General features: G+C 39.2%; 1 protein-coding gene across 1 annotated transcript; it reads left to right on the forward strand.

The window, feature by feature from the left end:
- The first annotated feature begins 27019 nt into the window (after positions 1–27019).
- Positions 27020–76731, forward strand: GFI1B (growth factor independent 1B transcriptional repressor). The gene is made up of 7 exons (XM_053695414.1): positions 27020–27052; positions 49718–49832; positions 51961–52122; positions 55443–55708; positions 58282–58419; positions 60839–61004; positions 75936–76731. Exons 2-7 carry the CDS (start codon positions 49721–49723, stop codon positions 76112–76114), a joined length of 1023 nt encoding a protein of 340 aa, XP_053551389.1. The 5' UTR covers positions 27020–27052; positions 49718–49720; the 3' UTR covers positions 76115–76731.
- Positions 76732–108010: the final 31279 nt, after the last annotated feature.

The following is a 108010-nucleotide window of genomic DNA, read 5'->3' on the forward strand; positions in this document are numbered from 1 at the left end:
TCTCCATTTGTTGGACTTTCTATGTGTTTCCATGTCTTGTGCTACTAGCCTTATAAAGGTCTTAGTGCTAGCACTACTGTTTGTTGGCTCAAATGTACTAGGCTTTTTGCACTTATAGATAGGATTAGTTAGTTCTGGTCTTATTGGGGCGTTTTGAAAATATTCTTTAATTTTCATTGTGCGGTTCAATTTATGCAAGTCTAACTTAAGGTCCATTTCATTAGTATTGTGACTAGGTATAAATGATAGACCTTTATTTAACATGGAGCTCTCTGCTGTTGTAAGAACATGCTTACTAAGGTTGATCACTATATCCTCCGTCTGTTGCGGCGTGTGGGTCTGTACCTGCCCCCTTGCCCTCCTGATGTGTGGTCTAGAGTGCCTCCCCCTCCTCTGCGTGACCTCGTGGTAACCCCTAAAAAATGATCTGGGGTGGATTGTGCCCTGTGTGTATATGGGGGATGGTATGGAGGTTGTGTCTGGTATGTATTTGGTGATGTGGGTGTGTGTCTTGTAATGCTAGTGTCTGTTTCTGACGAATCAGCACCGCTGGTGTCAACTGTTGTAAATTGTACTCTCCTAGGTCGGTAGGGTCTCCTAGCTCTACCTTCTAGTGAGTTAGTTAACCACTTGTAAACTCTACCATTAGTGTAGTCTGCTTTCACTGACTCCAATTTTCTGTTTTTAAATACTGATAGTATATATATACAGTATATACAGCTGGTGGAATAACCTTGATATTAAATCACAGCTTTCATGCGTCTTGTCATGCTCTCCACCAGTCTCTCACATTGCTGTTGGGGGACTTTATGCCACTCCTGGCACAAAAATTCAAGCAGCTCGGCTTTGTTTGATAGCTTGTGACCATCCATCTTCCTCTTGATTACATTACAGAGGTTTTCTAATGGGGTTCAGGTCAGGAGATTTGGCTACCCATGACAGGGTCCTGCTCTGGTGGTTCTCCATACACACCTAGATTTATTGTCAGAGCAGAAGGAAGCAAAGCAAACAAAATTTCAGGATAACCTTGTAAGTGGCTTGATTCATGCGTCCTTCACAAAGATAAATCTGCCCGATTCCAAGTCATCTTCTCTGACGAGTCCAATTTTTTAACTCTTGCTAAGTTAAAACATTAGAATTGTGTTGTTTAAAAACTAATATGAACTTGTTTTCTTTGCATTATTTGAGATCTGAAAACACTGCATATTTCTTGTTATTTTGACCAGTTGTCATTTTCTGCAAATAAATGCTCTAAATGACAGTCACCTAGATTACAAGTTTTGCACTATGCCGGGTGCGTAAGGAACGCTCTGCCATTAGGAGTTACTGAAAAGCCTCCTTGTGCTGTGCAAATAATAAATAAACCTATTAACCCCTAAATCGCCAGCTCCCCACATCGTAACTAATAAACTAAACCTTTTAACCCCTAAACCACCGGACCCCCACATCGCAAAACACTAAGTTAAACTATTAACCCCTTAACCTAACACCCCCTAACTTTAAATTAAAAGAACAATATAACTATCTTAAAATAAATAAAAACTTACTGTGAAAAAAACAAACTAAGATTAAACTATAAATTAACCTAACATAACTATTCTAATAAAATAAAAAAAACTACCAATTAAAAATTGCTAAATTTCAATTTTAAAAAAACCTAACACTAGGAAAAAAATCTAACATTACAAAAAAAAAAAATTACGAAAAAACAAAAACAAAACTCTAAACTTACAAAAAATAAAACACCCCCTAACCTACAATAAACTACCAATAGCCTTTTAAAAGGGCCTTTTGTAGGGCATTGCCCTAAGTTAAACAGCTCTTTTACCTAGAAAAAAAATACAAAGTCCCCTCAACAGTAAAACCCCCCACCCAACCAACCTCCCAAAATAAAAAACCTAAGTCTAAATAAAACCTAAGCTACCCATTGCCCCTAAAGGGGCATTTGTATGGTAATTTCCCTTAAAAAGGGGCATTCAGCTCTTTTTCATCTATTCCGGGGGGCGTCTTCTATCTTCATCCCCGGCGGCGTGGAGCGAAGCTATCCAGGACCAGCGATGACATCCTGTGCGGAGCATCCTCTTCAAATTCAAATCAGCCAATAGGATGAGAGCTACTGAAATCCTATTGGCTGATTTGAACAGCTAATAGGATGAGAGCTACTAAAATCCTATTGACTGTTCAAATCAGCTAATAGGATTTCAGTAGCTCTCATCCTATTGGCTGATTTCAACAGTCAATAGGATTTCAGTAGCTATCATCTATTGGCTGATTTGAATTTGAAGAATCAAATCAGCCCATAGAAATGCAAGGTACGCCATTTTTAAACAGGTACCTTGCATTTAACTTCAGTGTACGGCGGTGATCTATAAAGAGGACGCTCCGCGCAGGATGTTATCGCCAGTCCTGGATAGCTTCGCTCCACGCCGGGGATGAAGATAGAAGATGCCCCCCCGCAATGGATGAAGGTGTCGCCACCTGGATGGGGATCGATGTCCGGACTTCAGGAACCGTGAGTAGATTTTATGGGGTTAGTGTTAGTTTTTTGGGGGTTTTTTTTTTTTTAGATTTGGGTTTTTTGGGCACTGTAATAGAGCTGAATGCCCTTTTAAGGGCAGTAAAAGAGCTGAATGCCCTTTTTAGGGCAGTAAAAGAGCTGAATGCCCATTTAAGGGCAATGCCCATACAAATGCCCCTTTAGGGGCAATGGGTAGTTTATGTTTTATTTAGACTTAGGTTTTTTATTTGGGGGGTTGGTTGGGTGGGGGGCATTTTACTGTTGTGGGCACTTTGTATTTTTATTGTAGGTTAGGGTTTTTTTTTTATCAATCTAATAGATTAGGTGTAATTGTTTTTATTTCTTTTATTTTTGATAATTTCGTTTTTTATTTTTTTGTAAGCTTACAGTTTTTTTATTTTTTCGTAATTTTAGTGTTTTTTATTTTTTGTAATGTTTGATTTTTTTTATTTCTTTCGTAGTGTTAGGTTTTTTTAAAATTTGTAATTTATTTTTTCGTAGTATTAGGTTTTTTTTAAAATTGGTATTTAGGAATTTTAAATGGTATTTTTTTTTAATTTTATTAGAATAGTTATGTTAGGTTAATTTATAGTTTAATCGTAATTTTTTTTTTTTCAATTTCACAGGTAAGTTTTTATTTATTTTAAGATAGTTATATAGTAACTTTTAATTTAAAGTTAGGGGGGGTGTTAGGTTTATTGGTTAATAGTTTAATTTAGTGTTTTGCAATGTGGGGGGGCAGCGGTTTAGGAGGTTAATAGGTTTTGTTTTTAGTTACAATGTGGGGACTGGCGGTTTAGGGGTTAATAAGTTTAGTGTCTGCGATGTCGGGGAGCGGCAGATTAGGGGTTACTAAATTTATTTAGTGTTGGCGATATGGGTGGGCAGCGGATTAGGGGGTTAATAGGTTTATTTAACCCCTGTACGTCCTCGGGTTTCAAGCAGTGGAAGCAATCGTGATTGCGATATTAAGGCATCACTGCAATACCTTTTTTTACTCACCGATGCTTTGTGGCCCTCTCTGCATCAGCCAGCGATGGTGCCGATCGTTGGTGGGTGGGAGCCAAAGCAGGGAGGCGGGTGGGCGGCCCATCGCTGGATCACTTACTGATCCTGTGCGCGCAAGTGGTTAGGAGCACGCGGGGGGCGGACGGGAGTACGCGCGCGCTAGTACTTTAAAATAAAATTAAATTTAAGTTGATGGGATGGAGGGAGATGGAAGGGGGGGTTAATAAATGTTAAGAAAGGGATCTAGAAGCGGGAGGGGGAGGCTATTGAGGGGGGGGGCAGCTACACTACAGAAAATTGTCATGCTTGCCAAAAAGAAACAAAAAAGCCCACTTTTTTTCTTAGCAAACTGGGTACTGGCAGACAGCTGCAAGTACCCAAGATGGAGGCAAATAGGTAGAGGGGGGAGGGTAAGAGAGCTGTTTGGGGGGATCAGGGAGGTTGGGGGCTAAGGGGGTATCCAACACTGCAGAATAAACTTATTTAAAATATATATATATATATATATATATATATATATATATATATATATATATATATATATAGCTTTTTATTTAAGTACTGGCAGACATTCTGCCAGTACTTAAGATGGCGGTGACAATTGTGAGGTGGGGGAAAGAAGAGAGCTGTTTGAGGGGGGTCAAGGAGGGATTAGGGGGTGGGATATGTCAGGTGGGAGGCTGATATCTATACTGAAGCTAAATTTAACCCTACAAGCTACCTAGCTAACCTCTTAACTGCTGGGCATAATACAAGTGTGGTGCACAGCGGCATTTAGCGGCCTTCTAATTACCAAAAAGCAATGCTAACCCATGTATGTCTGCTATTTCTGAACAAAGGGGACCCCAGAGAAGCATTTACAACCATTTGTGCCATCATTGCACAATCTGTATGTAAATAATTTCAGTGAGAAACCTAAAATTAGTGAAAAAGTTAACTATTTTTTTTATTTGATTTGGTGGGGAAATGGTGGCATGAAAAATACCAAAATGGGCCTAGATCAATACTTTGGCTTGTCTACTACACTACACTAAAGCTAAAATTAACCCTACAAACTCCCGACAAGCTCCCTAATTAACCCCTTCACTGCTGGGCATAATACACGTGCAGTGCGCAGCGGCATTTAGCGGTCTTCTAATTACCCAAAAGTAACTCCAAAGCCATATATGTCTGCTATTTCTGAACACAGGGGATCCAAGAGAAGCATTTACAACCATTTGTGCCATAATTATAATTTCAGTGAGTAACCTAAAGAAGTTTGTGAAAAAGTTAACTATTATTTTTATTTGATCGCATTTGGTGGTCAAATGGTGGCATGAAATATACCAAAATGGGCCTAGATCAATACTTTGGGTTGTCTACTAAAAAAAAAAATATTAAAACATGTGAAGGGCTATTCAGGGATTCCTGACAGATATCAGTGTCCCAATGTAACTAGCGCTAATTTTGAAAAAAAATTGGAAATAGCAAAGTGCTACTTGTATTTATTGCCCTATAACTTGCAAAAAAAAAGCAAAGAACATGTAAACATTGGGTATTTCTAAACTCAGGACAAAATTTAGAAACTATTTAGCATGGGTGTTTTTGGTGGTTGTAGATGTGTAACAGATTTTGGGGGGTCAAAGTTAGAAAAAGTGTGTTTTTTTCAATTTTTTCATCATATTTTATAAAAAGAAATTATAGTAAATTATAAGATATGATGAAAATAATGATATCGTTAGAAAGTCCATTTAATGGTGAGAAAACGGTATATAATATGTGTGGGTACAGTAAATGAGTAAGAGGAAAATTACAGTTAAACACAAATACAGCAGAAATTTAAAAATAGCCCTGGTCCCAAACGGTAAGAAACTTAAAAAGTTATTTGGTCACTAAGGAGTTAATAGTCGTGATGTGGGTGGGCAGCAGATTAGGGGTTCATAGGTGTAATATAGTATTTGTGATGCGGGGGCATGGCGGCTTAGGGGTTAATAGGTTGTTTATGGGTGTTAGTGTACTTTGTAACATTTTAGTTATGAGTTTTGTGAAACATTTTTGTTTTGCAAAACCCATAACTACTGGTCTCAGATGGCGGAATGGATCGTGTTGGTATAGGCTGTAACAGAAGCATTTTAGCCAGACCGCACAACCTGTAATACGGCGCTATGGAAAATCCTGCACTCAAACGTAATATTTTTGAGTGCGGAATGGACGTTGCGTTAAGGCTAAAATGCTTGCGTTACAGCCTATACTGCCGCGACTCGTAATATGCGTTACCGGCCATTCCAGCGCAATGGCCAATTTTTCAGCGGTAATAGCCGTACCACGCACCGTAACGCAAAACTCGTAATCTAGGCCAATATTTTTACTTGGAATTTGGAAGAAATGTTTTCAGTATAGAATAAAGCAAACATGTTAATTTTACTTAAACATAGTAAAACCAGAGAAACTGATTATTTTGCAGTTTTCTCCTTATTTATTTTCACACACACATATATATATATATATATATATATATATAGAGAGAGAGAGAGAGAGAGAGAGAGAGAGAGAGAGTACACAATTATATCTACATGTACAAAATAGGTATGCACTTTCCTCCAGTTTGCAGGGCCAGTTGATATCATACAGAAAGCTCTCAAACTCACTGGATTTCACATAAATTCACTGGTTTATTAAATGCTTATATATATATATTCCTGCTTTTGAATTTCGTTGTTTGTGAAGTTCCTGGTTTGCAAACTCTGGGGAAAAAATGGGAAAGATTGCACTGAGCTTTAAGATTAGACTGGTTAGCAATCTTAGCTATTGTAAATAAAAAACAAAAACAACTGTGGGTAAAATAATTCACTCCTTGTAACTGTGTTTAGGGATCAGTGAAATGCCCTTCTCCCACAGAGTCAAATAACAATACCTGTTCTTTTGCCAAAGCTAGAACCAAGAGTCCTTATGCCTTATGCAAAGCAGCCTGCAAACTGTGCTATTCACCGTTTCTTTCATGCAAAGCAGTTCTGAGTAACGCTGTGTAGTGCTGAGTTCAGGTGAGCGGAGAGTGCAGAGGGAGTGTGTGAGAAAATACAGCGTTCCGCTCTGTAGCCTGAACATCTTCTTTGTGAAATGTAATACCTCACTATCCTCTCAGAGTAGTTAAAGGGACACTAAACCCAATTTTTCTATCTTTCATGATTCAGATAGAGCAGCAATTTTAAACATATTCTAATCTACTCCTATCAATTTTTTCTTTGTTCTTTTGCTATCTTTCACCTAGATTACAAGTTTTGCGTTTGTGTTTTAACGCTGAAAAAATGATAATTTCAGCGTTAAAACAGCACCGCAGCTTACAAGTCTTGTCGGTATAGCTGTACCGCAAGCCTTTTAGCCTGTAACGCAATGTCAGTCCCGCACACGTAACAATGACGTTTTTTTCATGAGACTTCCATAGCGCAGCCATTACAAGTTTTGCGGTGAGGCTAAAAAGCTTGCGTTACACCCTATAACGACAAGATCCGTACCGCCATCTGAGAGCAGTAGTTATGAGTTTTACACAACAAAACTGTTACATAAAACTCATAACTAAACTGTTACAAAGTGCACTAAACAGCCCTAAACTACCTATTAACCCCTAAACTGAGGCCCTCTTGAATCGCAAACACTATATTAAACTTATTAAACCCTAATCTGCAGCTCCCGACATCGCCGCCACTAATAAAATGTATTAACCCCTATTCCGCCGCTCCCCGACATGGCTGCCACCATAATAAAGTTATTAACCCCTATTCCCCCGCACCCCAACATAGCCCACACTATAATACAGATATTAGCCCCTATCCCGCCAGCGCCGCTCCCCGACATAGACGCCACTATAATAAACCTATTAACCCCTAAACCTCTGGCCTCCCACATTGCTACCACTAAATAAACCTATTAACCCCTAAATTGCCAGCCCCTCACATCGCAACAACCTAAATTAAACTATTAACCCCTAAACCTAACCCTAAATCTAACATCCCCTAACTTTAACATAATTAAAATAGAGCTACATTAAAGTTACAATTATTAACTAAATAATACCTATTTGAAACTAAATACATACCTGTGAAATAAAACCTAAGCTACAATATAACTAATAGTTATATTGTAGCTAGCTTAGGTTTTATTTTTATTTCACAGGTAAATTTGTATTTATTTTAACTAGGTAGACTAGTTAGTAAATAGTTATTAACTATTTACTAACTACCTAGTTAAAATAAATACAAACTTACCTGTGAAATAAAACCTAAGCTGCCTTACACTAAAACCTAACATTACAAAAATAAAAAAACCTACCATTACAAAAAAATAACAAACACTAAAATTACAAAAAATAAAAATACCTAACATTACAAAAAAATAGCAAACGAAATTATCCAAAAAAATAAAAAGTATTACTATTCTAATACCCTTTTAAAAAAATTAAAAAAAACACCCACTCTAATCTATAATAAACTACCAAGGGCCCTTAAAAGGGCCTTTTGTAAGGCATTGCCCTAAAGAAATCAGCTCTTTTTCTAAATAAAATACAAAGACCCACTTACATTACAAACCCTCACCCCCCCAACCCAAAAAATAAAAAAAACTATCTAAAAAAACCTAATCTACCCATTGCTCCATCTTCATCCATCACGGGACAAGCATCTTCTTCATTCCTGCGGAGGCGGAGCGGCGATGCGCGGAGGCTGAGGTCCAGGCAAAGGTCCAAGGCAGAGGTCCAGGCGGAGGTCCATCGATCCAACGTGGAGGTCCTCTTTATGCGATCGTCCACCGCAAACACTGAGGATTGAAATGCAAGGTACCCCTTTTTTACTGGGGGTACCATTGCATTCCTATTGGCTGAAAAATTTGAATCAGCCAATAGGAATTAGGGCTGCTAAAATCCTATTGGCTGTTCAAATCAGCCAATAGGATTTAAGCAGCTCTCATTCTATTGGCTGATTCGAATCCCTGCGATGGATGAAGATGGAGCCACCTGGATGAAGATGCCACCTGGATGAAGATGGAGCCGCTGGGATGAAGATCGTTCAAGTGGGACTTCAACAACTGTGAGTACCTAAAGAGGGGTTAGTGTTAGGTTTTTTTAAACTTTTTTGGGTGGGTTTTTTTTAGATTAGGGTGGGCACTCTTAAAAGAGCAGAATGCCCTTTTAAGGGCAGCAAAAGAGCTGAATGCCCCTTTCAGGGCAATGCCCATACAAATGACCTTTTCAGGGCAATTGGTGGATTAGGTTTTTTAGATAGTTTTTTTTTTGTGGGTTTTAGGGGGGGTTTGGGTTTGTAATGTTAGTGGGTCTTTGTATTTTTTTTCAGGAAAAATAGCTGTTTAACTTAGGGCAATGCCCTACAAAAGGCCCTTTTAAGTTCTATTGGTAGTTTACTCTAGATTAGGTTTCTTTTATTTTGGGAGTTTTTTTAAAAAAAAAAATAGGTATTAGAATAGGAATATTTTTTATTATTTTGGATAATTCGTTTGTTATTTTGTGTAATGTTTTTTTTTTTCGTTTTGGGGTGGGTTTTTATTTTTAGATTAGGGGTTGGGCATTACATTAAAGAGCTGAATGCCCTTTTAAGGGCAGGAAAAAGAGCTGAATGCGCGCGCACCCTTTGACAAAGCTGATAAGCGGTGAAACATGTTAGGGCTTTGGTGAGGGGTCTAGGGAACCCCTGTGTTTTAGGCTTAGCGACTTGGAGGCATGATTAGCGTGATCTCTTTACTTATGATATCCTGCTTAAATGGTCTTCTCACACCGCTGTTGATTTATGTCTGAACACGCAATACTGTTCTAGGCTCTTTTTTTATGGTATACGACGCTTGCAATTTAGCTATGTTTCATTTAACTATTTAAGGGTTCTATGGCTTTAGTGTTTTATCAGTTTAGTACTTAACTTGATTACTATATCTGGTATATCCATACCGTACGTATATCATATTTTCTAGCTCACTCCAGGTAATCCCTATGTGCATTTGTTAGTGGGAATTCTAACTGTCCGTTAGCTTGCACACATTAGGGTGAGTGGAGAGTTATTATTACTCTTAAATTATGCTACAATAACCAGAACGTATAATTATTTATTTTTTTAGCCATTTAATCAATACTTAACTTGCCTAATACACGTCACTCAAATATCACAGTGACTTGTGTAAATGATGGTATTTTATGAGCTGTAATTATACTATTCAGTAGTAGGGTATACCTGATATGATGAATAGGGTTCACATATATTAGCACTATTACCACTGGCTGAAGTTTCCCTTGGTATTCCACCAGACATTTCCTGTGCTTTTTTTGCAAGCCACACTTCCTTATGCATTCTGTTACTAAAAAGAGCTGTACTGTTAATGCTGCCTGTTATTGTATGCACCAAACACTCACTTTATACCACACTTTATTTAGTGCTATAACCATAATTAGGCTAACATTTAGTGTTCACTACATCATGTTATTCCTATACATTATGGAGAATCAGACCATTTGATATTACTGTATTGTCAGTTTAAGCAGCCAGTATCACCCTCAATCCTGCTACCAGTCGTACTTTTAATTAGATCCCTGTTTTTTATTATTACCTCAATTAAAGTTATATTTTAATTTTAGAGTCACAAGTACCTTATTCCAGTTGACTTATTTTTATTTATTTATATATGTACATTTGTGGGTATAACAGAGGTGTACTTTTAGCTGGTAAATTTGTGGGTATAAGAGTTGTGTACTCTTAGCTGGTAAATTTGTGGGTATAATAGTTGTGTACTTTTAGCTGGTACATTTGTGGGTATAATAGTTGGTACATTTGTGGGTATAATAGTTGTTTACTCTTAGCTGGTACATTTGTGGGTATAATAGTTGTGTACTCTTAGCTGGTACATTTGTGGATATAATAGTTGTGTACTCTTAGCTGGTACATTTGTAGGTATAATAGATTTGTACTGTTTAGCTGGTACATTTGTGGGTATAATAGTTGTGTACTCTTAGCTGGTACATTTGTAGCTATAATAGATGTGTACTGTTTAGCTGGTACATTTGTAGGTATAATAGATGTGTACTGTTTAGCTGGTACATTTGTAGGTATAATAGATTTGTACTCTTAGCTGGTACATTTATAGGTATAATCGATGTGTACTGTTTAGCTGGTACATTTGTGTGTATAATAGATGTGTACTCTTAGCTGGTACATTTGTAGGTATAATAGATGTGTACTTTTAGCTGATACATTTGTAGGTATAATAGATGTGTACTGTTAGCTGGTACATTTGTAGGTATAATAGTTGTGTACTGTTAGCTGGTACATTTGTAGGTATAATAGATGTGTACTGTTTAGCTGGTACATTTGTAGCTATAATAGATTTGTACTGTTTAGCTGGTACATTTGTAGGTATAATAGATTTGTACTGTTTAGCTGGTACATTTGTAGGTATAATAGATTTGTACTCTTAGCTGGTAAATTTATAGGTATAATAGATGTGTACTGTTTAGCTGGTACATTTGTGTGTATAATAGATGTGTACTCTTAGCTGCTACATTTGTGTGTATAATAGATGTGTACTCTTAGCTGGTACATTTGTAGGTATAATAGATGTGTACTTTTAGCTGATACATTTGTAGGTATAATAGATGTGTACTGTTAGCTGGTACATTTGTAGGTATAATAGTTGTGTACTGTTAGCTGGTACATTTGTAGGTATAATAGATGTGTACTGTTTAGCTGGTACATTTGTAGGTATAATAGATTCGTACTGTTTAGCTGGTACATTTGTAGGTATAATAGATTTGTACTGTTTAGCTGGTACATTTGTAGGTATAATAGATGTGTACTGTTAGCTGGTACATTTGTGGGTATAATAGATGTGTAATGTTAGCTGGTACATTTGTGGGTATAATAGATGTGTACTGTTAGCTGGTACATTTGTGGGTATAATAGATGTGTACTGTTAGCTGGTACATTTGTGGGTATAATAGATGTGTACTGTTAGCTGGTACATTTTTGGGTATAATAGTTGGTACATTTGTGGGTATAATAGTTGTGTACTCTTAGCTGGTACATTTGTAGGTATAATAGATTTGTACTGTTTAGCTGGTACATTTGTGGGTATAATAGTTGTGTACTCTTAGCTGGTAAATTTGTGGGTATAATAGTTGTGTACTTTTAGCTGGTACATTTGTGGGTATAATAGTTGGTACATTTGTGGGTATAATAGTTGTTTACTCTTAGCTGGTACATTTGTGGGTATAATAGTTGTGTACTCTTAGCTGGTACATTTGTGGATATAATAGTTGTGTACTCTTAGCTGGTACATTTGTAGGTATAATAGATTTGTACTGTTTAGCTAGTACATTTGTGGGTATAATAGTTGTGTACTCTTAGCTGGTACATTTGTAGCTATAATAGATGTGTACTGTTTAGCTGGTACATTTGTAGGTATAATAGATGTGTACTGTTTAGCTGGTACATTTGTAGGTATAATAGATTTGTACTCTTAGCTGGTACATTTATAGGTATAATAGATGTGTACTGTTTAGCTGGTACATTTGTGTGTATAATAGATGTGTACTCTTAGCTGGTACATTTGTAGGTATAATAGATGTGTACTTTTAGCTGATACATTTGTAGGTATAATAGATGTGTACTGTTAGCTGGTACATTTGTAGGTATAATAGTTGTGTACTGTTAGCTGGTACATTTGTAGGTATAATAGATGTGTACTGTTTAGATGGTACATTTGTAGGTATAATAGATTCGTACTGTTTAGCTGGTACATTTGTAGGTATAATAGATTTGTACTGTTTAGCTGGTACATTTGTAGGTATAATAGATGTGTACTGTTAGCTGGTACATTTGTGGGTATAATAGTTGTTTACTCTTAGCTGGTACATTTGTGGGTATAATAGTTGTGTACTCTTAGCTGGTACATTTGTGGATATAATAGTTGTGTACTCTTAGCTGGTACATTTGTAGGTATAATAGATTTGTACTGTTTAGCTGGTACATTTGTGGGTATAATAGTTGTGTACTCTTAGCTGGTACATTTGTAGCTATAATAGATGTGTACTGTTTAGCTGGTACATTTGTAGGTATAATAGATGTGTACTGTTTAGCTGGTACATTTGTAGGTATAATAGATTTGTACTCTTAGCTGGTACATTTATAGGTATAATAGATGTGTACTGTTTAGCTGGTACATTTGTGTGTATAATAGATGTGTACTCTTAGCTGGTACATTTGTAGGTATAATAGATGTGTACTTTTAGCTGATACATTTGTAGGTATAATAGATGTGTACTGTTAGCTGGTACATTTGTAGGTATAATAGTTGTGTACTGTTAGCTGGTACATTTGTAGGTATAATAGATGTGTACTGTTTAGCTGGTACATTTGTAGGTATAATAGATTCGTACTGTTTAGCTGGTACATTTGTAGGTATAATAGATTTGTACTGTTTAGCTGGTACATTTGTAGGTATAATAGATGTGTACTGTTAGCTGGTACATTTGTGGGTATAATAGATGTGTACTGTTAGCTGGTACATTTGTGGGTATAATAGATGTGTACTGTTAGCTGGTACATTTGTGGGTATAATAGATGTGTACTGTTAGCTGGTACATTTGTGGGTATAATAGATGTGTACTGTTAGCTGGTATATTTTTGGGTATAATAGTTGGTACATTTGTGGGTATAATAGTTGTGTACACTTAGCTGGTACATTTGTGGGTATAATAGTTGTGTACTCTTAGCTGGTACATTTGTAGGTATAATAGATTTGTACTGTTTAGCTGGTACATTTGTGGGTATAATAGTTGTGTACTCTTAGCTGGTACATTTGTAGCTATAATAGATGTGTACTGTTTAGCTGGTACATTTGTAGGTATAATAGATGTGTACTCTTTAGCTGGTACATTTGTAGGTATAATAGATTTGTACTCTTAGCTGGTACATTTATAGGTATAATAGATGTGTACTGTTTAGCTGGTACATTTGTGTGTATAATAGATGTGTGCTCTTAGCTGGTACATTTGTAGGTATAATAGATGTGTACTTTTAGCTGATACATTTGTAGGTATAATAGATGTGTACTGTTAGCTGGTACATTTGTAGGTATAATAGTTGTGTACTGTTAGCTGGTACATTTGTAGGTATAATAGATTTGTACTGTTTAGCTGGTACATTTGTAGGTATAATAGATTTGTACTGTTTAGCTGGTACATTTGTAGGTATAATAGATTTGTACTGTTTAGCTGGTACATTTGTAGGTATAATAGATGTGTACTGTTAGCTGGTACATTTGTGGGTATAATAGATGTGTACTGTTAGCTGGTACATTTGTGGGTATAATAGATGTGTACTGTTAGCTGGTACATTTGTGGGTATAATAGATGTGTACTCTTAGCTGGTACATTTGTGGGTATAATAGATGTGTACTGTTAGCTGGTACATTTTTGGGTATAATAAATGTGTACTGTTAGCTTGTACATTTGTGGGTATGATAGATGTGTACTGTTAGCTGGTACATTTGTGGGTATAATAGATTTGTACTGTTTAGCTGGTACATTTGTAGGTATAATAGATGTGTACTGTTAGCTGGTACATTTGTGGGTATAATAGATGTGTAGTGTTAGCTGGTACATTTGTGGGTATAATAGATGTGTACTGTTAGCTGGTAGATTTTTGGGTATAATAGATGTGTACTGTTAGCTGGTACATTTGTGGGTATAATAGATGTGTACTGTTTAGCTGGTACATTGTGGGTATAATTGATGTGTACTGTTAGCTGGTACATTGTGGGTATAATAGATGTGTACCGTTTAGCTGGTACATTGTGGGAATAATAGATGTGTACTGTTTAGCTGGTACATTGTGGGTATAATAGATGTGTACTCTTAGCTAGTACATTTGTGTGTATAATAGATGTGTACTGTTTAGCTGGTACATTGTGGGTATAATAGATGTGTACTGTTTAGCTGGTACATTTGTGTGTATAATAGATGTGTACTGTTTAGCTGGTACATTGTGGGAATAATAGATGTGTACTCTTAGCTGGTACATTTGTGGGTATAATAGATGTGTACTGTTTAGCTGGTACATTGTGTGTATAATAGATGTGTGCTCTTAGCTGGTACATTTGTAGGTATAATAGATGTGTACTTTTAGCTGATACATTTGTAGGTATATTAGATGTGTACTGTTAGCTGGTACATTTGTAGGTATAATAGTTGTGTACTGTTAGCTGGTACATTTGTAGGTATAATAGATTTGTACTGTTTAGCTGGTACATTTGTAGGTATAATAGATGTGTACTGTTAGCTGGTACATTTGTGGGTATAATAGATGTGTACTGTTAGCTGGTACATTTGTGGGTATAATAGATGTGTACTGTTAGCTGGTACATTTGTGGGTATAATAGATGTGTACTGTTAGCTGGTACATTTGTGGGTATAATAGATGTGTACTCTTAGCTGGTACATTTGTGGGTATAATAGATGTGTACTCTTAGCTTGTACATTTTTGGGTATAATAGATGTGTACTGTTAGCTGGTACATTTGTGGGTATAATAGATGTGTACTGTTTAGCTGGTACATTGTGGGTATAATTGATGTGTACTGTTAGCTGGTACATTGTGGGTATAATAGATGTGTACTGTTTAGCTGGTACATTGTGGGAATAATAGATGTGTACTGTTTAGCTGGTACATTGTGGGTATAATAGATGTGTACTGTTAGCTGGTACATTTGTGGGTATAATAGATGTGTAGTGTTAGCTGGTACATTTGTGGGTATAATAGATGTGTACTGTTAGCTGGTACATTTTTGGGTATAATAGATGTGTACTGTTAGCTGGTACATTTGTGGGTATAATAGATGTGTACTGTTTAGCTGGTACATTGTGGGTATAATTGATGTGTACTGTTAGCTGGTACATTGTGGGTATAATAGATGTGTACCGTTTAGCTGGTACATTGTGGGAATAATAGATGTGTACTGTTTAGCTGGTACATTGTGGGTATAATAGATGTGTACTCTTAGCTAGTACATTTGTGTGTATAATAGATGTGTACTGTTTAGCTGGTACATTGTGGGTATAATAGATGTGTACTGTTTAGCTGGTACATTTGTGTGTATAATAGATGTGTACTGTTTAGCTGGTACATTGTGGGAATAATAGATGTGTACTCTTAGCTGGTACATTTGTGGGTATAATAGATGTGTACTGTTTAGCTGGTACATTGTGTGTATAATAGATGTGTGCTCTTAGCTGGTACATTTGTAGGTATAATAGATGTGTACTTTTAGCTGATACATTTGTAGGTATATTAGATGTGTACTGTTAGCTGGTAAATTTGTAGGTATAATAGTTGTGTACTGTTAGCTGGTACATTTGTAGGTATAATAGATTTGTACTGTTTAGCTGGTACATTTGTAGGTATAATAGATTTGTACTGTTTAGCTGGTACATTTGTAGGTATAATAGATGTGTACTGTTAGCTGGTACATTTGTGGGTATAATAGATGTGTACTGTTAGCTGGTACATTTGTGGGTATAATAGATGTGTACTGTTAGCTGGTACATTTGTGGGTATAATAGATGTGTACTGTTAGCTGGTACATTTGTGGGTATAATAGATGTGTACTCTTAGCTGGTACATTTGTGGGTATAATAGATGTGTACTGTTAGCTGGTACATTTTTGGGTATAATAAATGTGTACTGTTAGCTGGTACATTTGTGGGTATAATAGATGTGTACTCTTAGCTTGTACATTTGTGGGTATAATAGATGTGTACTGTTAGCTGGTACATTTGTGGGTATAATAGATTTGTACTGTTTAGCTGGTACATTTGTGGGTATAATAGATGTGTACTGTTTAGCTGGTACATTGTGGGTATAATTGATGTGTACTGTTAGCTGGTACATTGTGGGTATAATAGATGTGTACTGTTTAGCTGGTACATTGTGGGAATAATAGATGTGTACTGTTTAGCTGGTACATTGTGGGTATAATAGATGTGTACTCTTAGCTGGTACATTTGTGGGTATAATAGATGTGTACTGTTTAGCTGGTACATTGCAGGTATAATAGATGTGTACTTTTTATCTGGTACATTTGTGTGTATAATAGATGTGTACTGTTTAGCTGGTACATTGTGGGAATAATAGATGTGTACTCTTAGCTGGTACATTTGTGGGTATAATAGATGTGTACTGTTTAGCTGGTACATTGTGGGTATAATAGATGTGTACTCTTAGCTGGTACATTTGTGGGTATAATAGATGTGTACTGTTTAGCTGGCACATTGTGGGTATAATGGATGTGTACTCTTAGCTGGTACATTTGTGGGTATAATAGATGTGTACTGTTTAGCTGGTACATTGTGGGTATAATGGATGTGTACTGTTTAGCTGGTACATTTGTGTGTATAATAGATGTGTACTGTTAGCTGGTATATTTGTAGGTATAATAGATGTGTACTCTTAGCTGGTACATTTGTGGGTATAATAGATGTGTACTGTTAGCTGGTACATTGTGGGAATAATAGATGTGTACTCCTAGCTGGTATATTTGTGAACATAATCGAGAGGTACGCTTAACTGGTACATTTGTGGGCATAATAGAGGTGTACCCCTAGCTGGTACATTTGTGGGCACAATAGTGGTGTACCCTTAACTGGTACATTTCTTTAGGGTTTTAAATTGGAATAGCGGCAAAATGGACAATTTCACATTAATATGACAGTGATATATTTGGATAAGTGTGAAGGAATTCTGAAACACAATTGTCTGGCTTGAAATTCACATATCATCTCTATATACTGCTTCTTAACCCCTTAGCTGCCACAGGGTTAAAACTCTTGCTTAATAGCCAGGGACTGGATGTATTCATTGGTTTACCACCATCTCAGTAAGTCAGTACTTTGTTTTCTGTGTTTGATTGCATATGATTTTGTTGGCTTTTCTGTTTTATCATGATTTGGTTGATAAATAATACAGATAGCTTTTATCAGGGTGTGGGTATGGGAGGATTCTCTGTATTGTGTTACTGCACCCACGTTATCTAAAGATGACCCAGTCAGCACCCATATCTATGGTCAGATTGTAAACTTCTTGCTGCAGGGATTTCCTATGTATGTATATTATATATGTCAGCTTTTAAGTGCTTCAGTGGAAAGCACACATTATATATGGGGTAGATTTATCATAGTGCGAACGGACATAATATGATGTAGCGTATCATACGCTGTCGGCATTTATTATTGCACCAGCACTTCTTGTGAACTGCTGGTGCAATGCCGCCCCCTGCAGATTTGCGGCCAATCAGACGCTAGCAGAGGGTGTCAATCAACCCGAACGTATTCGATCAGGTTGATTTCTGTCCGCGGCCTCAGAGCAGGCGGACAAGTTATGGAGCAGCGGCAGCCTGAAGGCTCGCGCGGAAACAGGGGCATCAAGCTCCGTACGGAGCTTGATAAATCAGCCCCTATATCTTGTATTGCAAATGATCTGCATACACAATAAGGGCCAGATTAACAATAATATATTAATAATAAGTGTGTGCTAATTTTTTATTGCTCATGAGTGCTAACTGAACTCAAAATAAAAACCTAGCGCTGTCGACTTAGCGCTGGTATTACAAGTTGAAAGTAAAAAAGTTAATGCACAAGCGAAAGACTTAGGCACAGACTTAGGATATTGCGACAGCACTAACCCCCTCTCCCCATAAACTTGGATGTGCTAAAGAAAGCCTTTTCCTTTTATTACTTGCGCAGTAACCTGAAACTGTGCTAGATCAACTATGCTAAAACCGAAGGTGCGTTAGGAATACTAGGAATTCCTATGTTCTTCACTTAGAAGAAAATATTATTTTTTATTTTTTAATATATATTTATATATATATATATGTATATATTTTCGTAAAAATATGTATCTACATGAATATATTCACAGATATATATATATATGTATGTATATATATATATATATATGTGTGTGTGTGTGTGTATGTGTTTGTGTGTATATAGATAGATAGATAGATAGATAGATAGATAGTTAAATAGATATATAGAGATATATAGATCAATATACTATATATAGATAGCTAGATATATATAGACATATATTGCATATATAGATGTATATGGAAATTTTACAAAGAAAAAAAGTGAAGATCAAAGTAATGTGAAAAATTTATATTATAAAAAAAAATTAAAACTTAAAAAATGTTTTAAATGTTATTGAATATTTTAAGCTGTTTGACTGGGAAGTGGTCAATGGTGTATATACTATATTTGTCATTGTCTATATGAATAGGGATGGTGGACTGAATGTTAAATGTTACACAATCGCCACATCTGTAGTATCCTTTCTTGATTTTAGTTAGCCAATTAGTGAGATAATTTCTAAGCCCTTGAAGGCCGCCTCTTATCTCAGTGCATGTTGACATTTTTTCACAGTTAGACAGCGCTAGCTCATGTGTGTCATATAGATAACATTGTGATCACTCTTGTGGAGTTATTTATGAGTCAGCACTAATTGGCTAAAATGCAAGTCTGTCAAAAGAACTAAGATAAAGGTGGAGTCTGCAGAGGCTTAGATACAGGGTAATCACAGAGGTAAAAAGTGTATTAATATAACTGAGATAAGGGCCAGTCTGCAGAGGCTTAGATACAAGGTAATCACAGAGGTAAAAAGTGTATTAATATAACTGAGATAAGGGTCAGTCTGCAGATGCTTAGATACAAGGTAATCACAGAGGTAATAAGTATATTAATATAACTGAGATAAGGGGCAGTCTGCAGAGGCTTAGATACAAGGTAATCACAGAGGTAAAAAGTGTATTAATATAACTGAGATAAGGGTCAGTCTGCAGAGGCTTAGATACAAGGTAATCACAGAGGTAATAAGTATATTAATATAACTGAGATAAGGGGCAGTCTGCAGAGGCTTAGATACAAGATAATCACAGAGGTAAAAAGTATATTAATATAACTGAGATAAGGAGCAGTCTGCAGAGGCTTAGATACAAGATAATCACAGAGGTAAAAAGTATATTAATATAACTGTGTTAGTTATGCAAAACTAACAAGAATACCAATTTTCAAGTAGACTGTCCCTTTAAGTATGAACACACATACTTATGATTACAGGATATACTCCAGCTTTTCTGAAGGAAGTAGGAAAACCACAATTACAGTACGAGCTGGCACTACAAATAATACAAGTACACTGCAAATGTATTTTTTAATTACTCAGTTACACATTTTTGTGGGAGATAAATCTCCTTTTAACTGTATATTGCACCAAAAGCAGTGTTGCCAGCTCATATATAAACAGGTATGCAAATGGGTTTTTTTTTAAACACATTTGTTGTTTGCTTAAATATTTACATTAAAGGGTCATAATAATAAAACAAAAATGACATGCTCTAATTCTTTAGAGCCTGTCATTTTAACTCTAGCTACGCCCCAACTCAAAGTGGTTAAACTCATAGTTTAAGTACCACTCTGGTGCTTCAAACCATTGCTGGTCTAGAACGAAAAACTGCCTCTGACTTAAAGGGACAGTCTACACCAGAATATGTATTGTTTAAAAAGAAAGATAATCCCTTTATTACCCATTCCCTAGTTGTGCATAACCAACACAGTTATATTAATACACTTTTTACCTCTGTGATTATCTTGTATCTAAACCTCTGCAAACTGCCCCTTATTTCAGGTCTTTTGACAGACTTGCATTTTAGCCAATCAGTGCTGGCTCCTAGGAACTCCACGTGCGCAAGCACAGTGTTATCTATATGACACACATGAACTAACACCCTCTAGTGGTGAAAAACTGTCAAAATGCCCCAAGATGAGAGGTGGTGGCCTTCAAGGGCTTAGAAATTAGCATATGAACCTCCTAGGTTTAGCTTTCAACTAAGGATACCAAGAGAACAAATCAAAACCGGTGATAGATGTAAATTTGAAAATTGTTTAAAATTACATGCCCTATCTGAATAATGAAAGTTTGTTTTGGACTAGACTGTCCTTTTAATCAACAGCACACAACTAGCACTGATGATTGGGTGTCTGGTAGTTTTCACACTAGATAAGCAGTGCTTTGCCGCTCCCAAGAGGTACTTTACCTATGTGTTTACCTCTTTGTGTTGCTGTTTTAAATATATAGCTTGAGTCTGCATTTATCATTTAGCAAAATGTTACAGAATTCAAAATTCTAAAATCTATCTTAATAAAACTACAAATTCATTAATCTCACAGGGAATGAAGTGAAAAATAAAAAGGTATTTTTTAAAGATGAATAAAATTGATATGCACATGAATGAAATACAATTGTGAATAGAAACAGTATAACAATATATATGCTTTAGCAATTTTTAAAACTACAGCTCTTTATCTAGATCACACAATTTTATTTTTGATGTTAGAGTCTAATGCACAGATTTTAACAAATATGGTTCTAGTATGTGTGATGGCTGTTACTGTGCACATAGCATATGTACATATACCCCATGCACCTTCATTCAAACACTGCACCTGCTCAAAGTGACGGCTGTGGCTTTCATCAGTGATATATCTCTGGCATTATAGAAACACTTTGTAAACAGGCACAGTGCATTGGTATACATGCATATGCTCCGTGCACCGTAATAGCTATCAACTTTTGCTAGAAGTATTTTTGCTAACATGTGCATTACCTATTTAAAGGGGTATATTTCAGTTTTGAATAGACACATTTTTTGCAATATACTTTCATTAGCAAAAATTCCTTAGCAAAAAAAATTTTTTTGCTGTTTTTCAGCAGCATACACACATATGCTTTAAGCGCCCAGTGCACCAGCATTCAAACACCAGACATTCTCAGACTGCTGCCAGTGGTGTGTATTGCATCATAGTTTTTTTTCAAATGAGTAGTAGATTTTCTTTTCCTGACAGATTTCAGTTACTTCAAATTTCCTTCCCCCTGTATCATGTGACAGTCATCAGCCAATCACAAAATGTATATTTGTATACACTGTGAACACATGTGGACCCAACTGTCATTAAATTGTCCTCTTTAATATAATAGAGCTAGAGCTGTAGCGAATCATGTCTGTCCATCTGTCCAACATTGATAAATGCCAATAGCATTCGCTGTCAGCATTTACCATTGCACAAGCGTTTCTAGTGAAATGCTTGTGCAGTGCCGCCCCCTGCACATTTGCGACCAATCGGCCGCTAGCAGGGGGTGTCAATCAACCCGATCGTATCTGATCCAGCTGATTGCTATCCGCCGCCTCAGAGGTGGCGGACGAGTTAAGGAGCAGCGGTCTTAAGACTGCTGCTTCTTAATTCCTGATTCCGACGAGCCGGAATATATTTATATATATGATTATATATAGGTATAGATATACAGTATATATGATTATATATAGGTATAGATATACAGTATATATGATTATATTTAGGTATAGATATATACAGATATATATAGGAATATATATTTCTAAATACATAGAACATATTCTGCTATGTGCAGAACATTGGAATGTGAAATATTTACAGTAAATACTTAGTTAAAACCTTTATTAACCCCTTAAGGACCACAGCACTTTTCCATTTTCTGACCGTTTGGAACCAGGGCTCTTTTTACATTTTTGCTGTGTTTGTGTTTAGCTGTAATTTTCCTCTTACTCATTTACTGTACCCACACATATTATATACCATTTTTTCTCGCCATTAAATGGACTTTATAAAGATACCATTATTTTCATCATATCTTATAATTTACTATAAAAAAAATTATAAAATATGATGAGAAAAATGGAAAAAAAAACACTTTTTTTAACTTTGACCCTCAAAATCTGTTACACATCTACAACCACCAAAAACACCAATGCTAAATAGTTTCAAAATTTTGTCCTGAGTTTAGAAATACCCAATGTTCACATGTTTTTTTACTTTTTTTGCAAGTTATAGGGCCATAAATACAAGTAGCACTTTGCTATTTCCAAACCATTTATTTTTTTCTCAAACTTAGCGCTAGTTACATTGGAACACTGATATCTGTCAGGAATCCCTGAATATTCCTTGACATGTGTATATATATATATATATATATATATATATATATATATATATATTTTGTTAGAAGACATCCCAAAGTATTGATCTAGGCCCATTTTGGTATATTTCATGCCACCATTTTACCGCTAAATGCGATCACAAACTTTAGGTTTCTCACTGAAATTATTTACAAACAGCTTGTGCAATTATGGCACAAATGGTTTTAAATGCTTCGCTGGGATCCCCTTTGTTCAGAAATAGCAGACATATATGGCTTTGGCATTGCTTTTTGGTAATTAGAAGGCCGCTAAATGCCGCTGCGCACCACACGTGTATTATGCCCAGCAGTGAAGGGGTTACTTAGGTAGCTTGTAGGGAGCTTGCAGGGTTAATTGTAGCTTTAGTGTAGAGATCAGCCTCTCACCTGAAACATCAGACCCCCTGATCCCTCCCAAACAGCTCTCTTCCCTCCCCCACCCCACAATTGTCCCCGCCATCTTAAGTACTGGCAGACGGTCTGCCAGTACTAAAATAAAAAGGGTTTTTTTTGTGTGTTTTTAAAAAAACAAACATATTCAGCTGTGTAGGATCCCCCCCTTAGCCCCCAACCTCCCTGATCCCCTCCCAAACAGCTCTCTAACCCTTCCCCTCTACCTTATTGTGCGCCATCTTGGGTACTGGCAGCTGTCTGCCAGCACCCAGTTTGCTATAAAATATGGTAATTTTTTTTAGTGTAGCCGCCCCCCCTCAATAGCCAACCCCCTCCCATATCCCTTAGCTAAAAATTCCCCCCTCCTCTCTCCCACCTTATCTAATAAAGTGTCTCGCGCCTGCCCCGTGCACGCGTGCGCCTCAGTGCTTGCGCCTGCTTGGAAACACCAACGACGTACAGGGTACGTCCTTGGTCGTTAAGGACCTTTTTTTGTAGGACGTACCCTGTACGTCGTTGGTCGTTAAGGGGTTAAATATGAATATTGCATAAATATGTTTTTACATGTTTTCAGCTACTTTACTGCAGAGAGCTTCAATGCACTTATATATTGTGTCTATATATGTTTACATATCTATTTATGTGTTTATGTGTGTATATGTCTGTTAATACATATATACACATATAAACAAATACACACATATATACACACTGTATATACACACATATAAACAAATACACACATATATACACACTGTATATACACACATATAAACAAATACACACATATATACACACTGTATATACACACATATAAACAAATACACACATATATACACACTGTATATACACACATATAAACAAATACACACATATATACACACTGTATATACACACATATAAACAAATACACACATATATACACACTGTATATACACACATATAAACAAATACACACATATATACACACTGTATATACACACATATAAACACATACACACATATATACACACTGTATATACACACATATAAACAAATACACACATATATACATACTGTATATACACACATATAAACAAATACACACATATATACACACATATAAACAAATACACACATATATACACACTGTATATACACACATATAAACAAATACACACATATATACACACATATAAACAAATACACACATATATACACACTGTATATACACACATATAAACAAATACACACATATATACACACTGTATATACACACATATAAACAAATACACACATATATACACACTGTATATACACACATATAAACAAATACACACATATATACACACTGTATATACACACATATAAACAAATACACACATATATACACACTGTATATACACACATATAAACACATACACACATATATACACACTGTATATACACACATATAAACACATACACACATATATACACACTGTATATACACACATATAAACAAATACACACATATATACACACTGTATATACACACATATAAACAAATACACACATATATACACACTGTATATACACACATATAAACAAATACACACATATATACACACTGTATATACACACATATAAACAAATACACACATATATACACACTGTATATACACACATATAAACAAATACACACATATATACACACATATAAACAAATACACACATATATACACACTGTATATATACACACATATAAACAAATACACACATATATACACACTGTATATACACACATATAAAACATATACACACATATATACACACTGTATATACACACATATAAATACATATACACACATATATACACACTGTATATACACACATATAAATACATATACACATATATACACACTGTATATACACACATATAAAAAATACACACATATATACAAACTGTATATATACACATATAAACAAATACACACATATATACACACTGTATATACACACATATAAACAAATACACACATATATACACACTGTATATACACATATATAAACAAATACACACATATATACACACTGTATATACACACATATAAACAAATACACACATATATACACACTGTATATACACACATATAAACAAATACACACATATATACACACTGTATATACACACATATAAACAAATACACACATATATACACACTGTATATACACACATATAAACAAATACACACATATATACACACTGTATATACACACATATAAACAAATACACACATATATACGCACTGTATATACACACATATAAACAAATACACACATATATACACACTGTATATACACACATATAAACAAATACACACATATATACACACATATAAACAAATACACTCATATATACACACTGTATATACACACATATAAACAAATACACACATATATACACACTGTATATACACACATATAAACAAATACACACATATATACACACTGTATATACACACATATAAACACATACACACATATATACACACTGTATATACACACATATAAACAAATACACACATATATACACACTGTATATACACACATATAAACAAATACACACATATATACACACTGTATATACACATATATAAACAAATACACACATATATACACACTGTATATACACACATATAAAAAATACACACATATATACAAACTGTATATATACACATATAAACAAATACACACATATATACACACTGTATATACACACATATAAACAAATACACACATATATACACACTGTATATACACATATATAAACAAATACACACATATATACACACTGTATATACACACATATAAACAAATACACACATATATACACACTGTATATACACACATATAAACAAATACACACATATATACACACTGTATATACACACATATAAACAAATACACACATATATACACACTGTATATACACACATATAAACAAATACACACATATATACACACTGTATATACACACATATAAACAAATACACACATATATACGCACTGTATATACACACATATAAACAAATACACACATATATACACACTGTATATACACACATATAAACAAATACACACATATATACACACATATAAACAAATACACTCATATATACACACTGTATATACACACATATAAACAAATACACACATATATACACACTGTATATACACACATATAAACAAATACACACATATATACACACTGTATATACACACATACTTAGATGTTAAAGCCCCTTGCTGCCTTTTTTTCGAACACCTGAGATCTCATATCTTTGAGCCCTTATAACTTTTTTTGTGCAATATTCTTTTGAATAATTTGCATTAGATAGTGTGTTATTATGAGTGTAACTGTACTTTCTAATGTATTTTTGTGGCACTTTTTATTTCCGCGAAACAGTTAGCCAGAGCTCTGAAGACGCACTAAACCGACGAATGTAACTTCAATTGCGTTCAAGCGTTGGAGTTTCCTTTTTTAACACAAAAAAACAATATTGCTCCACTTGTATTCTGGCCGTTGATGTTTAATGTCCCTTTAAAACTTACAGCTTATTGTGTGTTTAACAAATTAAATTAACAAATTTAACAGATTTTCTTCATTCACAGTTTAAAAAAATACAGTGCAGTATTAATCAACACATTTCTATAGTTATATTTAGCAAATATAAAATAACATGGAAATATTGTGGAATTGTGGCGTACTTTGTAACATGCAGTTAGACACATTTGGGTGCCTGTGATAAGGTTCTGTAGTGAAGTCACAGTAGTATATGAACTTATCATGCTCACACACTACAAGCAGTTGTATTCTTCAAGTCTGGCCGAGTTTTGATAAGCAAATATTGTCAGAGTCTGTTGCTTCCCCTTATTGGCTGTTACTTATTCAGATTTGACAAAAGTAATCAGATTGAAAAATCAGGGCGTGGGGAGAAGCCAAAGTGAACAAATATAGATGAAACTTGTATATGTTTATTATAGTTCATCTGCAAGCAGAGGGCAGAGCTTGTGTGGTACCCTACAGCCGAAACACTGAGGTATTGTAATGGGCTCAATAACCACAGCACTTATCTGGCAGCCAAGGGGTTAATTAGTTATAGGTATTATTGTAAAACGAAAACTCATAATGCATTTCAGAACTTAACCTATATTTAAATATGTATATATATGTATAGATTATATATTAATTAATATATATTATGTCTGTCAGCAAATGCAAAAAAAAATATAAATGTATTATATATATATATATATATTAAATTAATAATTATTAAATGAATATATATATTATGTCTGTCAGCAAATGCAAAAAAAATATAAATGTATTATATATATATATATATCTATATATATATATATATTAAATTAATAATTATTAAATGAATATATATATTATGTCTGTCAGCAAATGCAAAAAAAATATAAATGTATTATATATATATATATATCTATATATATATATATATTAAATTAATAATTATTAAATTAATATATATTATGTCTGTCAGCAAATGCAAAAAATATATAAATGTATTATATATATATATATATAAATATATATATCTATATATATATATTAAATTAATAATTATTAAATGAATATATATTATGTCTGTCAGCAAATGCAAAAAAAATAATAATAATGATAATAACAAATAGTAGCCTTGATTGTTGACAAATTGAGCTTTTTTTAACAGCTATAAAACTGATACAACATGTCTTAATTTTATGAAAGTATTTAGTATTTTTTACTAAACAAAAATATCATAATTGTGTATTTATTTGTGTTTATTTAAAGGGACACTGAACCCAAATCCTTTCGTGGTTCAGATAGAGCATGCAGTTTTAATCAACTTTCTAATTTGCTCCTATTATCAATTTTTCTTCGTTCTCTTGCTGTCTTTATTTGAAAAAGAAGGCATCTAAGCTTCTTTTTTTTGGTTCAGTACTTTGGACAGCAATTTTTTATTGGTGGATGAATTTATCCACCAATCAGCAAGAACAACCCAGGTTGTTCACCAAAAATGGGCCGGCATCTAAACTTACATTCTTGCATTTCAAAACAAGATACCAAGAGAATGAAGAAAATTTGATAATAGGAGTAAATTAGAGAGTTGCTTAAAATGTCATGCTCTATCTGAATCATGAAAGAAAAAACTTGGGTACAGTGTCCCTTTAAATGTAACCTGTGTTTGACACATGAGTATATACCCCTCCCCCCGCTATGAAGCTTAATTTGGGGCAAAATCCACAGTGACTATCTACAGCTTTGCCAGGGAGAGGGTCACACAGTGACAGCAATCTTCCCTTTACACGGGTTTGTTCCATATTTTGCCAAAACTAAAATGTGTTGTGAGTGGACAATGATTGCTTCAGTCTGTTATATTGCTGTCAAAACGAAGCACTTTTTATAGTATCTAAGCTGTATTGGATTACAATACATCTAATTGTAACATAGTAGAGCCACTAACTATCCTGTATTTGCAATATAACGTGGTGGTCTAATGAAGAACTATTTGGGGTAAAAAATTAGTTTTATAGGACAAAATTGTCCCCTTTCTTTTAAACACAATTTAGATTTATTTCTTTATGTGGCAAACATGCTGGGATGAAATATTTGTAAGAAAACCTCATAGTATCTTATTTAATTTCTTTTTTAGTTTTTTTTTTAATTAATATTTAAATGATTGCAAAAAAACAATTGAGAATCAGTATTAATAAAACAATGTTTTGTTTGCAGTACCAAGGAGTGGATTTAAATATAATTTAATGGAATGTTATATTCTTCAAAAAATATAAAAAATGTTTCTAGGGGTATCCGTTATTAATGCATCTCTCTTTTTTCTGTTATAAAGAATTCAGTTAATGATAGTAAATATATTTTTTGTCTTTTTAATTTAATGATTTGAATTAAATGCACAACTTTGCTGTGAATTAATTAAGGAAACAATTACAATAAAAGAAATTACAAATTAATATATATGAATTGCACTATATGTTTTTATGTATTGAGACATAGTTAATTTGTGGTGCTATATGTAAATATATTTATATACAGTATATATATATATATATATATATATATATATATACAGTGTATATATATATATGTATAGTTTATAAATATTTATATATTTCAATTACAGTAAAACAAATTACAAAATAAGATATATGAATTACTTTTTTAATCTATGTTTTTATGTAATGAGACATAGTTAATGTGTGTACCGTATATATATATATCACAATCCTGACTTATGAGTGTATATGTATACATTTAAACCAGGATTGTTACATTTCATGTCACTTATACTCTTGCATATGTCTTAAGACGTTTACTGAAATAGTTTGCGTTCAATTACATAAGCAACATGAAACCCCAAATTTGTCTTTTGTTATTCAGACAGACCAGACATTTTTAAGAAAGTTTCCATTTTACTTTTAGTATCAAATTTACTCCATTCTCATGGTATTTTATGCTACAAAAGGTCACGCTTGTACTATAAAACAAAAAATTACAAATAATAATGCAAATAATACCAAAACGTGCAAAAAATTGAATAAATATGTATTCAGTAGGGATAAATAAACCAATTTGAGCCAGTCTTTATCAGTGTCTTTTAATCAAATTGCTCAGGTGGTGTCCTCAAAGAAATAAAGATTACAGCATAGCGTACTTCTGTTATCTTATAGGGACACTCAAGTCAAAATGAGATAGAGCAGCAATTTTAAACAACTTTTCAATTTACTTCTATTAACAAAATACGCAGTCTTTTTATATTTACACTTTATTAATCATCAGCTCCTACTGAGCATGTGCAAGAAATCACACAATATATGTATATGCATTTGTGATTGGCTGATGGCTGTCACATGGTACGTATATGCATTTGTGATTGGCTGGTGGCTGTCACATGGTACGTATATGCATTTGTGATTGGCTGGTGGCTGTCACATGGTACGTATATGCATTTGTGATTGGCTGATGACTGTCACATGATACAGGAGGAGTGGAAATAGACATAACTTTGAAATTTGCCAGATAAAAAATCTGCTACTCAATTGAAGTTCAGACTAAGTGCTATTGTATTGTCTTGCAAACATGCACCTAGGTAGGTATTGTGCACGAGTCTGGTGCTCTATATGGCAGCAGTTTAGCAAGAATGCTTTTGAGCAGTGGCCAGCAGCAGTATTTGCACAATGTATAACATTGTTATACGCATTCTTGAAAAACTGTTGCCCTAAAGTTCTTCAGACACATACAGTCTCCTGAGCATACCTACCTGCTTTTCAACAAGGGATACCAAGAGAAAAAAGTAAATTTGATAATAGAAGTAAATTGGATGGTCTCTTAAAATTGTGTGCTCTGTCTGAATCGTTCATATTTTTGTGTCTTTTAAAGTTTTAATTAAAGGGATATGAAACCCATTTTTTTTTTCTTTCGTGATTCAGATAGAGCAGCAATTTTAAGCAACTTTCTAATTTACTCCTAATATCAATTTTTCTTCATTCTCTTGGTATCATTTGTTGAAGGAGCAGCAATGCACTACTGGTTGCTGACTGAACACATGGGTGAGCCAATGACAATCGGTATATATATATGCAGCAACCAATCAGCAGCTAGAACATAGGTTATTTGCTGCTCCTGAGCTTTCATAGATAAACCTTTCAGCAAAGGATAACAAGAGAAGGAAGCTAATTAAATAATATAAGTAAATTGGAAAGTTGTGTAAAATTGTATTCTCTATCTGAATCGTGAAAGAAAAATGTTGTGTTTCATCCCCCTTTAAGTGTCATTTTATTGGAAAACAACACAGAAATAAAGTATTTTGTGACATGTAGACCCCTCTATCCAGTCCATTAGAATATTTGTTTTCAAGTTGGATGATTTTATGTAAATCAGTTAAAGGTTTTGCCATTTCAACCGGTTCTCCCGGGCAAGTTACAAACAAAATACATCTGGTTTTCTTACAGTAAAATTAAACATAACAAATAGCTGTTTTTTTTTTTTTTTTTTTTTTATATTTTATTTCCAACAGAGAAAAAACACAAAAAACAAGAAAAAAGAGTACAATGGTACAGGTGTGTTACCTTTTGCGCCACGCAGGGCCCCATAACCTATAATTAACTTAAATATAGACAATTCAATCTTTGCTTGCAGATAATAAATCATAAATGTTGGAGTTTTTCCTTTTTTTTTAAACACAAAACCAGACGAGCAACAAAACAAGACAAAACAAAAACAACTCAAAACAAAACAAACAAAAAAAAAAAAAAAAGGAAACTCGTTCTCTCTCTCCCCTACACGCCCCTTTAGGTCCCGTCAGCACTGGAGTGGCCGCCTCATCACTGATTCAAGCCTCATCCCATATCCACACTGTCCTCCAACCAAATGCTTGGAAGGTGGCCTGCTAGAACTTGTGATTGAACATAAATGGAGTTTTTCAGTGGCCTGACCAGCGTCTTTTGAGTCTCCGCTGGGAAAGAAGTAATAAACAATTTCCAGTGTTTAATAAAAATAGCTAGTTGAGTATCTGCTGGGTTCTGTAGATTATACTGTTCAAATATAAAATGAGAAGTCAACTCACTCTTCAAAGATTTTATATTTGGGGCAGATTTGGCCTTCCATGTTTTTAGAATTAAGTTACGTCCGACCAATATGATCTGGTTAATCATTTTATAGTTTCTAGGCGGATGCTGAGACTTCACCAAGAAAAATATTTCTAATGGTGATATCTCATATTGTATTTTAAGCGTAGCTTTCATCCAATATATTATCTTGGCCCAAAATTGAGCTATTTTGGGGCATATCCAGAAACAATGCAGCATGTCCGCCTTAGTTGCACTACATCTAGAACAAGTGATCATTGAGTTGTACCATTTAGATAGCTTTGCCAGCGTTAAATACACCTTTAAGGCCACTTTGATCTGCGTTTCACGCCAAGTAGTCAGCACCCAACTTTTCTGAATTACCCTAAAGGCGTTCTTTACCATCTCAGCATCAATTTGTGGAAGAGATTTATCCCATAAAGATACTATATACTCTATTTGGGCTGAGGAAGGCTCAAGCATGAGAAGGGAATAAAATGGGGCAATAGAATAATCCCCTCTTTGAAAATTATTAATACTGCTTTGTACCTCACCAAGTGACCATTCTATCCCATAATAGTTTATCTTTAGTTCCTGAATAAAATGTCTTAACTGTAAGTAAGCATAGAACTCTTTATTCGATAATCCGAACAAATTACTCAATTCCCTGAAAGTAACTATCTCTTGATCCGAATTGAGAAGTTGTATCACATAACCGAGCCCTCTGTCTGCCCAGTCTCTAAAACCCTGATCTGTGATACCTGGAGAAAAATTGGGAAGCTGTTTTTTTTAATGCCAACTTTTATGCTAGAAAAATATAAATGGATGGAATAGCGCTATTACGTCTGTCATTGCAGGGTGAGGCCTAGTTTCTATTGAAGTTTGAAAGTTTGGAATCTCCATAGACTTTATTAATGGAGAACAATGTTTTTATCACCAGTTTCCATAATTTACCACATTATTGGAAACTAGGTCTTAGGCATAGTTTCCATTGAGGTGGTAAAGTTTGTAAACTGGTGATAACAATATTTAACTCCATTAAAGTCTATGGAGAATTTTTATGTTACCACCAGTTTTCAAACTAGACCCTAGTTGGCAATCAGACAATAAGCAGGTTTTATGATGGATTGAAATAATGTTGAGTATGAAAGCACATGACATGTCTCTCTTTTGCATTTTGGAGATCTTATCTAGTAGTGTTTTTAACGACCATTACCCCTGTTTGTATATTATCTGCTACCACATCTGCTGTGAGATCATTCAATGCAACCACTTCCATTTCAGCAAATTAGAACTTATGTCAAAGCATTTTAGCCTCTGTCTTGAACGTAAGATCTCTTGATGAATGTTTTTTCTTTGTATGGTATACACATGAGCCTCTCTTTTGCAGCCAATAGGTTAAGGATGTGGAAACTGGCAGTAATAATGAAAATAATAAAAATAATTATTGTTATGGCCTTACCTGTATTTGTAGCCCTTACCATCAAGTGCCTTATACAAAGTAAGGTGTGATAAGACTGTTCTGACCTTACCTGTATTTAGTGATGCACCAAAATGGAAATTTTGGACCGAAACCGAATCCGAAAATCCAGGATGCACTTTCCCGAAAACCGAAACGGATACCGAAAATGTCTTTTTGCAAATTATTATTTATTATTTTATTTTTTTAGTTTTTTTTTTTGCATAATTAGAGCCAATAAAAAAATCCCACACTTTTATTGAAAGTAACACACTAAAATTGGACAAAAATTTCTTAAAACAATAATATGCTACACAATAATTTTACCAAGAAAAAAAAAACTGGCAAACAATAATGCCATTTTCAGCAACCAAAATTTTGGTGCATCCCTACTTAAAACAATTATAAATATCAATATACTGTATTATTCTTCATTTAGTTCTATGTAACAGAATCATATTTAACAGGGTTTTCTTCTGTTAAGTGTGATCAGTCCACGGGTCATCATTACTTGTGGGATATTAACTGCTCCCCTACAGGAAGTGCAAGAGGATTCACCCAGCAGAGTTGCTATATAGCTCCTCCCCTCTACGTCACCCCCAGTCATTCTCTTGCACCCAACGACTAGATAGGATGTGTGAGAGGACTATGGTGATATATTTAGTTTTTATATCTTCAATCAAAAGTTTGTTATTTTATAATAGCACCGGAGTGTGTTATTCCTTCTCTGGTAGAATTTGAAGAAGAATCTACCTGAGTTTTTCTATGATTTTAGCCGGAGTAGTTAAGATCATATTGCTGTTTCTCGGCCATCTGAGGAGAGGTAAACTTCAGATCAGGGGACAGCAGGCAGATTAATCTGCAAAGAGGTATGTAGCAGTTTATTATTTTCTGACATGGAATTGATGAGAAAATCCTGCCATACCGTTATAATGTAAACTCAGCCTTGAATGCAGTAGATGTAGCTGATATCAGGCTGTCATGTATGTATATTTTACACTTCAGTTTTCTGGGAAATGGTACTTCTCTGGCTTTTAAACTGTATACATAGACTTAACCTATTTTGCAGGGACTTGCAATAGGTTTTAAATGACAATTAATTATTGAGGTAAAATGTTTTTTTGCTGGCATGTAAAAACGTTTTTTTCTCTGAGGTACTGGGTGAAAAAATGTTTTGGGCACTTTTTTTCCACTTGGCAATAGTTTTGATTTAAATTAGAGCAGTTCACTGATCCCTCTCACTGTTATGTGTGTGGGGGAGGGGCCATTTTGGTGCTTTCACTATGCATCAGAAAAACTCAGTCAGAGGTTCATTTTCTTCCTGCATGATCCGGTTCATCTCTACAGAGTTCAGGGATCTCAAGAGTCTTTTTTGAGGGAAGTAATCATACAGCAGAGCTGTGCTGATTGTATTGACTGTGATATAAAAAACGTTTATTTGTGTATTTTTTTTCTGCTGCCTGGGTTAGTTATCATTTGCTGAGGGGAACAATCCTTTGCTAAAACTGTATATTCTGACAAAGATTGATGCTATAACTTAATTATTTTATCTGTTATAATATTTTTCTGTGCTTCTTAAAGGCACAGTTCGTTTTCATATTATTTGTAAATTACTTTGAAAAGTATTTCCAAGTTGCTGTTTATTTGCTAGTGTGTTAAACATGTCTGATTCAGAGGAAGATATCTGTGCTATATGTGTTAATGCCAAAGTGGAGCCCAATAGAAATTTATGTACTAAATGTATTGATGCTACTTTAAAAAATAGTCAATCTGTACAAATTGAACATATTTCACCAAACAACGAGGGGAGAGTTATGCCGACTAACTCGCCTCACGTGTCAGTACCTGCATCTCCCGCTCAGGAGGTGCGTGATATTGTAGCGCCGAGTGCATCTGGGCGGCCATTACAAATCACATTACAAGATATGGCTACTGTTATGACTGAAGTTTTGGCTAAACTACCAGAACTAAGAGGTAAACGTGATCACTCTGGGATGAGAACAGAGTGCGCTGATAATGCAAGGGCCATGTCTGATACTGCGTCACAGTTTGCAGAACATGAAGACGGAGAGCTTCATTCTGTGGGTGACGGTTCTGATCCAAATAAACTGGACTCAGACATTTCAAATTTTAAATTTAAGCTTGAGAACCTCCGTGTGTTACTAGGGGAGGTATTAGCGGCTCTGAATGATTGTAACACAGTTGCAATCCCAGAAAAAATGTGTAGGTTGGATAAATATTTTGCGGTACCGACGAGTTCTGACGTTTTTCCTATACCTAAGAGACTTACTGACATTGTTACTAAGGAGTGGGATAGACCCGGTGTGCCTTTCTCACCCCCTCCTATATTCAGAAAAATGTTTCCAATAGACGCCGCCACACGGGACTTATGGCAAATGGTCCCTAAGGTGGAGGGAGCAGTTTCTACTTTAGCTAAGCGTACCACTATCCCAGTGGAGGATAGCTGTGCTTTTTCAGATCCAATGGATAAAAAATTAGAGGGTTACCTTAAGAAAATGTTTGTTCAACAAGGGTTTATATTGCAACCTCTTGCATGTATTGCGCCTGTCACGGCTGCAGCAGCATTTTGGTTTGAGTCTCTGGAAGAGACACTTCAATCATCCACACTAGATGACATCACACACAAACTTAAATTCCTTAAGTTAGCTAATTCATTTATTTCAGATGCCGTAGTACATTTAACTAAACTTGCGGCTAAAAATTCAGGATTCGCCATTCAGGCACGCAGAGCTCTGTGGCTAAAATCCTGGTCAGCTGATGTTACGTCTAAATCTAAATTGCTTAATATTCCTTTCAAAGGGCAGACCTTATTCGGGCCCGGCTTGAAAGAGATTATTGATGACATTACAGGAGGTAAAGGTCATGCCCTGCCTCAGGACAAGGCCAAAGCCAAGGCTAGACAGTCCAATTTTCGTTCCTTTCGTAATTTCAAAGCAGGAGCAGCATCAACTTCCTCTGCACCAAAACAGGAAGGAGCTGTTGCTCGCTACAGACAAGGCTGGAAACCTAACCAGTCCTGGAACAGGGGCAAACAGGCCAGAAAACCTGCTGCTGCCCCTAAGACAGCATGAATTGAGGGCCCCCGATCCGGGACCGGATCTAGTGGGGGGCAGACTTTCCCTCTTCGCCCAGGCTTGGGCAAGAGATGTTCAGGATCCCTGGGCGTTAGAGATCATATCTCAGGGATACCTTCTGGACTTCAAATCCTCTCCCCCAAGAGGGAGATTTCATCTGTCAAGGTTGTCAACAAACCTAACAAAGAAGGAAGCGTTTCTACGCTGCGTACAAGATCTTTTATTAATGGGAGTGATCCATCCAGTTCCGCGGTTGGAACAAGGACAAGGGTTTTACTCAAATCTGTTTGTAGTTCCCAAAAAAGAGGGAACCTTCAGGCCAATCTTGGATTTAAAGATCCTAAACAAATTCCTAAGAGTTCCATCGTTCAAGATGGAAACTATTCGAACAATTTTGCCCATGATCCAAGAGGGTCAGTACTTGACCACAGTGGATTTAAAGGATGCTTACCTTCACATACCGATTCACAGAAGTCATTACCGGTATCTAAGGTTTGCCTTTTTAGACAGGCATTACCAGTTTGTAGCTCTTCCATTCGGACTGGCTACGGCTCCAAGAATCTTCACAAAGGTTCTGGGCACTCTTCTGGCGGTACTAAGACCGCGAGGAATTTCAGTAGCTCCGTACTTAGACGACATACTGATACAAGCTTCAAGCTTTCAAACTGCCAAATCTCATACAGAGATAGTACTGGCATTTCTAAGGTCGCATGGATGGAAAGTGAACGAAGAGAAAAGTTCTCTCTTTCCACTCACAAGAGTTCCCTTCCTGGGGACTCTGATAGATTCTGTAGAAATGAAGATTTACCTGACAGAGGACAGGTTAACAAAACTTCAAAGTGCATGCCGTGTCCTTCATTCCATTCAAGAGACCAGAAATTCTCTTCTATGGTGGCTTTATCGGCCACATCTGTCCAGGGGAATGCCATTCAGCAGGCCAGACTGGTCAATTGTAACAACAGACGCCAGCCTACTAGGTTGGGGCGCTGTCTGGAATTCTCTGAAGGCTCAGGGACTATGGAATCAGGAGGAGAGTCTTCTTCCAATAAACATTCTGGAATTGAGAGCAGTCCTCAATGCTCTTCTGGCTTGGCCCCAGTTAGCAACTCGGGGGTTCATCAGGTTCCAGTCGGACAACATCACGACTGTAGCTTATATCAACCATCAGGGAGGGACAAGAAGCTCCCTAGCAATGATGGAAGTATCGAAGATAATTCGCTGGGCAGAGTCTCACTCTTGCCACCTGTCTGCAATCCACATCCCGGGAGTGGAGAACTGGGAGGCGGATTTCTTAAGTCGTCAGAACTTCATCCAGAGGTCTTTGCCCAAATACTTTGACGTTGGGGCAAACCAGAGATAGATCTCATGGCGTCTCGACAGAACGCCAAGCTTCTGCGCTACGGGTCCAGATCCAGGGATCCGGGAGCGGTCCTGATAGATGCCTTGACAGCACCATGGACCTTCAGGATGGCTCATGTGTTTCCACCTTTCCCGATGCTTCCTCGATTGATTGCCAGAATCAAACAGGAGAAAGCATCAGTGATTCTAATAGCGCCTGCATGGCCACGCAGGACTTGGTATACAGATCTGGTGGACATGTCATTCTGTCCACCTTGGTCGTTACCTCTGAAACAGGACCTTCTGATTCAGGGTCCTTTCAAACATCAAAATCTAACTTCTCTGAAGCTGACTGCTTGGAAATTGAACGCTTGATCTTATCAAAGCGTGGTTTTTCTGAGTCAGTTATTGATACCTTAATACAGGCTAGGAAGCCTGTTACCAGAAAGATTTACCATAAAATATGGCGTAAATACCTATATTGGTGCGAATCCAAAGGTTACTCTTGGAGTAAGGTTAGGATTCCTAGGATATTGTCTTTTCTACAAGAAGGTTTAGAAAAGGGGTTATCCGCTAGTTCCTTAAAGGGACAGATCTCAGCTCTGTCCATTCTGTTACACAAGCGTCTGTCAGAAGTTCCAGACGTTCAGGCTTTTTGTCAGGCTTTGGCCAGGATTAAACCTGTGTTTAAAGCTGTGGCTCCACCATGGAGTTTAAACCTTGTTCTTAACGTTTTACAGGGTGTTCCGTTTGAACCCCTTCATTCCATTGATATAAAGTTGTTATCTTGGAAAGTTCTATTTTTAATGGCTATTTCCTCGGCTCGAAGAGTCTCTGAGTTATCAGCCTTACATTGTGATTCTCCTTATTTGATTTTTCACTCGGATAAGGTAGTTCTGCGTACTAAGCCTGGGTTCTTACCTAAGGTAGTCACTAACAGGAATATCAATCAGGAGATTGTTGTTCCATCCTTGTGCCCAAATCCTTCTTCGAGGAAGGAACGTCTTTTGCACAATCTGGATGTAGTTCGTGCCCTTAAATTTTATTTACAGGCAACTAAAGATTTTCGACAAACGTCTTCCCTGTTTGTCGTTTACTCTGGTCAGAGGAGAGGTCAAAAAGCTTCTGCTACCTCTCTCTCTTTTTGGCTTCGTAGCATAATTCGTTTAGCTTATGAGACTACTGGACAGCAGCCTCCTGAAAGAATTACAGCTCATTCCACTAGAGCTGTGGCTTCCACTTGGGCCTTTAAGAATGAGGCCTCTGTTGAACAGATTTGCAAGGTTGCAACTTGGTCTTCGCTTCATACTTTTTCCAAATTTTACAAATTTGACACTTTTGCTTCCTCGGAGGCTATTTTTGGGAGAAAGGTTCTTCAGGCAGTGGTTCCTTCTGTATAAAGAGCCTGCCTATCCCTCCCGTCATCCGTGTACTTTTGCTTTGGAATTGGTATCCCACAAGTAATGATGACCCGTGGACTGATCACACTTAACAGAAGAAAACATAATTTATGCTTACCTGATAAATTCCTTTCTTCTGTAGTGTGATCAGTCCACGGCCCGCCCTGTTTTTTAAGGCAGGTAAATATTTTTTAAATTATACTCCAGTCACCACTACACCCTTGGCTTCTCCTTTCTCGTTGGTCCTTGGTCGAATGACTGGAGGTGACGTAGAGGGGAGGAGCTATATAGCAACTCTGCTGGGTGAATCCTCTTGCACTTCCTGTAGGGGAGCAGTTAATATCCCACAAGTAATGATGACCCGTGGACTGATCACACTACAGAAGAAAGGAATTTATCAGGTAAGCATAAATTATGTGTTTTTTTTTTACCAATTATAGTCCTAGAAAACTCATTATATGCAGAACAGTAAGTCAAGTAATAAACTTAAACAGCAGCATCAAATTTGAAACATGCTACACAATAATTTTACCGAAAATAACAGGCTAAAAAAACGAAAACCGAAATAGCCAAAAATGCAATTTTCGGCCGAAAATTTCTGCGGCCAAAATTTCGGTGCATCCCTACCTGTATTTGTAACCCTTACCATCAAGTGCCTTATACAAAGTAAGGTGTGATAAGACTGTTCTGGCCTTACCTGTATTTGTAGCCCTTACCATCAAGTGCCTTATACAAAGTAAGGTGTGATAAGACTGTTCTGGCCTTACCTGTATTTGTAGCCCTTACCATCAAGTGCCTTATACAAAGTAAGGTGTGATAAGACTGTTCTGGCCTTACCTGTATTTGTAGCCCTTACCATCAAGTGCCTTATACAAAGTAAGGTGTGATAAGACTGTTCTGGCCTTACCTGTATTTGTAGCCCTTACCATCAAGTGCCTTATACAAAGTAAGGTGTGATAAGACTGTTCTGGCCTTACCTGTATTTGTAGCCCTTACCATCAAGTGCCTTATACAAAGTAAGGTGTGATAAGACTGTTCTGGTCTTACCTGTATTTGTAGCCCTTACCATCAAGTGCCTTATACAAAGTAAGGTGTGATAAGACTGTACTGGCCTTACCTGTATTTGTAGCTCTTACCATCAAGTGCCTTATACAAAGTAAGGTGTGATAAGAGTACTGTTCTGGCCTTACCTGTATTTGTAGCCCTTACCATCAAGTGCCTTATACAAAGTAAGGTGTGATAAGACTGTTCTGACCTTACCTGTATTTGTAGCTCTTACCATCAAGTGCCTTATACAAAGTAAGGTGTGATAAGACTGTTCTGGGCTTACCTGTATTTGTAGCCCTTACCATCAAGTGCCTTATACAAAGTAAGGTGTGATAAGACTGTTCTGGCCTTACCTGTATTTGTAGCCCTTACCATCAAGTGCCTTATACAAAGTAAGGTGTGATAAGACTGTTCTGGCCTTACCTGTATTTGTAGCTCTTACCATCAAGTGCCTTATACAAAGTAAGGTGTGATAAGACTGTTCTGGCCTTACCTGTATTTGTAGCCCTTACCATCAAGTGCCTTATACAAAGTAAGGTGTGATAAGACTGTTCTGGCCTTACCTGTATTTGTAGCCCTTACCATCAAGTGCCTTATGCAAAGTAAGGTGTGATAAGACTGTTCTGACCCTACCTGTATTTGTAGCTCTTACCATCAAGTGCCTTATACAAAGTAAGGTGTGATAAAACTGTTCTGGCCTTACCTGTATTTGTAGCCCTTACCATCAAGTGCCTTATACAAAGTAAGGTGTGATAAGACTGTTCTGGCCTTACCTGTATTTGTAGCCCTTACCATCAAGTGCCTTATACAAAGTAAGGTGTGATAAGACTGTTCTGGCCTTACCTGTATTTGTAGCCCTTACCATCAAGTGCCTTATACAAAGTAAGGTGTGATAAGACTGTTCTGGCCTTACCTGTATTTGTAGCCCTTACCATCAAGTGCCTTATACAAAGTAAGGTGTGATAAGACTGTTCTGGCCTTACCTGTATTTGTAGCCCTTACCATCAAGTGCCTTATACAAAGTAAGGTGTGATAAGACTGTTCTGGCCTTACCTGTATTTGTAGCCCTTACCATCAAGTGCCTTATACAAAGTAAGGTGTGATAAGACTGTTCTGGCCTTACCTGTATTTGTAGCTCTTACCATCAAGTGCCTTATACAAAGTAAGGTGTGATAAGACTGTTCTGACCTTACCTGTATTTGTAGCCCTTACCATCAAGTGCCTTATACAAAGTAAGGTGTGATAAGACTGTTCTGGCCTTACCTGTATTTGTAGCTCTTACCATCAAGTGCCTTATACAAAGTAAGGTGTGATAAGACTGTTCTGGCCTTACCTGTATTTGTAGCTCTTACCATAAAGTGCCTTATACAAAGTAAGGTGTGATAAGACTGTTCTGGCCTTACCTGTATTTGTAGCTCTTACCATCAAGTGCCTTATACAAAGTAAGGTATGATAAGACTGTTCTGGCCTTACCTGTATTTGTAGCCCTTACCATCAAGTGCCTTATACAAAGTAAGGTGTGATAAGACTGTTCTGGCCTTACCTGTATTTGTAGCTCTTACCATCAAGTGCCTTATACAAAGTAAGGTGTGATAAGACTGTTCTGACCTTACCTGTATTTGTAGCCCTTACCATCAAGTGCCTTATACAAAGTAAGGTGTGATAAGACTGTTCTGGCCTTACCTGTATTTGTAGCTCTTACCATCAAGTGCCTTATACAAAGTAAGGTGTGATAAGACTGTTCTGGCCTTACCTGTATTTGTAGCTCTTACCATAAAGTGCCTTATACAAAGTAAGGTGTGATAAGACTGTTCTGGCCTTACCTGTATTTGTAGCTCTTACCATCAAGTGCCTTATACAAAGTAAGGTATGATAAGACTGTTCTGGCCTTACCTGTATTTGTAGCCCTTACCATCAAGTGCCTTATACAAAGTAAGGTGTGATAAGACTGTTCTGACCTTACCTGTATTTGTAGCCCTTACCATCAAGTGCCTTATACAAAGTAAGGTATGATAAGACTGTTCTGGCCTTACCTGTATTTGTAGCCCTTACCATCAAGTGCCTTATACAAAGTAAGGTGTGATAAGACTGTTCTGGCCTTACCTGTATTTGTAGCCCTTACCATCAAGTGACTTATACAAAGTAAGGTGTGATAAGACTGTTCTGGCCTTACCTGTATTTGTAGCCCTTACCATCAAGTGCCTTATACAAAGTAAGGTGTGATAAGACTGTTCTGGCCTTACCTGTATTTGTAGCCCTTACCATCAAGTGCCTTATACAAAGTAAGGTGTGATAAGACTGTTCTGGCCTTACCTGTATTTGTAGCCCTTACCATCAAGTGCCTTATACAAAGTAAGGTGTGATAAGACTGTTCTGGCCTTACCTGTATTTGTAGCCCTTACCATCAAGTGCCTTATACAAAGTAAGGTGTGATAAGACTGTTCTGGCCTTACCTGTATTTGTAGCCCTTACCATCAAGTGCCTTATACAAAGTAAGGTGTGATAAGACTGTTCTGGCCTTACCTGTATTTGTAGCCCTTACCATCAAGTGCCTTATACAAAGTAAGGTGTGATAAGACTGTTCTGGCCTTAGCTGTATTTGTAGCCCTTACCATCAAGTGCCTTATACAAAGTAAGGTGTGATAAGACTGTTCTGGCCTTACCTGTATTTGTAGCCCTTACCATCAAGTGCCTTATACAAAGTAAGGTGTGATAAGACTGTTCTGACCTTACCTATATTTGTAGCCCTTACCATCAAGTGCCTTATACAAAGTAAGGTGTGATAAGACTGTTCTGGCCTTACCTGTATTTGTAGCCCTTACCATCAAGTGCCTTATACAAAGTAAGGTGTGATAAGACTGTTCTGACCTTACCTATATTTGTAGCCCTTACCATCAAGTGCCTTATACAAAGTAAGGTGTGATAAGACTGTTCTGGCCTTACCTGTATTTGTAGCCCTTACCATCAAGTGCCTTATACAAAGTAAGGTGTGATAAGACTGTTCTGGCCTTACCTGTATTTGTAGCCCTTACCATCAAGTGCCTTATACAAAGTAAGGTGTGATAAGACTGTTCTGGCCTTACCTGTATTTGTAGCCCTTACCATCAAGTGACTTATACAAAGTAAGGTGTGATAAGACTGTTCTGGCCTTACCTGTATTTGTAGCCCTTACCATCAAGTGCCTTATACAAAGTAAGGTGTGATAAGAGTGTTCTGGCCTTACCTGTATTTGTAGCCCTTACCATCAAGTGCCTTATACAAAGTAAGGTGTGATAAGACTGTTCTGGCCTTACCTGTATTTGTAGCTCTTACCATCAAGTGCCTTATACAAAGTAAGGTGTGATAAGACTGTTCTGGCCTTACCTGTATTTGTAGCCCTTACCATCAAGTGCCTTATACAAAGTAAGGTGTGATAAGACTGTTCTGGCCTTACCTGTATTTGTAGCCCTTACCATCAAGTGCCTTATACAAAGTAAGGTGTGATAAAACTGTTCTGGCCTTACCTGTATTTGTAGCCCTTACCATCAAGTGCCTTATACAAAGTAAGGTGTGATAAGACTGTTCTGACCTTACCTGTATTTGTAGCTCTTACCATCAAGTGCCTTATACAAAGTAAGGTGTGATAAGACTGTTCTGGCCTTACCTGTATTTGTAGCTCTTACCATCAAGTGCCTTATACAAAGTAAGGTGTGATAAAACTGTTCTGGCCTTACCTGTATTTGTAGCCCTTACCATCAAGTGCCTTATACAAAGTAAGGTGTGATAAAACTGTTCTGGCCTTACCTGTATTTGTAGCCCTTACCATCAAGTGCCTTATACAAAGTAAGGTGTGATAAGAGTGTTCTGGCCTTACCTGTATTTGTAGCCCTTACCATCAAGTGCCTTATACAAAGTAAGGTGTGATAAGACTGTTCTGACCTTACCTATATTTGTAGCCCTTACCATCAAGTGCCTTATACAAAGTAAGGTGTGATAAGACTGTTCTGGCCTTACCTGTATTTGTAGCTCTTACCATCAAGTGCCTTATACAAAGTAAGGTGTGATAAAACTGTTCTGGCCTTACCTGTATTTGTAGCTCTTACCATCAAGTGCCTTATACAAAGTAAGGTGTGATAAGACTGTTCTGGGATTTTGCATACCCTCCTGAGCTCTTATTTACCTAAAACAAGTGAAACTCTGTAATGACATCATGCCAGAGCTACTCTCCCTGATCAATGCATTACTGTGGCTGTGACACATGCAAATTTCCATACAAATCAAGTGCCATCTGAAGCCAGGTTCTTGCCAGTTTGGGATTACTTTTCTGTTTTCCTTTTGCAAGTCTTTTTCTAAACAAACAGCAATACCAAACCTGTGATATGCACACTGCAGCATCTTCCAAACTGGTATCACATTGTCTTTGTGTATTCTCCCTGTGTGAGTGATGAGCAGGGCATCTTCTGCATCTGTGCATTGCTTGATTTGCGGTGGTGGGGAGCAGTTATACAATTATAATGAGAAGCTGCACATTTCTATGGCTTTGCACTTTCTCTACAGGGTTTGGTGTATTTTGTTGCCTTCAGGTTCTGGTGCCACAGGTGCTTTGTGTTTTTTGTGAGACTTACGCATCAGATATCATCGTGTACGTGGCACTCAGGGGCCGATTTATCAAAGTCTGGGGGACATGATGTGCTGTAGCGTATCATGTCCGCCAGACATCGCTGAATGCCGACAGCGTATGCCGACATCGCTGAATTGCTGACATCACTGAATGCCGACTTTAACATTGAGCAAGCAGTTCTAGTTCTGCTTTTTAAATAAAGATAACAAGATAATTAAAAGTTAATTATAGGAGTAAATTAGAAAGTTGCTTAAAATTCCTGCTTTATCTGAACCATTAAAGAAAAAAATTGGGTTTAGTGTCCCTTTAACAAGGCAGAGATTCATTATATGTTAACTAGTGAAATAATCAGCTGATTTTTATACCTGTGCTCTAGTTAAGCTATAATTATTATCTGTCCTTTTAATGATCCTAAGGACTGGATTTGGAGAACACTGCCTTCAAGGGACAGTCTACCTTAGAATTGTTATTGTTTTAAAAGATAGATAATCCCTTTATTACCCATTCCCCAGTTTTGCATAACCAACACAGTTATATTAATGTACTTTTTACCTCTGTGATTACCTTGTATCTAGGAACCTTCTTCCAGCCCCCTGATCACATGACTGTGACTGTGTATTATCTATTGTCTTAAATTTAGCATTGTTTTGTGCTAAATCTTAAATAACCCCCTGTGCCTGAACACAGTGTTATCTATATGGCCCACATGTACTTTCTGTCTCTTTGTGTTGAAAAGAGATTTAAAAAGCCTGTGATAAGGGGCAGCCCTCAAAGGCTTAGAAATTGACATATGAGCCTGTCTATGTCTAGTTTAAACTAAGAATACCAAGAGAAAAAAGCAAATTTGATGATAAAAGTAAATTGAAAAGTTGATTAAAATTAAAAGTCCTATCTGAATAATGAAAGTTTAATTTATACTAGACTGTCCCTTTAAAGGGACACTAAACACGGCCATTTTGGAACCTAGGTTACACTGCATATATCTGAAGGAGAGTTGCTGCAGACTTGCTGCAAACAGGTCAGTGCTGGAATGATTAGAGAAAAGTGAGGAATATACTCAATATATGCTTAAAAATGTATTCAACTTTTTAAATAGGTGGCTACAAAACCAGAGACATACAATATAAACTTGTAAAAAGTAACTCCAAAAGAGTGATGTTTTAGAGAGACAAGTAATGCAGCCTGTATGTGCTGTAAACCTGCATTACATGTAAAAAGCAGTAAGCATCAGGTATGTGCCATGTAGGCAAGGCAGACAGAGTGGAGTAGAGGAGTAGTTTGGACCAAACAAATGATGTAATATTATCACAAGCTACACACATCTGGTGATACATTTACAGTGCAGAGGAATGACCCTCAGGGGAGTACACGCAACTTTTATACAAATGCAAAGGCACTGTAGCCTCTGGGACAGACCTTAGGCAGAACTGCCCTGTGAAAGTCACGTTCCAAGCTGTCATGTATTTCATGAAATTGTCATAATTTGCTCCCCCATGTTTCCTTCTTTTCTCTAGTTTTTCCTCAGTCTCCATTAAAAGAAACATGGCATATTGCAAACCCTGCAGAGTCAGCCATACTTTACTCAGAACCACCAAAACACTGTCCCACCCCTGCTCATGTGATTGCTTAGCCCCACCCCTTTACTGCTCTAGTGGTGCTCATGTAATTGCTTAGCCCCACCTCTGCAGTGCTCAGGTGGTGCTCATGTGATTGCTTAACCCCACCCCTGCACTGCTCAAGTGGTGCTCATGTGATTGCTTAACCCCACCCCTGCACTGCTCAGGTGGTGCTCATGTGATTGCTTAGCCAAACCCCTGCACTGCTCAGGTGGTGCTCATGTGATTGCTTAGCCTCACCTCTGCACTGCTCAGGTAGTGCTCATGTGATTGTTTAGCCCCACCTCTACACTGCTCAGGTGGTGCTCATGTGATTGCTTAGCCCCACCTCTGCACTACTCAGGTGGTGCTTATGTGATTGTTTAGCCCCACCTCTACACTGCTCAGGTGGTGCTCATGTGATTGCTTAGCCCACCCCTGCACTGCTAAGGTGCTCATGTGATTGCTTAACTCCACCCCTGCTCTGCTCAGGCGATCATGTAATTGCACATCCAATGTGTCAGCATTAGCAACATTAATAGCGACAAGCACCTCCCACATTTAGTGCCAAATTACAAGTAGAGCACTGTTTAATGCTCCTGTTAGAGCGTTAACTGCGCTAGAAGTAAGCAGTTTGTGCTCGCCGGGATGCACTCATTTTATGAGTTGAAAATAAACTGTTTTCACTCTTGTGCTAACCCGATGAGCGCGAAAAAAAAACGAACTTGGAATATTGCAAGCATTTTCACATATTACCCCAGAGAGGTAAATGGGACAAAAAAGTGGGGGGAAAATACTAACACCTAACTCGTGCGCAAACCCAATCGCTACCCCGACATGAAAATATGAATATTTTACATTCCAATGTTCTTCACATAGCAGAATATGTTCTATTTATTAATAAATACATATTTCTATTTATATATATGATGTTTTATTTGCACAAATATATATTTATAATTATATATATAGATGATTATATATATCTATTAACAAATACTTAGAACATATTCTATTGTGCAGAACATAGGAATGTGAAATATTTACAGTAAATACACAGTATAACACTTTATAAAATAAGTTTTCTTCCATGCACTTATATACTGTATGTGTGTATATATGTGTACATATGTATTTATGTGTATATATGTCTGTAAATACACACACATATATATATATATATTTATATATATATACTGTATATATACATACATATAAATACATAAATACATCTGTACACACATATATATATATATATATATATATATATATACTGTATATATACATACATATAAATACATAAATACATCTATATATATATATATATATATATATATACTGTATATATACATATAAATACATAAATACATCTGTACATATATATATATATATATATATACTGTATATATACATACATATAAATACATAAATACATCTGTACATATATATATATACTGTATATATACATACATATAAATACATAAATACATCTGTACACACACATATATATATATATATATATATATATATATACTGTATATATACATACATATAAATACATAAATACATCTGTACATATATATATATATATACTGTATATATACATACATATAAATACATAAATACATCTGTACATATATATATATATATATATATATATATATACTGTATATATACATACATATAAATACATAAATACATCTGTACATATATATATATATATATATACTGTATATATACATACATATAAATACATAAATACATCTGTACATATATATATATATATACTGTATATATACATACATATAAATACATAAATACATCTGTACATATATATATATACTGTATATATACATACATATAAATACATAAATACATCTGTACATATATATATATATATATATATATATATATATATATATATATTGTATATATACATACATATAAATACATAAATACATCTGTACATATATATATATATATATATATATATATATATATATATATATATTGTATATATACATACATATAAATACATAAATACATCTGTACATATATATATATATATATATACTGTATATATACATACATATAAATACATAAATACATCTGTACATATATATATATATATATATACTGTATATATACATACATATAAATACATAAATACATCTGTACATATATATATATATATATACTGTATATATACATACATATAAATACATAAATACATCTGTACATATATATATATATATATATATATATATACTGTATATATACATACATATAAATACATAAATACATCTGTACATATATATATATATATATATATATATATATACTGTATATATACATACATATAAATACATAAATACATCTGTACATATATATATATATATACTGTATATAAATATATACATACATAGACATCTTTAGACATGTATATGTCTGTATCTCTATGTTAAAGACCTTTACCTGCCTTATTTTCTAACATCTGGGATCTCATATCTTTGAGCCTTTATAGCTTTTGTGTACAATATTATTTGAAATATTTAAATATTCGATGGTGTTATTATGAGTGTAACTGCACTTTGAAATTAATTTTGATGTGTTTTAGTTACACTTTTTTGTTTTGTGAAACAGTTAAATAGAGCTCTGAAGACGCAAAAATCATTCTAGTATAAATCGGGACTGCGCTCAAGTGATCACATTTACTTTCAACACATAATTTAAGCGGTAAAACCGACGAGTGCAAACACCCGCAATAAATCCCTTATCTCTCGCGCTTAACTATTAGAGCTCCACTCGTAATTTGGCTCTTAGTTTTAGAAAATAACCTACTAATTCCACAAACTGCCATCTCAATGCTACAAAACACTGCACTTCCCATAATGTGCGTGTCTGTACCATGCAGGGATAGTGTTTGTCAGTGCAAGCTGTGCTACACATAATAGGGCTAGATTTATTAAAGCCCTACGGCTGCAAGTTCTCATAAGAACTTGCTCGCCGTAATTTATCAAGCAGCGGTCACCAGACCGCCGCTTCCCTAACCTCTTCGCCACCTCTAAGGTGGCGAAATTCAGTCTCCTCGGTCTAGTCAGACCGAGGAGATTGACAGCTCCTGCCCGCACTTTATTGGCTGTGCGTGGGCAGGGGGCGGGATTGCACGCGAGTGCAAAATTGCGCTCGTTTGCAATGGCGAATACCTGCGGGTAATTTTGCCCCGCCACAGGCGAGCTGAGGCGTACAGGGGAGCGTATACGAGCCCCTGTCCACCTCAGCTTTAATAAATCTAGCCCATAGATGTGTCATGTTACATTCAGATCTCACAGTACTTCATCGTCTCATGTGAAGCACACAGTTTAACCTATGTGCAACTGACATTTGCAGAGAGCCATGGCATGGCACAGTGTTTCTGTTACAAGGGTCATTGAATGTGCATAAGCTGCCATATATGTCTCCAAAAATGTTTTTATTAATACAATTTCTAAAACATGATCACCTGCAACTGCCATATTACCATTTTGTTTCTTTTGCAATCAGATAACTAATGCTCATGTGAATTTCTTCCGACTTTAGGAGATGCCCCGCTCCTTTTTGGTAAAGAGCAAGAAGACCCACACATACCAGCAGTACCGCTATGTGGAGGACAGAGGGATGGATATTTCAGACCCCCTCCTAGCCCTGTATAAAGGTAGGTAGATTTCTGTGACTGCTCGTACCAGGGGAAGGCTCAGATTTCAGGCTGTGTAGTATCTAAGGATACACAATAAACTAAAAAGATGCAGACTAGGGACTAAGGCCTCTATTTATCAAGGTCTGTCGGACCTGATCCGACAGTGCGGATCAGGTCCGCCAGACCTCGCTGAATACGGCGAGCAATACGCTCGGCGTATTCAGCATTGCAACGCCACCCCCTGCAGACTCGCGGCCAAAGGGCCGCCAGCAGGGGGCGTCAATCAACCCGATCGTACTCGATCGGGTTGATTTCCGGCGATGTCTGTCCGCCTGCTCAGAGCAGGCGGACAGGTTATGGAGCAGCGGTCTTTGTGATCGCTGCTTCATAACTGCTGTTTCTGGCGAGCCTCATTAGCTGAAGGCGAGCACATGAGATGTGTACTTTATTTAATGTTATTTAACTGAGCACTATATCAGGAATATGCCTAGCTTGGTTATTTGCCCAGCTGGCAAAAGCTCAAGATACAGGCCCAAGCCTTGACAGTGTTCACTCAGCCCTTTATCTTTTGAGGATAATCAATAAATCACTTTAGGACTTAATAATAGCTTTTATTTATCATGTACCACTTATTAGTGGTCCTTTGCTAAGATTTTTTTGAGCCTCCTTTGAGAGAAAAGTCTTAGAAATATGGAGATGAAAAATGCTATTTTGAAAAAAAGTCTATCTGTATCTATCTATATCTCTATTTGTATCTATCTATTTATCTATCTATCTGTGTGTCTGTCTATCTACTCTGAAACGTGCTGCCATACAGTTAGATTATTAAAGGGCCATTAAATACAGAAAATTTGCATAATCAACAACAAATGTATGATATATTTAAATAAACAGTAGCTTTTTTCTCACAAATATCAACATTTCCTTACATTTCACCATCAATGAATCACATGTATACACTATGGGCCCATTTATAAAAAGCCAACCAAGACTCCACCTGGCATCACAGGTGCTTATTGTGCAAGGGCTCCCCCTACTCGTGTGCAGCCAAGTGTGCACAAGCAGGGGCTGTCAATCATTCCGACCAGATCGGATCAGGATGATTTAACTCTACCACATTTTAGATGGTAGCAAGGGGCTAAGTAGTTGCAGTCTTAAGAATACAGCTACTTAAATAGCATTTCAGGTCCCTTCACATGAGCCTGAAACGCTGAGGCCCCAATGCTGCATCAGAAGCTTAATAAATGGGGCCCTATGTATACAATGTGAACTCTTACACATGCTCAGTAGGAGCTGGTGGCATAGAAAGTGTACATATAAATATACTGCACCATTTGAAAATATAAATAAATTGGGAAGTTATTTAGAATTGCATGCTCTTAATTACCCAAGTGTCCCTTTAAGCACTATGCTGCTAAATAAAGTATTTAATTATAAAGGAACATATTAATTGGGCAAGATACAGTGTTGTAAAGCTTAACAAATACATTTTAAAATTTACATAAGTCACTAAATAACCCTTAAATTACTATATTATTAGTTATAAATGTATAGGATCTCAGTAGATAAAAAGAAACCTAACAAATAGCTGAAAAGCAATAAATGAAGTCTGTGAATCTAAGGAGAGTACTGTTGTTTGCATGCTCCAATACAGATTTCGCTCATTAGTTATAATGTTGCAGAACTATTTTGAGAGCAAAGGAATCTTTCCTGAATCTTCAGATCCTCCTCCCCTGGAAGACATGACCATGATTCAAGGAAATGTTTTGTTAGCTCAATCAAAGCCGGATTTGAGACACAAATTAATTGGCTCAGTATCAGGGCAAACATTGTGGTTTTACACATGATGTGTCAACAAGCTTATTCTTCCCAAGTTATTTTGTAATACTGATTTTGGCAAATCATATCTAGAGGAAACATTTTCTCTTGGAAACACAAGAACACCTGCATGTCATATACAATAAGATAATCCTGGCAGATGACAAAAGAGTCATAATGATTTCATTGTGGGAAAAAAAGAAAAGATTTGAGATATATTTATGTCACCATTGTAACCACATGTGATTGATCCATGCTGCTATAATGTTCTTTTAATCAAAACTGTAAGGTTTACCTAATCTAATTTTACATCTGTCTATTGTCTTAGTTCAGTCAGCTGGATCTGCAGATGAAGTCCCTCCACTCTGTACAGCACTCAAAGAAAAAAATCTGGAGAGCTTGATCAAGGAAGAGGAATGGAAAGACACAGATGATGACAAAGAGAAGTCTTCATATCTGAATAGAAGTGTTTCCTCACCAAACATTCAAGGTAAACTGAGACAAGTGAATTTTCAAAGAGCTGCATGTTAAGGGTTATCATACTTGTAAAACAGTTTTTATTTAATATCATAGTTTGCTTATAGTCATGGCCTATTATACTTGTGGACCTGATTTTATGATGTGGCCTACCATGCTTGTAGATGTGATTTTATGAGATGGCCTACCATGCTTGTAGACCTGATTTTATGAGGTGGCCTACCATGCTTGTAGACCTGATTTTATGATGTGGCCTACCATGCTTGTAGATGTGATTTTATGATGTGGCCTACTATGCTTGTAGATGTGATTTTATGATGTGGCCTACCATGCTTGTAGATGTGATTTTATGATGTGGCCTACCATGCTTGTAGATGTGATTTTATGATGTGGCCTACCATGCTTGTAGATGTGATTTTATGAGGTGGCCTACCATGATTGTAGACCTGATTTTATGATGTGGCCTACCATGCTTGTAGGCCTGGTTTTATAATGTGACCTACCATGCTTGTAGACCTGATTTAATGACATGGCCTACTATGTGTCAGGATATCCTTTTGGCCCTTCCCCCTTCTCCTTTATAAGCTTCCCCTCAGCTGCAGACAAGTGCTTAGTAATTTGTTTGGTTAGTCTTACAGTGAGCTGAGCCGGAGCAGGATTGTTGTTTCTGCTTTTGTAGCACACGGATTTCTACAGCACTTGCCTCCCAAGGATCTTATTCTCCCTATTGGGGTTAATCTCCTAATCTACCTCCTTCCTACAAGAAGTTTCATTCACTTGGTTCTGTGTTACTTTGCTTTCACTGTGAGCATTCATTCCTCATCCACTCCGGAATTTATCTACAAAATCCACTACGTGAGTTCTCATCTGAGTGAAACCAGTTAGCCTGCCATCCTCCTAGGGTTGAATTTACACTAACAAGGGTTTTTACTCGGATCAAGTTACGCAGCATAAACTCACTGTTTGCCGCAACCGGAGATTCCAGACCGACACATTAAGGGGTCACATGACCGCGGCTCTCTACAGCTGTTCAGGCGATCAGCTGTTTTGCCACACAGAAGGTCTCTGAGCTGAATTGTTTGCAGTGTGAGTTCTTAGGATACGCTCCTCCCTCTTCTCATATCCGGAGTTGACTCAGAGCTGACTGACTTTGTAACTTTGTATCCTTCTTGCATGCCTGCTGAATATAGCTTTATCCTATGCCCAAACAACTGAACACCCTAATCTTAAAGGGCCAAGCCCTTAGGCAAATCAGTCTAAAATATACTCACGAACATTACCGCTCACCATCCACCTCTTAAAGGGACATATCCCTAAATTGTAATACTCACATACTCCTAGGATTTCTCAGCTACTGATCCACTAGCCTTATATTAGCTCTCTGAATACTACTCTGCCGATATTAGTAAAGTAGTAGACTCACAGGATCTTTTCCAATAAAGTCACTCACTGCCTTTTTCTGTATTTCCCACAAATCCAGGGAATATAGAGGCCACAGTGATACAAATCTCAACAAAAGGTCTACAGTTGCCTTCCATCCTATTTGAGTCACTACACTATGGTTTAGACTTGATTTTATTTTAAAATCTGCTATTTATGGAGACCTGATTTTATGATATGACCTACCATACTTGTAAATGTTATTTTAATAAGTGACCTACCATGCTTTTAGACCTGATTTTATAATGTAACATACCATGCTTGTAGACCAGATTTTATAATGTGGCCTACCATGCTTCTAGATTTGATTTTATGAGGTGACCTCTAATGCTTGCATACTTGAATTTATAACATCTCATACAATGCTTGTAGACCCAATTTTATGATGTGACCTACCATGCTTGAAGATCTGATATTATGACTTGACCTACTATAGTTGTAGACCTAAATTTTTATGTTGGCTACCATGAATATAGAACTGATTTTATGACATGACCTACCTTGCTTGTAAACCTTATTTTCTTAAGTTACCTACTATACTTGCAAACCTTGTTTTGTGATATTACCTATCATGCTATTAGAGATACTTTTAATATATAGCCTACCATTTTGAAGACCTATTTTTATGATATGACCTACTATGTTTTGTAGACATGATTTATGTCTACAAAGATATTTCGCTATCAAATCAAACTTGGCCAGTAGTCTTGTTACCCAGGCGTTAAGTGGAGTGATAACGAAAAATCTTCGGGATAGTAGTGTTAGGACCCAGGAAGGGATAGGCTGAGCACCTGGAGGAGACCCAGAAGCAATAAACCAGAAAATGACCAGAAAGGTCAAGGCAGAGTCGACAGGCCAGAGGTCAAACCAAACGGTAACTGGAAACAGAATCAGAGTCCAAAAGCTTAGTCAGGGAAATCCAAGGTCAGAACCAATCGGGCAACAAACAGAGTGGAATCAGCAGGCAGAAGAATGGTCAAAAGGAGGTCCAGGTCACAAGCCAGAATTCGATATCTAAAAACATAGTTCAAGACACACCCACGAGATACACTCAATACTAGGGCAATGAGACAGATAAACTGGCATTTAAAGGAAAAAGTGTACCAAAGGTGACGCGGCGCATCATGAGTGCCGCGCCGCGCCAAAGGCGACCCGAGACGGGGCAATCTGGCATCAAAACAGTGTCATGGCAACCTGGAGTCATAACAGATGTGACCCACCATGCTTGTAGATCTGTTTTTACAACGTGACCTCCCATGCTTGTAGATCTGATTTTATTATGTGGCTTACCATGGACGAAGACCTGAATTTATGACAAGGCTTACAATGCTAAGTTTAATAAATTATCTACAATGCATGTAGATCTTATTTTATTATGTGATCTGTCATGCTTAAAAGACTACTTTTATGATATCACCTTCTATATTATGAGATTTACTTTTAATATGTGGCCTATCATATTTGTAGAGAAATCGGTTTATTAAACATTGTAGTCTAGACTTGCTTTTATGGCCACCATACTTATAGGCCTACTTCAATAATGTGGCTTTATGCTTGTAAACATACTTTTATGAGGTGACCATTCATGCTTAATTATATGTCCTACAATACTTGTGGATCTGCTTTTATGATGTGACCTACCAAGCTTGTAGACCTAATTTTAATATGGGGAATTCCATGCTGGTAGACTTTTAACATGTGGCCTGATATACTTTCATGACACAACCTAACATGCTTCCGATTTTGAAGTGCCCTACCATGCTTGTAAATCTACTTTTATCCTACCAAGGGTGTAGAATATTTATAAATATACCTAACCTATTATACGTACATCTAGGACATGCCGTATTGTGCTTATTAATGTTCATAATATTTCTTATTATGCTTCTACAGGAATAGCTCTGTCTCCATTGCCTCTCAACGCCTACAATTCACCACCTATTTCAGCCTTCTACAAACAGAACTTTTCATGGGAAAGCCTACACTCTGCTTACAGCTTCAAGCGCATGCCATCCTATGTAGATTCTTCAATTATGCAACGCTCCATAAACTTGTATTGTAGCCCCTCAAGACCCGACTCTGAGTCAGAGCATCCAATAAATTATAGCATGGGCTACTCTCCAAACATGGACACTTACCACTGTGTAAAGTGCAGCAAGGTAAGTTTATTTTAGGTTCTTTGTATGACTATCTTTATAAAATGATTACAGAAGACTTATCAATTGGACATGAGGATACAATAAGATATTATTGGTCTCTTGAGTCATTTTTTTCCGTAATATCTTTTATTTTTAAGACATAGCTTTTAGATATTATTCCAATATACTCTGTGCAACTGACTACTTTTTTTGTTTTCTATGAATCATTCTTAAAAATCAAAGTGATCACAACATTTCTGTATTTTGAAAAGTTTGGATCGTATCTGAGCAGAAAAATCCCCCATGAACTGAAAAAACTTTAGTGATCGCTTTTAAACAGCTTTCTATTAGCAATTGCTTATTCTCTTTTTTCCAATATCTGAAAAAAAACTAAACTGTAAAGATTACAATTGACCCCTCAGTGTTTCATGAAAATTGACAAAATATTAATAAAACCAATTGTGTAGTTGAATTAAAGCCACATAATACTCATATGCCAAATCACTTGAAAGTGATGTAGCATAACTGTAAAAAGCTGACAAGAAAATATCACATGAACATCTCTGTGTATTTTACCTCAAAATTTAATCAGCTCACCAGAGTGTTGTGTAAACAGTTATACTTCCGTTGATCAGGGGGTGGGAAGTGTCAGGTGGGAGGGTGATCTCTACACTACAGCTAAAATTAACCTTGCAGGCTACTTGATTAACCCCTTCACTACCAGGAATAATAGTAGTGTGGTGCACAGCTGCAGTTAGCGACCTTCTAATTACCAAAAAACAATGGCAAAGCCATATATGTCTGCTATTTCTGAACAAAGGGGATCCAAGAGAAGCTTTTACAACCATTTGTGTCATGATTGCACAAGTGGTATGTAAATAATTTCAGTGAGAAACCCAAAGTTTGTGAAAAATGTTTTTTATTTGATTGCATTGGGCTGTGAAATGGTGGCATGAAATATACTAAAATGGGCGTTGATCAATTCCTTGGGTTGTCTACTTAAAAATAAAATAGTTTTGACAGGTAAATAAAAAAAAATTAAGGCTCAATCTCTGTTTAAATGGACTAATAGCAAAAATGCTAAACATTCTGTGGTAAGTTCTTCTCTGAAATTCCCGGAAGCTAAATGGTTCAGGTGCAATTCAAATGTTTTATTTTCATATCTGTATATGTACTGTATATATATATATATATATATATATATATATATATATATGTTAAATGAAAATGTTTTCTATGTAAAGAACATATGAATTTGAAGTATTCCTACAGCACTTTTATGCACGCTAGTACTGCCACACTCATTTTTTTTACTTTGAGTGCAGTTAGCATCCGAGCAGAGAAAAAAATCTAACGCACCACTTGTAATCTGACCCTCTATGTTGAACCCTCTTTAAGTCAGCGCTGGATTAGTAACACAGCAACTGCTAACTTCCCGCCACATAGAACAGTTTTTGCTGTAAGGGATACCAGTATCACAAAAATGTTTTGAAAACTTTACAGAAGTACAAGAAAAACAAACAAAAATGAAAAGCAAGACAACCTCATAGCTTTGACATAGCGAGACACAACTGTGGGATGCATCACTTCACAAAGCAATCCCGTCTTTCTAAATCAATTAGGTAGAGATGTAATTTATATGAAGAATCCTGATGACGATTCAAGAACGCCCTAAACCGCCTGTGGTCAGCCCCTTTTTTATGGCTGTATGATTGCTGTATGATTGTTGTGGCAAATTTTGTTTTAACCAGTGACATCACATCAATTTCCGATGTGTAAACAAATAAGTAAAAATGAAATGATGCGATCAGGTCAGGGAGGAGTGCTTGTGACGCTCCTAACGGCGGGAAGGGGTTAACAAGATAGACATACAAATATTTAACAATTACACAAATTTACAGAATCTTTTTTTTAAAACGTTTCCATGTGGTTGTGGTTATTGTTTTACATGTTGCTAGCGGTTCTTTGCTGAGCAAGATATTCTGTGTTGTTGTTTATCACAACTATATATATTAATGCAGGAGACTCAATACATTTTATGTTAAGGTACAGTCCTCTCAGTAGCCTAATGAGCTACTAATAATGTAGTGATTGTCTTTGGTTATTGGAAATCAGTATAACGAGTGCTGTATCAGTAGAGAAAAAAAGATCAAGAAGTTTAATGAAAAACCATAAAGCATACCAGAATGTCTGTTCCTCAAAGTGATGTGAATCAATGTATTAATAAAAATGTATTATTATTATTATTATTATACTTTATTTATAAAGCGCTAACAAATCCCACTGCGCTGTCCATGGGTACAAAAGATAAAAGTACAACATCGATACATTATTTTTAAGATACAGAACAACATTTATCAAACAAATACAGGAGGAATTGTTCCTGTCAGAACTTACAATCTAGAAGAGTAGGAGGGTGAGAAACAGGAGGTGGGGACCTCAAGGGTGAGAATGATATTAGTACAGAGGGCAATTATTGGGTAAGTGGAATTACTTTGTTACTGAGTTAGATTAAACATTAGAAGAATTAGTAAGGCAACCCTTAGGTTCAGGCCAGAATCTGATTTCACGATGCTTAATATGTTTTTTTACAGGTCTTTTCCACGTCTCATGGTCTAGAGGTACACGTTCGAAGGTCGCACAGTGGGACTCGGCCTTTTGTTTGTGACATTTGTGGGAAATCGTTTGGACATGCAGTCAGCTTAGAGCAGCACCTCAATGTTCACTCACAGGTGAGGCAAAAGGGAACTGAAGAGGGACTGGGCATTAATCACACGAGACACATAAAGCTAATGTATTAGAAACAACATGGCAGCACTCAAGGGTCGTACAACCTTCCCAGATGGAACATATTTATTTGCTAGGGCACTTGTTGCTGATTACTATGGTCTACAGCTCTTCCTTATATAAAGCTTATGATGTAGCGTATAGAAGCTGATTGCAAAAAATACATTTTATTAATAAACAATAAAATCAATAGGCAAAAATATAAAGTGTGTTATATATTAAAGGCACATTATGGTTACAAAATGGCATGTTCTAATCCGTTTGACTATGTGCTTAACCCCCACAAAGGGGTTAAAATACGGTAGAAATACTGCTCGGGACTCGGAGAGCACAGTAGTGCGGGGTCAATTAGAGAAGTGTTTCTCAACCGCGGCCCTCAAGTACCCCCCAACAGGCCAAGTTTTCATTATAGCTGAACTAGTGCACAGGTGAAATAATCAGCCCCTAAAAGTAAATTGGAAGGTTTTTTTTTTTAAATTGCACGCCCTATCTGAATCATGAATGCTTAGTTTTGACTTGACTGTCCCTTTAATCATATATAACTTAACAAACCTCATTTACTTAAAGGGGCAGTAAAGCCAAAAATAAATGTTCATGATTCAGAGAGTAAATGCAATTTTAAACAAATTTCCAATATACTTCTAATATCAAACTTGATTTATGTTCTTGGTATACTTTGTTGAAGAGTATACCTAGGTAGGCTGATAGGAGCTTAGGAGCAAGCATGTATCTTTTGCATACTATGGCAAACACTGCTGCCAGATGGCTAAAGACATGTGCACGTTCCTGAGCTCACCTAGGATTACTTTTTAAAATATACAAAAAGAACATGTCCCTTTAACAGAAAATGTAGGGTTGGCCCTTCATTGAGAGGAAATATTTTGCTCTTTAAACCTAACCAGAGCAGTTGTATTTATCATAAAGATAGATCTTGTGGTGTGTGTGTGTGTGGGGGGGGGGCTAGAATTTTCTGGTGTAATATTGATCAGATGTTAAAGGGATATTAAACAGTATGAAATTGTAATATAAAATGTTTCATTATGTGTACTTTAAAAAAAATTGTAATATACTTTATTTATTGTGTCCCCTTTTCCTGTAATTTAACTCTGAAATTTTAGTTTTTTTTAAATTCCACTGAGTTTCTATAAAGTAATGCACACCACCATGTCTAAACTTAAGTTTTACACTTATCTCACTGTCCTGCTGCAAACAATTAGGAACAGATATAAAACAGGCAATAAAATAGACTAACACATCCTTGTTTACACAAACTTTACTTTATTGCGGGGTTTAAATATCTTTCCCCAACTGTTCTCCACAGAAAACAGAGATTAAAGGGACAGTCTACACCTAAAACAACGTTACCCCATCCATTAGATAAAGTTCCGATTTTGTTTGCTCACCCCTGTAACCATATCGAGACTTTTACACATCCAGAGTTATTCTCTCTGAAAAGTTATATTCTCACTGTTAGAAATGGCCGCTCCGATCCGCCCACTCAATACGTCACCCACTCTCTTAGTTTGCATCGTCCAATAAAAAACTGATCACCGATTAAAAAACTGTATTGCGCATTCATTGCTTCGCGCATGCGCAACTTACCTGGGAACCAAGTATCCGGAACCAAAGTTTCGATCTATGTTTTTAACGCTATGAATTCACAGAAGTACCAGTGTTTATTTATTGTAAGTTACTCGTTCTGTGTGTGCAGAGATAACAAATACCGACTTCCGGTTTTGAACTGTGGATAATTGCGCATGCGTTTTAGGGTCTAATGAGGTCACTGTTCAGTCCGTGCACGAATGTTATAGGGAAAGATCAGGACTCGAGAAGACAGGAGGAGAAGCTAATGGGAGGAGTTAAACGGCCATGTTTAAATCAAGGAATAAAAACTATTTTTCTGAAAAAGTGGGTAAGCGGATACACAAAAATAGGGATCCAGGGTATCAATAGAATTGTAATCATGAGATCGTAACTATGGGGTAACGTTGTTTTAGGTGTAGACTGTCCCTTTAATAGAAAACTATTTCAAACATTACTTTATAGAAACTAAACTTTTACTCTTATATAATCAATATTTAAACAACTAATATAATGATATAAATACAGCTACATATTATTCTAAGGCTAATATTTACATGGAATAAATACATCATGATGTCTAACATCTATTTACACGTTTAACATTGAGTTATGCCACGATAAGGAAAACCTAATACAAACAGTTTATTAAACCTTTTTCTTCAGCTTCTTGCTAGTTTATTGTTACTAAAGACTTGCCAGCTCCCAGTTACCTGCTATCAGTAGGGGGTGACTATCTCATACTGTAGGTTTTACCCAATAACCTATATCCTTTTCCTTCAGGAGAGGAGCTTTGAATGTAAGATGTGCGGAAAGACCTTCAAGCGTTCCTCCACTTTATCTACGCACCTCCTCATCCATTCTGATACCCGCCCCTACCCCTGTCAGTTCTGTGGCAAGCGCTTCCATCAGAAGTCTGACATGAAGAAGCACACGTACATCCATACGGGTGAGTGTAGGGCATGGCTGGGGCAGCCTAGGAAAGCTGTGGGACAATGAGTACCTTTATAAGGAAGAGCACTATGTCAGCACACACACAGCTAGGAAGATTCAGATCATTTAACATTTGTTTATATCAGATCTAAAATTTCCTATTGGGGCTATACAAGAATTTGTCATAATACTTCTTCAGGGGCTGTGAAGGACTTTATATTGCTCATGCTGAACCATTACTAATGTAGTTAAACTCATTGTGTGTCTGTGTGCATAGGAATGTGTGTGTGCACGAGTGTGTATGTTCACAGGTGAGTGTGTGCTTGCGCATTGGTGTGCATGAGTGTGTATGTTCATTGGTGGGTGCGTGTGGATTGGTGTGCATGAGTGTGCATGTTCATTGATGCATGTGTGTGGACTGTTGTGCATGAGTGTGTATGTTCATGGGTGCGCATGAGTGAATTGTTGTGCATGAGTGTGTATGTTCATGGGTGCGCGTGAGTGGATTGGTGTGCATGAGTGTGTATGTTCATGGGGGGGCGTGTGTGGATTGATGTGCATGAGTGTGTATGTTCATGGGTGAGCGCGTGTGGATTGGCGTGCATGAGTGTGTATGTTCATGGGTGCGCTTGTGTGGATTGGTGTGCATGAGTGTGTATGTTCATGGGTGCGCTTGTGTGGATTGGTGTGCATAAGTGTTTATGTTCATGGGTGCACGTGTGGATTGGTGTGCATGAGTGTGTATTTTCATGGGTTATGCGTGTGTGGATTGGTGTGCATAAGTGTGTATGTTCATGGGTTACGCGTGTGTGTATTGGTGTGCATGAGTGTGTATGTTCATTGGTGGGTGCGTGTGGACTAGTGTGCATGAGTGTGTATGTTCATTGGTGGGTGCGCATGAGTGTGTATGTTCATTGGTGGGTGCGTGTGGATTGGTGTGCATGAGTGTGCTTCTATATGGTGGAACAACAATATAGTGTGAGTGGTATAAAACTGAGAGCAATAAGTCTATTTAAAGGGACAGTTAACACCTTGAGATTTTTATACAAAAATGTTTAGTTATGTTTAATGAAACAGTCATGTGCTTCTCTTGGATGTTGGTACTGCTGCTTTTGTTTGGTATAAGTACTGAGTCTTGGTGTTGCTGTTTGTCAGTGCTGCCAGATATTACTGTTGTGTGTCAGTACTGTCGTGTGCTATGTTGTTTTTTTATTCCATTGTGTACTACTTTTAGATTTCAGTCATGCCAAGTTCTACGTTTAGGTTTTGGTGTTGTTGTGTGCTACTGTTAGGCTCTGGTGCTGTTGTGCCCTACTGTTGGGTTCTGATGCTTTTGTGTGCTACTGTTGGATATCGGCACTGCTGTGTACGACTATTGGGTATTGACACTGTTGTGTACCACTGTTGGATATCGGCACTGCTGTGTACGACTATTGGGTACTGACACTGTTGTGTACTTCTGTTGGATATCGGCACTGCTGTGTACGACTATTGGGTATTGACACTGTTGTGTACTACTGTTGGGTATCGGCACTGCTGTGTTCTACTTTTGGCTTTTGGTGCTGTTGTGTGCTACTGTTGGGTTTTGGTGCTATTGTGTGCTACTGTTGGGTTTTCGATGAAGCTTTGTGCTACTTTTGGGTTTCTGTGCTGCTGTGTGCTACTGATGATTATTGGCACTGCTCTGTGTTGCTGTTGGGGCTACCAAGTGCTCCCGTTGGGTTTAGGTGCTATTGTGCACTATTGATGCTAATTGGCACTGCTGTGTGCTGCTATTGGGTTTTGGTAGTGTTGTGTTCTGCTACTGGGCTTTTGTTGCTGCAGTGTACTACTGTTGGGTTTTCAATGATTCTTTGTGCTACTTTTGAGTTTCGTTGCTGCCGTGAGCTACTGATGATTATCGGCACTACTTTGTGCTGCTGTTGGGTTTTGGGGCTACCATGTGCACCGTTGGAATTTGGTGCTCCCATGTACTACTGATGGTTATTGGCACTGCTGTGTGCTGCTATTAGGTTTTGGTAGTATTGTGTTCTGCTACTGGGTTTTTGGTGCTGCAGTGTGCTACTTTTGGGTTTTAGCTCTGTTGTGTATTACTGTTGGGTTTTGTTGCTGCCGTGTACTACTGATGGTTATTGGCACTGCTATGTGCTACTATTGGGGTTTGGTGGTGTTGTGTTCTGCTACTGGGTTTTTGGTGCTGCTGTGTGCTACTGATGGTTATCAGTACTGCTGTGTGCTGCTGTTGGGTTTTGATGCTGTTGTGTGCAACCATTGGGTTTTGGTGCAGCTATGTGCTACTATTGGGTTTCAGAGCTGCTGCGTGCTACTGTTGTGATGATTATCGGAGCTGATATGTGTTACTGATGGTTATCGGTGCTGTTGTGTGCTACTGATCGCTATCGGTGCTGTTGTGTGCTACTGATGGTTATCGGTGCTGTTGTGTGCTACTGATGGTTATCAGTGCCGTTGTGTGCTACTGATGGTTATTGGTGCAGATGTGTGCTAATGATGGTTATCGGTGCTGTTGTGTGCTACTGATGGTTATCAGTGCTGTTGTATGCTACTGATGGTTATCAGTGCTGTTGTGTGCTACTGATGGTTATCGGTGCTGATGTGTGCAACCATTGGGTTTTGGTGCAGCCGTGTGCTACTATTGGGTTTCAGAATTGCTGCGTGCTACTGTCGTGATGATTATCGGAGCTGATATTTGTTACTGATGGTTATCGGTGCTGTTGTGAGCTACTAAGTCGTTATCGGTGCAGATGTGTGCTAATGATCGTTATCGGTGCTGTTGTGTGCTACTGATGGTTATCAGTGCTGTTGTATGCTACTGATGGTTATCAGTGCTTTTGTGTGCTACTGATGGTTATCAGTGCTGTTGTGTGCTACTGATGGTTATTGGTACAGATGTGTGCTAATGATGGTTATCGGTGCTGTTGTGTGCTACTGATGGTTATCAGTGCTGTTGTGTGCTACTGATGGTTATCGGTGCTGTTGTGTGCTACTGATGGTTATCGGTGCTGTTGTGTGCTACTGATGGTTATTGGTGCTGTTGTGTGCTACTGATGGTTATTGGTGCTGTTGTGTGCTACTGATGGTTATCAGTTTAGTTATGTACTACTGATGGTTATCAGTGCCGTTGTGTGCTACTGATGGTTATCGGTGCTGTTGTGTGCCACTGATGGTTATTGATGCGGTTGTGTGCTAATGATGGTTATTGGTGCTGTTGTGTGTGACTAATGGTTATCGGTGCTACTGATGATTATCGGTGGTGTTGTGTGCTACTGATGGTTATCTGTGCTGTTGTGTGCTACTGATGGTTATCGGTGCTGTTGTGTGCTACTGATAGTTACCGGTGGTGTTGTGTGCTACTGATGGTTATCAGTGCTGTTGTGTGTCACTGATGGTTATTGATGCGGTTGTGTGCTCCTGATAGTTATCGGAACTGATGTGTGCTACTGATGGTTATTGGTGCTGTTGTGTGTGACTGATGGTTTTCAGTGCTGTTGTGTGCTAGTTATGATTATCGGAACTGATGTGTGTTACTGATGGTTATCTGTGCTGTTGTGTGCTACTGATGGTTATCTGTGCTGTTGTGTGCTACTGATTGTTATCGGTGCTGTTGTGTGCTACTGATGGTTATCGGTACTGATGTGTGCTACTGATGGTTATTGATGCTGTTGAGTGCTATTGATGGTTATCAGTGTTGTTGTATGCTACTGATGATTATTGGTGCTGATGTGTGCTACTGATGGTTATCGGTGCTGTTGTGTGCTACTGATGGTTATTGGTGCTGATGTGTGCTACTGACTGATGGTTATCTGTGCTGTTGTGTGCTACTGATGGTTATCGGTTTCATTGTGTGCTACTGATGGTTATCGGTTTAGTTGTATGCTACTGATGGTTATCAGTGCTGTTGTGTGCTACTAATGGTTATCGGTTTAGTTATGTACTACTGATGGTTATCAGTGCCGTTGTGTGCTACTGATGGTTACAGGTGCCATTGTGTGCTACTGATTGTTATCGGTGCTGTTGTGTGCCACTGATGGTTATTGATGCGGCTGTGTGCTACTGATGGTTATTGGTGCTGTTGTGTGTGACTAATGGTTATCTGTGCTGTTGTGTGCTACTGATGATTATCGGTGCTGTTTTATGTTATTGATGGTTATTGGTGCTGTTGTGTGCTGCTTATGGTTATCATTTTAGTTGTGTGCTACTGATGGTTATTGGTGCTGTTGTGTGCTACTGATGGTTATATGTGCTGTTGTGTGCTACTGATGGTTATTTGAACTGATGTGTGTTACTGATGGTTATCGGTGCTGATGTGTGTTACTGATGGTTATCAGTTTAGTTGTGTGCTACTGATGGTTATCGGTGCTGTTGTGTGCTACTGATGGTTATCGGTACTGTTGTGTGTTACTGATGGTTATCGGTGCTGTTGTGTGCTACTGATGGTTATCGGTTTAGTTGTGTGCTACTGATGTTTATCGGTGCTGTTGTGTGCTACTGATAGTTATCTGTGCTGTTATGTGCTACTGATAGTTATCGGAAATGATGTGTGTTACTGATGGTTATCGGTGCTGTTGTGTGCTACTGATGGTTATCGGTTTAGTTGTGTGCTACTGATGGTTATCGGTTTAGTTGTGTGCTACTGATGGTTATCTGTGCTGTTGTGTGCTACTGATGGTTATCAGTTTAGTTGTGTGCTACTGATGGTTATCGGTACTGATGTGTGTTGCTGATGGTTACCGGTGCTGTTGTGTGCTACTGATGGTTATTGGTTTAGTTGTGTGCTACTGATGGATATCAGTTTAGTTGTGTGCTACTGATGGTTACTGGTGCCGTTGTGTGCTACTGATGGTTATCGGTGCCGTTGTGTGCTACTGATGGTTATCGGTGCTGTTGTGTGCCACTGATGGTTATTGATGCGGTTGTGTGCTACTGATGGTTATCGGAACTGATGTGTGCTACTGATGGTTATTGGTGCTGTTGTGTGTGACTGATGGTTTTCAGTGCTGTTGTGTGCTAGTTATGATTATCGGAACTGTGTGTGTTACTGATGGTTATCGGTGCTGTTGTGTGTTACTGATGGTTATCAGTGCTGATGTGTGCTACTGATGGTTATCTGTGCTGTTGTGTGCTACTGACGGTTATCTGTGCTGTTGTGTGCTACTGATGGCTATCAGTGCTGTTGTGTGCTACTGATGGTTATCGGTACTGATGTGTGTAACTGATGGTTATCGTTGCTGTTGTGTGCTACTGATGATTATCGGTGCTGTTGTGTGCTACTGATGGCTATCGGTACTGATGTGTGCTACTGATGGTTATCGGTACTGATGTGTGCTACTGATGGTTATCGGTGCTGTTGTGTGCTACTGATGGCTATCGGTACTGATGTGTGCTACTGATGGTTATCGGAACTGATGTGTGTAACTGATGGTTATCGGTACTGATGTGTGTAACTGATGGTTATCGGTGCTGTTGTGTGCTACTGATGGCTATCGGTACTGTTGTGTGCTACTGATGGTTATTGGTACAGATGTGTGCTAATGATGGTTATCGGTGCTGTTGTGTGCTACTGATGGTTATTGATGCGGTTGTGTGCTAATGATGGTTATTGGTGCTGTTGTGTGTGACTAATGGTTATCGGTGCTACTGATGATTATCGGTGGTGTTGTGTGCTACTGATGGTTATCTGTGCTGTTGTGTGCTACTGATGGTTATTGGTGCTGTTGTGTGTGACTGATGGTTTTCAGTGCTGTTGTGTGCTAGTTATGATTATCGGAACTGATGTGTGTTACTGATGGTTATCGGTGCTGTTGTGTGTTACTGATGGTTATCTGTGCTGTTGTGTGCTACTGATGGTTATCTGTGCTGTTGTGTGCTACTGACGGTTATCGGTGCTGTTGTGTGCTACTGATGGTTATCGGTACTGATGTGTGCTACTGATGGTTATTGATGCTGTTGAGTGCTATTGATGGTTATCAGTGTTGTTGTATGCTACTGATGATTATTGGTGCTGATGTGTGCTACTGATGGTTATCGGTGCTGTTGTGTGCTACTGATGGTTATTGGTGCTGATGTGTGCTACTGACTGATGGTTATCTGTGCTGTTGTGTGCTACTGATGGTTATCGGTTTCATTGTGTGCTACTGATGGTTATCGGTTTATTTGTATGCTACTGATGGTTATCAGTGCTGTTGTGTGCTACTAATGGTTATCGGTTTAGTTATGTACTACTGATGGTTATCAGTGCCGTTGTGTGCTACTGATGGTTACCGGTGCCATTGTGTGCTACTGATTGTTATCGGTGCTGTTGTGTGCCACTGATGGTTATTGATGCGGCTGTGTCAGGGTTTCTTGTCGCTCATCTCCTATGTCCCTTTAAGGATTCACTGCATTCAGATTCCAAGCTTATATTAACCTGGTCACGCCCCTTCCTCCTTGCTTCAGTATTGTTTGAGCTCACTAGTTCAAGTTCCTATTCTCTGCAGGAGAAACTTTCCAGGCTCTCCATATTACACTGATTACCTCCAAGAACCACAGAACAGGATTGTTTGAGTTTAAAGACAATTCCCACTTGGATCTACGTTTAACTTTTACAGGAATCAATACCTCTTTCAACAGCACCTGCTACAAACAAGTGAGACCGGAGCTATTATCTAATTTCTTCATCTCCTCGCTGAATATTCCTACCACCTTATGACTGACCTCCGGTTGTATTAAAACCCTCCTGATTCTTTTCAACAAATAACCTGCACTTGAGCTCTCATTACCTGCTCTCACCAAATCACCTCTGCCATTTTTCAGAACGCAGCTGCTACACGCTGCACACACCTCTCACAGCGTGTCCATTCCTCTGCAGCACAGACACCTGTCAGCACAGGCAGAACAGATTCACCACTAACACAGTCTTACTCTGAACTCAGTTTACACAGGTGCCTGTTTCCTTGCAGCAGAAGCCAAATACGCTCTGCAAATAATTTTGATTCACGTTAAGCCCAAGCTCTGGGAACTTCCTTATTTATTCTTATCCTGATTCAGAAATACTGATCAGGATAGACACTTACAGCAACTCTCTTTTGCCTTGTTGGGAATACTTAGCAACAGATAGCTTTGTATTTAACCTTCACTGGCATACATTCAAACTTATTAGCTCCGCAGCTGAGATCCACAATCTAGCTAACTGTGATCCTTACATAATACTGAAGCCCAAATATGGATCCAGCGGAGTTACCCCAAATAGTGTACGCACTATCACAGAGGGTGGATCAATTGAGTCAGGGACTCAGGGATTTACAGGTACAAAACAACAGCTTGAGTAACATTATAAAAGACTCACTAACTAAATCCGCAGCTGCTGTTGCGACCCCAGAACCCCAAGTGTCTATGCCAGATACCTTCGCGGGGGATAGAGCTCAATTTACTCAGTTTAGGAACTCCTGTAATTTATTGTTTAACTTAAAACCCAAGACATATTCTACAGAACGTGTTAAAGTCCTGACAGTCATTTCCTTCTTAAGAAGTGAACCCCGAAAATGGGCTGACGCATTCTTTGAACAAGACCACCCCATTTTAGCCTCTCTTCAGGATTTCTTCAAAGAAATGGCTGTATTATACCAGGATACCAATATTCAGCTGACTGCTGAAACTAAGATGAGGTCTCTCAAGCAAGATAAAAAACCTGTCGAAGAATACCTCAGCGAATTCAAGCAGTACAGTAAGGATACAGAGTGGAGCGAGATCGCTCTAAGGAATCAATACCGTTTAGGGTTGAATGATGCTTTAAAGGATGAATTAGCACGTACCGAGTTGCCAAGATCATTAGAAGGTTTGATCACTTTAAGCATCCAAATAGACCGAAGATTAAGAGAACGTAAAACAGAAAAGCTAGCCACTGAGACTTCCAGCAGGCCTTCAGTCTCTTATCACAAACCACCTACTAGTCACACCACTGAACCAATGGATATCGGGTTCACAAAGGGACCGCTTCAGCCAGAAGAAAGGAACCGCAGACGCATGAATAACTTATGCATGTACTGTGCATCCAAGACACACACCGTAAAGGACTGTCCTATTCTCTTAAGACAAAAGAGACGTAAGTGTTTTTTGGACACAACATGTTTGTCCACTAGCATAAAACATGTGGCTTATTGTTCTCTATCTCTTAATTTGCAGTGGGATCGTCACCAGGTGATCAGTGAAGCCATCATTGACTCAGGAGCACAAAATTCCTATATAGATGCCATGTTTGTCGCTGTAAATAAAATACCCACCTTGTTGAAAGCAAAACCTGTCTCCATTAGAGTAATTGATGGTAATTTTATCACCTCAGGACCTGTCACACATCAAACAGTTCCTATTAAGGTATCTAGTCTCTCAACACATGTAGAATACATTTCTTTTGATGTTATTTCATCCCCTATGTTCCCAGTAGTCCTTGGTCTGCAATGGTTGCAAACTCATCAACCTACCATTCACTGGGATAGCTTGGAAGTACAGTTCCTCTCTGACTATTGCAAAACCACTTGTTTTCCTCATCCTACATTGTGTTGCACTATTACAAACCAACTACCTACCGATTACCAAGATTTTGAGGACGTTTTCAGTGAAAAGGAAGCAGAGACTCTCCCTCCTCATCGACCTTATGATTGCCCCATTGAACTTCTACCTGGGGCCACAATTCCATTCGGACACATCTACCCTCTATCACAACCAGAATTGGAACATTTAAAAACCTATCTATCTGAAAACCTACGGAAGGGTTTCATACAACCCTCAACCTCACCTGCAGGTGCAGGAATATTTTTCGTTAAGAATAAGGACCATTCTCTCCGTCCTATAATCGATTATAGAGAGCTAAATAAACGCACGGTAAAAAACCGTTATCCACTTCCTTTAATACCAGAACTCATCGAAAGACTCAGTCATGCTACTGTCTATACCAAATTGGATCTCCGTGGAGCGTATAATTTGGTAAGAATCCGAAAAGGGGACGAATGGCTCACCGCCTTCAGAACCAGATACGGACTCTATGAGTACAAGGTGATGCCATTCGGACTCTGCAACGCTCCAGCCACATTCCAGTATCTCATCAACGATATTTTCCGCGACTTATTAGACGTCTGTGTAGTCATCTATTTAGATGATATCCTGATTTACTCTGATAACATCTCAGAACACAGGAAACATGTCCGGTGGGTTTTAACACGTCTACGTCAACACAGTCTCTTTGCCAAATTACAGAAGTGCATATTCCATACGAATCAGATTACCTTCTTGGGGTATACAATATCCCCCAATGGTATTCAGATGGACGATACCAAAGTACAGACAATCAAACAGTGGCCTACACCGACTTCTAAAAAGGAACTTCAAAGATTTTTAGGGTTTGCCAACTATTACCGTAAATTCATCAAGAATTATTCCCTACTCACTAAACCACTCACCTCTTTGACCAGCAACAAAACTCAGTTTACTTGGAACCCTAAAACACAAGCTGTATTCAACCACCTGAAAGAGATTTTCACTCAAGCTCCAATTCTCTCTTACCCAGACCCAGATTCTCATTACGTACTAGAAGTTGATGCATCGGATTATGCCCTCGGTTCAATCCTCTCTCAACGAAGAACACCAGGAGAACCACTTCATCCAGTTGCTTTCTTCTCCAGGGTAATGACACCTGCTGAATATAACTACCCCATCGGAGAGAAGGAATTGCTAGTCATCAAAGTCTCTTTGGAACATTGGAGGCATCTTCTGGAAGGAAGTAAACATCCCATACTGATCTATACAGATCATAAGAATCTAGAATACCTTTTGACCAACCGAACTCTTTCTGCTAGACAGCTAAGATGGAGTCTATTCCTATCAAGGTTTGATTTTCACATCACATACCGGCCAGGGAGTAAGAACGGGAAAGCTGACGCTCTATCAAGGAAGGATTCAAAACCTTCTACTTATACTGCTCCGGGAACAGTTATACCTGTTGAACAGATAATAGCCCTGTCTCTGCCCTATACACAAGTTTTGAGGAATTCTCAGAAAGACGATCCAGAGATTTTCAATAGTAATCTCACTTTAGGACAAGATGGACTTTATTACCATATGGGGAAGATTTATGTACCCCCCGCTTTACGCCTAAACATATTAAAAGAACATCATGACTCACCCATGGCAGGACATTTGGGTATTAATAAAACCCTTGATCTTCTGACGCGCACTTATTGGTGGCCTTCCTTGAGATCTTCCGTCCAAGAATACATCCACACTTGTCACGTTTGTACAGTCTCCAAAACAGATAAAAAACCACCATTTGGATTGCTGCTACCCCTTCAAATTCCAGACAGGCCCTGGCAATGCATAGGAATGGACTTTATAGTGGAACTTCCTCCCTCTGATGGCTACAACACTATTCTAGTCGTGGTAGATCACCTAACCAAGATGGCACATTTCTTGCCTTTTCACAAGTTACCTACTTCCTCTGAAACAGCAAAACTCTTTTTGGATAACATTGTTAAGTTACATGGGTTACCTCAATCCATAGTTACGGATAGAGGAACCCAATTCACTTCCCGTTTTTGGAAACAACTATGTGCAATCATGCAAGTGGAATTACGCTTCTCCTCCTCCTTCCACCCACAATCAAATGGACAGACAGAGAGAGTGAACCAATGGCTTGAGCAGTATATCCGTTCATATTGCTCTAGCCAACAAGACCAATGGGCTTCCACTTTGTCTATGGCAGAATACGCATACAACAATGCAACCAGTTCCACTACACAGAAATCCCCGTTCTATGCCAACTACGGATTTCACCCTAACTTCCAACTGCACCCTCGCTTGGATACCACCTGTCCACAGGTGGACGATGTTACAAACAATCTTCTCGACTTATTTCAAGATCTTAAGAGACATATCTCAGAAGCTCAAGCCAAACAAAGGCATTACTATAATCTTCGACGACGCCAAGCACCTACCTACAACGTCGGAGACATGGTATGGTTATCCACTAAGAACATTAAATTAAGGACACCTAGTAAGAAACTTAGCACTTCTTTCATTGGACCTTTTCCTATAACAAAGATCGTGAATCCCAACGCTGTCACTTTAAGTTTACCCTCTAACTACAGACTACACCCCACTTTCCATGTAAGTTTACTCAAACCTCACCGGCAAACCAGATGCTTGGACACCTTAACACCTCCTGAAACTCTGATCGAATCGGATGACGAATATGAAGTTGACTCTATATTAGACTCCCGCATCGTCAGTGGTGTTCTTCAGTATTTGATTCATTGGAAGGGTTTCAGTTCTGAGGACGATTCATGGGAACCATCTACCAATGTACATGCTCCCAGACTAGTTTCCTTCTTCCATAGGAGGAATCCGGATCGGCCTCGTTTTGTAGCTTCTGGGCAGCTACCCTGAGAGGGGGGGTATGTCAGGGTTTCTTGTCGCTCATCTCCTATGTCCCTTTAAGGATTCACTGCATTCAGATTCCAAGCTTATATTAACCTGGTCACGCCCCTTCCTCCTTGCTTCAGTATTGTTTGAGCTCACTAGTTCAAGTTCCTATTCTCTGCAGGAGAAACTTTCCAGGCTCTCCATATTACACTGATTACCTCCAAGAACCACAGAACAGGATTGTTTGAGTTTAAAGACAATTCCCACTTGGATCTACGTTTAACTTTTACAGGAATCAATACCTCTTTCAACAGCACCTGCTACAAACAAGTGAGACCGGAGCTATTATCTAATTTCTTCATCTCCTCGCTGAATATTCCTACCACCTTATGACTGACCTCCGGTTGTATTAAAACCCTCCTGATTCTTTTCAACAAATAACCTGCACTTGAGCTCTCATTACCTGCTCTCACCAAATCACCTCTGCCATTTTTCAGAACGCAGCTGCTACACGCTGCACACACCTCTCACAGCGTGTCCATTCCTCTGCAGCACAGACACCTGTCAGCACAGGCAGAACAGATTCACCACTAACACAGTCTTACTCTGAACTCAGTTTACACAGGTGCCTGTTTCCTTGCAGCAGAAGCCAAATACGCTCTGCAAATAATTTTGATTCACGTTAAGCCCAAGCTCTGGGAACTTCCTTATTTATTCTTATCCTGATTCAGAAATACTGATCAGGATAGACACTTACAGCAACTCTCTTTTGCCTTGTTGGGAATACTTAGCAACAGATAGCTTTGTATTTAACCTTCACTGGCATACATTCAAACTTATTAGCTCCGCAGCTGAGATCCACAATCTAGCTAACTGTGATCCTTACAGGCTGTGTGCTACTGATGGTTATTGGTGCTGTTGTGTGCTACTGATGGTTATCTGTGCTGTTGTGTGCTACTGATGATTATCGGTGCTGTTTTATGTTATTGATGGTTATTGGTGCTGTTGTGTGCTGCTTATGGTTATCATTTTAGTTGTGTGCTACTGATGGTTATTGGTGCTGTTGTGTGCTACTGATGGTTATCTGTGCTGTTGTGTGCTACTGATGATTATCGGTGCTGTTTTATGTTATTGATGGTTATTGGTGCTGTTGTGTGCTGCTTATGGTTATCATTTTAGTTGTGTGCTACTGATGGTTATTGGTGCTGTTGTGTGCTACTGATGGTTATCTGTGCTGTTGTGTGCTACTGATGGTTATTTGAACTGATGTGTGTTACTGATGGTTATCGGTGCTGATGTGTGTTACTGATGGTTATCAGTTTAGTTGTGTGCTACTGATGGTTATCGGTGCTGTTGTGTGCTACTGATGGTTATCGGTACTGTTGTGTGTTACTGATGGTTATCGGTGCTGTTGTGTGCTACTGATGGTTATCGGTTTAGTTGTGTGCTACTGATGTTTATCGGTGCTGTTGTGTGCTACTGATAGTTATCTGTGCTGTTATGTGCTACTGATAGTTATCGGAAATGATGTGTGTTACTGATGGTTATCGGTGCTGTTGTGTGCTACTGATGGTTATCGGTTTAGTTGTGTGCTACTGATGGTTATTGGTGCTGTTGTGTGCTACTGATGGTTATCTGTGCTGTTGTGTGCTACTGATGGTTATCAGTTTAGTTGTGTGCTACTGATGGTTATCGGTACTGATGTGTGTTGCTGATGGTTACCGGTGCTGTTGTGTGCTACTGATGGTTATTGGTTTAGTTGTGTGCTACTGATGGATATCAGTTTAGTTGTGTGCTACTAATTGTTACCGGTGCCGTTGTGTGCTACTGATGGTTATCGGTGCCGTTGTGTGCTACTGATGGTTATTGGTGCTGTTGTGTGCCACTGATGGTTATTGATGCGGTTGTGTGCTACTGATGGTTATCGGAACTGATGTGTGCTACTGATGGTTATTGGTGCTGTTGTGTGTGACTGATGGTTTTCAGTGCTGTTGTGTGCTAGTTATGATTATCGGAACTGTGTGTGTTACTGATGGTTATCGGTGCTGTTGTGTGTTACTGATGGTTATCAGTGCTGATGTGTGCTACTGATGGTTATCTGTGCTGTTGTGTGCTACTGACGGTTATCTGTGCTGTTGTGTGCTACTGATGGCTATCAGTGCTGTTGTGTGCTACTGATGGTTATCGGTACTGATGTGTGTAACTGATGGTTATCGTTGCTGTTGTGTGCTACTGATGGTTATCGGTGCTGTTGTGTGCTACTGATGGCTATCGGTACTGATGTGTGCTACTGATGGTTATCGGTACTGATGTGTGCTACTGATGGTTATCGGTGCTGTTGTGTGCTACTGATGGCTATCGGTACTGATGTGTGCTACTGATGGTTATCGGAACTGATGTGTGCTACTGATGATTATCGGAACTGATGTGTGCTACTGATGGTTATCGGTACTGATGTGTGTAACTGATGGTTATCGGTGCTGTTGTGTGCTACTGATGGCTATCGGTACTGATGTGTGCTACTGATGGTTATCGGAACTGATGTGTGTAACTGATGGTTATCGGTACTGATGTGTGTAACTGATGGTTATCGGTGCTGTTGTGTGCTACTGATGGCTATCGGTACTGTTGTGTGCTACTGATGGCTATCAGTACTGATGTGTGCTACTGATGGTTATCGGAACTGATGTGTGCTACTGATGGTTATCGGTGCTGTTGTGTGCTACTGATGGCTATCGGTACTGATGTGTGCTACTGATGGTTATTGGTACTGATGTGTGCTACTGATGGTTATCGGTGCTATTGTGTGCTACTGATGGTTATCGGTGCTGTTGTGTGCTACTGATGGCTATCGGTACTGATGTGTGCTACTGATGGTTATCGGAACTGATGTGTGCTACTGATGATTATCGGTGCTGATTTGTGTAACTGATGGTTATCGGTACTGATGTGTGTAACTGATGGTTATCGGTGCTGTTGTGTGCTACTGATGGCTATCGGTACTGTTGTGTGCTACTGATGGCTATCGGTACTGATGTGTGCTACTGATGGTTATCGGTACTGATGTGTGCTACTGATGGTTATCGGTGCTGTTGTGTGCTACTGATGGCTATCGGTACTGATGTGTGCTACTGATGGTTATCGGAGCTGATGTGTGCTACTGATGATTATCGGAACTGATGTGTGCTACTGATGATTATCGGTACTGATGTGTGTAACTGATGGTTATCGGTGCTGTTGTGTGCTACTGATGGCTATCGGTACTGATGTGTGCTACTGATGGTTATCGGTGCTGTTGTGTGCTACTGATGGCTATCGGTACTGTTGTGTGCTACTGATGGCTATCGGTACTGATGTGTGCTACTGATGATTATCGGTACTGATGTGTGCTAATGATTGTTATCGGTGCTGTTGTGTGCTACTGATGGCTATCGGTACTGTTGTGTGCTACTGATGACTATCGGTACTGTTGTGTGCTACTGATGTGTGTTACTGTTGGGTATATATTTAAATTCAATTGTATCTGTTTCTTAATTTTCAGGAGAGAAACCCCACAAATGTCAAGTGTGTGGAAAGGCATTCAGCCAGAGCTCCAACCTTATAACTCACAGCCGGAAACACACAGGATTCAAACCATTCACCTGTGACCTGTGTGGGAGAGGCTTTCAGCGCAAAGTAGATCTACGCCGCCACAAAGAGAACCAGCACGGACTAAAATAACTTGACTAATGTTATGTGATGTAGCTCTATAAGACGTATGTCTGTATCAGAGGCTCACTATATCTGTTGCTACATAGCTGGTCTACGTAGCGGGAGTCTCACATGGAATCAAACAAGCTGTCTCTGTATTTATGGGGATGCCACTGTCACACACCCTCTGGCACGGCAGCTAGTTTATAACAGTCTGAGCTATCTGAGCAGAAGAAGGCGCGATCTAGTGTTATTTATGTCTGTACTAAGGAGGGGTATTGGGGAGCACTAGGTGAATAGTGTGGTCACATCAATACTCCCACTCCTCGTAGACATGCTAGGCTACCTCTGAAAGCCTTGTACACCAGAAAATCTTATATAATACCTGAGTCTGAAAAGCAATGGTGACAGACTCTCTGAACCTTGTCAAGACTGGTGGAAAGTCTGGTGCAAATGAAAGGTAACATGTCTCACAAAGGAGAGTGTCAGATTTGTGAGGTCTCACTGATGTTGCTTAAATATCTAGACCAGAAGCCAGTAGTGAGATGAGGCAGAGGATGGTGAGATTAATATGTATTTCATTGTTATTAAATGTGCCAAAATGTATTAGTGACTAGCAATGAATACAAGATAACTGTGAAAAATCCTATTTTTGTTTTGGTTTTTATTTATAGCACATAGCTCTGTGCAACATTATTTAAAACAAATCTGTCAGTGCTGCAAGGTCATTTACAGGTTTCTATAAAGGGAGATTTCACCTTGAGATCAGTGTAGCTCACTAAGGGACGTACCCTGCATTTCTGTTTGAGAGTCACCGGGGCCGATTTAACATGCTGCGAATGCAGCAGTTTCCGTGCAAGCTGCTTAATACCATTTCTCCTTAACTTATCTGCCACCTCTGACGCGGCGGGCAGCAATCATCGCGATCAGATACGATCGGGAGGATTGACACCCCCTGCTAGCAGCCGATTGAGCGTGAATCTGCAGGGGGCGGCATTGCACAAGCATTTCACTAGAAATGCTTGTGCAATGTTAAATGCCGACAGCGTACGCATCTTAATAAATCGGCCCCACATACTTTACAAAATAGTTCTCAATAATACAAGTAGTTTAAAAATGTAAAGCCAGAATAAAGTACAATTTGTAATTTAAAGGGACAGTCTAGACCCAATTCTTATTCTTTATTACTTATTCTTACATACAAGAAAATCTTGCAATGGGTTCTACATCTATAAGCTGTAAGAAGTACATGAAACTTTTAAATATTTGTTTGTTAGAAACCGAAAATGGCTCCCAAGCTCTGCCCACAGCTTTTATCTTCTCCAGTTAGCCGTTTTCTTGTTTGACAGTTTATCAGTTCACGTTTAATGCTTTTCAGTTAGCTATTTCAAGCTGCACATGCACAAATCAGCAGGTGTGAATAGGAAAACTTATTTAAGAGTCACTCGTGAATAGAGGAACTTAACATACCAAAATATACATGCAATGAGTGAGTGGAGCTAACAAACGATTAATATTTAAATGTTTCATGTACTTCTTACAAGTTATAGATGTGGAACCAGTAGTAGGATGCTTCTCTGGTATGTAATAAAAGTAATCAAAATTATGTATTGGGTCTAGACTGTCCCTTTAAGAACACTTTAAATCATATTAATCATATCTATTAAAAATACTCAGCTACCTTAAAAAGTAATTTACACAGTATCATTATTATTTAAAGTAAGTCGGAAAAAACAAAATCTATGCTTACCTGATAAATTTATTTATTTCCCGAAATGACGTCATTCCAATTACTAGTGATATATTAAACTCCTGGCCAGCATGTGGAGGCAAAGAGCACCCCAGCAAAGCTGTTAAGTGTAACTGCCTTACCCATAACCCCAGTCATTCAGCCAAAGGAAATGGAAAAGGAAGAAACACAAGGGTGAAAAAGGTGCCTGAGGTTTTATAAATTCATAAAAAGAAAAGAGGGCAGGGTCGTGGACTCTCCATGTCCGGTAAGATATAAATTTATCAGGTAAGCATAAATTTTGTTTTCTTTCCTATGACATGGAGAGTGCACAACGTCATTCCAATTACTAGTGAGAACCAATACCCAAGCTAGAGGACACGGAATGAAAAGGTAGGGAGAAAAAGGCAGGAGGAACGTGCACTGGCTCAAACAGAGCCTGCTGCAAAACAGTGAGAACTAAATTAAGGCTCCACGGGGGAGCCACAGTTTAAACACAGGTCTGATTCTAACCAGGGCCTGTACAAAGGATCGAACACTGGTAGATCTGCCAGATGTTTGTGTAAAAGGATAGATAACGCAGAAATCTGACCCTTTAGAGTACTGACCGATAAACCCTTATCCAGGCGATCTTGAAGAAAAGACAAAATCCAAAGAATCCTCACCCGGCTCCAGGAAAATCCCTTAGATTCACAGCAATAAAGATATTTATGCCATATCTTATGGTAAATCTGACGAGTAACTGGTTTTCGAGCCTGAATCATAGTTTCTATGACCGCTTCTGAAAAACCACGTTTGGACAGAACTAAGCGTTCAATCTCCAAGCAGTTAGTTTCAGAGAATCTAGGTTTGGATGGAGGAAAGGACCTTGAATTAGAAGGTCTTTCCTCAGTGGTAACCTCCAAGGCGGTAGAGATGACATCCGTACCAGATCCGCGAACCAGATCCTGTAAGGCCATGCAGGAGCTACTAGAATCATTGATGCTCTCTCTTGTTTGATATGAGTGATGACTCGTGAAAGGAGAGCAAATGGAGGAAACAGATAAGCCAGAGAAAACCTCCAAGGAACTGCTAGAGCATCTATTAGAACTGCCTGAGGATCTCTTGACCTTGAACCGTACCTTGGGACCTTGGCATTTTGTCGGGACGCCATCAGATCCAACTCTGGAACCCCCCACTTGAGAGTTATCTGAGAGAACACTTCCGGATGGAGAGCCCACTCCCCGCGATGAAAGGTCTGTCTGCTCAGAAAATCCGCTTCCCAGTTGTCCACTCCTGGGATGTGGATGGCAGATAGGAGACAATCGTGGACTCCCACCCACTGAATAATGCAAGTCACCTCCTTCATGGCTAAGGAACTCCGAGTCCCTCCCTGGTGGTTGATGTAAGCCACTGAGGTGAAGTTGTCCAATTGGAATCTTATAAACCGGGCCAACAACAGTTGGGGCCATGCTGATAGAGCATTGAAGATAGCTCTCAACTCCAAGATGTTTATTATGGAGAGAGGACTCTTCCCGAGACCACAGGCCCTAAGCCTTTAGAGGGCCCCAAACATCTCCCCAGACTGACAGGCTGGCGTCTGTAGTCACAATTTCCCAAGAAGGTCTCAGAAAGCAAGTGCCCCGAGACAGATGATCCTGTTACAGCTACCACGAGAGAGTCTCTTGTTAGAGGGTCCAGATTTATTATCTGAGATTAATCCAAATGATCTCCGTTCCATTGGCGGAGCAAACAGAGCTGCAGCGGTCGAAGATGGAACTATGCAAAAGGAATGATGTCCATGTATGCCACCATCAGGCCAATCGCCTCCATGCATTGGGCCACAGATCGACGAAAGGCAGGTTGGAGAGAAAGGCAGGAAACAAGAATCTTGTCTTTTGTGATCTCCATCAGAGAAATCTTCATGGACAGGGAATCTATTATAGTCCCTAGAAAACACACCTTGGTAGAGGGAGCAAGAGAACTTTTTTCCAAATTCACCTTCCACCCATGGGAATGAAGAAAAACAACAGCATCTCTGTATGAGATTGGGCTAGTTGAAAAGATGATGCCTGAACCAAGATGTCATCTAGATAATGCACCACAGCAATTCCCTGGGATCTGATCACAGCCAATAGCGCCCCCAGAATCTTTGTGAATATTCTGGGAGCCGTGGCTAGATCAAATGGAAGAGCAACAAATTGGAAGTGCTTGTCCAGAAATGCAAACTTCAGATACTGATGGTGTTTCCTGTGAATAGGAACATGAAGGTATCCGTCCTTTAGGTCTATGGTCATCATAAACTGACCTTCCTGTACGAAAGGAAGAATTGAATGAATAGTTTCCATCTTGAAGGATGGAACCCTGAGGAATTTGTTGAGACACTTGATGGGGCGAAAAGGTGCCTCCTTTTTGGGAACCACAAATAGATTTGAATAGAATTCTAGACCCTGTTCTGCTAGAGGGAAAGGAACAATAACTCCCAGAGAAAATAGGTATTTTACACAGTTTAAGGAGGCCTCCTTCTTTATTTAGTTTGAGGACAGTCTTGACACTTGGAGGGCAAGACTTGAATCCCATCCTGTAACCCTGGGATATTATGTCCACCGTCCAAGGGCCTGGGACATCTCGTATCTAGGCTTGATGAAAAAGAGAAAGCCTGCCCCCCCCCCCACACCAGATCCACACTGGAATAGAGGGAGAAACCTTCATGCTGATTTAAAGTCAGCAAAAGGCTTCTTGTTTTGTTTTCCCTTGTTCCATGGCAGGTTGGATTTCCAAGAAGATTTGGGTTGATCTGATTTGGAAGAGGAAAAGGAGGGCTTTGGTCCCTTAAAGTTAGGAAAGGAACAAAAATTAGAGGTCTGACGACCTATAGGTCTATATTTCTTGTCCTGAGGTAGGAAATATACCTTTCTCTTGTAAGGTGTATCCAGTCCACGGATCATCCATTACTTGTGGGATATTCTCCTTCCCAACAGGAAGTTGCAAGAGGACACCCACAGCAGAGCTGTCTATACAGGGAGTGCAGAATTATTAGGCAAGTTGTATTTTTGAGGATTAATTTTATTATTGAACAACAACCATGTTCTCAATGAACCCAAAAAACTCATTAATATCAAAGCTGAATAGTTTTGGAAGTAGTTTTTAGTTTGCTTTTAGTTATAGCTATTTTAGGGGGATATTTGTGTGTGCAGGTGACTATTACTGTGCATAATTATTAGGCAACTTAACAAAAAACAAATATATACCCATTTCAATTATTTATTTTTACCAGTGAAACCAATATAACATCTCAACATTCACAAATATACATTTCTGACATTCAAAAACAAAACAAAAACAAATCAGTGACCAATATAGCCACCTTTCTTTGCAAGCACACTCAAAAGCCTGCCATCCATGGATTCTGTCAGTGTTTTGATCTGTTCACCATCAACATTGCGTGCAGCAGCAACCACAGCCTCCCAGACACTGTTCAGAGAGGTGTACTGTTTTCCCTCCTTGTAAATCTCACATTTGATGATGGACCACAGGTTCTCAATGGGGTTCAGATCAGGTGAACAAGGAGACCATGTCATTAGATTTTCTTCTTTTATACCCTTTCTTGCCAGCCACGCTGTGGAGTACTTGGACGCGTGTGATGGAGCATTGTCCTGCATGAAAATCATGTTTTTCTTGAAGGATGCAGACTTCTTCCTGTACCACTGCTTGAAGAAGGTGTCTTCCAGAAACTGTCAGTAGGACTGGGAGTTGAGCTTGACTCCATCCTCAACCCGAAAAGGCCCCACAAGCTCATCTTTGATGATACCAGCCCAAATCAGTACTCCACCTCCACCTTGCTGGCGTCTGAGTCGGACTGGAGCTCTCTGCCCTTTACCAATCCAGCCACGGGCCCATCCATCTGGCCCATCAAGACTCACTCTCATTTCATCAGTCCATAAAACTTTAGAAAAATCAGTCTTGAAATATTTCTTGGCCCAGTCTTGACATTTCAGCTTGTGTGTCTTGTTCAGTGATGGTTGTCTTTCAGCCTTTCTTACCTTGGCCATGTCTCTGAGTATTGCACACCTTGTGCTTTTGGGCACTCCAGTGATGTTGCAGCTCTGAAATATGGCCAAACTGGTGGCAAGTGGCATCTTGGCAGCTGCACGCTTGACTTTTCTCAGTTCATGGGCAGTTATTTTGCGCCTTGGTTTTTCCACACGCTTCTTGCGACCCTGTTGACTATTTTGAATGAAACGCTTGATTGTTCGATGATCACGCTTCAGAAGCTTTGCAATTTTAAGAGTGCTGCATCCCTCTGCAAGATATCTCACTATTTTTGACTTTTCTGAGCCTGTCAAGTCCTTCTTTTGACCCATTTTGCCAAAGGAAAGGAAGTTGCCTAATAATTATGCACACCTGATATAGGGTGTTGATGTCATTAGACCACACCCCTTCTCATTACAGAGATGCACATCACCTAATATGCTTAATTGGTAGTAGGCTTTCGAGCCTATACAGCTTGGAGTAAGACAACATGCATAAAGAGGATGATGTGGTCAAAATACTCATTTGCCTAATAATTCTGCACTCCCTGTATATCTCCTCCCCTAACTGCCATATCCAGTCATTCTCTTGCAACTCTCAACAAGCATGGAGGTAGTAAGAGAGAAAGTGGTGAAATGTAGCTGTTATTTTGCTTCAAGCAAAAGTTTATTATTTTTAAATGGTACCGGAGTTGTACTATTTTGTACCAGGCAGAAAAATAGAAGAATCTGCCTGTGATTTCTATGATCTTAGCAGGTTGTAACTAAGATCCATTGCTGTTCTCACACATGACTGAAGAGAGAGATAACTTCAGCGGGGGAATGGCGTGCAGGTTATCCTGCTATGAGGTATGTGCAGTTAAGATTTTTTCTAGAAGATGTGAAATGCTAGAAAATGCTGCTGATACCAAATTTATGTAAGGTAAGCCTGAATACAGTGATTTAATAGCGACTGGTATCATGCTTACTTTCTGAGGTAATACTCTTTTATATTTACAATATAAAACGTTTGCTGGCATGTTTAAACGTTTTTATATATACTTTGGTGATAAAACTTTATTGGGGCCTAGTTTTTTCCACATGGCTGGCTTAAATTTGCCTAGAAACAGTTTCCTGAGGCCTTCCACTGTATTACTATGAGTGGGAGGGGCCTAATTTAGCGCTTTTTTTGCGCAGTAACTTTTACAGACTGAGACATCCAGCTTCCTCCAGGAGTCCCCTGAATGCTATAGGACATCTCTAGAGGGCTCTTAGGCTTTCCAAAATCTTTTGTTGGGGAAGGTAGGCCCACAGCAAGGCTGTGGCAGTTTGGTGTGACTGTTAAAAAACGTCTATATCGTTTTTTTGATCCGTTTTTTGAACTAAGGGGTTAATCATCCATTTGCAAGTGGGTGCAATGCTCTGTTAGCTTATTATACACACTGTAAAAATTTCTTTTGATTTACTGCCTTTTTTCACTGTTTTTCAAATTCTGACAAAATTTGTTTCTCTTAAAGGCACAGTACCGTTTCTTATATTTGCTTTTTAACTTGATTTAAAGTGTTTTCCAAGCTTGCTAGTCTCATTGCTAGTCTGTACAAACATGTCTGACATAGAGGAAACTCCTTGTTCATTATGTTTAAAAGCCATGGTGGAACCCCCTCTTAAAATGTGTACCAGATGTACTGATTTCACTTTAAGCAATAAAGATCATATTCTGTCTTTAAAAAATGTATCACCAGAGGAATCTGATGAGGGGGAAGTTATGCCGACTAACTCTCCCCACGTCTCAGATCCTTTGACTCCCGCTCAAGGGACTCACGCTCAAATGGCGCCAAGTACATCTAGGGCGCCCATAGCGTTTACTTTACAAGACATGGCGGCAGTCATGGATAATACACTGTCAGCGGTATTAGCCAGACTACCTGAATTTAGAGGAAAGCGAGATAGCTCTGGAGTTAGACGAAATACAGAGCATACTGACGCTTTAAGAGCTATGTCTGATACTGCCTCACAATATGCAGAAGCTGAAGAAGGAGAGCTTCTTTCTGTGGGTAATGTTTCTGACTCAGGGAAGATGATGCAACCTGATTCTGATATCTCTACATTTAAATTTAAGCTTGAACACCTCCGCGTGTTACTCAGGGAGGTTTTAGCTGCTCTGAATGACTGTGATACAATTGCAGTGCCAGAGAAATTGTGTAGACTGGATAAATACTATGCAGTGCCGGTGTGCACTGATGTTTTTCCAATACCTAAAAAGTTTACAGAAATTATTACTAAGGAATGGGATAGACGAGGTGTGCCGTTCTCTCCCCCTCCTATTTTTAGAAAAATGTTTCCAATAGACGCCACCACACGGGACTTATGGCAGACAGTTCCTAAGGTGGAGGGAGCAGTTTCTACTCTAGCAAAGCGTACTACTATCCCTGTCGAGGACAGTTGTGCTTTCTTAGATCCAATGGATAAAAAGTTAGAGGGTTACCTTAAGAAAATGTTTATTCAACAAGGTTTTATCCTACAGCCCCTTGCATGCATTGCTCCTGTCACTGCTGCTGCGGCGTTCTGGTTTGAGTCTCTGGAAGAGGCTTTACAGGTAGCGACTCCATTGGATGACATACTTGACAAGCTTAGAGCATTTAAGCTAGCCAATTCTTTTGTTTCTGATGCCATTGTTCACTTGACTAAACTAACGGCTAAGAATTCTGGCTTTGCTATCCAGGCGCGCAGGGCGCTATGGCTTAAATCATGGTCAGCTGACGTTACTTCTAAGTCTAAGCTGCTTAACATTCCCTTCAAGGGGCAGACCCTATTCGGGCCTGGTTTGAAGGAGATTATTGCTGATATCACTGGAGGAAAAGGTCATGCCCTTCCTCAGGATAGGTCCAAATCAAGGGCCAAACAGTCTAATTTTCGTGCCTTTCGAAACTTCAAGGCAAGTGCGGCATCAACTTCCTCTAATGCAAATCAAGAGGGAACTTTTGCTCAGTCCAAGACGGTCTGGAGACCTAACCAGACCTGGAACAAAGGTAAGCAGGCCAAAAAGCCTGCTGCTGCCTCTAAGACAGCATGAAGGAACGGCCCCCTATCCGGTAACGGATCTAGTAGGGGGCAGACTTTCGCTCTTCGCCCAGGCGTGGGCAAGAGATGTCCAGGATCCCTGGGCGTTGGAAATTATATCCCAGGGATATCTTCTGGACTTCAAGGCTTCCCCCGCAAAAGGGAGATTTCACCTTTCACAATTATCTGCAAACCAGATAAAGAGAGAGGCATTCTTACACTGTGTACAAGACCTCCTAGTTATGGGAGTGATCCATCCATTTCCAAAGGAGGAACAGGGACAGGGATTTTACTCAAATCTGTTTGTGGTTCCCAAAAAAGAGGGAACCTTCAGACCAATTTTGGATCTAAAGATCTTAAACAAATTCCTCAGAGTTCCATCATTCAAGATGGAGACTATTCGTACCATCCTACCTATGATCCAGGAGGGTCAATATATGACTACAGTGGATTTAAAGGATGCGTATCTTCACATTCCGATACACAAAGATCATCATCGGTTTCTCAGGTTTGCCTTCCTAGACAGGCATTACCAGTTTGCAGCTCTTCCCTTTGGGTTAGCTACAGCCCCAAGAATTTTTACGAAAGTTCTGGGGTCGCTTCTGGCGGTTCTAAGGCCACGGGGTATAGCAGTGGCCCCTTATTTAGACGACATCCTGATTCAGGTGTCAAACTTCCAAATTGCCAAGTCTCATACGGACATAGTGTTGGCATTTCTGAGGTCGCATGGGTGGAAGGTGAACGAGGAAAAGAGTTCTCTATCCCCCCCTCACAAGAGTTTCCTTCCTAGGGACTCTGATAAATTCTGTAGAAATGAAAATTTACCTGACGGAGTCCAGGTTATCAAAACTTCTAAATTCCTGCCGTGTTCTTTATTCTATTCCTCGCCCTTCGGTGGCTCAGTGCATGGAAGTAATCGGCTTAATGGTAGCGGCAATGGACATAGTGCCGTTTGCACGCCTACATGTCAGACCGCTGCAACTCTGCATGCTCAGTCAGTGGAATGGGGATTACACAGATTTGTCCCCTCTACTAAATCTGAATCAAGAGACCAGGGATTCTCTTCTCTGGTGACTATCTCGGGTCCATCTGTCCAAAGGTATGACCTTTCGCAGGCCAGATTGGACAATTGTAACAACAGATGCCAGCCTTCTAGGTTGGGGTGCAGTCTGGAACTCCCTGGAGGCTCAGGGATCGTGGACTCAGGAGGAGTCACTCCTTCCAATAAATATTCTGGAACTGAGAGCGATATTCAATGCTCTTCAGGCTTGGCCTCAGTTAGCAACTCTGAGGTTCATCAGTTTTCAGTCGGACAACATCACGACTGTGGCTTACATCAACCATCAAGGGGGAACAAGGAGTTCCCTAGCGATGTTAGAAGTCTCAAAGATAATTCGCTGGGCAGAGATTCACTCTTGCCACCTATCAGCTATCCATATCCCAGGTGTAGATAACTGGGAGGCGGATTTTCTAAGTCGACAGACTTTTTTCCGGGGGAGTGGGAGCTCCATCCAGAGGTGTTTGCTTATGTGTTTCCACCGTTTCCTCTGCTCCCTCGTATGATTGCCAAGATCAAGCAGGAGAGAGCATCGGTGATCTTGATAGCGCCTGCGTGGCCACGCAGGACCTGGTATGCAGATCTAGTGGACATGTCATCCGTTCCACCTTGGACTCTGCCGTTAAGACAAGACCTTCTACTACAAGGTCCTTTCAATCATCCAAATCTAATTTCTCTGAGACTGACTGCCTGGAGATTGAACGCTTGATGTTATCAAAGCGTGGCTTCTCTGAGTCAGTCATTGATACCTTAATACAGGCACAAAAGCCTGTCACCAGGAAAATTTACCATAAAATATGGCGTAAATATCTTTATTAGTGTGAATCCAAGGGTTACTCATGGAGTAAGGTCAGGATTCCCAGGATATTATCCTTTCTCCAAGAAGGTTTGGAAAAAGGATTGTCAGCTAGTTCCTTAAAGGGACAGATTTCTGCCCTGTCTATTCTTTCTTACTCTTCTTCGACTTATCTGCTTTACAATGTGATTCTCCTTATCTGATCTTCCATGCAGATAAGGTAGTCCTGCGTACCAAACCTGGGTTTTTACCTAAGATGGTATCTAATATGAATATCAATCAAGAGATTGTTGTTCCATCTTTGTGTCCTAATCCTTCTTCAAAGAAGGAACGTCTATTACACAATCTGGACGTGGTTCGTGCTTTAAAGTTTTACTTACAAGCTACTAAAGATTTTCGTCAAACATCTGCTTTGTTTGTTGTCTACTCTGGACAGAGGAGAGGTCAAAAGGCTTCGGCAACCTCTCTTTCTTTTTGGCTAAGAAGCATAATCCGCTTAGCCTATAAGACTGCTGGCCAGCAGCCTCCAGAAAGGATTACAGCTCATTCTACTAGAGCTGTGGCTTCCACATGGGCCTTCAAAAATGAGGCTTCTGTTGAACAGATTTGCAAGGCGCCGACTTGGTCTTCGCTTCATACTTTTTCAAAATTCTACAAATTTGATACTTTTGCTTCTTCGGAGGCTATTTTTGGGAGAAAGGTTTTACAGGCAGTGGTACCTTCCATTTAAGTACCTGCCTTGTCCCTCCCTTCATCCGTGTACTTTAGCTTTGGTATTGGTATCCCACAAGTAATGGATGATCCGTGGACTGGATACACCTTACAAGAGAAAACATAATTTATGCTTACCTGATAAATTTATTTCTCTTGTGGTGTATTTTAAGGCAGGTATTTTTTAATTTTAAACTACAGTCACCACTGCACCCTATGGTTTCTCCTTTCTCTGCTTGTTTTCGGTCGAATTACTGGATATGGCAGTTAGGGGAGGAGCTATATAGACAGCTCTGCTGTGGGTGTCCTCTTGCAACTTGCTGTTGGGAAGGAGAATATCCCACAAGTAATGGATGATCCGTGGACTGGATACACCACAAGAGAAATAAATTTATCAGGTAAGCATAAATTATGTTTTCCACCTGTAATCTCTGAAATTGAAAAAGTCTTTCCCTTGTAGGGTAAAGCCAAAAGCTTGGCCTTAAAAGAAACATCGGCAGACCAAGATTTTAACCACAGAGCCCTGCGGGCTAGTACCGTAAAGCTAGACATCTTAGCTCCCAGACGAATTATCTGCATATTGGCATCACAGATAAAAGTATTGGCCAATTTGAAAGCTTTGATCCTATCCTGGATCTCCTCTACTATAGTTTCCTGTGTAATGAGATCAGACAATGCATCACACCAATAAGATGCAGCTCCTGCAACCGTAGCAATACTCGCTGCTGGTTGCCACTGTAGTCCTTGATGAACATACATCTTTTTTAAGTAAGCCTCTAGCTTCTTGTCCATTGAGTCCTTAAAAGAGCAACTATTCTCTAAAGGAATGGTAGTTCTCTTAGCAAGAGTTGAAATAGCTCCTTTAACCTTAGGTACCAGTGCACCACCAGTCACGAATAGAGTCAGCACAGGAACCATCTTTTTAAAAACCGGGGAAGAGGAAAAAGGAACCCCTGACTTATCCCATTCCTGAGCTATAATTTCATCTTCCTTGGAACAGGAAAAACTTCCTCAGAAGATGGAGAATCATAAACTCTATCCAGTTTAGAAGACTTAGTAGGGTTGGCAGCAACCGAAGGTTCAGAGTCGTTTAACCCCTTAATGACCACAATGTACCCTGTATGTCACTGGTCGTTAAGGGTTTTTTCAGGACATAATAGCACAAGTCTAGCAAGAACACGCTATTAATGCCCTCCCTCCAGCAGGCTTTGTGGAATAGAGCAGTCTCAACGCTGGTGGCAAGACCGCGCTATAAAACAAACAAGTCCCAAAAAAAGGCCAGCGACATACAGGGTACGTCACTGGTCCTTAAGGGGTTAAAGTAGCTAGGACCTCCTTCAATAGTAACCGGAGGTGTTTAAGCTTAAATCTAAAATTTACTTCTTCAGATTCTAAAGATTTTTTTGCTAAAGTGTCAGAGTCTACTCCTTGTAGAGATTTCCTCTTCTCTGAGACGATCCGGATAGAAGAAGACTAAAAGCAGGCATAAGAAAAATCTTCTAACTGTAGATCCTTTGCTCTGAAGCACAATATCGCAATTGTCTACAACTGCTCCGCTCCGTGAAGCTGGAAGTGCGGGTTACTTGATCGGGACCGATATTAACTGCGCAGATATTTTCATCAGAGAAAAAAATGTGTGAAAATGCCAGCAGTTTAAAAAACAGCTTTCCGCATTAATCACCAAAGACTTTCCCTTGTATATCAGTTAAACGTCTAGAACATATAAAAAAACTCAGATAAGGCTATTAAATAAATTAAACTTCCCATCAAAAATAATGAGAGAAAAGGTTAAAGTGAAGGTAAACTTTGGTGAATGAAAGCCCGTTTTTTAAAAATACTATTAAAAACAGGGGCACTTTCATTCATCAAAGTTTACAAAGCAGCCGTTTTGATTAAAAAATTATCTTTTTTTTTCTTTTCACAGCCAGAGCAGCTTCCCCCTCCTGGAAATCCTCTCTTCACATGTCAGCAATGACTAATCCGGCTTCCTCCAATCACGGTTTTCCCCCCAGGGTAGTCATTGCCTGAGGCCATGCTGTGATTGGAGGAAGCAGGATTAGTCATTGCTGATGTGTGAAGAGAGGATTTCCAGGAGGGGGAAGCTGCTCTGGCTGTGAAAAGAAAAAAAGGTAAATTTTTAATCAAAACGGCTGCTTTGTGAACTTTGATGAATGAAAGTGCCCCTGTTTTTAATAGTATTTTTAAAAAACAGGCTTTCATTCATCAAAGTTTACCTTCACTGTAAGAAATAAAGGGTATCCTTATTTTTAACCTCCTACATCCCTTAGCCAATGTGTCCTGCTCATGCAGAATAAGTGCCATACTGGATTAAGAGAAATATTTTGTCCCCAATATGAATCCTTAAACTATAAGGATTGTTAAGTCTCAGAAAGGATCTGAAAATGAGGATTAACCTCTTAAATACTGCAGTCCTTCTGTACCTTGAAGGCAAAAGCACTTACCTTAGATCCAATTGCATGATAGATGCTGATCCTTAGGTGTGTCAGGCGCTTCACTCCCTGTCATGGACCTGTAGGAAAAGAAAGAACAGAGTAACCAACTCTGGCATTCTACAAAGGGTTAGCAAAGTGTTAAAAGTAAAGACTTTCTCGCCACCTTCTAACTGCTAAAAGCCACCACTACTCTTACTCAAGAGATTGACATGGACACAGCTAGACCCCAATCCTTGCTTGCAGGGAAAAATACCCATAAAAGGATTAAAATCTTCAAACACAAACTTTGCACAACCTCCATTGACAGAGGCAAAGAGAATGACTGTTGGTTATAGGTAAGGCAATTACACTTAACAGCTCTGCTGGGGTGCTCTTTGCCTCCTCCTGCTGGCCAGGAGTTGAATATCCCACTAGTAATTGGAATGATGTTGTGGACTCTCCATGTCCTAGGAAATAAATATTTACTGTATATGGTAAATATCATATTTAATATACCATGTCTGTTTTAAAATACAAATTTAAAATTGCACTAAAAAGTACAAATTCAAAGTGTCTTTTTTTTTTCTTATGTAAACTGAGTCTCGTAGTTCAGTGGCGAGTGAACTGAACAGGAGCATTCCTTTTGGTGTTTATGAAGTTCACAAGTTGTATTCACTTAGCATGTTACTCCTACACATCTCAGTGTTTTATCTCCCAGGATGTAAACTGACAGGTTGGCCTCATTATATGCAATGCGCCTATTGCACATATGTATACAAAACTAGCAGTAAATATAAGGTGACGTACACTGAACAGATTTGTATGTGCTTAAAAAATGTATCAATCAGGTGTCCCTATTAATTTGTAAGGTTCTCCATTACATAGAGCACCATTACGTTTCTTGGGAGGCCGGACTTCCATGTTCAGCACTTTTTTTTAATAGAATTGTATGAGTGCTGCCCACATGAGGGATGGCGTAAATAATTTCCCTCCGTTCTGACTAGTGTAAGAGAATCAAGCTCTACGCATCAAAAAAACAGAACGTGAAATTCAGGCAAGAACATTACAGCATCATCAGTGTCACTCTCCAGCCTTGGTGATTGCAAGCAGCAGCACACGTTTGGCATAAATCTGCTGGGGGGAATGTCCATACCTGTGAAACAAGTACATGTTTTCTTATTAGTCTCAATAATTTATAAATGTAAAATAAGCTTTTTAAATATATAGTTTATATGGGTTTATTTGTATAAATCAAAAACACAATATTAAATTAACAGTTTGCATACCGCAATTTGGTTTTCGCAAGGTCGTAAAACAAAAAAACAAAAAATGCAGTCGGAAGACATTACGTCTCCGATGGCTTGTTTTCCATCATTACTTTGTCGCCGAAAAATAATTATGCAGCCCATAGAAAAAAATAGAAGATGAAAAGCGCAAATTTACACCAGGGGGCCGATTTATCAATGTCTGGCGGACATGATCCGCTATAGCGGATCATGTCCGTAAGACATTGCTGAATGCATTTAACATTGCACAAGCAGTTCTAGTGAACTGCTTGTGCAATGCCGCCCCCTGCAGATTTGCGGCCGCTAGCAGGGGCTGTCAATCAACCTGATCATACACAATCGGGCGATTGATGTCCGCAGCCTCAGAGGCAGAGGACGAGTTAAGGAGCAGCAATCCTAAGACCGTTGCCTCTTAACTCCTGTTTCCGGCAAGCCTAAAGGCTTGCGCAGAAACAGAGTTATTTTGCTCTATTGGGGGCATGATAAATCGGCCCCCAGGTTTCCAATGAAAGCTGAAACACTGTCGGAAGTCTTAAACATTATAGCATGCTCAAACTGGTGTAAAAGAGGAAAAATAAGCTTTCTCATGTTTCTTTTCTATTAAGATATTGAAGTATATACAAGTGTTTCACTTTATAAATGTATTGATATTTGTAATATTTATTTAATAATAATAGTACATTATTTTCTATATTAAGAATATAGGAATGTAAAATATGTTTTGTGCATCACGTTTCTCAGTTTAGATCTTAATGCAGTTGGAGTAGCGCACATGAAAACAGGAGTCTTAAGGCATGTTATTGAAATATTAAATATAAAATGTGACGGACACCGGCTACCTTGACCAGGTAGTTCCACCATTAGGGTCCTTCCTAGGCCTGGAACATGCTGCTATGTAGAGGAGAAAAGTGATTATAGCAGAGCCCACCCAAATAACCAGACAAAACCAGTATTCAGGTGGAACAAGAACATACTTTATTGTGAAACACACACTACTTGTATACACATTCAGAGCCTTATCTGATCCCAAGATTTCCCGCCATTCTCTCCCCTCCAGACTGGCTGGCGCCCCCATAGTGTTCATAGTCCCATAGAGTCCCAGTGGTACAGAGGTGTTTATTCCGGGGGTGATCTCGGGGGAGCGGCGGCCCTCAGTCCCCAGATGCCACAGTCCAAAAAGCGGCATGATCCGTTGCTGGGGGCCGGAGCTGTGGGTGATCAAACGTACACCAGGAAAGCCAGGGGAAGTAAGGGTTGTAGGGGGGTCCGAAACCTCAAGTTCCCAAGGGAGCTCCCTTTCGGCAATCACTCCACCTCTTGCCCTCCCTAGGGGGTACCAATCCCCAAAAGAGCGGAGCTCTAGGGCAAAGGGTGGAGCGACCTGGGGTATAGGTTAGCGGGTGTCCAGGGGGATGCGGCCGCCGGAAATTCCAGGAGCCCGGCCAGCTGGAGAGGGTTTAAGCGGTCAGAGATCAGCTCTTCCGTGAGGATGTACAAACCACAAAACAAGCTATAGGAAGAGTCTGGGAGATTGTGTAAGTCCTGAAAAGGCCAAAAGTGGTGTAAAAAGGAGTGAGCCAGGTAGTAGGGGGTGGGGGATAGCCTTGGCAACCTGGTATCCATGACAGTGCTCCCCCCTGAAAAGTCCGTCAGACCCGTCTAGATCTATACATGGGTTGGCCTGTGACTGCCCGGAGAGCTACTCCAATTCAGTCTGCCGGTAGAGTCCATCAGCATTCCCATTGTTTTTTCCCAACCAGTACTGAATTATGAAATTGAAAGGCTGCAAGGCTAAACTCCACTGCAACAGCCATCCATTGTCCCCCAAAAACTCTGTTGAGCCAGACCAGGGGGTTGTGGCCCGTGAGAATGGTGAAGGCCCATCTGTAAAGTTAGGGTTGTAGTTTTTTTAAGGGCCCACACCAGGGCAAGTCATTCCTTCTCCACCACCGCATAGTCTACTTCTCTAGGCAACAGCTTCCTACTGATGTAGGCTACGGGGTGGTCATGTCCTTCTTCGTCCACCTAGCTCAGCACTGCTCCCAACCCGAACATTGAGGCAACTGTATGGACACAAAAACGTATGATTGGGTTAGGAGAAGCCAGGATAGGGGCTGAAATCAAGGCTGTCTTAAGGCTTTGGACGGTGGCCTCACACTCCAGGGTACCACAGGACCTGTCAGGGTAACTGTTTTTGGGTTAGGTCGGTCAGGGGTTTGGCCAGGGCACTGTAGTTGGGGACCAACTTGCGGTAGTACCCTGCGGTCCCAAGGAAAGCTAAGACTTGGGTATTGGTCTTGGGGGTTGGCCAGTTCACGACTGCCTCAATCTTGGCCAGCTCCGGCTGCTGCTTCCTGCAGCCTACTCAGTGTCCAAGGTACTGGACCTCTGAGCACCCTATCATACATTTGTCGGGCTTTTGGGCCAGACCGGCAGCCCTGATGCGGTCTAGAACGATGCCTAGATGGACCAAATGGTCCTCCCTGATGTCGCTGTAGACAGCAATGTAGTCCAGGTATGCGCAGGCATAATCCAGGAGGTGATCTACCATCATCTGGAAGGTCGGCAGAGCATTCTTCATCCCAAACGGCATGACCTTTAACTGGTATAGGCCGAAAAGGGTGATGAATGCCGACTTCAAAATGGACTCCAGGTCCAGGGGGATCTGCCAGTACCCCTTGCAAAGGTCTAAGGTGGTCAGGAAGTTGCCACAGGCGATGCGGTCTAGAAGGTCATCGATCCGGGGCATAGGGTAGGCATCGGTGGTGGTTCTGTCATTGAGCCTACGGTAGTCTATGCAGAGCCGGGTGGTCCCATCCCATTTGGGTACCAGGACCACCGGGGATGCCCAGTGGCTGTTGGATGGCTCAATGACACCCATGTCCAGCATCTCCCTGATCTTGCTGTGCATATTTTCCCTAACTGACTCGGTGTACCACTACCATGGTGTACCCAGGGGTAGTGGAGAACATGTCCTGTCGGTTCCCTAGCACCTGTCTGACTTGCTCCCTCTGCCTAGTCCCCAGCCTCTCATCTAACTGTAAGTCACCTACGCCTGGGGGCACCCTATTTCATCCGGGGAGCTTTGGCATGGGAAGACTCCAGGGCTGGAGCACATATGGCGGCCATGTCCTCTGGCCTTTCCTGGTATGCCTTCAGCATGTTCACATGAACGGTCCGACGGAACCGGTTCATTTGAGCATTTGGCTACGAGATAGGTCGTATCACACAGCTGTTCTACCACTCGATAGGGTCCCTACCAGGAAGCCTGTAGCTTGTCTGTTTTGACAGGCTTCAGGATATAAGCAAAAAATCCAAAGCAAGTGGCAGCAACAAATGACTGTTTGTTTTTTGATTTGCTGCTTTTCCCTCCTGAGTGGCGTGCATAGACCGCTGAGTGCTGGACTGACTGTTTGTTTTTTGATTTGCTGCTTTTCCCTCCTGAGTGGCGTGCATAGACAGCTGAGTGCTGGACTGACTGTTTGTTTTTTGATTGACAGGCTTCAGGGCCAGGACTTTCTGCCCTACGTCTAGGGTCCGGTTACGAGCATTCCGGTCATATCACCGCTTCTGCCTACCTTGAGCGACCTGAAGGTTCTCTCCACCCTCTCGGCGAGGTCCTTCAGTCGGTCCTTGAACTTTAGGACATACCCCACAATGGAGTTTCCTTCCTTCCCAACTGATACTTTTTCCCGGAGGGGCTGGTGAGGGACAAGGGACCAACAATATATACAGCTACCCCACTGAAGGGTTCGTCAATGATGGGGAGGGGGTGCAAGGAGGCTTTGGCATGGCCCCCTGTCTTGCCTACTCTTTGGCACACATCGCAGGTACTACAGTACTGCCTAACATCCCCTGTAACCCCAGACCAAAAAAGGGTCTGAGTCAGACGGTAACGGTACCTAGTGATTCCTAGCTGTCCTGCCAGGGGAATGTCATGCCCTATATGCAACAGGTCATACCAATATTTTTGTGGTACCACCAGCTGGTGCTTCGGCATCTGCCTGCTTTCTTTCTCGTTAACTCTGTATAGAAGCCCTTTTTTCCACTCAAAATGGTCCCCTCCTGGGCCCCCGGGGTTAGTCCCTACCCGGGCAGGATATGGGAGCTAAAATTGGGTCTCTCAATGTCTCCTGGGCAAAGTCAGTGGGGGACGCCCACGAGATCTGGTCGGTGGTCAGGGTAGGAATCGGGCAGAGTGGCTTACCTGGGTCCCCAGGTAGTGTGCAGTGGCCTGCTGTCTGGCTTGCTGGTGGGTGGTAACAGAGCAAGAATCCGTGGTACTGTCCCATGCAAAGGAGGAAGCGAGGTGTCCCAGGTTGTTTCCTAACAAGACCTCAGCGGGCAAATGGTTTAAAACCCCTACTTCCACTGCACGGGAGCCAGCACCCCAATCCAGGTGCACCGTGCAGTAGGGATCCGGATCACCTTACCCCCCAGCCACACAGAGACTGCAAGGAACTTCCCTGTTTGGTCCGCACTGGTGACCGTGTGTGGGTGGACAAGGGTAACAGTTGCCCCACTGTCTTGTAATCCCTGGGCCGGCCGTTGATCTAGACAACCTGGCAGTGGTGCAGGCGGTTGTCTCCAGTTGTGGGGTACACCTCATGTAGAACCCCGACCTCTTCCTCTGCCCATTCGGCATAAACCGTAGGGCCCTCTGAGTCCAAACAGTGGGTGGTGGATGGATTTTGATGTGACCCATCTGCCCGTACCCGAAGCACCTCCGGGTGAGCTTGGCCCGGAGGGGCGGGCAGATGCAGGTGGGGTCTGGGGGTACCGGGGAGGTGCCAGGGGTGAGTGGAGGTTGTAAAGGAGCATGTCACCAGTCGTGGCTCAGGGCAGGCCTGGCGCTGGGCATCCAGGTACTGATCAGCCAGGATGGCAGCTTGGTCGCCTGTCTTGGACCGCCGATCTCGGACCCATTATTGTATCTCCGGCTGAGAGTGAGTATAAAAGTGTTCCAACAGAATGAGCAGGGTGGCTTTGGCCAGGGTGGCTACGTGACTGTGAACCAAGAGTTCAAGGAATGGGTGAACCGGTGTGTCCACTCTGTGAAAGGCTGCCCCCCTTGTCTCTTTAGTTCCCGGAACTTCACCCTGTGAGCCTCCGGGTGAGGCCATATCGGGCAAGGATGCGCTCCTTTACCCGGTCATAGTTCTTTCTGCCCCCTGCGGGCACAGTGTGAAAAACCTCTAGGGCTCATCCGGACAGCTTTCAAAGCAGGAGGGTGACCCGGTCTGCATTGCCAATGCACTGCAACTCGCACTGGGTCTCAAACACTTGGAGTTAGCTGTCGATCTCCTCTTCGTTGTCTTTGAAGGCTTGAAAAGCCTCATAGGGTAACTTCTTTGGCTGGGAAGGTGGATCCAGAGGAGCCGGCAAGGCTCCCCCTATAAACTTTTGGACCTCCATCATTTTGAGTCGAGTGGTGTCGTATATTAGCCGAGTGATTACCTCCTGGGGTGGGTGTTCTCATAGAGAGTGAGTGGCCACTGGATCTCCCTCTGGACCCTGGGCATGCCTCGCTGTGCCGCTCACTGCTCTGGTCGCTATCGGACCCACCAGCCGGCTCATTAGCCCTGTCGCCTTCCATCAATTTAGCGATGATTGCTGCCTTAGACTTGTTGCCGGTGACTTTTCCCTGAGCTTTCAACCAATCTTTAAGCGTACTCTTCCTGAACACAGTGTATTGCTGCTCCATCCGAAGGGGGTTTCAGTTGGTGGTTTGAATGTTCCAGGTAAACAAAAGCATCCCACCACTGCCAACAAGTAGCTCCGCCAGTAGGGTCCTTCCTAAGCCTGGAACATACTGATATCAAGAGGAGAAAAGTTATTATAGCAGAGCCCACCCAAATAACCAGATAAAAACAGTATTCAGATGGAACAAGAACATACTTTATTGTGAAACACACACTGCTTATATACACATTCAGAGCCTTATCTGATCCCAAGTTCTCCCACCATTCCCGCCCCTCCAGACAGGCTGGCGCCTCCCATAGTGTTCATAGTGCTATAGAGTCCCAGTGGTACAGAGGTGGTTATTCAGGGGGTGATCCCGGGGGAGCGGCAGCACTTCCAGGGTGTCGTTGGAAAGCCCTCAGTCCCCAGATGCCACAGTCCAAAAAGCGGCATGATCTGTTGCTCTGGGCCAGAGCTGCGGGTGATCAAACGTACACCGGGAAAGCCAAGGGAAGAAGGGGTTGTAAAAGGATCCAAAACCCCAAGTTCCCAAAAGAGCTCCCTTCCAGCAATCACCCCACCTCTTGCCTTCCCTAGGGGGTACTAATCCCCAAAATAGCGGAGCTCTAGGGCAAAGGGCTGCTGGAGTGACCTGGGGTATAGGTTAGCGGTGTCTGGGGTAATGCGGCGGACCGGCAGTTCCAGGAGCCCGGCCAGCTGGAGAGGGTTTAGGGGGTCAGAGATCAGCTCTTCCGTGAGGATGTATAAACCACAAAACAAGCTATAGGAAGAGTCTGGGAGAGTGCGTAAGTCCTGAAAAGGCCAAAAGTGGTGTAAAAAGGAGTGAGCCAGGTAGTAGGGGGGTGGGGGTTAGTCTTGGCAACTTGGTATCCATGACATAAAATATTTTGAAAAAATTAGATAAATTATTTAAATTTAATAAACATACTGTAAAAATATTCTAAATAATACAATTAGTCAATAAAATCATGAATATGCAATTATGTTTTATATATATATATATATATATATATATATATATAAATATGATATTGTTTAAAACTGAGAAAAATATAGAAATCTGACAGTTGTAAATTAAGTATTTTAATATTTATAAATGACTATTACCCCTGAGTTTCTCACAGTTGAAGGTTGCAAGTACAAATCAAGTTCTTCATAAAAACATGTAAGCGTTGCTAAGCAACGTACTCTAAGATGCTGTTTTTCTTGTAAAAATTATCAAGTTGTTAAAAGTGGTTTACAATATACTACCTAAAAAATGTATATATTTAGCTATACAAGTAAATTACCTATTCCTGGTGTCAAGATTCTATTAGGGGAGTTCTAAGGCTCTACACTTTTATCTGTGTAAATGGAGGTAGATATGTACTTTGTACATTGAAAATAGCTCTGCTATAGTAGCATACAGTTCCTATGGATATCAGTCCCCTCCATACAATTTTAATCTAAGTTTTATGACACCACACACATTTGCACTGATACACCTTATGCATCTCATTGTATATATTAATTGATCTAATAAATGTTATGTTTTATTTTTAACCTGACCCAGGCGACTCTCCCCGCCACTCCTCACTTGACCTATTGATTATACTAAGAGTGCTAGTACACTGTCGCTTTGTCTTCCTTTTTCTTATCTAAACATATTAACCCCTAAACCGCACCCCCCCCCCACATCGCCGACACTAAATAAACCTATTAACCCCTAAACTGCAGTTCCCAAACATTGCCGACACTAACTAAAACTATTAACCCCTAAACCGCCGCCCCCACATCGTAACAACCTAAATTAAACTATATTAACCCCTAAACCTAACACCCCCTAACTTTAACATAATTAAAATAGACCTAAATTAAAGTTACAATTATTAACTAACTACGTATTTAAAAATAAATACAAACTTACCTGTGAGATAAAAATAAAACCTAAGCTTACACTAATAAAACCTAACATTACAAAAATAAAAACCTACTATTACAAAAATTAAGAAACAGTAAAATTAAAAAAATAAAAACCATTACAAAAAATAACAAACAAAATTATCCAAAACAATAAAAGTATTCCTATTCTCATACCCCTGCTTTAACCCCCCCCCCAAAAAAAAACAACCTAATCTATAATGATCTACAAAGGGCTCTTAAAAGGGCCTTTTGTAGTCCCCTAAAAGGGCCTTTCGTAGGGCATTGCTCTAAAGTTAACAGCATTTGTATGGGCATTCAACTCTTTTTCGGCCCATTAAAAATGAAAAATGCCTAATCTAAAAAAAAAAAAAAAAAACACCCCAAAAATAAAAAATATCTCATTACAAAAAATAACAAAATAATAACGAAATTATCAAAAATAATAAAAATTATTCTTATTCTAATACCCCGTTTACAAAAAAAACACCCCAAAATAAAAAAAACTAATCTATAATAAACTATAATAAAAAGGGCCTTTTGTAGGTCATTGCCCTAAAGTTAAACAGCTCTTTTGCTAAAAAAATAAAACAAACACCCCCTATCAGTATAACCCCCCCAACCCACAAGCTAAAAAAAAACTAACAATAGCCTGTGACTGGAAATCGGAGTCCCCACCTAGCTGGTCGAGAGTTTGCTCCTATATGGCCTACTTATACACCATGGAAAAAAGCATATTTTATAATCTAGGCAATTCTGACCTATTTGAGCTTATATGGGCCGACTGGAAAGACATTTATGACACAACCTGGAGACCTAATGTTCTCTCTCCCTCTTAGCCCTCCTGGACGGAACGAGAGGTCCGAACTAGGGATAGACCTGACCGGACTCAGATGTCTTCCTGATGACGTACCCACCCTTGACTGATGATATATTCCTCAACCCTCTTCTTCCCCTCCCCTCTTCTCACTTCTAGACTTCTATCCTCCCCCCTTCTCTCCTGGTCGGGAGACCTCTGGGTCTCCCCCATCCGCGCTATAAAGTTCCATCATATATCTTAACTAACCACTGTGTTAGCGGAATTTCCTTGAACAATTTACTATTCATTTCAAAATGTGTGTTTATAGACCGTTTAGAGGACGAGATGAGTCCTCGAATTGTTAATTTTATTTCTGTTTTGTTTTTCTCTTATTGTGTGCATATTCTCACTTGTAAACATGATAAGATTAATAAAGCTCTTTTGAAAACTAAAAAAAAAACAACAAAAAAAAACTAACAAATAAAAAACTAATCTACCCATTACCCTGAAAAGGGCATTTATATGGGCACTGGAATCAGTCAATAGGAATGAGAGCTGCTTAAATCCTATTGACTGTTCAAATTATCCAATAGGATTTAAGCAGCTCTAAATATTGGCTGATTTTAATTTGTCAACCAATAGGAATGCAACGGTACCCCAACATAAAAGGGGTACCTTGCATTAAATCCTCAGTGTGTGGTGGACGATCGCATGAAGAGGACCTCCACGTCGGACCGATGGACCTCCGCCTCCGCGCATCGACCACTCTGCCTCCGCAGGGATGAAGAAGATGCCGGTCCCGCGATGGAATTAGATGGAGCCGCCTAGATGAAGATGCTTCGCCATTGGGATGAAGATCTTTTGTCAGACTTCAGCAACTGTGAGTACTGATTTTGGGGTTAGTGTTAGGGTTTTTTGGGTTTTGTTGTTGTTTTTAGATTAGGACTTTTAATGGGCAGTAAAAGAGCTGAATGCTCTTTTAAGGGCAATGCCCATGCAAATGCCATTTTTAGGGCACTGGGTAGATTAGGTTTTTTTGTGGGTTTGGGGGGTGGGAGTTTGTAATGTTAGGGGGGGGGCTTGTTTTTATTTGTTTGCAAAAGAGCTGTTAAGAATCATTTTTATTATTTTGGATAATTTTGTTAGTTATTTTTTGTAATGGTAGTTTTTTTATTTTTGTAATTGTAGTGTTTATTATTTTTTGTAATTGTAGTTTTAATTTTTTTTGTAATGTTAGCTTTTTTATTTTTGTAATGTTAGGTTTTATTAGTGTAAGCTTAGATTTTATTTTTATTTCACAGGTAAGTTTGTATTTATTTTAACTAGGTAGTTCGTAATTAGTTATATTGTAGCTAGCTTAGGTTTTATTTTTATTTCACAGGTAAGTTTGTATTTATTTTTAAATAGGCAGTTAGTTAATAATTGTAACTTTAATTTAGGTCTAATTTAATTATGTTAAAGTTAGGGGGTGTTAGGTTTAGGGGTTAATATAGTTTAACTTAGGTTGTTGCGATGTGGGGGCCTGCAGTTTAAGGGTTAAAAGGTTTAGTTAGTGTTGGCGATGTGGTTGTATGGCGGTATAGGGGTTAATAGGTTTAGTTAGTGTCAGCAATGTTTGGGAACTGCGGTTTAGGGGTTAATAGGTATAGGTTAAGTTACTGTCGGCAATGTTTGGGAACTGCGGTTTAAAGGTTTATAGGTTTAGTTAGTTTTGCCGATGTTTGGGAACAGCGGTTTAGGGGTTAATAGGTTTAGTTAGTGTCAGTGATGTCAGGGAACAGTGGTTTAGGGGTTAAAAGGTTTATTTAGTGATTTAGTGTCGGCGATGTTGGGAAATTGCGGTTTAGATTAGAACAATGAAAAATTCTAAATATGAATAAAGAATGGATCAGAAAATTCGGAAACTGATTTATTAATTTTTAGAATTTTTCGGGATTTTAGTTATGGTGCTGATCCGGAAATTCGGATGCATTCAAATCTCCGAATCGGCCGAAACGCACATGTCTATTGCGTAGGTGCTCAGCTTGTGTATGTGCAGTGATTGTGAGTTCAAAGATGAGAATGACACAGAGACATCAGACTTGGGATGAGTTATTTAGAATAGAGTCTCTTACAGTAAAGGGACACTGAACCCAATTTTTTTTTTTCTTTCGTGATTCAGATAGAGCATGCAATTGTAAGCAACTTTCTAATTTACTCCTATTATCAAATTTTCTTCATTCTCTTGGTATCTTTATTTGAAATGCACAAATGTAAGTTTAGATGCCTGCCCATTTTTGGTGAATAACCTGGGTTATTCTTGCTGATTGGTGGATAAATGCATCCACCAATAAAAAAGTGCTGTCCAGAGTACTGAACCAAAACCAACGTTTAATTATGAGGTTACTGCCCCTTTAAGGATATATCATTTGGGTGGGTGAGGATAGGGAAAAATACATTGCATAGAGGAAAACAGATTTGAATCGTAACACTAAGTAATGATGGTTATAACCGTTCTGAATAATCTCTAGATATTTGCATAACTCATGAAAGGATTCATTTTATCCATCAGCTCAGCCCTCATTTGTTTCACAGGACACGTTCTTCCTGTTAGCGGCAGTAATATAAAATAACCGTTCCTGTTAACCCTTTATTGTATAATCAAGCAAAGCTTACAGAGTGCAGCACAACAGACCACAGCCAGAGAATGTGGAGAAATACTTTAATCCAGTTCATTATTAAGACTTTAGAGACTTTTTTAATTTATTTTATTTTTTGTTGAAAAGCATGCCAAGGTAGACTCAGGAGCACCAATGCACTTGTGGGAGCTAGCTGCTGATTGGTGGCTGCACAGTATGCCTCTTGTCATTGGCTCACCGGGTATGTTCAGCTCACGGTAGTGTATTGCTGCTTCACAGCTGATTTAAAAGAGCAGTCTAGATCTAATACTTATTCTTTATTACTTACTGTTACAAACCAGACAAATTCTGCAGCAGGTCCCACATCTTTACTCTTGTAAGAAGTACATGAAACGTTTAAATAATCATTGTTTGTTAGCCCCTGAAAATGGCGGCCAAGCTCCGCCCACAGCTTTCTGCTTATCCAGTTAGCGGTTTTCTTGTATGACAGTTTAGCAGTGCACGGTTAATATTTTTCAGTAAGTTATTTCATATTGCACATGCACAAATCAGTGTGCGCAAGTAGGAAAATGTCATCACGAGTCGATCGTGATTGGAGAAACTAATATACATGCAATTGGTGGGCTAACTAGAGAAGAAGAAAGCTGTGGGCGGAGCTTGGGGCCATTTTCGACTCCTAACAAACAATAAATATGTTTCATGAACTTCTCACAGCTTATAGTTGTGGTACCATTTGCAGGATGCCTCTCTAGTATGTAACAAGAAGTCATGAAAATGATGTATTGGGTCTAGGCTGTTACTTTAAAGGGACACTAAACCCAAAATAATTCTGTCATGATTCAGATAGAGAATACAATTTTAAACAACATTCCAATTTACTTCTATTATTTAATTTGCTTCATTCTTTAGATATCCTTTGTTGAAGAAATAGCAATGAGGCATCTATGTGCAGCCACCAATCAGCAGCTACTTAGCCTATCTAGATATGCGTTTCAGCAAATGATATCAAGAGAATGAAGCAAATTTGATAATAGTTTTAAATTAGAAAGTTGATTAAAATTGCATGCTCTTTCTAAATCATGAAAGAAAAAAATGTAAGTTTCATGTCCCTTTAAAGGGACACTGAACCCTATGTTTTTCTTTCGTGATTCAGATAGAGCATGCAATTTTAAGCAACTTTCTAATTTACTCCTATTATCAAATTTTCTTCATTCTCTTGGTAACTTTATCTGAAATGCAAGAATGTAAGTTTAGATGCCAGCCCCTTTTTGGTGAACATCCTGGGTTGTTCTTGCTGATTGGTGGATAAATTCACCCACCAATAAACAAGTGCTTTCCATGGTCCTGAACCAAAAAATAGCTTAGATGCCTTCTTTTTCAAATAAAGAAAGCAAGAGAACGAAGAAAAATTGCTAATAGGAGTAAATTAGAAAGTTGCTTAAATTTGCATGCTTTATCTGAATCATGAAATAAAAAATTTGGGTTCATTGTCCCTTTAAGTACGCTTTAAATACTATTGGTTATATGCAAGCAATAGTGCAATAATACAAAGCTATACCTGATATGAGCATTTTCTTTTTGCCACTGTATGTCCCTGTATTAACATTCAGTATTATAGAAAAAAAGTAGTACTGTAGATAATCACTTACAAACCTTTATGTCTCTAGAAGCTCTTCCAGGATAAAAGCATTTCAGTAAATCATCACTATTTCATTCATCTGCTTTCATTTATATTTTTATTTGGAATTTGGGAGAAATGTTATCAGTAGTTTATACAGCATAAAGCAAAAATATTCATTTTACTCAAACCCATATCTATTAATAGTAATACCAGAGAACTTAATATGATGATCATTTTGCAGTAGTCTATTATTTTTTATATTAATATAAAATGTGTGAGGGCTGAGCCACCAAGTGCTGCTCTCTCTCTCTCTCACACACACTCTTGAGAGTGTCTGTGTGTGAGAGAGAGAAAGAGAGTGTCTGTGTGTGTGAGAGAAAAAAAGAGATTGCCTGTGTGAGTGAGAGAGTGTCTGTTTGTGTGAGAGAGAGTGTCTGTGTGAGTGAGAGAGAGAGAAAGAGAGTGTCTGTGTGTGTGAGAGGAGAAAGTAAGTGTCTGTGTGTGTGTGTGAGAGAGAGAAAGAGAGTGTCTGTGTGTGAGAGAGAGAAAGAGAGTGTCTGTGTGTGTGAGAGTGTCTATATGTGTGTGTGAGTGAGAGAAAGAGAGTGTTTGTGTGTGTGACAGAGAAAGAGAGTGTCTGTGTGTGTGAGAGTGTCTATATGTGTGTGTGTGTGTGAGAGAAAGAGAGTGTCTGTGTGTGTGAGAGAGAAAGAGAGTGTCTGTGTGTGTGAGAGAGAGAGAAAGAGAGTGTCTGTGTGTGTGTGTGTGTGAGAGAGAGAAAGAGAGTGTCTGTGTGTGACAGAGAGAGTGTGAGTGAGAGAGTGTCTGTATGTGTGTGTGAGTGAGAGAGTGTCTGTGTGAGTGAGAGAGTGTCTGTGTGTGAGAGAGTGTCTGTGTGTGTGTGAGAGAGATGGAAAGAGAGTGTCTTTGTGAGTGATAGAGTATCTGTGTGTGTAAGAGAGATAAAGAGAGTGACTGTGTGTGTGAGAGAGTGTCTCTGTGTGTGTGAGAGAGAGAAAGTGTCTGTGTGTGAGAGAGAGAAAGAGAGTGTATCTATGTATGTGTGTGTGTGAGAGAGAGAGAGAGAAAGAGAGTGTCTGTGTGAGTGAGAGAGTGTCTGTGTGTGTGTGAGAGAGTGTCTGTGTGTGTGAGAGAGAGAGCGAGAGAAAGAGAGTGTCTTTGTGAGTGAGGGAGTGTATGTTTGTGTGAGAGAGAGCGATAAAGAGAGGGTCTGTGTGTGTGAGAGAGAGTGTGTGTATGAGAGAGAAAGTGTCTGTGTGTGAGAGAGAGTGTGAGTGAGAGAGTGTCTGTATGTGTGTGAGTGAGAGAGTGTCTGTGTGTGAGAGAGTGTCTGTGTGAGAGAGAGAGAAAGAGAGTGTCTGTGTGAGTGATAGAGTGTCTCTGTGTGTGTAAGAGAGATAAAGAGAGTGTCTGTGTGTGTGAGAGAGAAAGTGTGTGTGTGAGAGAGAGAGAAAGAGAGTGTATGATTGTGTGTGTGAGTGAGAGAGAGAGAGAGAGAGAAAGAAAGAGAGTGTCTGTGTGAGTGAGAGAGTGTCTGTGTGTGTGTGTGAGAGAGTGTATGTGTGTGAGAGAGAGAGAGAAAGAGAGTGTCTGTGTGAGTGAGTGAGGGAGTGTATGTGTGTGTGTGATAGAGAGAGATAAAGAGAGGGTCTGTGTGTGTGTGAGAAAGTGTGTGTGTGAGAGAGAAAGTGTCTGTGTGTGAATGAGAGTGTCTGCGTGTGAGTTTGTGTATATGTGTTATTAATAGTTTATACTCTGGAAAAGTTTTTTGTTGTGCACAGCAATAAATTTAGTACAGCAATCCATTTAACATTAATATCACATAACTATAGAACCCTCCTCTGTCCTTGTCCAAGCCTTCCTGAATGGGCAAACAAGTACCTATTTACATGCCCAGTGTTCTTCACAAAGCAAGGAGAGTGGTAAAGGAGGCAGAGTTAGCACTAAGAAAGCAAATGATGGGGGTGCCACACCCTTATATTAAGCTTTATGTATGTACGTTGTGTGAGTGTAGGGTGCATGTAGTGTGTGTGTGCATGTATGTGTATGTTTGTGTGCAGTGTGTGTATGTATGTATGTGTGTGTATGTATGTGTGTGTATGTGTGTGTATGTATGTGTGTGTGTGTATGTGTGTGTATGTGTGTGTGTGTGTGTGTGTATGTATGTGTGTGTATATGTGTGTGTGTGTGTGTGTATGTGTGTGCATGTATGTGTGTGCATGTATGTATGTGTGTGTATGTGTGTGCATGTATATGTGTGTATGTGTATGTATGTATGTATGTGTATGTATGTGTCATGAACCAAGCCTCCAGACGAAAAAGAAAAAGAAAAGGTCTGGGAGGCATTCTGCTAAGAAGGGCTGTGTGGGGATTTGAACCTGTGACTCTGTGGTTGCTATTTCTGTTTGCTTACATGTTGAGCCACAGCCAGTTCTAGCAATAGCATGGATCTTAAAAGATCTGATAAATAACTATTTGCCTTACTTGTTATTACACCTGTGCAACACACAGGTGTTCTCAATTCTGGAATTAATCAGAACCAACCCTGTGCAAAACCTCCCTATTTAAGGATGGCTTTTAGTCTGCATTTTTGTCTTCACATTGGATCTGTTTTGTCAAGTCAGAACCTGTTTCCTGTATTTCTTTGGAGAAAGATTTCCTTTGCACCTGTTTACAAGGTATTACCAGGAGAAAGCCTTTACCTTTAAACCTGTTACCAATCTACAAGTTTGTTTCCTGCTTTATGCAATTCCTGCACTTGGCCATTGCCAGGAGAAAGATTTCCTTTGCACCTGTTTACAAGGTATTACCAGGGCAAAGCCTTTACCTTTAAACCTGTTACCAGTTTGCAAGTTTGTTTCCTGCCTTCAGCAATTACGAGGAGAGAGACTTTACCTTTAAACCTGTTACCAGTTTGCAAGTTGTTTCCTGCATTGTGCAATTCCTGCACTCAGCAATTACAAGGAGAGAGACTTTACCTTTAAACCTGTTACCAGTTTGCAAGTTGTTTCCTGCATTGTGCAATTCCTGCACTCAGCAATTACAAGGAGAGAGACTTTACCTTTAAACCTGTTACCAGTTTGCAAGTTTGTATCCTGCCTTGTGCAAATCCTGCACTCAGCAATTAGTAGGAGAAAGACTTTCCTTTTTGAATCTGCATCTCTGCTTACTTTGTTTGTTTATTTTCACTCCTGCTGTATGTGGTCTTAACATACCTGAGTAGCATATTTAAATATTCTGCAAGTATTTGCTTAAACAAAGTATTCTGTTGTTTAAATAAATTTGTTTTCATTTTCAATCAGTATGGCTTCTACTAATCTTCCTTTAAAGCAACTGTTCCAGACAATGAGGCTCTCACATGATATCCTGAGACAGAACATGACAGAATGTGAAGACCCTAAAAGAGAGCCCTCTGGGATTATTGCTGTATTGGAATCAGTGTTAAAGTTTATTAAGGACATACTGATTAACTTCATGGAGCTGGTGGAAATGTTATCTCTCCCAACCAAAACCTTGTCTGAAGTTACCTCCCAAACAAGGAAAGGTTTTAAAGAACCCTTAACAGAAGAGGAAAAGACTCGGCGAAGACAGCTTAACCTCTGTTTCTATTGTGGGGGAACTGGTCACCGCATCACAGGGTGTCCAGTAAGACCCCCTAGAGGATCAAGTCGAGATACAGCCAAGTTTAAAATGGACTCTGATGTTAAGGGAACAAATTATTCTTCCACTAGCAAACTTATAGATACCCCTGGAGAGGATCCAGCTACTGAGAATACATCTATTCTACAAGCAACCGTTTCTAACACGCTTCAAGAAATGGTACCTGATTTGAAACAGATGGTTGTTGGCAGTACAACTTCAACAACATCCACTACCCATGCCACTGCCTCTGTTTCTGCATCTACCACATTGGGGAACTCTGCAAAAACACCTCCTGGAAATCCTGCACATTACCTTGTTTCTGCCTTGGTTGGAGATCCATCTAACAAAAGTCACTCATCAGACATAAAAGTGACAAATCTTCCAGCTGAATCAGACCCTGACAAATCTAAAGTTCCACACCTCCCTGCACCACCTTCACCCAGCTACTCATTGACTGAGAAAGAATTGAATGAGATGGTTGAATTGGATATAAATGACACAGAAAATGAATTCCTGGACTCTGAAGGAGAGGTCATACCTTACCCGGAGGTACTCTACCCATC

Source organism: Bombina bombina, chromosome 12 (genome assembly GCF_027579735.1).
Source record: "Bombina bombina isolate aBomBom1 chromosome 12, aBomBom1.pri, whole genome shotgun sequence".
Lineage (NCBI taxonomy): Eukaryota > Metazoa > Chordata > Amphibia > Anura > Bombinatoridae > Bombina > Bombina bombina.

What these genes read in the sequence shown, in the direction of transcription:
- GFI1B (XM_053695414.1), top strand. Translation starts at nt 49,721, where the DNA reads ATGCCCCGCTCCTTTTTGGTAAAGAGCAAGAAGACCCACACATACCAG. An exon ending in ACTGTGTAAAGTGCAGCAAG is followed by an intron (nt 55,709 to 58,281) that starts GTAAGTTTATTT and finishes GTTTTTTTACAG; the next exon opens with GTCTTTTCCACGTCTCATGG. An exon ending in ACCTCAATGTTCACTCACAG is followed by an intron (nt 58,420 to 60,838) that starts GTGAGGCAAAAG and finishes CTTTTCCTTCAG; the next exon opens with GAGAGGAGCTTTGAATGTAA.